Source organism: Lepidochelys kempii, chromosome 2 (genome assembly GCF_965140265.1).
Source record: "Lepidochelys kempii isolate rLepKem1 chromosome 2, rLepKem1.hap2, whole genome shotgun sequence".
NCBI classification, from domain to species: domain Eukaryota; kingdom Metazoa; phylum Chordata; order Testudines; family Cheloniidae; genus Lepidochelys; species Lepidochelys kempii.
The window spans coordinates 49,473,723-49,598,901 of NC_133257.1; the positions used below are offsets into that span (position 1 = coordinate 49,473,723).

General features: G+C 41.9%; 2 protein-coding genes and 1 pseudogene across 3 annotated transcripts; 1 reads left to right on the forward strand and 2 right to left on the reverse strand.

Annotated features, from left to right (window-relative positions):
• Window positions 1-21,721: 21,721 nt before the first annotated feature.
• LOC140906553 (carbonic anhydrase 3-like) lies at window positions 21,722-49,836 on the reverse strand. Of its 2 annotated transcripts, XM_073330665.1 has the most exons (7): window positions 49,702-49,836; window positions 48,930-49,127; window positions 36,634-36,752; window positions 34,175-34,267; window positions 29,613-29,678; window positions 28,698-28,853; window positions 21,722-22,855 (listed from the first exon to the last, which is right to left on the reverse strand). In XM_073330665.1, exons 1-7 carry the CDS (start codon window positions 49,742-49,744, stop codon window positions 22,736-22,738), a joined length of 795 nt encoding a protein of 264 aa, XP_073186766.1. In that variant the 5' UTR covers window positions 49,745-49,836; the 3' UTR covers window positions 21,722-22,735. The 2 variants fall into 2 exon arrangements, with proteins under 2 accessions (XP_073186766.1, XP_073186767.1); XM_073330666.1 differs by lacking the exon at window positions 28,698-28,853 and having other exon boundaries at window positions 49,702-49,835.
• Window positions 45,237-101,262, forward strand: LOC140906555 (carbonic anhydrase 1-like; annotated as a pseudogene).
• LOC140906551 (uncharacterized) lies at window positions 84,333-107,389 on the reverse strand. The gene is made up of 5 exons (XM_073330662.1): window positions 104,658-107,389; window positions 100,515-100,674; window positions 98,837-98,939; window positions 96,190-96,364; window positions 84,333-94,765 (listed from the first exon to the last, which is right to left on the reverse strand). Exon 5 carries the CDS (start codon window positions 94,008-94,010, stop codon window positions 92,868-92,870), a length of 1,143 nt encoding a protein of 380 aa, XP_073186763.1. The 5' UTR covers window positions 94,011-94,765; window positions 96,190-96,364; window positions 98,837-98,939; window positions 100,515-100,674; window positions 104,658-107,389; the 3' UTR covers window positions 84,333-92,867.
• Window positions 107,390-125,179: the final 17,790 nt, after the last annotated feature.

Consider the following 125,179-nt stretch of genomic DNA (forward strand, 5'->3'; position numbering starts at 1 on the left):
CTTAAAGTGAAACTAACCATAAACATACTAAATAATAATATCTAATTTTTATATAACACTTTCATCTGTCGATCTAAAAACATTTTAAAAAGCACATATTACAGATGGGGGAACTGTGCTAAAGGAGTTGGTGGATGTGACTGCAGAGCCATTGGCCATTATATTTGAAAACTCGTGGCGATCGGGGGAAGTCCTGGACAAATGGAAAAAGGCTAATGTACTGCCCATCTTTAAAAAAGGAAAGAAGGAGGCTCCTCGGAACTACAGGCCAGTCAGCCTCACCTCAGTCCCTGGAAAAATCATGGAGCAGGTCCTCAAGGAATCAATTCTGAAACACTTAGAGGAGAGGAAAGTGATCAGGAACAGTCAGCATGGATTCACCAAGGGCAAGTCATGCTTGACTAATCTAATTGCCTTCTATGACGATATAACTGGCTCTGTTGATGAGGGGAAAGCAGTGGACGTGTTGTTCCTTGACTTTAGCAAAGCTTTTGACATGGTCTCCTACAGTATTCTTGCCACCAAGATAAAGAAGTATGGGCTGGATGAATGGACTATAAGGTGGATAGAAAGCTAGCTAGATTGTCGGGCTCAACGGGTAGTGATCAATGGCTCCATGTCTAGTTGGCAGCCATATGAAGTGGAGTGCCCCAAGGGTTGGTCCTCAGGCCAGTTTTGTTCAATATCTTCATAAATGATCTGGAGGATGGTGTGGATTGCACCCTCAGCAAGTTTACAGATGACACTAAACTGGGAGGAGAGGTAGATACGCTGGAGGGTAGGGATAGGATACAGAGGGCCCTAGACAAATTAGAGGATTGGGCCAAAAGAAATCTGACGAGGTTGAACAAGGACAAGTGCAGAGTCCTGCACTTAGGACAGAAGAATCCCATGCACTGCTACAGACTAGGGACCGAATGGCTCGGCAGCAGTTCTGCAGAAAAGGACTTAGGGGTTACAGTGGACGAGAAGCTGGATATGAGTCAGTGTGCCCTTGTTGCCAAGGAGGCCAATGGCATTTTGGAATGTATAAGTAGGGGCATTGCCAGCAGATTGAGGGATGTGATCATTCCCCTCTATTCGACATTGGTGAGGCCTCATCTGGAGTACTGTGTCCAGTTTGGGGCTCCACACTACAAGAAATATGTGGAAAAATTGGAAAACGTCCAGCGGAAGGCAACAAAAATTATTAGGGGACTGGAATACATGACTTATGAGGAGAGGCTGAGGGAACTGGGGATGTTTAGTCTACGGAAGAGAAGAATGAGGGGGGATTTGATAGCTGCTTTCAACTACCTGAAAGGTGGATCCAAAGAGGATGGGTCTAGACTGCTCTCAGTGGTAGCAGATGACAGAACAAGGAGTAATGGTCTCAAGTTGCAGTGGGGGAGGTTTAGGTTGGATATTAGGAAAAACTTTTTCACTAGGAGGGTGGTGAAACACTGGAATGAGTTACCTAGGGAGGTGGTGGAATCTCCTTCCTTAGAAGTTTTTAAGGTCAGGCTTGACAAAGCCCTGGCTGGGATGATGTAGTTGGGGATCGGTCCTGCTTTGAGCAGGGGGTTGGACTAGCTGACCTCCTGAGGTCCCTTCGAACCTTGATATTCTATGAAGCATGGAGAGATGAAGAAACTTGCCCAAGGTCACCCACCGGATCGTCAGATCCAGGAATATAAACCAGGTTTCCTGAGTCCCAGTTCAGTGCGCTATCCACTAGGCCATATTACAGAAACAAAAGTAAAAAAAAAAAGCATAGTGAACAGTAAATCAGATACTTGAAATTCTTTTGTTTTTAACATACAACTGTTATTGATAATGGAAAGACACTTGTTAATTTATAATGTAAGTTTTTAAAATGAACAATCTCTATCATGCTGGGATACAGTTTGTATGAAAGACAGTATACAAAATAAAATTAAGTTGCAATACATACCTGAGACTACTATAGTTTGGCACCATACAGTCACACACAAGGATAATTCTGTGGCCTCTGAAATTCTTCTTGTTCACACTTAAAAAACCAACAGTCAGAATGATGTTTTCGCCTCTGATTTTGAATCCAAGATCCATGTTGAATTGGATTTAAAATCCTAATCCAAAATTTTCAAATTGGGGTGCCTAATTTAGGCAGCTCCTATCTTGTTACTGAATAAGTGATCCAATTTTCAAAGCTTTTAAGTGCATATAACTCAAGGTATCTAGAAGCTGCTCATAGGAGATTAAGATGCTCAGCACCTCTGAATATTAGGTCACTTATTTATCGGTTTGGCAGAATTTGAATTTTTTTTTTACAATTTCAACAAGTATCAATGTTTAATTTTAAGCATTATTTTAGATTTTAGCTATTTAAATTTTCACAGTTATGGGAAGTTATGTGGAGGAGGGTGGACAATTACTTAATGACAGTAGATATTGAGATTCAAAAAGTTAAACCTTTATAAACGGTCAAAACACAAATTGTCAACATCACATGTCAAAATATTTACAAAGTAAATATCCTTAAATCAACAAATGACATACCTGTTTTTATTATTCATTCACTAGCCCATTTGTAACCAGCCTAATTTAAGAGTGTAAATCCTTGGATTTACACTCTAATATTTTCAAGCAGCATTTTTCTTACTTTGCCTATCTGTAAATTTAGATTATTGATGGAAATATTTGTTGGTGTATACACTAAAATTGAAGTTTAATAATAAAAATCTAATCCTTCCAAGCCTATTTTAGGTACCCCAAGTTTGAAAATCTATTTTATCCTTATGTTATGCCAACTAGCTCTGATTAAGTTCAAATACAAATTAAAGGCTGTCAGTCATCTCTGATGTAGGTGCTTAGAAAGTTAACATGAAATTGATTCACAAAAATGTTGAATGCCATAAAATAGATGTTTCACTAGTTATATGCAACTCAGAATGACCACAAGCTTCTTTATAACTCCCACATTGAATACAAACAACAATCCTTTGGGGACAGTGGGAAAGATAATATTCACCAATATTAAAATGAAACACCTCCCAGTGTATCACTGGCAATGGAGTTGAATCCTATCATTGCAACAGATATACAAATATTTGTCTATTGTATGTGTTATTTCAAGAATACATGCAAATAATATACAAATATTTTCACACATTGGTGTAGTGTCACTGTCTTCCTGTCTGACTATGATTCTGTATGGCTGACAGATCATTCACGGAGATTGCTTAAAACTAGTATGAACTAGCATAATACTTGAACAAACAAAACAAAAAAGACATTTTATTGACTTTCTACAGGAGTGTAAAACTCTGGAAAGCCTCATACTGATTTAGTACTTTTATTTAAAAATTTTCAAGTAATATCTTGACTAGTAAAAATGATTGCAGATCTCTTTGGTGCTACTATTTAGTGGCACTCAGGGTGGACAGATTTAAGTTCTTCTATGCTTGTTTTGAGACAGAAAACCCAGTAAACTTTGAGATTCCAAATGGGATTATCACCCTAAACACAAAAAGTCAGGGAATATCTGATAACCCGAAGAATCCATAGACTGAGTATGTAACAAATACTATCCCCATAGTGACAGCAAAATTCTGGAATAAGGGATTTCAGATATGCAAAGACTTACCCACGCACTAGCTCTCAGTGTCTTAGACAATAATGTAGCAGCATGCGACTAGTGCACAGAGGTAGTTCTGTATTATTGTCTTGTTTCTTATAATAGGCAATGTTTCACAGCTGTCTGTTTAGGAGACTAACATCCTCTTCTAACCCTTTGACTGGGAAATTCTGTGAGTAACAGGCAACACTTTGTGGTAGCACAGATGGCAGTTTATTTTGGAAATCGAAGTTCAAACTCATGGAACCATAAGGATCTCTACCATTTGATATGCTTGCTATGGTAGAAAAATCCCGCATTTGCAGGAATCTTTGCAATGACTTCCTTACCTAGCAGTTGGCAGAGATGAGGTGGTAAGCGAACACTCAGCCCCAAACCACAATTATACAACTATGGCAGGAACACATCTTAATTCCTAACAAACAGCATCTCTAGTTTGAACCTGGTCTTGCTATCTGAATTTCAGATTTCTCTCCCGCACTGCATCTGCTCCATACCACAATTGACCATGTCAGAAAGCATTTGGAAGCATCACTTACAAAACAGGAAGGAAGTCAGTCATCTTAATGTCCTGTCTGGGATGCAACTGTTGAAAACAAATCTACTGGTTTGTATAGTGCTGCAGTGACTTCTTTATCTAGCATGCTCCCTCTTGCACTTTGCAGATTCTTTCAGGCTCAGGGACAGAACTCCAAGCTTCACTATACCACCTTTGTGCCAACATCTGTGTAGCTGAAACCTCTGCAACTCTCTGCAACCATTACCTTTACAAGTGATCCTAAAATGATAATTCCCAGTGACTTTCTCAGTTGGTACAATCCTTAGGAACAGCCTACTATGCAGTGATGATGAACACTTTCCAAGGTTGGTAGCTTTCTTGTCTCACTTCAAGGAAAATTCAGAAAGTTTCTAAAACATAATACACAGGAGTACTCCAAGCTATCCTGGCAGAGTGTCTTTAAACTAGGATTAATATGCAAATAGATTGAAACACCTTTCTTCCTTGAACCCCTTCCAGGTTATCTAAAAGGATTCTTGTATAGCCCCAAATTCCTCTTCTAGCTCTGTAGGGTAACACTGGTCTCAAGGACCTTTTCTGTGCCATTGCTCTAAAGGAAGTTCTTACCCTGAGTTGACTACCCTATTCCATCCACCTGGGTAATACCCTTAGCTGGAAAAAGTATCCAGCACTACAGATACTAATGAATACAAATGCAGCATGAATAATGTATTTAGAACTCTATTTTGAAAACTGAAATTCAGGATATAGTACAAGTCCAGTGACACCTTAAAGACTAAAACATGTATTTGGGCATAAGCTTTCATGGGTAAAAAACCACTTCTTCAGGTGCATGGAGTGAAAATTACAGATGCAGGCATTATACTGACACATGAAGAGAAGGGAGTTACCTCACAAGTGGAGAATCAGTGTTTACAGGGCCACTTCGATCAGGGTGGATATAGTCCACTCCCAATCACAGATGTGAAGGTGCAGAAATCCACTCACTATGCAATTTCATCTTTATCCCAAATAATTAAAGCTTTCAATAAATTAACTTGCTCACAAAGATGACAGGTGATGGATGGATCACATTTGCACTGCAGAAGCGACATATTTGTGCTGAGAGAAAAGATGTGCAGGGTGCTCTAGGATTCACAGCTCTCTAATTTGCAGAGCAGCACGGCAGTCAGTTTTCACCTTCCAGGGGTACAATGTGGGTGGAGAAAGGTTATGTCTGAGGAGACAGATTTAAGTATGGGTCCAAGGGCTGCAGTTGACCTGGCCCTTGGGGGAGGCTAGCCCCTGGCCCTCTCCTTCTGCCTGAGGCTTCTCCCCTTCCGCTCCCTTTCTACCCCTGTCCCCTGCAGGAGCCCAGAGCATACTCCTCCCCCATGGCTGCCAGTACCAGGGTGGCCACAGCACCCCCAGCCACGGTGTGCTAGGAGGCACAGCCACAGTGCCCACAGTCCTGGTGTGCTAGGCAGCCAGGCAACGTGGCTGCAACGCCAGGCAGGCAGCAAGCCCCAGCATCAGGCTCCCTGAGACCCTGCAGCAAACTGGCCAGCCCCAGCCAACTTGGGCCAGAGCTGGAACTGCAAGAGGGGGTCTGAAGGCAGAGCTTCTGTAGTGAACTGCTGCACACAGCCATGCAGTGTTGCCAAACCCCACCTCCAGGTCATGTCTCCTAATTCCCATGAGTGGCACGTGACCCGCCAGCTGGAGGAGGCTAGCCCCGAGCCCAGCCTCTTCTGCCCGAGGCCCTGCCCCTTCCACCCCCTGCCACAGCCCAGAGCCAGCGCCCCCCACTGTAACCACTGGCCCAATCCTGGCCCAGGCTCGGCCCCCAGCCCCAAAGGAGCACCGGGGGGCGAGTGTCACATGGCCCCAGTCCCAGAAAGGTGTGTAGCCCCAGCCTCCTCAGCCCCGGAGTGCCAGGAAGGTGGGCAGCACATGGATGCAGCCTCCTCAGCCCCATCTGGATCACTGGGGCCTGGAGGACTGGAGCTGCATGCAGGGAGTGAGGGTAAGCAGAAGGCGGGGCCATAGCTGGCTGTTTGGGGAGGCACAGCCTCCCCCAGCCTAGGTGACCAACCACCTGTGCAAATTGTCACACTCACAGCACTGTCCCTTATGGGGGAGCATCTCCAAATCACAGACTTCCATGAACATCTCTACAATCACCGCCCTCCAAATCCCCCATAATTACTTTCAAATGTTGGCACCTCTGGAAAACTGAGCCTGAGAGGATTAAATGTCTCCTCCAGCAATGAAAATCTTCTGATTGCAGCACCTTTTCCTTCAGCTCCCAACAGGGAGCACCAGCAATGTAACAATCGACTTCACCATATTTACATAAACTGACAGAATTATTTCCATTGAGAATCATTGAAACGTACAGATAAGCAGCATTTTTTTAATTTTTTTTTTTTGCCTGAGAACTTAGAGTTTGTTTAAGGATGTTTACTTTGTATATTTTGACATATGACGTTGACAATTTGTGTTTTAATGGTTATAAAGCTTTAAAACTTTTTGAATCTCAATGACTATCATTAAATAATTATTGTCTGACCCCACCATAAGTGATAAAAATAAATCATTGCTTAAAAATATTATCCATCAAAATTATAAAAAAATCAAGTTCTGCTGAACATAATTAGGAGTTATTTTCCCAAACCATTGGAGAATTCAGCCTAGGGTGTCTCAGTCATTTGCAATTAAGTTTCTCTAACATTTAGGCTAGACAGGAACATCTTCTAGTTTCTACTTTGTTTCCACGAGTTTTGTAACTGTAAGCAGAGTCAGGATGAGCTCTACCCTGAGATCTGGTGGCGAGTCATGGTGGGTTGTGGAAAAGAACTTCAGGGGCTGATCTCATTTGCATAGGCACACCCACCCCACCTAGATGGTCACTTTGGCTGCTGTAGGAGCCCCAGTTTCTCTGTTATTGGGGCAGGAATAAACTGTTATTATCCTGATTATGTGAATCAAGGACAGTGGAACTGTACTTGGCCTTTTGTTATGATGGAGGGACTCACCATCAATGAAGCAGCACTTGCTAGGCAAGGGTCATGGGTTCCAAAACCCAGTGAATAGAGAGAGGCTGGGGATAGGTATTAATACTTGGTGGTATGGGCCCCATAGTGAGGCTGTTACATGCTAATTGTGCTTCCTCTTCTCTCCATTGTAGACTATCAGAGCTAATTTTGATTCCATTAGGAATCTAGTTCAAGACTGCTAAGCTGAATTCGCTTTGGGCCAATGGTGCACTAGCAGTGAGGCTCCCCTACTACAAGCTGAAATCACAAAAGAGCTAAACTTACTAAGAGCTGAAATCACTGGGTGTTGTGTTAACTAGTGGGGGAGCCTGAAGTTATATTGCGGAGCAGTTTTCAGGATGTCTGGCAGAGCAGAGTGGCTCTTGGAGCAGAGCAGTTCGTGGGATGGCTGGAGCAGCTCATGGGGGTGGCTAACAGAGCAGAATGATTCATGGGATGGCTGGTGGAGCAGAGCCCCATGAAGAGGTGGGGCAATCGGCTTTGGACCACGTAAGGTGCCCCTTAACCCCCCTCCCCATCTCCACCCAGGTTGGGAGGTAAAACTGCAGATAAACTTTTGAACACTGACCAGAGACAGAGACTTTTGGGGTATTGGACTTTTGGGACTTTGGGTTGCTGGACTCAAGAACCAAAGGGAAAAGATATGCCCCAATTTGCTTGGGGTGGGTTTTTTGCTCATGGGTTGTGTTATGAATCCTGTTGGTGGTGTTTCCCCAACATAATGCCACGTTGTTTCTCTGTTATTAAAAGGCCTTGCTACATTCAGACTCTTTGCTTGTGAGAGGGAAAGTATGGCCTCTTGGAGGCGCCCAGCGGGCATGGTATATTTGTCTCAGGTCACTGGGTGGGGGCTCTAGCTGGTTTTACATTGTGTTATTGGAATGGAACCCCTAGATACTGAACCCGGCCCTTGTTGCTGCCAACTCTGATGGGCAGAAGGGTTACATAACGATTGTGTAGCAGTTCAAACAAGAAGGGAAATCAGATCCTGTCATAAATAAAGGGAAGGGTAAACACCTTTGAATCCCTCTTGGCCAGAGGAAAAACCCTTTCACCTGTAAAGGGTTAACAAGCTAAGATAACCTCGCTGGCACCTGACCAAAATGACCAATGAGGAGACAAGATACTTTCAAAGCTGGAGGTGGGGGGGAAACAAAGGGTCCTCTCTGTCTGTGTGATGCTTTTGCTGGGACCAGAGCAGGAATGCAGGTCAGAACTCCTGTAAAGAGTTAGTAAGCAATCTAGTTAGAAATGCATTACATTTTCTTTTGTTTAAATGGCTGATAAAATAAGCTGTGCTGAATGGAATGTATATTCCTGTTTTTGTGTCTTTTTGTAACTTAAGGTTTTGCCTAGAGGGATTCTCTATGTTTTGAATCTGATTACCCGGTAAGGTATTTACCATCCTGATTTTACAGAGGTGATTCTTTTACTTTAATATTCTTTTTTAAGAACCTGATTTTTTTTTCATTGTTCTTAAGATCCAAGGGTTTGGGTCTGTGTTCACCTATGGAAATTGGTGAGGATTTTTAATCAAGCCTTCCCCAGGAAAGGGGGTGTAGTGCTTGGGGGGATATTTTTTTTTGTGGGGGGGGAGATGTTTCCAAGTGGGCACTTCCCCTGTTCTTTGTGTAACACTTTGGTGGTGGCAGCTCTTAACCTAAGCTGGTAAGAATAAGCTTAGGGAGTCTTTCATGCAGGTCCCCACATGTGTACCCTAGAGTTCAGAGTGGGGAAGGAATATTGACATGATGGCAGAGTGGTGGGATTAATCTGAAATCATTGAGATTTTTTTTGAACCAGAAGTACAGATTTTAAAAGGAAATATTTTCCCCCCCTTTGAGCTGCTTGGAAACAGGTTTTAAGCTGAAAGCAGTTAGAGGTTTTTTTTGTCTCTGCCTGGGGGCCAGAGCAGAGAAAAAAGGGAGCTCGCTTCTGTGAGCTGGAGTTTCTCTACCTAAAGGCAGGGCAGTTAACCTCCTGCAGGGAAATTCACAAGTTCTTCAGACCTGAAGAGGTGTTTCTTTTAGCTAAGAGCAACTAGAGGGTTTTTCTGTCTATTTGCCTGGAGACAAAGGTGTTAGTTTTTTGTTTTTTTTTTTAAAAAAAACAGGATTTTTCGGTGTGCTGACAATCACTATCTGAGAACCTAGGTATCCGGTTACAGCACAATCTTTTTTTTTTTGACAAGCCAAGTTTTGTTTGTTTGTTTTATTTCTAACTCTCAGGTGTAAAATTAGTTAAAAACAGAGAGGCAAACATGACAGAGCCTAAGGCAGAAACAGCCCAAGAGGCTGCCCACAGGAGAGCTATGGAGACAAAGGAAAAAGAAATGGAGGAAAAGGAAAAAGAGGAAGCATGCTGAGGCAGAGAGGAAGTATGCACTGGAGACGGAGAAGGCAAAGGCTCAGCAGAATAGCAATCCTTCTCCAGGTACCGCTTCACATCCCAGGAAGTTCCCCACCTACAAGGCAGGCGATGATATCAAGGCCTTCTTAGAAGCCTTCAAAAGGGCCTGCTTTGGGTACAGCATCTCTACAGGCCAATACATGGTAGAGCTGAGGCCGCAGCTCAGTGGACCCTTAACTGAGGTGGTGGCTGAAATGCCTAAGGAACACATGAACAAGTATAAACTGTTTAAAACCCAGGTGAGAGTCAGAATGGGGTTAACACCCGAGCATTCCTGTTGGCGGTTCAGAGCCCTAAGGTGGAAACCAGACATGTTATTTACTCGACATGCCTACCACACTGTGAAACATTGGGATGCCTGGATATCAGGAGTAAGTGTTAAATCTTCAGAAGAGTTGCCCTTCCTAATGCAAATGGAGCAGCTCTTAGAGGGTGTTCCTGAGGCAATAGAAAGATACATCCTAGATGGGAAGCCCACAACTGTAATTGAGGTAGGGGAGATTGGAGCCAAATGGGTGGAGGTGGCAGAAAAGAAAAAGACGAGCAGCAGTTGGGGTGAATATCAGAAGGGGTAAATTGGAACAAAATGGGTGGAGGGAGGAGAGGGGAACAAACCTGGTCGCAGTTGGAGTGGATACCAGAAGGGACAACCTCAGACCACACCCTACTACTGGGGGCAGCCCAGGGCCCCAACTACACCCCAAGGAACACTCCAGACATCTTATCATCCCACCACACTGTTCTCCAGCAACCCACCTCGCCCCAGTGACCCATCAGCTGGACGATGTTTTAAATGTACTGAACCGGGGCACGTAAAGGCCAACTGCCCCAAGAACCAACAGATTACAGTTCATTGCATCGGAATCACACCAGAGGTCCTCAGGCCCAGATGCCTCCCAGATACCCTCGGAACGAAGGGGAACTGTGAGTGTGGGCAGGAAGAAGGTAACCACATGGAGGGACACCAGAGCACAAGTGAAGCATGGATAGCAGACCTTAGTGGACCCCAATTTAATCGACCCAGAGATCCAAGTGACAATTCAACCCTTCAAGTCCAACTCTTTCAATTTGCCTACAGCCAAGTTGCCTGTCTAGTACAAGGGCTGGTCAGGAATGTGGACATTTGCAGTCTATGAGGATTATTCAATCCCCATGCTGTTGGGGGAAGACTTGGCCAACCATGCGAAGCTAGCCAAGAGGGTGGGAATGGTCACCCGCAGCCAGGCTAAGCAAGTAGTCATGCCTAGCTCTGTTCCGGAAACTTCTACCAGGACCCGGTCAGAGGTGATGGAACTGGACCCCATGCCAACATCTGCAACAGCAGTGGATCCAGTCCCAGAGACCCAGACAGAGCCAGGCCCAGAACCAGAAGAACCAGCACCAGACCCATTGCCAGCACTGAATCCAGTACTTGCAACCCCAACACCAGAGGGCTCCACCAAGCCTGAACCCAAACATCGTGCACCAGCGGAAAGCAGTTCACAGTCAACGGAAACAGCTCCATCCCCTACATCGCTTCCAGAGGGACCAAGCCTAGGTCCACAATCCAATGAGGAACTGATGTCTCCAGCATAAAGGGAGCAGTTCCAGGCCAAGCAGGAAGCAGATGAAAGCCTCCAGAGAGCTTGGACGGTGGCATGGAGCAACCCACTGCCTCTCAGCTCTTCTAATCAATCCAGGTTTGTTGTAGAAAGAGGACTTTTATACAAGGAAACTCTTTCTGGAGGACACCAGGAAGACTGGCATCATCAGAGACAGGTGGTGGTTCCAACTAAGTACCGGGTCAAGCTCTTGAGCTTAGCTCACGATCATCCTAATGGCTATGCTGGGGTGAACAGGACCAGAGACCGTTTGGGGAGGTCATTCCACTGGGAGGGAATGGGCAAGGATATTTCTACTTATGTCCGGTCTTGTGAGGTATGCCAAAGAGTGGGAAAACCCCAAGACCAGGTCAAAGCCCCTCTCCAGCCACTCCACATCATTGAGGTTCCATTTTAGTGAGTAGCTGTGGATATTCTGGATCCTTTTCCGAAAAAAGACACCCAGAGGAAAGCAGTACATACTGACTTTCATGGATTTTGCCACCCGATGGCCGGAAGCAGTAGCTCTAAGCAACCCCAGGGCTAAAAGTGTGTGCCAGGCACTAGCAGACATTTTTGCCAGGGTAGTTTGGCCCTCCGACATCCTCACAGATGCAGGAAATAATTTCCTGGCAGGAACTATGGAAAGCCTTTGGGAAGCTCATGGGGTGAATCACTTGGTTGCCACCCCTTACCATCAAACAAATGGCCTGGTGGAGAAATTTAATGGGACTTTAGGGGCCAGGATAAGTAAATTTGTAAATGAGCACTCCAATGATTGGGACCTAGTGTTGAAGCAGTGGCTCTTTGCCTACAGAGCTGTACCACATCCCAGTTTAGGGTTTTCACCATTTGAATTTGTATATGGCCGCAAGGTTAAGGGGCCATTACAGTTGGTGAAGCAGCAATGGGGGGGATTTACACCTTCTCCAGGAACTAACATTCTGGACTTTGTAACCAACCTACAAAACACCCTCCGAACCTCTTTAGCCCTTGCTAAAGACGACTTACAGGATGCTCAAAAAGAACAAAAAGCCTGGTATGATAAACATGCCAGAGAGTGTTCCTTCAAAGTAGGGGACCAGGTCATGGTCTTAAAGGCGCTCCAGGCCCATAAAATGGAAGCATCGTGGGAAGGGCCATTCATGGTCCCAGAGCGCCTGGGAGCTGTTAATATCTCATAGCATTCCCCACCTCCAACCAAAAGCCTAAGGTGTACCATATTAATTCTCTAAAGCCCTTTCATTCCAGAGAATTAAAGTTTTGTCAGTTTACAGCCCAGGGAGGAGATGACACTGAGTGACCTGAAGGTGTCTACTATGAAGGGAAAAGTGATGGTGGCGTGGAAGAGGTGAACCTCTCTATGACCCTTGGGCGTATGCAGCGACAGCAGATCAAGGAGCTGTGCACTAGCTACACGCTGACATTCTCAGCCACCCCAGGACTGACTGAACGGCATACCACTCCATTGACATAGGTAATGTTCACCCAATTAAAGCCCAACCTTACTGGGTGTCTCCTCAAGCTAAAACTGCTATAGAACGGGAGATCCAGGATATGCTACAGAGGGGGGTAATCCGCCCTTCTGGCAGTGCATGGGCATCTCCAGTGGTTCTAGTTCCCAAACCAGATGGGGAGATATGTTTTTGCGTGGACTTCTGTAAGCTAAATGCTGTGACTAGCCCAGACAACTATCCAATGCCACGCACAGGTGAACTATTAGAGAAACTGGGACGGGCCCAGTTTTCTCTACCTTGGACTTAACCAAGGGGTACTGGCAGGTACCGCTATATGAATCTGCCAAGGAAACGTCTCCCCCCCAAAATATCCCCCCACGCACCACATGCTTCACCACACATCAGGCTTTATGAATTTAATGTACTCCCTTTCGGGCTGCAGAATGCACCCGCCACCTTCCAAAGACTAGTAGATGGTCTCCTAGCAAGATTGGGAGAATATGCAGTCGCCTACTTTGACGATGTGGCCATATTTTCGGATTCCTGGGCAGAACACCTGGAACATCTACAAAAAGTCTTCCAGCACAAAAGGGAGGCAGGACTAACTGTTAAGGCTAAGAAGTGTCAAATAGGCCTAAACAGAGTGACTTACTTTGGACACCAGGTGGGTCAAGGAACTATCAACCACCTACAGGCCAAAGTGGATGCTATCCAAAAGTGACCTGTCCCAAACTCAAAAAAACAGGTCCGATCCTTCTTAGGCTTGGCCGGATATTACAGGTGATTTGTACTGCAATACAGCCAGATCGCCACCCCACTGACAGACCTAACCAAAAAAACAGCCAAATGCCATTCAGTGGACCGAAGAGTGTCAGAAGGCATTTAACCAGCTTAAAGCGACACTTATGTCTGACCCCGTGCTAAGGGCCCCAGACTTTGACAAACCGTTCCTAGTAACCACAGATGCGTCCAAGTGTGGTGTGGGAGCAGTTTTAATGCAGAAAGGACTGGATCAAGAATTCCATCCTGTCGTGTTTCTTAGCAAGAAGCTGTCTGAGAGGGAAAGCAACTGGTCAGTCAGTGAAAAAGAATGTTACGCCATTGTCTATGTTCTGGAAAAGCTACGCCCATATGTTTGGGGACGGTGTTTCCACCTACAAACCGACCATGCTGCGCTACAGTGGCTTCATACCACCACGGGAAATAACAAAAAACTTCTTCGGTGGAGTTTAGCTCTCCATGATTTTGATTTCGACATCCAACACATCTCAGGAGCTTCTAATAAAGTGGCTGATGCACTCCCCTGTGAAAGATTCCCAGAATCAGCTGGTTAAAATCATCCTTGAGTTGTGAAAAATATTGTTAGTCTTTATATACTTGATAGTCTATTTAGAGGTGCATGTGGTGCTTGGGGGGATATTTTGGGGGGGGAGGGGGAGACGTTTCCAAGTGGGCACTTCCCCTGTTCTTTGTGTAACACTTTGGTGGGAGCAGCTCTTAACCTAAGCTGGTAAGAATAAGTTTAGGGGGTCTTTCATGCAGGTCCCCACATCTGTACCCTAGAGTTCAGAGTGGGGAAGGAACCTTGATAGATCCCCTATTGCCCAAACCCCATTAAAAGTAGTGAGGAGTAGTCTGGGCAAACAGTGCAGTGTCAGGCCCTAGAATTAGGTAAGCAATTATTCCTGTCTATACACTGCATCAGGTCCAGAATGAATAAAACTTGATTTTTTAAAATAAGATTTTTTAAATTTAAATTAAACACATTTGGTTTTAAAAATAAACCTATTTAAAATTAATTTTGAAATTATGACAACTGTTAAGGCCTAAACATATAATCTAAAATAGTTTAAATAAAATTATAAAAAATGTATTAAGCATTACATATTTCCGATGCTTTAAAGAAAGTAAAAATCACTGAACTGGTGGAAGTCACTAGCTAAGCCTCAGGAACTGGAGTTTGTTGAAGTGCAGAGCCAGCTTTTGACGGCAGTGGCCTCTTCTGCAAGTGCCTAGAGAATTTTTCTCATTTCAATTTATTCAGCTAGTTCAGTTCAATGACAAGTTAATTCAAAATTTAAAAAAATAAGTGAGTTGAAAAATGCAGGAAAGTGTGTTTTCACCTTCCAATCTATGAATAAAAAAACTACATGTGAGAGGATGAGATCTACAAGTTCTAAAATCTTGACGGACCTGGTGACCAGAAACAGTTAAATTCACTAACTCCAGATAATACTTTTGTTTAATAAATTGGTTACTTGTAATTGCAAGAGATGTTTTATAAACATTTTTCTTCTGTATCCAGCATACTTATGGTCATTTTATTTAACTAAAAAATTAAAAATATTGTTAATGGATTTTTAATTGAATTCTAAATTCGATCCACAGAGCTCGATGCAAATAAAACAAATATTAATGATATCATAAGAAATGACTCATTCACCATTTTCTAACATACTAAAATGAATTAAGAATCTGAATAAATATGTTAAGGTATATAATTGCTTAAATAAATGTGTATAGATGTGGTCTCTCTGCTACATAGCACATTGTCCTGGTCAGCACAAAGTACCAAATTTAGAATAGAGGTTACAAATCAACATGCTTTAAAGGTTACCAACCAACAGTAATCCACTTTTAAAGAAAATAACTAAAAAGTGTAAAAAAAACAATAGAATATTTAAATCAATGGTTTCCTACTTGCCGATTAAAATTGCACTTAAAGTCAGTGATTTTAAGTCAACCCATCCTGCTCACATTTCAGTTTTCATATCTAATGTGCTTGATGAGACGAATAGTCAGTCCCCTGGATCTACAGGTTTTCACCTTTGATTTATGTTTCAGATACTAGCAGCTAGCAAAGACAGGAGGCAGGAGTTAAATATGGAGGCAGGAGTTAAAGCCTTTCAACTGCACTTAAAGCAATAACCCTTACAAATGAGTTCTACAATGACATAAGAAGTTCGAATGGCTACAAGATATATCTGCACAGATATCCAAAAGAAGGTCTGAATCTTATCCTTTTTAAAGGGAAGTGGTAGAATCAGTTCATGCACCCAACATCGTGTGAGAAACACAATAACCAAAAAAAAAAAAAAGACCAGTGAAGTTTAAAAAGTGTTAGGGATAAAACTGGAAAAAAGGAAATCTAATCTTAACTATGTGGTATGAAACAGCAGAATGAAAGTTTAGAAAAGACCGATTGAAAAGTGCAATCTTATTCCTGGTTATGAACCCTAATTATGCAAATGTTCCTGCACATGAGTGACTTTATACACATGAATAACCCCATTGAATTAAATGGACACAGTGTATTCATGCCATCTGCTGTGCTCAGAGTAAATTAGCATCATCATTTGCAATTCAGAAAAACAAAGTTTATCCCTTTCCTTAAGATGTATGCAACTAGTGCCAGTCAAACTTCTTTTGACACAAACTTGCTAAGATTGAGTTTTTGTTAATAGACTAGAACTATCAACTAGTGGGGATTTGTTTATTCTTCCAGTTTATAAAAATGCACCTCTAAGCAGAGGCAGCAGAACCAGAGGGAATTTTTGGGGGGAGGGCTAGCACCTCCACAACGTAAAATTTGTGTTGGCTCCACCTCCCACAAACTCCTGCACATGCTGGATGTGTGTGTGTGTTGGCGAGAGTGGGACACAGAGGGGTGGAGCAGCTGCCTTAGGGACCAGAATTAGGCCAAGGAGTAGATAACAGGACCTGGAGCAAGAAGGAATCCTCTAGTCCCTCCTGCCCACCCTTATCCTCCCGAGTCTAAGTATCTCCCCTCATACCCCCTCCTATCCATCCACCTGCCTATTTGCAGGGAGCTTCCTCCCTGTCTTTATGCACAAAGAATCACAAAGATGTAGGATTGGAAGGGACCTTGACAGGTCATCCTCCCACACAGAGAGAGCCAAGTAAATCTAGACCATCTATGACAGATGTTTGTCTAACCTGTTCTTAAAACTTCTGATGACAGGAATATCCACAACCTCCCTTGGAAACCTATTCCAGAGCTTAACTATCCTTATAGTTAGTATGTTTTTCCTTAATGTCTAACCTAAATCTCCTTACTGCACATTAAGACCATTACTTCTTGTCCTATGTTTGTGGGACCACCCTTTTTATAACAGTCCTTAACATATTTGAAGACTTTTATCAGGTTCCCCACTCAGTATTCGTATCTCAGGATTAAACATCCCTGGTTTTTTAACCTTTGGTCATAGGTTCTCTAAACCTTTTATCATTTTTGTTCTTCTCCTCTAAACTCTCTCCAATTTGTCCATGTAAAAAAGTGCACTCACCTCTAAGGTGCTCCCTGGTGGCTTGGTCTGGCATAGCAGGCTCTTTTCACATATGACACATCCTGCTGACTGCTACTCTGGCCCAGTGGTTCTCTCTCTTCTTGTAACTCAGCCCTCCGTCCAGGTCACAGTTTAATCCCACCACTTTTGGTGTCACAAAGGCCAACAAATGAGTCCCAAAATCCTTACAAAAAGGGTCTTCAGCCCTAAGTCAGGGCACCAGGATCCTCACTCCCTTCTCTCAGGACTTTCTCATTCTGGTCCCTACTCAGGGCCTTACACCTCATACCAGGGGCTGCTAAGGCAACCCAGGCCCTCCCACTCCAATGGGTTCCTGTCCAGGGATGCCAGTACAGGCAATTGAGGTTTACGCCACAAGAATTCTTGTTGCCACATCACAGGACTTCTTCCTACCCAGCTTTTCCCAGGCCTTCTCCACTCACAATCTCTCTAGGTTCACCCTTCTTTTAGATCCAGTACTCTCAGGGCCCTCTCCTGTAATCCCCCAACAAAATCCCAAAACCAACAAGTACAAACTTGTGCCTCCTTGGGGCTTGACCTTTCATCTCTCTCTACTTTCTCCTACTCTGCTCACCAGTTAAATGCCTCCTAAGGGTCTTTGCCAGGGCACACCCCCAGATTATACTCCACTCCAGTGAATGCTCTGTGTCTCTCCTATCTGCTTGCCAGTCTTGTCTACTCAGACAAGGATCTCAGGGTTTACTCTCCCCTGAGCTTCCTCCTTGACCCTCCCAGTCTCTTCACTCTCTAGTCCTACAGTCCCTTTCTGTCTTCTCTGCAGTCCCCTTCTGCTCCAAACTTCTCCAGTTTAAATTAATCACCCAGCTCCTCTCCCAGCTTGGACTGATCTTTAATTAAGCCTGGCCCACTCTTCAGGTGCAGCCAGGTAGCATAATTGACTCTCAGGACCACATTAACACTTTCAGAGACTGTGGGGTACACACCTTATCACAATTCACATCTTTCTTAAAGTGTGTTACCCAAAACTGAACACAGGACTCCAGCTGAAGCATCACCATTGCCAAGTATACTGGGACAATTACTGCCCAGGTCTTACAACACTACTCTTAATAAACTCCAGAATGATATTTGTCATTTTTGCAAGTGCATCACGTTTTTGACTCATTTTCAACTTGTGATCCACTATAACCCCAAGTATCGGAGGGTCAGCCATGTTAGTCTGTATCCACAAAAACAAGGAGTCTGGTGGCACCTTAAAGACTAACAGATTTATTTGGGCAGAAGTTTTTGTGGGTAAAATACCACTTCTTTAGATGCACGGCTATAACCCCAAGTTCCTTTTCTGCAGTACCGATGCCTAGCCAGTTGTTCCCTGTTTTTTAATTTCTGCATTTGCTTTTTCCTTCCCAAACATGGTACCTTACACTTGTCTTTACTGAATTTCATCTTACTGAATTCAGACCAATTCTCCAATTTGTCTTTGTTGAATTTTATCATGTTTTCAGACTAAGTTTCCAATTTATCAAGGTCATTTTGAATTCTAATTCTGTCCTTGAAATCCCTCCCAGCTTGGTGTCATCCACACATTTTATAAGTGTACTCTCTACTCCATCATCCAAGCCATTAATAAAAATACTGAGTAGTATCTGACCCAGAGTACACTCTGGCAGGACCCCACAAGTTACATCCTCCCAGTCGGACAGCAAACCATTGATAACTACTTGTTGAATACAGTTTTTCATGTCCATGAACTACAAAATTCAATAAGATCAGATACTGCTAATATCAAAACTAGTGACCAACTCTGCTATGTTCCCTGAATGCTGAAAAACACAGGCACTGCGGGTAAAATTCAACCAAATAGCACATAAAAGTTTTGTTTTTTTACAGGGCCAACTGTATGCTAGTGTATTTAATCACAGTACTGCGGCTCTGAGGGTATGGCGGGTATGGGAGGGAAATAAACTAGAGTTGAGCTAATAATTGATTGTTTTGGTTTGGTGGCTGAACTGAACACTCTGGGGGAAAAATTGCTTCATTTTGAACTGAAACTGAATGTTCTCAGTCTTTTCTTACCAAAATGCAAAACCCCAATTTTTTTCATGCAGATCAAACAAAACATTTAGAATGATAATTTGAAACACCATTTCATTTCAGAAATATCCATCTGAAATTACTTTACATTGAAAAATGTCAGTTCAAAACTGAATACTGAAACGAAACAAAATATTAAGACATTTCCAAATCTTTTTTCCAGTTTTGTTACCTGAATTCATGAACTGTTTCGGTGCTCTGAAAAATGCATTTTTTGGCAAATTTATTATTCATTGCTTTACTATTCTACTCAGTTCTTTCAGTCTGGACTAAATTTTGACCAGTCCATCCCATACAAACTGGGTGTTTGATTGGCTTTTATTACTGATAAATGACACTGAGGTTATAGTAAGTATTATTTGTCTTAAAGAAGTAATCCTGCATCATTTCAGGCTGCGTCTTGGTTCCTTATCTCACATGTAAGCCTCTGCACATGGAGAGGAATGCAAGTGAATTTGACAAGGGCAAGGCTCTTCCTTTACATTTGTTTAAAGTGTCAAAACACAAGAGACTGCACTGTGCACCACAGATCCATCTTTTAAGGGAAGATCAGCATAGCTGGATATACGGCTTCCTGATATAGACCACTGAAAGGCTATGTATATTTGGCATTTCTGCCTTTGCAACAGAAATCACACTGGCCTTAAACAGTGATGGTTTAACCCTTTTTATTGATAGGGGTTAAGAGTTTCAATTTTGATCCCCTTCCCCAAAAGGCCACTGCATGTAAAGGCAGGAAGTACAAACTTACTAAGTCATGCGTGTTACTTTCAGCAAATGAATAAACATTGTGTATTCAGCGATCCATTGTTTACAAGTTATGTGACAGCATTCAGAAGGCCACAGCAAAATGCATGACTGAGCCAAATTCAGTTGAATCAAAATGTTAGAATTGTCACAGTGCTCGGGATACAAGAAAGAAAGGAAGGAGGGTTGCACAGCTCATTTGAGAGATGATATAGCCATGAATCATAAGCTGAATGTTGCTCATAATATAACAATACATGCCCACTGCAGAGCTGCAATGGAAGCCAAAGCCATCACACTTGAGGAAGCTTCTGCCAGGAATGACATACCCTTCTCTATAAACATTCGCACAATCTCACTGCTGACGAGAAAGGTCATTCACTTAAAATGGTCTACTCCAGTTCTGGTCAGATAATCAATATAGAAGCAAAGTGCATGGTGTACTGGAGTGAAAATTTCAGCCAATTGCTAATGGTACCCCAAATTTCTTTGGACCCTGACATTAAGGTCACTGCTAAGTTGACCTACTCTGCCCAAAATGATCCTTTCTTCACAATATCATGAATTAAATAAAGACAGATTCATGTTATTCCTATGAGACTTTCTTGGCTCATGCTGGCTTGTTCCACCCTAACATTGTTGAATGTTTCCTTGTTATAGTGAATTGCACAACTACACAGATGCACAATAGTGCATCTAAATGGATGCTAACAAAGTGAAAATATATCCTGCACTGTTCTATTACCCCTGCAGGTATGGGGTGTGAGGGCAGAAAAAGGCATTTTGCATTAGCACTAATAATGGAAGTTCCGGTCCTATTGGTTCCAAGAGACGTAATTAGCACAGACCAACCACCTTTTCTTCAGGCTCATTGGAATCTATTACCTGACTTGACTTCCACCTCACAGACTACTGAATACCATTCTATGTCCTCAGGACTTCCACTTCACAGGACTACTGAATATCATTCTAAGTCCTCAGGGCAATGAAGCTGCTAATTCCATTCTTAAACTTTCAGGTTATTGTACTGCAAAGTACAGAGGTGAAGTAATGAATAAGAGGAAATTTCAAAGTGACCCAACTGTACTATGTGTTTCCTTGCAGGAAACTAGAGTTCATGTACATTATTAGAAATGAACCAGATCAGTTCAGAAAAGTTCAGGCAGAATACTTCTTAATATATGAGTTAGGTAGGATCAAGGATAGTACACGTCCAAACGAGAAGTAAATTTTATTAGGAATGAGGATTTTCTTGGAAGCAGAGATCCCCAAATGATATCAGTGTGGGGCAAGTACCAATTAGTGATGCCCTGATGAAGTACCACATCTTTGAGATGCTATCGGGAGTCATAAAGATACATGTCTGTATCTTCCAGTTCAAGCAAATAGCTAAATGGGTTGGGTACTACAGTCTTCATCCATTTCTAAGTTATACAGAAATGTTGTGAGGGGTTGTACCAGGCTTTTGCTACCCTCTGCTGGAGGCCATGCCCAAAGGAGAAAGTATTCTTTTGGGGAAAATAATGGCAGAGAAGTTAGATCTCCAGGAACTTCTTAGGGAGGCCATCCAGCATCAGCCATGGAGGGAACCAATGAGAACTGATCCTCCATCAGCTGGAAGGACTGGGAGCAGACAAAAGCCAATCAGGCCTGATGGCACTGTAAACTGGCTTGGCTACTTCATCCAAGAGGCAATTCTGTCTGAAGCTGGAGGAATTATCTTTCCTATCTTAACTCCAAAAGCCAGCTTGTTCAGCCAAAGCCTATTTTTGTTTACTTTGTGGAATGTAAAGCCCAGATGGCCACCCTGAGTTGAATATCAATTTGACTGATGTAAAATTACAAAGAGTTTGCTTGTGAGTTGCTCCAGTGGCTCACATGAACCCATAACAAATGTGTTATGGAAGACATTACCAAGTCTTCCTGTTAAATTTGTGTCTGTTATTTTTCCTGTCACCCAACATTAGAAATAAAACCAAAACCAGGATCTCTTATTTAAGAGTATTTATTTGTGTTGGTTGTCCTCAGACAGAAGTGGTGCTGTTACTTTAATTGCAGTCATGCAGTCCTGTTTCATTGCTTTTGCTACCATAAGATGAGTCCAACAGCAAAGGAGGAGAACATAGCAGTCAATTGCTTTTAGATATTCAATTAAATTCTGGTCTCAGATACTTGCACACAAATGTCAGTGACATCAGGCTCAAATGCATATATGCATGAGGATAAAATTTGGCCTTGAGACATATAAGTAAAATGTTATAGTATTAAAAATGGAAGTGAAATAACACTTAGGATGCTAAAGGGCTTTCTACAGAATCTATCCAGTTTCATCCATCAAGAAGGCCTACAAATTCTCTACTCTTAGTTTGATCTAACACCTGGATTTCAATTTTCAAAATGAAATTGTACAATATTAACCTTTCAGTTTGTTAAAATCTTAACTTGCTTTAATTATCTATGGGAATTTAGTGAGTCTTTGTACTCTCAACAGTTCTATATGAATACAAAGGCCAAAACTCTGCCCTCAGTTACACACAGGAGTTCCCACTGGATTATATTAGTACAACTGATAATAGAATTTGATCATATTGCCCATTTTAAATTCAGATGACATTGTTTCTTAGTTGGAAACCTCTATGGTCTTGAAAAAGGTGAGCACTAAAGAACATAAGGATAGTGGGAAAAGGCCTTTTCTAGCCATTGGTAATTATACCATTTTTCTCCCTTAGAAATATCCATAAAAATACTACTGCCAAAGCTAACACAGTTGTTATTGAGATCCAAACACAGATTCCACATTTTCACGTTAAAGTTAGAGTTTGCCTCACGTAATTTTTGACCTCTCAAAATTAGATTAATTGATCCACGACATTTCATTACTCAGCATTTCAGAATCAGAAACAGATCTGCCTCCAGAGGAAGAGCAGTAGAGAGCACAAAGCTAACTAGGCTTTGAGATGTAGGAATTTCCTCACTCGAAGACACCCAGTTTTAGTACAGATTTTATTGGAAAGAGGCTTTCACCACCCTTCCTTTCACAGGCTGAGGAGGGCGCCAGTTATCCACCATTGGGCGAGCAGGTTCTGTCTCAGCATTGATGGAAAGGCTACGAAGCTTTGCCATCTGCAAGAAAGCAAAATTAAAATGTCAACATGGAATCCACTTAGGGGTAAATTCAGGGCGTAAGGCCTAGACCAACAAGCTGGGCCAACCACTGGGTGTTGGGGAGGAATCTCCCTACAAAGTCACAGGAGCCACTGCATGGAGACTACTGCAGCCTAATGGCTGGAATAGCCTCTGGGGATCCTTACACAGTCAATCTCTATAGCAGAGGATCCTCTGAGCATGCCTTGCCTCTTTATGCCCCATCTCCACACATCCTCGCACTGAGGAGCTCTGTGGTGCGCAATGGATAGGCAGCCCTTGTGTGCCCCTTGTGCTGTAGAACTGCAGTGGAAATTACCCTTCATGATCAGGGAGGCAGAGTAAGAGTATAAAGGATGACAGAAATCATGGTGACAGCTTGCCTGCAGAGTATTTAGTTAATATTTTCAAAAGGCAGTGAAAAGTTCATCAGCTGGATTTTTAATCTGAAACATAATAACAAATGCATCATGGGCCTCATGGCTCACTGTATCCTGTGTTCAGAATGTAAGGCTGTCTTTTAAGCTGGCAAAAAAGCAAGAGTGGTTTAACAAGGTTTTGTTCCAATGAAGGAATGTAATTCTATTTTAGAGAACAGAGGCATGTGTTTTGCATTCCATGAGAAATCTGCCCAGCCCAGCCTGTGCCACTTCCCACAGTTCCCATTGGCCAGGAACAGTGAACCGCGGCCACTGAGTACCTGCGGACGCTCAGGTAAACAAAGTGTCTCGTGGCTTGCCAGGGGCTTACCCTGCACTAGCCGCGAACCAAGTTTGGGAACCATTTAATGGGATAAAATAGCCTGGGGACCCATTGCCTAGATACTACAGCAAAACTATATAAATATTGACTGTAGATAGATGGACAGACAGACAGATACAGTGGATAAATCCAGTTCCACGTCTGTATTCTCCAGCTCAGTCTTGCCGCCAGGCTCAATGTGATGGGGTGCAGGGAGCACTGGTTTTGCAGAGTACTATGACATGCAAGGGGTGTGGACCACCTATGCAGGGGCTCCAAATCCTAGCCCCTCCCTTTCAGCACAAGAACTGCACCATTTTGTCCTAGCAATAGAGCTCTCAGCGGTTGCGAGGGATGTGTCAGGATTTGGTCCCTTGTGAGAAGCCCTTAGGGCTGGATTTTCCAACAAATCCTTTGCTTCAATAACAAGCTGAGGCACAGGCTATATCCTGTTGTGGTATAGTAGGAAGACCGGTACTAGTGGCAGCAATATTGTTAAGTAGGATGCTGCCTCCTGCAATGCTTTGAATGGGTTAGGAGCAGGACCTTCAGTTTGTTTCTTTTCTGCTGAAAAAATTAAAAATCCAGGGTTAACCTCTCTTTCTGTGATGCCACAAGCTGCATTTTCCAAGTGCTCTTCAGGACTTGATGACGTTCTCTTGCTCTGCAGCCAGAGGGCCCTACTTCCAAAGGAACTCGCTCCTGCTGTACCTCCCCCGCCACACTGGAGTGCACCAATGGATGTTTGTATGTGCATTTTCTGTAAAGTTCCATGCATGCCAGGAGTGTTGTAGAAATAATATAATAACAAAGAGTGGACTGGGTAATGGCTCACAGCCTAATGCGTGTGGAGTGAGCACATCTTTCCAGGTGCACCAGTTGCACACTGGACAATTCGGCCCTCAGTGTCCCAGCCATACAGAAGGAGAACAATCTTGGCCACTCTGTCAAAGGGATTAGCACTTACAACATTACTGTCAGCAAGTCTGAATGTTAGCAGGCTTCTAGGATTAGAGATCTTTAAGGGTCTGATCCTGTGAACTTCTCTCAGGTGATGGTCACTTATACTGTCAGCTCTTTGGGGCAGGGATTTTCATTTTGTTCAGTGTTAGTACTGTGCCCAGCACAGTGGGGCCTTGGTCCAAGACTGGGGCTCCTTGGCATGACTACAAATATTACTACTAATAATTCCGTCTGTAAAACAGCATAACCCCAAATAAGCAACAAAGCATGGCTACAAGTACTAATTATCCATGTTTTGAAATGATCAGACTCTCTGGATGAACCGATCAAGGTGCTCCCTTGCAGGTTACACACAGGCCCTGCTGGCTACTGGGAGAACAATTAATGCCATGCCTAAAACCTGCTACTGGCACTATTTAGAAAGAAGAGTGTTGTCTGAATACAGCAGTGATCAGAAACACATCAGATGGAGCTGGATCAATGATTCAGCACATAGTTGTTGCATTCTAAATGAATTTCACACTAAGATCGACCCTTAAAGTGGGGGAAGAAGAGAAAGTTGATATTTTTATTGCTGATGCAACACAGAGCTGTTCACTAATAGCTATGCCTTCATCGGAGTTCCAAATAAATGTACTGTAAATACCTGAGTCAGTAATGAGGCTCTAACCAAACTTGTGTTGTTGAGCCAGGAAAGCTGACCAGAGCCAATTTGCATTTTGCATGCAAGGAGAAGCTCTCAAATATCTAATACCTTTATATTTTGGTATAAATAGGGAAAAATAGGGAAGTGACCTCCAGATCAGCTCTGTATTTGAATGAGCTATGAAAGTGCAGCGATGAGCTATGTTAATATAGTCATGCAGGAGCTTATGTTAGCTTTAACCTTTGGGACTAAGGTTCAAGTCAGCCCCTCAGTTCTCGCAATCTCACTGTACTCCGCTTAGTCCATTTTTCGTATAATAAGCAGCCACAAAAGTATCAGGTCAGAATTTGGAAATCAAATTGTTGTGTGATATGCTAATACCAACCAGAATCTATATGCAGTGTCAAAGATGCCGGCACTGGCTTATTTGTACCATATTAAAAAAGCACCTTGAGATTCTAGGATGAGAAGTTATACATATGTAAATACATATGTATAATCTAATACGTACCTGTGTAACATGTCACTCACTGACTCCTTGAATTTTCATTTTCCTATTTAGCTAGAGTCTTGAAATTTGGGACACTCATACATTGTGGACTGCTGAGTGTAGGAACAATCCTAGATTAGAAAACTGATCTTTAAATGTGAGATCACCAAAATGATCATTGGTCAATTTTATCAGATTTCTACCATTTAAGTGCTGGGGCAGGGGATGGAAATGTACAAATATATTTATTTCTCCTCAAAGACCATCATCTTGGGTATGAAGCCTTCAGCTCAGAGAAATGAAGGTCACCCAAAGTTACCACTTCTGTCTACTAAAATTTAGCCAAGAACATTTCCAGAAATGTACTTTTTACATAGAAATTAATGCAAGTTTTGCAATCACCTTTGTTACACACTGCCACCTAGAATGTGTGGGGCAGGTCACTGTACTTTTGAAATTAGTATTTCAAATAAAATGGATTTTAGGGAAGAATCTTTTGAAATATTACATAAAAGCTAAATTAAAAGAACATTATGGCTGTAAAATGAATCCCTAAGAAATGCCAAACGTAAGGTCGCATTATGATACAGTTTTCAATTAGATGATCATAGGAACCCCTGCTTCATTCAGTGCATACTGCATGAGCCATTGGTTGACTATTTATTATTAGTCTCGCTCATCGTGCCTCATTCATTGCACTCCACAGTAAAAATTTTTTTTTTTACTCAGTCTTCATTCAAGTATAATTGGTGATTTTGCTCAAATTTTCAAAAGGAAAAAAAAATCAACACAAATAGACATCAGACCTGGGAAATTTTCTGCCTGAAAGATGGAAGTTAGAGGGAGTTATAGAGGTGGGCATTTCATGGAGATATTTTGAAATTGGTTTAGTTCAAATTTGGAATGAAAACCAAAAATTTAAAAATTCTCTGAGAAAGGGAATGGAGCACAGGCTCTGAGGCTGTCCCTTTGGGATGCTGCCCAGGGGCCACAGATCCTGAGGTGATCTATTTGTTGGGCTGTCCCAGAGCAGAGGACCCTGGGCTTTCGAGGAGCTGTGGGCTGCAAGCCAGGTCTTATCCCAGGCTCTCAGTTCCCAGTAAGGCCCTCTAGGCAGGTTACTGAGGAACTTGGCTCTCCAGCAGGTAGCCAGGCAGGCTGCCAAAAAGCCAGGCAGGCAATCTGGCTGAAAACCAAGCAGGGTTTGAAACCTGTGAGGCAGGCAGGATTCCATGGGAACCCTGCCTGGGTTCTGTCAAAACTTCATCAAAATCAAACCGTCTCTGCCATTTGTTTAGATTTCAAAAAAATGGCAAATTCCAATAAAAAGTTTCATTGCATTTTTTCCAACCAGCTCTAACTGAAAAACCCCTTAGAATTTAAATGGTTTAAACATACGTAACTATAACTTTTGTTACATGCATCAAACGTTCCGCTGATTTATCACACCACAGAAGTATCTAGGTTAGTGGCTTAAATTTTGATAAGCTTGGTGTATGAGCAGCGCAGGTTTTGGTTTTGCAAGGACAGAAGACTCCCATGCACTGCTCCAGACTAGGGACCCAGTGGCTAGGCAGCAGTTCCACAGAAATGGACCTAGGGGTTACAGTGGACAAGAAGCTGGATATGAGTCAACAGTGTGCCCTTTTTGCCAAGAAGGCTAACAGCATTTTGGGCTGTATAAGTAGGAGCATTGCCAGCAGATGAGGGATGTGATCATTCCCCTCTATTTGGCATTGGTGAGGCCTCATCTGGAGTACTGTGTGCAGTTTTGGGCCCCATACTACAAGAAGGATGTGGAAAAACCGGAAAGAGTCCAGCGGAGGGTAACAAAAATGATTAGGGGGCTGGACACATGATTTATGAGGAGAGGCTGAGAGGACTGGGATATTTTAGTCTGCAGAAGAGAAGAATGAGCGGGGATTTGATAACTGCTTTCAACTACCTGAAAGGGGGTTCCAAAGAGGATGGATCTAGACTGTTCTCAGTGGTAGCAGATGACAGAACAAGGAGCAACGGTCTCAAGTTGCAGTCTGGGAAGTTTAGGTTGGATATTAGGAAAAACTATTTCACTAGGAGGGTGGTGAAGCACTGGAATGGGTTACCTAGGGAGGTGGTGGAATCTCCTTCCTTGGAGGTTTTCAAGATCAGGCTTGACAAAGCCCTGGCTGGGATGATTTAGTTGGGGACTGGTCCTGCTTTGAGCAGGGGGTTGGACTAGATGACCTCCTGAGGTCCCTTCCAACCCTGATATTCTATTCTATGATTCTAAGTTCCTATGTGAAGTAATGTGTGCGTGTCACATCCAGCTCCATCTTCTACACTCATGGGTTAAAGTAAGGAGAGAGCAGACAGAGAGGAAAGGGAGAGCTACCACTCCTCCTTGGCCAATGTGGTGAGAACTCCCTTGTACCCTGCCTACAATCAGATCACCTCCACATAGCCCCAAACTCTCACATTCATTTCCTAGTCACCCACTGCCTCCCTGTGAGCACCCCCATCCCCCAGCCTGATTTATGAAACTCTATGGTGTCTGGTGACCTGAATCCTCCCACTGACATGGTGTAGGAAGCCAAAAGGAGGAACAAACAATTTTCCAAATGAGGAAGACAGCTAGGGATTTCAGTCTCTGCTGCCACCTGCTGGCACTAGAATTATATAGAGACTGGGATGTGGGGCTCGTGGGTTGGGTGGCTATATTTGGTGGCAGGCCCAGGGAAACCTGGAGTCCTATGCAGCAATTTTCAGAGTTCCAATGGTGTTCCTAATGAAGCCAACTGAGTAGTTTCTAATAGAAGGGCCCAATCCTGAAATTCAGCTTTCACTCTGTTTTAACTCAGTCTTTATTCATGCAATTTCCCACTGATTCCAGTGGGAGTTTTCCTTATTGAAAGAGTAAGGTCAGGATGATGTGTAAATAAATAATCTCAAATTGTGAAAGAACGATGACAATAGGGGGTTAATGTCCAGCTGAAGTTTACCTGGTCTGGGCTGACTTCAATAGGCTCCCTCAGAAGAATCCAGGTAATGCACTCTTCACAAGGAGGTGTAGTGAAGGAGCCATGGTAGGTCCAATAGTCCCGAGATTTAGGGAAAAGAATTGATGGATCAAAGTTTGGAAAAGGAGCCTCTTTCCCCTTAAATAAACAAAACAGAAATCTCTTTAATAACACTAATGGAGACACCGAGCTTGCTTAAAATGAGAGTCGAGTTTCCATGGAAAAATTAATGAAATGTCCAATATCATGTAAGAGGCTGACCTCCTCCTTTCAAATATTTGCCCTGTAACTTACTTTTCTAGAAATGACCACTAGTCCGAGGCTGAGATTTCCCAAAGAAATAAAATAAGATGCACTTTATCAAAGAGTCCACTGATGTAACTAAGTATTGTAACTTCTCAGAAACTCTTGTCACCATAATGTACTGTTACCTAACAATTGTGACTAACAAGGAGTCTGGTGGCACCTTAAAGATTAACAGATTTATTTGAGCATAAGCTTTCTGATACTGTAATTCTTATGCAAACTAAGATCCCTTCTGTGGGAGTTCTGTCTATATAAGCCCTTAGGTAATTAATTAATTTGAAAAACAGTTTAGGATAGGATTTGCAATGATATTTGTGCTGATATCAGTGAGGGCTGCCTGGCAACCGTGTATTTAGGGGCTGATGGAAAGCCCATTGAAGTCAATGGGGGACCTTAGAGAAGTGAGAGGAGGAATTATATTTCTCCTTAAAGAAGAGAAGATATTCTGGGCCATAGTCACCAGAATGCTCTGGCTGCTATGTGTTGCTGGAACAATGCAAAGCAGCCAGAGCAGACTAGCAAATCTGGCCTTCTGGTTCTTGCTACTGAAGCTACCCAGTTAACTTAATAAAATAAAAACTATTTTGTTACCTTTGTCTTAATATTATCTATTTCTTCAAGAATTCTCTTCATCTCTGGTTTGGGAGTTTTTCCAACCTGTAATGCAGAAAGCATAAATTGAACAGTAGGTATGCCAGCTGAATTTGTTTTCCTTCATATCTCACAACTGCATGAAAAATGCTACTTGACCCATCCCTCTGCCAATTAACATTCTCTGACCATTTTGTACTGAAAAACAACAAAACGTTACTCCTGATGGAGGGAAAAAACACCCAGAATAATATAAGAATAAATTACTTGATTTTTCATTACAGTAGTGTTTGCTAAAACTACCTACAAAGCTCAGTCATGCTCCAGTTGAAGTGGCTAGTATAATTCCCACTGATTTGAGTGGGGACAGGATGGGATGCAAAAGAAGAAATTCTGATGATTAGAACTAAATTAGTTTCACATCTCACACAATTTTTACTTATAACAAAGAGAAAATGTATAGTTTCTTTAGCATATATATATATACAAGTTGGTGGTAATTTTCCTACCAAATGCATGCTTTAGCCCTTATGCAGTAGCCTGACTTTAGTAAAGAATAAAACTACATGCTAAACTGAGTACGCAGGGAAAATAGAAGTGGAAAGCTGATATCTTTGCAAAGGATCTGATCTCACGTAAAGAAGTGTAAAGAAATACTACATTATGCCTTCTGATACTTCAGAAGAGGATAGCAGCAGAGTCTAACACTAAAGAAGCTTCTCATCTCTGGAAGAATGGGTTATAACATGGTTCATGTCACCAGTAATGTAAATTTGCCCTTCTTAAACTACCTCCTCTTGGGCCTTGTTCTGCAGGCTTCACATAAACCAAACATCCATTGAAGTACAGCATCAGAGAAGACACCATGACTCACTCTAGTATCACTAGAACTGAATGAAATATCTTCAGTGAATTGCTGAATAGTTTTGACTGAACTGAAAAACTCAAAATGTTTTGATAGCACCAAAATGAAATAATGAAAAGCGTCTCAGCCTTCTCATATGTGAGCGTTGCTGATGGTCGGACTCAAGGTGCATTTCCAGAGATGTGTGGAGAACTGCACGCGGTACTACTACGACCTCTGCTAATAACCAGTGCTCATTCTCACCACGGACACTGACAGCCAAATGAGAAAGAAAAATCATGACAGACGTAAAATATCTGAGGAATTTTCACTACTCAACTACTATTCAACCCACTAAGTTATTTCTACACTGCAATGTAAGCCCAGTGTTAGCAGAATTCTAGTTAGCAGACCCTGGGATTGTTAACGTAGGTCTTGAGCATCTACACTCATTTGTAACCCCAGGACAGGAATTGTTGAACTCTGGGTCTCAACCTGGAGCTCCAGTGTCTACACTGCATCATGTGGATACGAGTCCAACCACACATATTCCAGACTTCCCAGCGCCTTCCCAAAATGTGGCCACTCTGGTCCTTTGTTTGTGGTGCAGTGTGGGAAAACTTGACTGTCCCGAGGACAAAGTCAGCCAGCCATTGGGATTGTGGAATACTTCTGGCAGACTCCCAGAGCACAAGTCCAGTGGGGCGGCATCTACACTGAAAAACAATAGGGCTCAAACTTGGGTCCCACCTTGAATCAGGCTCAGACCCTCCATCCAGGGATCTTGGGTCTGAGCCCTAGGTTGGCACAATTTGCGTGTAGGGGGATTAGGATTCAGCATGAGTTCAGACCCTGGTTTTATATTGCAGTGTAGACATACCAACTGAGTTTTGCCTGGTTAAAGACACTTCAGTAAGGACTTTGAGCTTGTGTCTATTAGTATTAGAGAAGTGCCTAAACCAAAATGCTGGATCTAATTCCAGAATTTGAAGATAGTTTGAATCTGGACCAAATCCAACCTTCATGGTGGGATCCCATTTCTGCATTGGGCTGAACTAGTGTTGTGCCAATATTTAAAAAGGATAAACAGGACAACCCAGGTGATGATAGGCCTGTTAGCCTGGCATTGATCCCGAGCAAAATAATGGAACAGCTGATATGGAACTTGATTAATAAAGACTTAAGGAAATTAATATAATTAAGACCATCAACATGGGTTTATGGAAAATAGATCCTGTCAAACTAACTTGATATCTTTTTTGATAATATTACAAGTTTGGCTGGTAAAAGTAATGGAGTTGATGTAACATACTTGGACTTCTGCAAAGCATTGAACTTGGTTCCCCATGGGAATTTGATTAAGATACTAAAATGATACAAAACCAACACAGTGTATAATAAATGGATTAAAAGCTGGCTAACTGACAGGTCTCAAAATAAAAAGAAAAGGAGTACTTGTGGTACCTTAGAGACTAACAAATTTATTAGAGCATAAGCTTTCGTGAGCTACAGCTCACTTCATCGGATGCATTCAGTGGAAAATACAATGAGGAGATTTATATACACACAGAACATGAAAAAATGGGTGTTATCATACACACTGTAAGGAGAAAAGGAGTACTTGTGGCACCTTAGAGACTAACCAATTTATTTGAGCATGAGCTTTCGTGAGCTACAGCTCACTTCATCGGATGCATGCCATGGAAGGAGAGTGATCACTTAAGATGAGCTATTACCAGCAGGAGAGCGGGGGAGAGAAAACCTTTTGTAGTGATAATCAAGGTGGGCCATTTCCAGCAGTTAACAGGAAAATCCAAGGAGCAGTTGGGGGGGGGGGGGGAATAAGCATGGGGAAATAGTTTTACTTTGTGTAATGACACATCCATTCCCAGGCTAACACGGCTGCTACTCTGAAACCTATCATCAAACAGGTGTATTTCTAGTGGGGTACTGCAGGGATTCGTTCTTGGCCCCACACTATTTAAAATTTGTATCAATGACCTGGAAGAAAACATAAAATCATCAGTGATAAAATTTAGAGTTTGCACAAACACAGGAAGAGTGGAAAATAAAGAAGAGGACAGGTCACTGATAAAGAGTAATCTGGATCGCTTGCTAAATTGGGCACAAGCAAACAATATCCAAATGAAAAGGAGTACTTGTGGCACCTTAGAGACTAACCAATTTATTTGAGCATGAGCTTTCGTGAGCTACAGCTTTGAGCTGTAGCTCACGAAAGCTCATGCTCAAATAAATTGGTTAGTCTTTAAGGTGCCACAAGTACTCCTTTTCTTTTTGCGAAGACAGACTAACACGGCTGTTACTCTAATATCCAAATGCAAAGTCATACATCTAGAAACAAAGAATGTAGGCCATGTTTACAGACCTCTATCCTGAGAAATATTTGTGGGGCATGGCTGATAATCAGCTAAACAAGAGGGTGACTCTCTGACCAAAAGGGCTAATGCAATCCTTTAATGCATAAACAGAACGATCTCACGTAGTCAAAGGGAGGTTATATTACCTCTGTATTTAGCACTCGTGAGACTGCTGCTAGAATACTGTGTCTGGTATTCACAATTCAAGAAGGTTGTCGATGAATTGAAGAGGGTTCAGAGAAAAGCCACAAGAATGATTAAACGATTGGAAAACTTGCTTTATAGTGGTAGATCCAAGGAGCTCAATCTATTTAGTTTAACAAACAGAAAATGAAGGGGTGACTTGATTATAGACTACAAGTATCTACATGAGGAACAAATATTTGAGAATGGGATCCTCAGTCTAGCAGACAAAGGCACAACAAGTTTGAATGGTTGGAAGTTGAAGCTAGAGAAAATCAGACTACAAATAATAAGGCATACATTTTTAACAGTGAGGGTGATTAACCATTGAAACAATTTAGCAAAGGTTGTGGCAAATTCTTCATCACAGGCAATTTTAAAATCTCGATTAGATTTTTTCCCTAAAATATATGTTCTAGTTCGAACAGGAACTATTTCAGGGAAGTTTTCTGGCCTATGTTACAAAGGAGGCGAGACTACATAATCACAGTGGTCCCTTCTAGGCTTAGAATCTATGACTAAAACTTTGGACCTGAACAGTGAGAAAGTTTTTCTCATGATCCCTATATAAACTTAATGAGAAATCATTGTGTATATTGCTGAGATAGGATGAAAAGCTCTGTTGATGGGGGTGGCTGTGGGACAGGCTGCCATGAACAGTGGAAGAAGTGACCCTGTTTTTTGTCAGGGTAAGATTAAGGCAGATTCTTTGAGAGAGATCTCTGTCATGGAAATCATTCAGTGAGTAACACTGCACAGCTGATTGCTACTGAGCAGATACCTGCCATTGATACGGCACCCAGAGAGGAGGAGAAAATGCAACCTGGGTTCCCTCACTCCCCATCAAAACATAGTCTCAGTGTTGTGGATGTAGCAACAGGTACAGACTGCAGATAAAATGACTCCTATTCAGGTACATGTATGACACACACTACTGAATGTTAGGGATGGTGCTAAAAGTCTGTTTTATGGGTGTGAGTGCAATAAATTTCTATGGATCCAGGCCTATCCTAATCCCAATGTATGCATCATTCTGAATATTATTCTCTAATGAGATATATGGCTGAGAAGTAAGTACAACAGGAACTTTTTTTCCTGCAATTAGCAGAAGAATACAGGTATGCAACAGTATAAAGAATGAACACTTCCAAACTTACTTTCAGAAAAATGCCCACAACAGCCACGCCATCAGGTTGTTTCAAAGCTTCAGCAAAATTACTATATTTCGGATTCCAGTGTACCATATGAAGCTTGAACCAAAGAAATGTAAATGTTACAAATACTGTTATGCAATAAAATGCCATCACAGGCCAGGTCCTGCATTCCTTGTGCATCCTGCTGAAAGAGTTTTGAATGCACAGGGAATGCAGAACTTGGCCTCCAAATGAAAATATGTATAAATATGTCCTATTGCTTCTACAGCTCTTCCACATGCTTGTGTTTTTTGCAACAACTGCTTGTCAACTACTTTGGTTTTAAATGAAGCATAAAAATACAAAACTTGCTTGAAATTAATCAAATAACGTAATAGAGGAGATGCTTACAAATGCATGTAACATGCACACATGCAATGCAGAAGTTATCCATTGATGTGTTTAATCTCAATTGTATTTTCAGGTTAAAGAAATTCTTTTAAAAAACTGAAATATATTTGTGCTTTATAAACCATGGTTCTGCTGTTCTTGCTCTACTCTCCATCCCACTCCCCTGACCTGGTAGTGAATGGACCAGGTGACCCTGTAGTTCTTTCTCATCTCTACTGTCTACAATACTAAATGTTCAGGAAATTTTTCATAATGTTTTATTTATTCTTCCAGAGGACTGCTATCTATTTATTTAGCTTCTAATAACATGGCCATCACCATGGTATCTGAATATATGCAGAATCTGGACATATCTTCATATAATACGAATGTGGTATAACTTCATTCACAATGAGATTATCCAGCAGTTTCATTAAATTTAGCTCATGTACACTCATATTTTAAAAAATAGCACTCTTCCTGAATGCGGCATATAATATATTGCTCTTTATTTACTCCTCTGTTGTTACGTGCATCATTGTTTAGGATAAAAGCAACATGGCCCACAGCCTCCACTTGTATTCTAGCAAAGCATTATTCACTCCATATATTGTTTCTCCTCTGTATAAAGGCCTAGGGGTTAAATCTTAGTCCCGCAAACAAAGGCAAAGTAAAAAGACTTTTCTTGATGGAACTAAAAACAGAGGTTTGGGGGACAGAATGCTCCCACTCAATCCACTAGTAGAAACTGGGATACCCATGGAGCTGGACCATGGTAGATGCTACTAGGCAAAGGGAGGAAAGAGGAAAATCACCCACAGCCCCCACACAAAGTTTTGGGCCAGGGCATCTCTGATATGCATCTTGTCTGCCAGCATTTCTTCTGGATGGGAGTTGGTGCAAAGCCATGGTATATCTCTGTACAGTAGGTACATGTGACATGTACGGGCTTGCAGAGTTGGGAGGAACACTAGCAGGCTGCTGCACGGCTCCTGATAGAGAGAAAACATGGTGTTTCCATGGTAGTTTGAAATTTACACTTGCTCCCATGTAGGATGTGCAAAGAAGGCAGAATTTGTTATTAATTTATTGCTATCAGAGCTTAAGCCCACACCGAATACACACTGGGTCAAACTCAGCCATTAACTACAGAGAGTTTGGCCCATAGTAGTTTGTGCGTTTACATCAAAAAAGCAGCAAATATTTATTTAAAACAATTCTTGACAATACACTGATAGATTTTTAAAAACAGATATTTAAAATCTAGAGCAGTGTTTCCCAAACTTGGGATGCCGCTTGTTCAGCGAAAGCCCCTGGCGGGCCAGGCTGGTTTGTTTACCTGCCACGTCCGCAGGTTCGGCCAATCGCGGCTCCCACCGCTGCAGGCCAATGGGGGCTGTGGGAAGCAGCACGGGCTGAGGGACGTACCGGCCGGCGTCGCTTCCTGCAGCCCCCATTGGCCTGCAGCGGTAAACCGCAGCCAGTGGGAGCCACGATCGGCCAAACCTGCGGACGCAGCAGGTAGACAAAATGGCCCGGCCCGCCAAGGGCTTTCCCTGAACAAGCAGTGTCCCAAGGTTGGGAAACACTGCTCTAAAGGATATTCTCAAACACAATAGTTTTAAACTAATTGAAATGTCCTTGTAATAACCTTTTTCCCCACACTGGTAATGCATGTGAAAAAAATAAATCCTGGGACTTTATTTTTATAAATAGTTAATTATATACGAAAAACTCTTAATGACCAATAAAACCAGCAAAAATGATATTATAATAAGTTTGAGAAAAAATAAAATAATGCAACCAAAGTTGTGTTTGCTGCAAAAAGATCTCACTGAAAATGGTGAATTTAAGGTTTGGGCATATTTACAAAAATTTATAGTTTTGGTAGGGGGCAGGCAGGGGAGTTGTATTTTTGTTATGAAAAGCTGTGTTTGTTGGCAGAAATGATTCACCCCAGGTCACATTTTTGAATAGTCACAGCTATAACATAGTTCATACAAAATCAATAAATTCAAATAAATACTGGAAAAGGAAGCGATTAGTGTTGCCCAATTGCCCAGTACGCTAGTATATAGAAAAACTGGTCCCACCTCTGCTGCACATTTCACTCCATCTACAATGTGCTCAGAGCCATGGTCATCAGAAGAACCCCAATGAAAGTGAAACTGCCGCAGCCTGTAGGGTCCTGGGAGTGGTCCACCTCGCAGCACTGCAATTGACAATCCACATTAACATTAGCTACAGACCTTTTCAAAGAAGCTTTGATTCAAAGTATAAGCGTATACAATTACCACAGAGGAGTCCAACATTTTGAAGGTGTTGAGCACCTACAGCAATTCCAGCTGATTTCAGTGGGAGTTGAGGGCACTCAGCACCTTGCATGATTAGGCCTGTATCTACCTATCACTGGGCTATATAGCACTATTTGATTTCAGAGCTATAGAAATTACCATGAATCAGGGTAAAACCACAGAATGGGATGCCAGTTGTAGAACACATCCCATTCCCCGCACGGCAGAATGTATGACAGTTTGGGGAGGATGGGTGCTCAGGATGGCTCACCATTCGCCAGTGAATGTCCTGTTATGGAATTCACAATTTTATGCTGAGGATTTAATGGGAATCTCTGTGAAACTGGCCTAGAGGGGCCACGCAGTACTACACCTACCCTACTAGTGCCATAAGCTTATGGCACTAGTAGGGTAGGTGTAGTACTAAAGTGCTACAAGCCCTGCCTATGATCCAGTACTGTCACTGCTTTTTAAACTATGTTGCAAGCAATGTTTGCAGTGTAGTCTGTTATCTCTAGGGAAAGGTCTATTTCCTGAAGAAAGAGCAGAAGACAAAGGTAAAAACAGATGAGCTAAAAAGTGGTTACTGAGCATTCAGACAAACCTTATTCTCTGAAAAAGTTCAGTATGTGTAATACCCGTGGCAACATTGCCACCAGCAGGGCCATACTAATGAGTCATTATTCCAAGCAATAGGAAGGTTTTACATTGTAAACCACAAAGAACAAGGTAAGTGTATTTTATGATAGCATCATGAATTACACACTTTCTGACTATTAGCTTAGGACTGATCCTTGCAGGCTCTGAGCATCCTCAATAGCCATTGACTTTCATGGAAGTTAAAGGTGCTCAAACAGTTTCAGCAAGGGATCCACACATCATGGGATTGGGTCCATATAGTAAAGGCATACCAGGTAAAGACAATTACATTCCTGGATCTGAAAAGACCAGGAGTAAGTCCATGCCCAGCTCTTTTCTGAAATGTCCTAGAAAGAAAGTATCTGAAGGATACAGAAGAAGGCCATCTTCCTTTCACGTGGTCTCTCAGACATGTAATACTGTAGGCAGTTTGTCAGTGGGATCAGTAGCAGCTGTCAAGGTTACCAATTCTCCACTAAAACAGATTTATAAAACCAGTAATCCTGTTTGAAGGTCAATGGGGTGCAACCTTGATTTTTTAAGGGCAGGTACTCCACCTCCACCAGTGTATCCTGCCCCGCCAGTATCAACCCCCCATCTCTGCACGTTTCTGTATAAAATGGCGTCCTCCATGTGGCGTGACTTTGCATATACAATGCATGTGAGGTCAAAAGTGTGGGAACACTGTTCACACACTTTTCTGCCCCACTACCTTACATTGTTTTCACTTGTGAGTGATCACCAATCAGTGGTAATCCTTTCACCAGGTGAGGCTGTAAAACCTGATGCCAAAAAACTCATTGCTTCTCTCAACTGTAAATAGGGCTTAACTTGACCATAACTGATTTTGAACCAGAAAGACTATACTCTCAATGAGGGGAAAGGCTTTTTCTTTTATGTTTGTTTAGAAATATGGTACAAACACACAAAAGCACATAATGAGGGTATAAACAGACTCTTTATTTATAGACGGTCTCTGATGTAAATACCTCTCTTCCATATTCTAATTAGGTAAAAATTGATGAAATCTATAAGACATACCTTTCTCAAACACTTGGTCCAAATTCCAAGGGCTAAAAAATAAAGATGAAGTCCACAGAGGAGATATGGCTCAAAAGTAATAAAAAAATCATCTTTATTTTGTTTCAGCTTATGGACTGGAACAAAATTATTTGAAACTGTCCTCTTCTTGAAGAGGGAGAAATGAAAGGGGTAAGGTTTACTTTCACTCAGAAAGGATGAGAGGATTAAGTACAATGCATGTGACCAAACGTTGGGAAAGAAGCATATACACATCTCTCTTGATATAGTATTTGGGGATGTGGGGGAAATGATATGCTACTATTCCCCTCAAACAGAATTTCCTGTTGTTAAAATCAAAGGCAACTTGTTTTTATACATATGGAATAATGCCACATTATTTCAATTTTCTAGTACTTGAGATTCAAAACTGCCAAGCTGAATATGTTCACATATGAAGGTCTCCAGTAATATTTTATAAAGGTTCTGCCATCAAACCAGTGAGCTATGGACAATTCTCTGGAGATGTCACATCCCCACTGCTGCTGATGTTCCTCTCTGGGAGTGGGCCCAAAAGGAGACACAGCAAAGTCTGTGGTTTTCTTGACTAGCTTTGATTGCATTAGACCAAACTGGCTTTCAGGGTCCTGCAACTGTAACAAAAAAAGATGTCTACTCAATCCCTTCTATCCAGAGACTTTCCAATGTACTTCTTTAAGCAGGAGAGGACAGAGACTTCTGAATTCTATCATCCATGATCAGATGAAGCAGAACAGGAGAACAAGCCTCCTGTGTCATAGATCTCCAAGACTGAAGAAATTCACAACCTTTGAGATATTGCTTCTTCAAAGGTGCCTTCATTTTTAGGAAATGCAATTCTACCCCTCTGATAGACAAATACAACAGTAGGAGATATGGCAGTTTTGCAGATGAGTTTCTGATATTCCATTAGAATTTGTCCACAGAGGCTATGCGATTTAGTAAAACATTTGCATCCCCCACAATATTTATATTTAAGCTGTATTGATTTGGTTTGGGAGGTCAGCATTCCGAATTCTCTGGTCCTACTTACTTCAGGGAAAACAGAGGCAACAGTACATATTTTGGCAGTGCTAGTAAAGGTCCCTTCTGACTATATCTAGTTAATAAGACAATATCACAAGGGTGTTTTTACCTTCTGTGTTTGATTTTGCCCACAAAACAAAATCCCTATTTTAGGTTATGTCGGTTGCACTTTTCCCACCTGAAAGCAAGAATGTGATGGCATGCACCTGAAATCCTCCAGAATGCAATGATTCTCTGGCAGCAGGTATGTGATCATGGAGAATCCTTAACTTTTTGGAGTACTGGAATGTGGGGGAAACAGGTGGAGAAGTTCTGTGCCTGTCCAAGGAATGGAGAATGCATGCTTCCTATATTTTTGCATTGGAATCTTCAGAATCTCAAAGTTTTGTGTCTCCCATAGATGAGGAATGTTTCAGGGTCCAATGGTGCTTCCTTCCAAAGACAGGATTTACCACCACATTCTCTGACCCTGGAATATGTTGAGCAGTTAAAGTTTCCAGATTTTATTTCCAGATTTTATGGATGGTGGTCATCCATGCTGATCCAGTTTCTACTATTTCTAAGTAATAGACCAGTCATTCTTCTCTGACGGTCAGCCTACAATGAGCTGGGCTGCTCCCTTTTATACGGAAGCAGCAGTTGGAGCATGCCCAGCAAGGGCGAGGAGGCATGGCTTCCTCTGCCCAGAGTGTGGGGTTAACCCCTTCTTTTCCAGTGCAGGGCAAGTACACCCCACCACACTAGAGTAATAGCTCTACGTTTATATATAAAATGGGGTCCCCCTGCACTGGATTAGAGCTGAACTATAATTTTAGCCTGCCTGTTGTCTATCACAGCATTAATAGGAGAAGATTGAACCTTTTCCAAGTTCAAACACAAAACCCTAGTATTCCTGCCTTTGATAATGTCTGCTTTGGTTTTTGAAAAGAATCTCTGCAAGTAAATGTAGAGTGGTTGCATTTAAAGGACTCTGCCAGTTTCAATCTCTTATCCTGTAAGTCAGTAAGAAAACTCTGCTTACCCTTCCCAGATCTCACATCTCCCAGTTGGTGAATAGTCTTGCCTTGAGATGGAGCAGATAAGTGAAAGCTGAAAATTCTTTTACAGGCTGGATACTCTTGGTCTTCTTCCTGCTTGTCTTGAGGTTGACTATCCCAGCCAAAGAGCTGACGGTGTCTCCTCTGTTCTTAAACTTCACTATTACTATGCCTTAGGAACACTGCATGGTCCAATTAGGGACCACAAGTGGTTTGGGCGGCACTTTTCCTACCCATGAGGTCTCTAATATTTACTCTACATGGGCACTATTAACCCAGCAGTGAGTCTGGCCTGCTAGTTGGGCTAACGTAATGGAGCCTCCTCTTCCAAGAGAATGTCCCACTTTCCCATCATCTGTGCTAGCTCTGGGCAATGTCATATTGAATGCAAGGACAGCTGGGAACCCACAATATTCCTCTGCACCTCAGTGCACATAATGCACACAATTCCTTTGTCCCTAAGCTTTGAATTTATTTTGTCCTAATGGGAAACACTTTTCTGGGAAATTAAAATTGGACAAAAGCCTCAGCTAAACTGAGGGTCTCCGAACAGTCTAGATTGAAATCCCAACAATATCTCTCAGCTTCTTTTAATGGTCTCTGAGTTGGGATTGCAGAAAATGGCAAGCAAAGGCTTAATGATGTAGCTCACAGGCTTTCTCTTGATGTTTTGGTGTCCAGCATTTCTGTTGGTGGAGATGTCCACTTCAAGAGTGTCTTGCCCTCTTTAAGCAGCTGAGTGTTTGGCCTTACGTATCAGTTTTGGATTCTGGAAATTTCCCACAGTCCATTCTTCAGGAAGTAACATTTTAGCCACATTATTTAGCCTCAGGTTTGCTGTTGCTGGGCTCAAGCAACATGGACTAAGCCATTTGGGTGCACCTCTCTAGGGGTGAAACAGTGGGGAAAGTATTTGCAGCATTTTGGTTCTGAGAGGACCCTTGTGAAAACAAGCTCTCATCCCATTGGTCAGTGACTGGTTCTTACTCTGTATATTTGTAAACTGCCTAGCAAAGTACGGCCCTGATCTCGGATATGGCCTTTGGGCACCACAGGAATAAATATTCAATGAATGAGAGAAGACAGTCCAAGATACTTCCTGAGATTTAGTGTTTGCAGCACCTATTTAAAAGATGCCTCTGTCACAATGTGGGGCCTGTAACTGGGTGTGCAGAGATAGACGCCTGATAGAGTGGCCTGCACTCCTCATGCTTATCCATCATGGAATTGTTTTCTGACTAGCAAGAGGCTGAGCTTGGATCAAAACAGTGCAGTTTTTCAGTTTTCAGTGAAGTCAGTGAGGCAGGCATAGCCAGTGAAGGTCAATGCTGCGTACGCGGATGCAACTAAGGTGAGCAGAGACTCCTCCATGCGGCTTGTCTCACTGAGGGTCAGGTGACAAAAATCAGTTTGGCACAGAAGGTCAGCGCTGTTTATAGACATAAGGAGGGTTTGTCCTTGCAAACATGTCTTAAAACACTCACCTGTTGCCTGATCTACAAGGCCAGGTGATAACCCACAGGGGAACATAATGGGGCATTATTCCCTGAGATAGAAAATGTTGCTTTACAAGAAAACAAAGAGACAATATCGTGAGCAAATGTTACAGCTCATTATGTCAATGATACATTATAAAATCCATAAATAAATAAGCAATTGCTCAACAGAAGATATCAGTATATCCACAGTCATTGTGGCTAATTAAGTCAGGTAAGCACTTTTCTGAAAGGCCTTCAACACATGGTTACATTGTTGACATTTTAAAATGGAATTCTCTATCTAAATAACTGTTAAAAGGAGAAGATAACACTCAAAAGAAATAAGGGGTTTATTTGTATGTGAATTTGGTGTTCTTTAGGAACAAATGGCACTGTCTATACAGAAGAATAAAGAGTGGGCCTCTCATACCATTTTCCAGCATACATCAATCCTGACTTACTACACAAACCACCCTAGTCTTTCAATTCTGGGCCTGTTTTGAACAGACACTGGTATAAAATAAGCTCCCAAATTCATTTTCATGTTTGACCTAAATGAAGAATGCAGCCCATGACTCCAGAGGCAGAAAGCTGATAACCCAAACCACTATCGCAGTTCCAGAAGACTAGGTCTGAAGAGCACTGAAGTTCTGACCTCCAACAATATCATAAAGGTTCAAAGTTAACATTAATACAATTCTTAAATCCTCTTGTGCATAAGCACTGCTGGTCTCAAATTAATGCTAAATACCAGACATGCTGGAAGATCTAGGGATAAAAGATGTGCCAAGCACAAAGTGAAAGGCTTAACTTTGCTGTTTGTCTTTAGTTGGTATGTGCCATATCCACTGGCATACATAAAGCAGGCATTGTACTGGGCTTTAGCTATGTAATTCTTGTAAGTCTTATTGACTTCAGTAATACATAAATAAATCATCATAAATAATTTGCAGTTAGATAAAGCCTTTTATAGAAGAATCTCAAAGTGTTATGCAAAGATAAATAAGTATTTACCTATAATTACTAGGAACCCTACTCATGCACCTGGCTAAGCACTGTACAAACACAGAACAAAAAGATGGTCCCTGCCCCCAAGGAGCTTTCAATCTAAGTATGACAAGAGACAACAGATAGATGCAGACAGATGGGGGAATACAAGGAAACCATGAGACAATATTGGTGATAGACAGTGGTGTCAGCGTACCAGCAGACTAACCGGCGTCAAGTTTTTGGTACTCATCACATCAAAGAAGAGTTTGGAGGAGTGTTTTGAAGGTGGATAATGAATTAGCTTTGCAAATGTTTATGGGGAGCGCCTCTTAAGCATGAGGGGCAGCATGGGAGAAAGTATGAAGGTGCTTGTTTAAAAACTAAACAAGAGGGACATGGAGGCTGGTGTCTCAGCCATTTGGTAGCAAGTATCGACAGCTTGATAGTGAAAGAGAGATAATAGGTGTGGTTAGATATTGATAGATGTTTGGCTGTGTGTGTGTGTTCCCTCTGTGTGCTGCCCCAGCCCTGTGCAGACAGCTGGCACGGCAGACCTTGAGCGAACCTCTCAATGACCACAAGATCCGTTAAGGGATGAAGGCACCCGGCCAGGTTTATTGTCAATGAAGTACAGTACTAGTATCCCACAGATTCTACCAAACCACTAATACATGTATGCCCATAATAATGGACCAGCTCAGTGAATGGCGGGACTTTCCATTCCTCCTTAGGCCAGACAAAGATACTCCCTCTGAGATACATCTTTATATCCCAATACAAACAAGTTAGTATTGTCCCTCTAACATAGTTACTCCAGTTACTGCCCCCTGACGTGACTACTTATCACTTATCATCTTGTACATGTTGGTTTTATCAAAACATTTCTATTACATACTGGCATCCTGACCTTATCAGTGTGTTCCTGTTATCCTTGGGGAATGTTTTTGTACCATACTTGATATTGGGATGTTTTGATACCACTTGATATCCGTATGTGTTTGTGTGAGTACTCTGTGACTAGCACTTCTTAGGAGTGTGTATTTCTGCAATATCAGCCCTGTTCTTGCCAGATTCTGTGAGCAGGTCCTGCCTCATACCAGGCACCTGATACAAGGGTTTATGTCTCAGGCTCTTTCCTACTACAATAGGTACAGTGGGATTAGGTCATGAAAGGTCTTGAAAGTTAAGACAACAAGATTGTCTTAATGAGATAGAGAAGGGGGAGCCAGTGAAAGGATACAAAGAGAGGGGAGACATGATTAAAGCAACCGTCTAGGAAAACAATCTTTGCTGCAGCATTCTGAATGGATATGAGTAGGGCAAGAGTGCATTTGTAAAGGCCAGAGAGAAGAATGTTGCAGTAATCGATACATGAGATGATGAGAGCTTGGATGAGTGTTTTAGCTGTGTGGATGGATAAGAAAGACTGTATCTTAGAGATGTTATGCAGGAAGAACTGGCAAGATTTAGACCTAGCCTGGATGTGAAGACCTAGTCAGAGGTCTGAATCAAAGATGAAGCCCAGGTTATGTGTCTGAATGACTGGCAAGATGATGATGTTGTCCACACTGATTGAGAAAGGAGGTAATAGGGAATGGGGGTGGGGGGGAGATTAGTAGCTCTGTTTTAGCCATGTTGAGTTTGAGCTAATGAATATGAATTCATGAGTTGTTAGAGAGACAGGCCAAGATTTTCGTCTGGTCAGGAGAAGGGAAGAAGATCTGTGAGTCATCGGCATAGAGATGGAAGTTGAATTGATGTTTATTGATGAGATTAACTGTGGATAAGATGTAGAAGGAGAAGAGAAGAGGACCAAGGACATAGGCCAGTGGAACACCCACCAAAAATTGGAAAGCAGATAAGAAGGATCCTCTGAAGGACCCCTATTTCACTTTTACCTATGGGGAAACTGAGGCAAAGGCTAAATGACTTACCTAAAGTCAGACATCAAATCAGTGGCAGAGCTGGAAAGTCTTCTAGCACAGTTTCCTAGTTAACAACAGACAATGCTGTCTTCCTGTAATGTGAGGTATGGGTCTAGAATAGAGTGCAGAACTTAAAAAGAATATTTTTTGGATTTTTGGTTCTCTCTAACTTACAGATGGCTTTGTGTAACACTCTAAATTTAAGTAGGATTAGACCAAAATAAAAGCCATGCTTAGGCTAGACATTTTTTCCAGTTAAAAGCAGAGTTTTTAATTATTATTTGTCCTCATTGTTTCTATCTCAGAAGCTAACAAATGAACATTTATTCATCAAAAGTTCATAAATAAAATGTTCTTTGTGAAATGCGTGCATATACAATTTTTACTTTAAAATTCAGTTATCAGGTTTATGCATGGACTACTTCCAAAGAGAAACATGCCTATGAAAGGCTGTAATGCAGCAGAAGAAGGTCCTGCATGAACACAGGGGAGGTTTGCAGGAAAGTGTGTCTTAACTGTGCAGCTCCATGCTCTTCTCCTGCAGCTGACAGAAAGTCAACAGCAGGAGGGTGGGAGTGCAGATGGCCAGAGAATTTGCACATGAGGAGAGACACTGGTGCCTTCTTGGGATACCTCCAACCTTGGAAGAATCAGAGTCTATTTCCAAGAAAATGTATATAACCACTGCTGGAATACCATGTCCAGTTCTGGTGTCCACAGTTCAAGAAGGATGTTGATAAATTGGAGAGGGTTCAAAGAAGAGGACTCAGAGAATGATTAAAAGATTAGCAAAAATGCCTTACAATGATAGACTCCAGGAGCTAAATTATTAAGATTAACAAACAGAAGGTTAAGGAGTGACTTGATCACAGTCTGTATGTACCTACATGGGAAACAAATACTTGATAATGGGCTCTTCAATCTAGTAGAGAAAGGTATAACATGATCCAATGGCTGGGAGTTGAAGCTAAACAAATTCAGATTGGAAATAAGGTGTAAATTGTAACAGTGAAGATAATTAACTATTGGAGCAATTTATGAATGATCCTGGTGGAGTCTCCCCCACTGACAATTTTTAAATCCAGACTGGATGTTTTTCTAAAAGATCTGCTCTAGGAATTATTTTGGGGATGTTCTATAGCCCATGATATACAACATGTAAGACTAGATGATCACAGTGGGCCCTTCTGGCCTAGGAATCTAGTTAATCTATCAGTACTACTGGACACGCATCTTCCACAGCTGCCTGTCTCTAGCAGTTTGGGCTTTTAAGAAGCTGCTCAGAAACTGGAATGTTAGAAGTATTGCTGGCAGAGATGGCATAATGCAGGTGAGGTGCTAAAAGATGCATCATAAATGTACTTTATTACATGTCTCTGCGATGTATTGCATGGTCCTGAAATGTATACCATAGATAGCTCCATCACATACCACTTATGTGTGGCTATAAATGGTCATAGATATAGGCATGGTCATATTTGCTGGAAACTTTAAGAAAATGGAATAATATCTAAATGTTGTTATTTGAATTTATTTATAGTGTAAATATCATATTATTATTTTGGGCAAAAATCCTGAAGTCTTCATTTATTATTGTTGTTATTTAACATTTATATATTGTGCCATAGGTGTGTGTGGTAATTTACAGAGAGAATGAAGACCCAACTCCTGCTCTAAGGAACTCAGAATGGAGGCTGAAGTCAATGGGAATAAGGACATCAGGATCTGTCCCATTATTAATATCTGCATCTGCAAACACAGAACTGATAAGAAGAGACAGAGCAGTATGAAAACATTTTTCTGCCTCTACCGTATTATAAAGTTCACCTTCTTTCACCAGTCACTTTTTCTCTCTCAGATCAGAATCAATCACTTAGTGAGCAGTTAATCTGAGCAAAATTCAGACTGTCCCAAACATTTCTGCACTTCATGGCACCAAGTGTGGCATCAATGCTATATATTGATTTTGGTTAGGCATTTCATATTTTACCTAAGGTTATTGTTAATTATTATTAATAGTATTTATTTGTATGACAGTATTGCCTATGGGCTTCAGTAATGGATCAAGGCCTGGCAGTACTAGACACTGTACAAATACATAAATAAAGAGCTCTGAAGAGTTTGTAATCCAAATATGAAATGAGAGACAATAACAAGTGGATGCAACATATGGATCGGAAGCAAAAGGAAAAATGAGACAAACATGATCAGCATGATCAGCAGTGGTTATGGAGATCTTTCAATATACTCCAGCTACAGCTCTTTAATGATGTAACTTGATGTGGTTTATCAAGAATAGAATTCCAATGCAAATGCCACCAAAATTAATCTAATGCAAATAAATAAATAACATATTAGAAAGAAATGCTAAGTGATCTTAGGGAAGTAGATTTGTTTTCTATTTTGCGAGAGAACGAATCAAAATCCGGCAACTATTCCCAGTCTTTTGTGTGTTTCTGTTTTGGTTTTTTTTATTTTATTGGATAACTCAGCTTGTACATATTTTGACTTTGGATTTGTTTTCATTAACCCATCAAAAATGAACAAAAATCAAAATTAAGATGCACACACTTAAATATTCAAGAACATTGAGTCTATTAGCAAAATTACTCTTACAAATTATGACTATCCCTACTAACAATGCAGCAGTAATAGTTGAAGTTTCCTGTGTAGTTTAGAAATAACACCATATGTTGTGTTTTTTGACTGGTCTTTCACTACATAAAATGTACACATTTGTTTTTCCTTGCTGTAGCTTGGCACTGCACATATTACAAATATATGCCAAAATCCTGCAGTCCTTACACACAAGTACAAAGACTGTAGCCTTGGGTCCAAATATTGTATATCTTTTCCAAAGCTGCTTGAGGCATCTTGGCAATTATTGCTAGTCTGCATTCAGGATTATGCACTAAAAGCTTTGCAAAGATGGAAGCAAGTTTAGAATCATTTGATTTCTAGAGATGCAAGAATTAGAGTTGCAATATTATTCATCTGATTTCCTTTTTAATGCAGTAGTGAAGAAATTTCACAGCTTCTTGCCAGTTACTTTTTCCTAGGAAGTGCAGCCAACAGTATCAGTATGAAATTTCAGTGGTTAAGTCAACAGATGCTAAATACTTCTAGCACTTGCTAAGCAGCATCGGTATATTTAGTCAAAATGTCTAGCCATTCTAACCCTTAAGAGCCACATAGTAAGTACGCAGCATAGTGCATGCATTTGTGAAGTGTAGGTGGACAGGTTAATAAGAGTAATGATAACAGAGTTAATGTTTGCTTTAAAGAAGCTCATTTTAAGCTGAAATTTCTCAGCCTTTTGTACCTGAGGTCTCATTTAGCAGAAATATTAGAGGCCTAATCCTAGTCAAAAATCTCATTAATGTCAATGGGAGCTTTGTTTGAGCAAGGACAGCAGGATTTGGGGTTTATCTATATAGCTACATTGCTTTATCCAAAATAGTATGATTACACTTTTCAGAAATGATACCTTGCTTTTACATAGACATTCCAGCTGTGTACCTCAAAGCCTTTTGCGTAAAATTCACTCCTCTCACAGAAAGCCTGAGGATTTGAGCTCCGTGTAGGTGGAGTGCAGTGTGACTGGGGAGGTGAAATCCATCCTCCAGCCCAGGGCCAAGATTGCATGTCTGCTGCAGCCTCTCCCTCCATCCCTCCCCCACCATGTGAGACTGCACCTGGGGGCTGCAATAGCAGTCATAGTCTCCCTGCCAGAGTTGTGTTGAGTACTGGGGCAACTGGATCCTCTCAAATGCAGATCATGGTCTATCCCCATTCCATCCCTAAAGTGGCATTCTGTGCTGGTGTGTGCAGGGCCAAATCCTTCAGCAGTAATAAATAAAGCAGAGCATAGGTTGTCTTCCAAGCACTTTCCAACCATTAACTAATTCCGAATAACTTCTTAAGATAAAACTAAAACTAACCTGATCTATCAAAGGTGTCATCAAACACAACTCTGCAGGTTCTCCCATTGTTCAGTATGGTCTTCGCTGCACCGGGATCATAACCAACAAACCAAGGGGGTAAAGAGGGGTCATGCTGGACCTCTTTGGAATTGATTTCAATAGGTGACTGGTGGTCTCCTTTGGCAATAGGGTAATATTTGTGCCAGTGCTCAGGTCCTAGGAAGAAATGCAAAGGAATGACATGAAAATCGCTTCCATTTAGGCATAAAGTTGACATCTGTTTAATACAAATACAATCAATGTTACACTTTATTCATACATCGCCTCACAGCTGTGCCATTCACTGTGGATTTTCCCCCTCCTTTTGGTTTTCAGACAGAGGCATTTGAACCATTGGGAGGGACTCCTTTTAAGAAACTGTTTTTGCAGGTGAATATGCGGCTGAGCCACAGGCCCGCCCCGCCCGCCCAGCCGGGGAGCTGGAGTCAGCCGCCTGGATCGCCGCGCTCCAGGAGCTGTCCAAGATCCACTTTCCGGGTGAGGGTGGAGATCGGACGGGGAACGCGGGTTGACCTGGCGGTAAAGTGGTGCCCAGACTTATTATCATGGCAGCAGAAGTTGCAGGAGCCGGGAGCCAGCCCCCACCCAGCCCGCCCCAGTCTCAGCCCTTACAGCGTCTGCCAGAGCGGCGGTGCCGGACAGATGCGCGGACAGCGGAGCCCGGGCCGGCCGCGAGCGCTGCAGGCTCCCGCCCGGGGAGGCTGCGGGGCTCGCCCTGCCCCTCACTCACCGTTGTCACTGTCGTAGCCCCACTGACAGGATTGCTGGGCCATGCTCTCGGCGCGGCGTCTCCGCACTCTGGGCCCGGGCTGCTCCGGCCGGCTCCTGCAGGACGGTGGCGCCGGCTCCGCCAGGGGCTTTTATAGGCTCCCGCCAACTCCGAGCCCCCGTTGAGGCCGGTCGGGGGGGCGGGGGGGAGAGGGACAGAGGGGGCGGGGGCGCCTGGCCGGCGCGCAGGGGGCGGAGAGAGCGATCCCCTGGACTCCCCTGCTGCCCCCCCCCGCGCCCTCCGCCGCCTCTGCCCCGCTCCCCTGCCCGTCTGCTTCGCGCCTGGCAGGCTCGCCCCCCGCAGAGCTAGTCCCCTGCCTGCGCCGCTTCCCGCTGCGTCCGCCCCGGCTCGGGGCTGCAGCCCCCCGGGATCGTTAGTGTGTATTTGTAATTGAACGAGGAGCTGCTGTGATCCTGTCCCCACTCGGGTGCGGGGGGAGGGGGTCTGGGGAAGGGGGGGCAGGTACAGCGGATGCTCAGCGGCGGGTCACATTCTAACCAGACACTCTTCGTGCTGCCCTGTGCTGAGACATCAAAGGACCCCGCTGGCCGCTGAGCAGACTCCTGTGATCGATTTTTCACTTGGAATTGTCCCTGTGCCCCACAAAGGGTGGGCTGGTAGCCCGGGCCAGGAATGGCGGGCTCAGCGTGCTGGCGGTACCGCGCCTCGCACCCCTTGCTGGGTCTTCACGGCGTGTTAAACTTGTGACTTCGGGGCGTGACACAAATCATTGCACAGGGCTGTGTCCGGGAAGAGAGACTAACTTATGTTGAACCATGTATCTTATACCACTCCTTTGCAGTAGAAGGCGGTCACAAAATTGTCCATAGTGGCGGTGGTTTTTGTTTTTTCAAGTTATTTAAATGTGAAGTGCATTGCAAACAGGGGGACTGGGCTGGAATCTCTGTGGCATTTATTTACATTTCAAAAGTACAGCTCTCCTCCTTTGTACCCTAGTGATTCCAATCAATTAAACCCATACTACAAATAAATTAAAATCTCAGTAAATGCACCGGGGCAGTGCAGAGCCCCCCATAATTCATTAGACGGGTTTTAACTGATAGTCTCTATTTCATGGTTCTTAGTCAATGTTTCACATTTCACCATTAATTATTAAATGTTGTGTTCATTTTTTTTTAAAAAGCAATCAGTTTCCAAAATTGTTTTAAAATTCATCAGGTGAGAATAGTCTGTTAGAATCAGGGACAATCTAAATTTGTTCCTTATAGTGATATCGTGGAAAAAAATGCCAGAGGGAATTTGAGAAAGGAAACAGACTTCTTAACAAAGCTACTGTCGCCTCCTTCCGCTGTCTCTGCATGCATGTGACATGGTAGAAATCATTTTCATTACTGAAGGATTTAAAAATATATATGGGAAGCACAAACTGATTGGTTTCCATTCTTGAAAAAAAAAATCTTGCTTCCCACCCCTACCCCTGCTGTCAAGGTGAATTGGTCAGATTCTTTGGCCAGGTTGAAAAAATGCAGATTATTGATATGTCACACTGAGTAGACACTGTCACAGCACTGCAGCTGTCTGCTGTGCAGGCTGACATATAGAAGCTGCTCCATGCTAATAACTTCTCCATAGCATAAAACTTAGGGTGCCACTGCTCATGTTTTATCATATTTGACAGCTGCTCCCATTCCTCTCTGGGTTCCGGTAGCCGGAGAAAATATGGATATATGCAGTATGAAGATGGCTCCTAGAGAGCCAGTTTGCAACATTAGGAGGGCCCAGACGGGAATAGTACCTCAGGGAGACACAGATTCAGCAACATTTTTTCCCCACATTGTGTTCAACTTAATTCTGGGTTTGGAGTTTCGCCAAGGATGAGTTTGCTTTAATCCCTGCATAAACTCTACAGCATCCCATTGGCTTCACAAACAGCCTAACTGCACAAAGGCAACATTGGGAGTGAATATCCACTTTCTCAGATTATTTTAAAGGAGCTACTTCTGATAAAGAGGAATCCTATTAAACTGCAAAATCATTATGCTATACGAAGGTAGTCTCCAAGAACTCCAAATAAGAAAATCCTTGCTCTCAAATCAAATGCAGATTTGGTTTTGTTCGTTTTGACTTCACTAAGCAGGGAGTTATTGTATATTATATTAAAGGAAGGTAATATAATTAATGTCAATTAACCTGGGTTTATAGAAAATAGATCTTGTCAAAGTAACTTGATATCATTTTGAGGAGATTACAAGTTTGATTACAATTAGTGTTGATGTGATGTACATAGACTTCTGTAAGGCATTTGATTTGGCACTGCACAACATGTTGATTAAGCAACTGGAACAATACAAAATCACTATGGTAAGCATTAGATGGATTAAAAAGTGGTCATGGTGGATAATCAGCTGAACATGAGCTCTCAGTATGACACTTTTCAGAGTAACAGCCGTGTTAGTCTGTATTCGCAAAAAGAAAAGGAGTACTTGTGGCCCCTTAGAGACTAACCAATTTATCTGAACATAAGCTTTCGTGAGCTACAGCTCACTTCATCGGATGCATACTGTGGAAAGTGTAGAAGATCTTTTTATATACACACAAAGGATGAAAAAATACCGCCTCCCACCCCACTCTCCTGCTGCTAATAGCTTATCTAAAATGATCACTCTCCTTGCAATGTGTATGATAATCAAGTTGGGCCATTTCCAGCACAAATCCAGGTTTTCTCACCCTCTCCCCCCACCACACACAAACCCACTCTCCTGCTGGTAATAGCTTATCTAAAGTGACCACTCTCCTTACAATGTGTATGATAATCAAGGTGGGCCATTTCCAGCACAAATCCAGGGTTTATGAAAGTTGTGATATTACAACGAAAAAACTTCAAATCCAGCCTCCAGCGAGAAACTGTTGAATTGGAATTCATTTGCAAATTTGATACAATTAACTTAGGCTTGAATAGAGACTGGGAGTGGCTAAGTTATTATGCAAGGTAACCTATTTCCCCTTGTTTTTTCCTACCACCCCCCCAGACGTTCTTGTTAAACCCTGGATTTGTGCTGGAAATGGCCCACTTTGATTATCATACACATTGTAAGGAGAGTGATCACTTTAGATAAGCTATTAGCAGCAGGAGAGTGGGGTGGGAGGAGGTATTTTTTTCATGCTTTGTGTGTATATAAAAAGATCTTCTACACTTTCCACAGTATGCATCCGATGAAGTGAGCGGTAGCTCACGAAAGCTTATGCTCAAATAAATTGGTTAGTCTCTAAGGTGCCACAAGTATTCCTTTTCTTTCAGTATGACACTGCGGCCAGAAGGCCTAATGCGATCCTTAGATGTGTAAACAGGGAAATGTTGAATAGGAATAGGGAGGTTATATGAACTCTGTATTTGGCACTGGTATGACCACTACCAGAATACTGTGTCCGGTACTGTTTCCACAGTTCAGGGAAGATGTTGATAAATTGGAGAGGGTTCAGAGAAGAGTCATGAGAATGATGAAAGGACTGGAAAACTTCCCTTATAGTGAGAGATTCACGGAGCTCAATCTGTTTAGTTTAACCAAAGGAAGATTAAGGGGCTATGTGATCACAATCTATAAGTGTTTATATGAGGAGCAGAAATTTAATAATAGAGGGATCTTTAGTCTAGCAGGCAAAGGAATAAGAAGACCCAATGGCTGGAAGTTGAAGCTATACAAATTGAGACTAAAAATAAGATGTAAATTTTTAAGAGTGAGAGTTAATCACTGGAACAATTTACCAGGAATTGTAGTGGATTCTCCGTCTCTGAAAATTTTTAAATCAAGATTGGATGTTTGAATTTAAACAGGAATTAATTCATGGAAGCCTGTGATATACAGGAAGTCAGACTACATAATCACAATAATCCATTCTGTCTTTAATTAAAATATTAATTTATTCTCCAAGCGGGGCCCTTGACTTTGGAATTAATTTCCTCCACCATTCACAGCCTAAAAGAGTCCAAATCTGTTGGCCTTGAGGGCACATTGCAAAACCTGTTTTCTCAGGGATTTGGAGCATGGGCGGACAAATGAAGAAGGGACTCTGATATGGGATGAGTGGATTTGTTTGTTCAGTTGCTCTGACTGGCTGATTTATTTATTTCTGAGGCTGGGCTGATTGTACTGGCTTCTGGTATGTTTTGCATTTGAAATAGGTTTTATATGGTGTAACACCTACTGCTGTTTGGCAGGTGCTCTGTATTGGTACTGACAAATAAAAATAAATACTCTTAAAAAAAATCCCAGATAACATTACAGCAGATGCTATGTTTATTCATGAGAGTCCTTTTGAAAGCCCTACTAAGCTATTTGGCTAAGTAACATTGTGTAGAAGCAAATTTCACAATTTATATATACTTATATTAAAAAGGATTCCCTTCTAGTTTCAATATGTTGCCTCTTACTTTCAAGGGCCATATTGTTTTTATATAATGAACTCATTAGCAGTGGATCACCATAAAAGGCAATATGTCTGATAGTGGGGATTGGAAAGGTGTCTCATAAATGGTACTGCACATATGCTCTTCATTTATGGATGATTTTTCTTTTGGAGAAAGTATACCCTCCATGTACCTCTCAGAATTAATAAGATTAAGCATTTTTTTTTCAAAAAGAAAATATGCCTAATAGAGAATTTATTAATACTACCTATACAGCAGCGTGCATGTCCACAATGCTTTACAACTACTTGATGCTACACAATGACAGAACCTTTTCTCAAATATTTTCCAGTCTAAAAGTACAAATGCAACAGTGGAAAAACAGAAAGAGGTGGATGGTCTTTACAGCCACAGTGCTTCACAGTACAGGTTAATTTTCCCAAATTTGTTGAAGAAGAGGAAGAGAACATGACATGCACTACTTAGAAAGCTGCCCCAAGCATAAGAGTAGCAAGAAATAATGTACAGAATTAGGAATAACAAAAAGAGACAAAGGCTTTATTTTAAAAAGCATTTAAGTGACTTAGAAGCTTAAGTCTCATTTTTAAAAGTGACTTGGGCACTTAGGCTCTAAGAGTACATCTACACGGGCTGGCATGGGTCAGCTGACTTGGAGTCGCTGGGCTCAGGCTGTGGGCCTAAAAATTGCTGTTTAGATGTTTGGGCTTGGGCAGGATCCTGACCTCTGGGACCCTCCACTCATGCAGGGTCTCAGAGCTCAAGCTTCAATCCAAGCCCGAATGTCTACACAGGGCTTTTTCAGCCCTGGAGCCTGAGCCGTGTGAGCCCAAGTCAGCTGACTTTGGACAACCACAGATTGTTTACCCATGTGTAGACATACTCTAAGTTGTGAGTGGCATGTATAAGAGGCTTGGGGAGGCTTAGCCTCCCCATAAAAGGCTGGCCATGCAGGGGGCAAGAAATGCCAGATGCGGGCATGGGTTACTGCCTTATGGAGGCATGCCAGCCCACTGCCTTTGGAACCCCGCTGCTGGAAGCTCCCTAGAAGTGGGAAGGCCACTGGTGCCCAAACTGTGGCCCTGCCTGTGCTCTGCCTCAAGGCCCCTCCTATGCTCCGCCTCTTCCCCTGAGGCTCATTGCTTGCTCCTCTCCACCCCCTCCCCCTCCTGTCACTTGCCCTTAAGTCAGGAAAAAAATGGAATAGCATTTAAAAGTGGGATAGCCATGCCCTCCCCTGTTCTGGCACCCCTTAGCTGAGTGTCTCTGGCATCAGCACGCACAGCAGGAAAAGGAGTCCCACAGCTGGGCCAGCCAGTGAGAGGCTGTGCATGCTGATGCCAGAACAACTCAGCTAAGTGGTACCAGAGCCCTCCCCCCTTTTTCCTGTCTTAAGGGTGAGTGACTGGGAGATAAGGGATGGAGAGGAGCGAGCGGTGGGCAGGGGGCCTCTGGGAAAGAGGCAGATTGAGGGTGGTGCCTCGGGGGAATAGGTGAAGTGAGGGTGGGGCCTCGGGGAAGAGGCCGGGTGGGGGCAGGCCTCAGGGGAAGAGGCAGGGTGGGGATGGGACCACAGTCCAGGTGTTGGTTCCCCCCTACTTCTAGGGGGCTTCCAGCACTCACGCAAGCCTCCCCACATAAAAGAGTCATGCACTGGATATGCCCTAAGTCTCACTGAAAGTCAAAGTCAATGGGACTTAGGTTCCTAAGTCACGTTTGAAATCAGGACACAGGCACCTAAATCACTTAGGGCTAGATCAAACTTATCTAGGCTCCTAAAGATGCAGATAGACATCTTGTGAGATATTGAAAAAGCACTTAAATATTGAAATTAATGGGATTTAGGTGCCTAACCTTCATATATGCTTTTGAATATCTCATGAGGTGCTGATCTGCATTTTTAAGTGCCTAAATATCTTTGAATGTCTGGCCTTTAAGTATTTTTGAAAATGTCACCCAAAGGGAGCAATCAGGAGAGATGGTGGGATGGACCACATGGAGTGGAAAGTGGTTTAGAAGAAAACAAAGAGTGAAAAAGTAGGCAGGGCCTAAGTTATAGAGTGCTTTGGAAGTTAAGAAGAAGGAAGAAGACATAGAACAATAGGAGACCAATATAAGCTTGCCAGAAGCATAAATGACTCAGAAGAAAGACAGATGAGAGAGAGCGTGAAGCTGGAGAATGCAGTAGTTGAGGCAGGATGTTATACTGATGGCACATAGCGAGACAAAGGTTCATAAAAGTTGACCCTTTAACTATTGTTTGGGATAATACTAAGGTATCAATAGTGTTAAAAAGCCCACCGAGAATCAATTAAGCCTGTTCATTGCTAAATATTAAACAATGCCTGAAAAGGGGTATTTTTAAAAAAAATAAGTACAAAGGTAAAATGAAAAACAATCTGGAAAGAAACACACATCAGAAAAGAAAATCCCAGTATCTTATGGATATCAATAGTTACTAAGGATCAGATTCTGCCACGTGTAACACCTAGGGCATGATACAAAGCCCATTGAAGTCAACAGAAAGATTCCCTGGGATATTAATGAGTTTTGGATCAAGCCCATAAATAACATGGGAATGGGGCTCTATAAATATTGATAAATTAGATTAGATAGATGCATCCCTTCTGGCCTTCAAGTCTATCAGTCTATGCACACAATACAACGTTTTTGGCATTGAGCTCAACACAAGTCACTGCCTAGATATTTTCCCCTCAGTGTTGCAATTTTGTTGCAATTTCAGTGAGACAAATATTCAGCTCTGTATCTTTCCTGTGGAGTCTGGATCCCTATACCAAAGGTGAAGTTAAAAAAAACATTACAGGTCATTTCTGCCCTTTAAAACAACCACATAGGAATTCAACACATTGCACCCCATAATTTCTCTAACTAGTTGACTACTGTATTTTTGCAATAGGCATTCACTGACATGGCACGCACACTGAAATCCAAGTCTCAATACAAGAATGAAAATGTGAGCTGAGCTATCTGCTTTTATAAACTCTGGCACAGTTTGACTCAGAATAATCCAGGAATGAAAATCTGATCTAAGCTGTTTGCTTTTATAAACTTTGGATGTGTCTGCTCTTAAATTCCAGCATATTGGCAGCTCTTCTCTGCAAAGGTAGAGCTTTGTGTCTCACGTTGACCTTGAATTGTACAGTTTAAGGTGAGTATTCAGTCAACTGGGAACAGACAAAACTGAAGAGTATCAGAACAGTTTGGAATAAAGTGCAGCTGACTACAGGGAAAGCCAGTATTTTTCCCTAGCCATCAACCCTAATTGCCTTGCCAGAAATATTAAGGTGAGTACCAAAATATACATGCACAAAAGTTAAAACAACGAGGAGTCCTTGTGGCACCTTAGAGACTAAAAAAATTATTTGGGCATAAGCTTTCATGGGCTAAAACTGACTTCATCAGATGAATGAAGTGAAAAATACAGTAAGCAGTATATATATTACAGCACATGAAAAGATGGGAGTTGCCTTACCAAGTCAGGTGTCAGTGATAATGAGGTCAATTCAATAAAGGTTGGGCTCGTTAGCAATGACCTGCCACTTGGTAAGGCAACTTCCATCTTTTCATGTGCTGTAATATATATACTGCTTACTGTATTTTTCACTCCATGCATCTGATGAAGTGGGTTTTAGCCCACAAAAGTGTATGCCCAAATAAATTGGTTAGTCTCTAAGGTGCCACAAGGACTCCTCGTTGTTTTTGCTGATACAGACTAATATGGCTACCACTCTGAAACCATACATAAAAGCTGAAACTAATGGAGAAATCTCCCTATATAAACCATAACAATGGTCCCAACTCCCAATCTATTTGTATCTCTTACAATGTTCACACTTCCTTTTGAGGTGAGCTCACTTGATCATGTTGGGCATGGTCTTTATTAGAAGGTACCTTGGGAATAGATGTTTACATGCAAATATACTGTTAATCTGCGTGCTTTCAGATCTATGAGACATATCCTGCTCCTATCTTGTGCAGCCACACAAGGACCACAAAGTATTAGAACTGACTGCCATGGGGAGTGATGGGGCAGGCTGTGAAGAGGCTTCACAGAAGGAATTCACAGCCCTTACATGTCCATAAGAAGTGCTCAACAGAGGCACCCTCCATAGCAGTGCACAGGACAGTCTGAGTATGGGGGTGTGGCAGGAGATTGGATCTACAGCTATGAAGATCCACTGACTAAAACCCCTGTCATGTTGGTGGTGATGGGGTCAGTGGGTACAGAGACTGCTTATGTTTCACAGACGGCCACCAGACAGCAGAGGAGGATTCCATTCATATCAACCCTTACATAGCACCTCTGCAAAAATCCTTTTATTTGCACTTTGCTCAGGGGACCCAAAATTAGTACTGTCATTGATTGATTAGCAGAATATCATTTCTGAATGTTGCCTCTCTTCTTCATTATTTAAAGTACACCATAAATATACACCTCCCTGTACAGACACATGAAAGACAAGATCCCTAATCCAGGAGCCAGTGGTCTAATTTGGACAAGTACACTAACAATTCCAATGCAAGTGACCAAGGGATATTGCTGGCTAAGAGATCAAAGTTGGAAGGGTGTATTTCCTTCTCACACATGTGCTGTTTAGACTCTACCGTTGTGGATAGATATTTTTCTCAGTAATGCTAATCACTGTTAGAATGAGGACTGTGACAGAACCATGAAAAAGAGCCAGAAAGCTCATACCAGATTGGCCAGTGAGAAAAAGACACAGAGTAGGCACAAATGGCTAGATTCACAAAGACTGAGTTAGGCGCCTAGGCTCCCGGTGTAACGAATGGGGAGAGATTCACAAAACCCAGTAACCCAAGTGGCTTTCTGCCTAAGTTAGCCCGTGGGCTATGCCAAAGCCAAGAGTATGTCCTAAGACCTGCCCATCTCAGGCACTTCAGTGCCCAAGTCTGGGCTGCAGGGAGGCACCTCTCTCTGCCTGAGATTCTCAGCTGCAAACCCTCTCTTGGCATTAGGTGACTACACTGTTTCTGAAAGAAGCTGGGGAAATGAGGAGGAGGCCACAGTGAGCGAGCATGCGAATGACTCTATCATTAGAGCATGCATGTGGGTAGGGTGACCAGACAGCAAATGTGAAAAATCGGGACAGTCAGTGGGGGATAATAGGAGCCTATATAAGAAAAAGACCCAAAAATTAGGACAGTCCAAATAAAATCGGGACATCTGGTCACCCTACATGTGGGAAACCTGGGATCCAGTTCCCCTGCTCCAATGACTCTTTCATTATTTAGTCACAGGGGAAGAACTTTAACAGAGTAGCCTGATATCAGACTATCCCATAGCCTACTGGTTAGGGCACTCACCTGAGAGGTGGCAGTAGCTCTCAGCACACCTAGTGGATTGGGCCTTGCAGGGTGAGTTAGGAATGCCTATCTTCCCCCAGTTTGCACATCACCTGCGGGTTCTGGCTTCCAGACATGTAGACTAAGGCTAAAGCATGCATCAGCGGAAGCAGAAACATAGGTGCCTAGGGAACTTTTATTGCAGAAATGTAGGTACTGAGTGAATTTAAGCACCAACAAGGTACGGCAATAGCTAAGTGAGGGTCTTGTGAATCCCAGTGGGACCTGATTCTGGGATTCAGGCACATAAAATATCAATTAGGCACCTAAGTGAAGCAAGCCCAAAAATGCCTAAGTAGAAACCCATATATTTTCCTAGGTATATGAGGATTATATTTAGCAGTAGCAAAGACATGGAAACCCTGTTCACAGCCAGATCTTCACCCACCCGGCTGCCAAAACAAACAAAGGAGTATGTGTAAGTTATGTTGTCCTTATAGAGTGCAAAGATTCACGTAATATTCCAAGTTACTCACTTTTTTTCTCACAGAGATCAGAAATGAGCCCAACAAAACAGCTGCTCAGACCCTTTCATCTCTGGCCTCAGAATTTTCCCACTACTATGTTTGATTGAGAACATGAGTAAGAGGCTATCAAAGCATTGTTCAGCCAGGTTGGAGGGTCAAATTGCAGCCTGTAAAGAGTTTTAACATGGGATCATGTGGCTATATAAATTCATCCCAATTCCTCACTCAGACTGTGCATGAGCATTAACCTAGGAGTCCTCACATTACTTTTATTAATTAGTAAAGGATAGTTGTCCTGATATAAATGTATTACTACCTTCACTTCATACATTTCACATTGCTGGGATTTGGTCCTCTGCTGACAATTTATACTGCTTTGGTGATTCCTATTATGAAAATGTCACAGGAGAAGCATCAACTCCTGGTACTATTGAGCTAGAAAGATCAGATCATTGTAGGAGTGGCCTCTAAAGAATCTCATTCTTTGTGTATTCCTTTAACAGTACTAGATTCAGCAAAATATATGGCAATGATTTGAAAACTCAGTATTGAAAAAGAGAAATACATGTTTTCAGTTTCACAAAGGAATCACTGGTATAATCTTACCCTTTATTACATGCCATCAGTTAATGTTGTTTTTAGCACATGCATATAAAACTGACCCCTACTGCAATTTTAATTCATAAATCTTAGCACAGGCGTTAATCCCTCAGAAATGGTTTCTTCCTCACCTACTGAGAGACAGAAACATTTATGAGATCATCAAATTCCATTTGGAGCAGCTCATAGTTGTTTGGTCATTATAAACAGGTGGCTTTAGCAGTCTTGCTGAGAGGCACATTTAATCTACTTCACACAGAAAAAGAACATATAATGGAGCCATTTATGGAAATAAGGGATACGTTTTTACTACAAAAAGAAGAGTCACACCAACTCTTTTTCTGAATTGTTTTCTTCCATTTCATTTTAAAAAAAAAAGAGCAATCACTTCCATTAAGAATTCCTACAAACCACAGGAAAACCTTCACGATTATAGCTTTCTAGTGAACTCTACCTGATTCCATTGCACAAACAAAATAAATTCACTGTGAACTACAGAAGACTGTAATCTTTCAGCACAGGTTAGTTACAAATGTAGCATGAATAAAAAAAAAGTTATGTGGAATCAGTCACAACCGGTAAGCTGTCTCAAATTGTATAGTTTTGACTTATTTTTGTCACCCTTTTGCCTTTACATTGCATCATGAAACAAATTGGGCAAACTAGAGAATGTGATACCTTTAGTTGGCTCAACAAATGGTCATACTAAAATGTTTTTGGCCCTCTCTCCAAATATCCCTTCTTTGGATATTGGCAACAAAGGACCTTTTTGGTTCACAAACTTGTCATAGATTATTTGTCAACTCAAGATCCATCCTGTCCCCTTCCCCTTTTTCTTGCAGGCAAACATTTTCTGCAAGTCATGAAATTAAGATATTCCAGCAGCCATCATTGTTTGGTTAAGAAATGACCAGCCTTGAAAGCTTAAGCAAAAGATAAATACCTAATGAATTTACAACTGTGTGCAGCAAATATTTATTCTGTTAAACCGCTCCAGTGCTTACATCAATGCACTATCCAACAGGGCAGTTTCCAGAAGAAATAAAATATCAACAGTCAGCAAAACAAGCTTAAATCACCGCCAAGTGACTTAAGAACCTGTAACTATGTAGGTATATGAAAACCACCTCACACTCCTAAATCACTGAAGTATCTGGGCATATCACAACCATTAGTAAATGGACCATTTTATGGATGGGGAAATAAGACACAGAAAGGTTAAAGGTGGGATTTTTAAAAATGCCTAATGAGATTTGTGTACCTAAATACCTAAATCACTTAGGTGCTTTTGAAAATATGAATTTGCCCACAGTTACACAGGAAGTCTGTGGAAGAGCAGGTTACCAAATGCAGATCTCCTGAGTCCCAGTCCAGTGCCTTAATTAGAAAGCCATGTTTACTCCTAGAGAACATAGAATCATAGAATCATAGAATATCAGGGTTGGAAGGGACCCCAGAAGGTCATCTAGTCCAACCCCCTGCTCAAAGCAGGACCAATTCCCAGTTAAATCATCCCAGCCAGGGCTTTGTCAAGCCTGACCTTAAAAACCTCTAAGGAAGGAGATTCTACCACCTCCCTAGGTAACGCATTCCAGTGTTTCACCACCCTCTTAGTGAAAAAGTTTTTCCTAATATCCAATCTAAACCTCCCCCACTGCAACTTGAGACCATTACTCCTCGTTCTGTCATCTGCTACCATTGAGAACAGTCTAGAGCCATCCTCTTTGGAACCCCCTTTCAGGTAGTTGAAAGCAGCTATCAAATCCCCCCTCATTCTTCTCTTCTGCAGGCTAAACAATCCCAGCTCCCTCAGCCTCTCCTCATAACTCATGTGTTCCAGTCCCCTAATCATTTTTGTTGCCCTTCGCTGGACTCTCTCCAATTTATCCACATCCTTCTTGAAGTGTGGGGCCCAAAACTGGACACAGTACTCCAGATGAGGCCTCACCAATGTCGAATAGAGGGGAACGATCACGTCCCTCGATCTGCTCGCTATGCCCCTACTTATACATCCCAAAATGCCATTGGCCTTCTTGGCAACAAGGGCACACTGCTGACTCATATCCAGCTTCTCGTCCACTGTCACCCCTAGGTCCTTTTCTGCAGAACTGCTGCCTAGCCATTCGGTCCCTAGTCTGTAGCTGTGCATTGGGTTCTTCCGTCCTAAGTGCAGGACCCTGCACTTATCCTTATTGAACCTCATCAGATTCCTTTTGGCCCAATCTTCCAATTGGTTTAGGTCCTTCTGTATCCTATCCCTCCCCTCCAGCGTATCTACCACTCCTCCCAGTTTAGTATCATCCGCAAACTTGCTGAGAGTGCAATCCACACCATCCTCCAGATCATTTATGAAGATATTGAATAAAACCGGCCCCAGGACCGACCCTTGGGGCACTCCACTTGATACCGGCTGCCAACTAGACATGGAGCCATTGATCACTACCCGTTGAGCCCGACAATTTAGCCAGCTTTCTACCCACCTTATAGTGCATTCATCCAGCCCAGACTTCCTTAACTTGCTGACAAGAATACTATGGGAGACCGTGTCAAAAGCTTTGCTAAAGTCAAGAAACAATACATCCACTGCTTTCCCTTCATCCACAGAACCAGTAATCTCATCATAAAAGGCGATTAGATTAGTCAGGCATGACCTTCCCTTGGTGAATCCATGCTGGCTGTTCCTGATCACTTTCCTCTCATGCAAGTGCTTCAGGATTGATTCTTTGAGGACCTGCTCCATGATTTTTCCAGGGACTGAGGTGAGGCTGACTGGCCTGTAGTTCCCAGGATCTTCCTTCTTCCCTTTTTTAAAGATTGGCACTACATTAGCCTTTTTCCAGTCATCCGGGACTTCCCCGGTTCGCCACGAGTTTACAAAGATAATGGCCAGTGGCTCTGCAATCACAGCCGCCAATTCCTTCAGCACTCTCGGATGCAACTCGTCCGGCCCCATGGACTTGTGCACATCCAGCTTTTCTAAATAGTCCCTAACCGCCTCTATCTCCACAGAGATATCTGCATACAGTAATGCTGAATGATAGCACTGTAACAGATGGACTTTTGTCACAGATAAACTTCTGTTTCACCAGAAAGATCAAATTTGCTACAATGACAAAATGGGATTGGAAGCAGGAAAGTGGAAGTAGGAGAGGAAAACTGTGGAAGTAATTAAATAGAGCCAAGACTATCACATATTTCAGCAGTATTATTACTGATGAGGTTTAAAGAATGTTGGCAAGGTTGTTATCTATGATTTTACTTGCTGAGAGGAGAATGCTCTACTTATTTCTATTTTGTTTTTAAAATAAGAAACAAACAGGGTACCAGATAAATTGTAGGATGAATAAATGCTAAATATAGAATATATAGCTTCTTATAACCCATCTTTACATAATTACTGCAAAACACAGTGAGTACAATGATAATAAAATATAAATATGAGTTAACAAGTCAATAAATCTGCTCTCCATTTTTAGTTGAAAGACTTAATTTAATAAAATATTCCAACTACAGGTGACATGACATGGAAACTGATATTTTTAAAAAGAAAGCTAATTATGTACTGTCTCTGAGAAGATTATTGACAGATGCTGCTCTCGTATCTGCTCTCGTATCTGTACATGTAAACATAGATAGGTAGAATAATCCGGGTACATTATTAGATGCTAACACAAGCCTTCATGCTAAACTGCTTCTCTGCTACAATACTACAGTCACCCATAAAGTGTGATACAGTAGGTCAGACAAATACACACATCATCCACTCCTGTGTTTCAGGAAAAACAAGATGGGGTATAGTTTGGCCAAAGTGGAGAGGTTTTAGCTACATTCTAGTTGTATATACACTTATGGCTCAATATGAGGAATCCATTTCAGGACTGCAAAATATTTCAAAAGCTTATTGGAATAAATAACACATGGTTGCCTCCTCACACTCCTAGTCAAAAAGGGATTTTGCACAACTGTCATCTAAGTGAAAAATCCAAACAGAAGAGCCAGCACTAGTTAACAGTGCATGGATGTGAAACACTTGCTGGTGGATTTTGAATCAACATGCAACTTTCTCCTCTAGGAGAGATGCAATAGGCAAAATCCTGCTCACCTTTCTTATGCAAGTAGCCCAACTGAGGACAGTGGGGCTTTTCACTTGAGTAAAGTGAACAGGATTTGACACAAAATGGATATTGGCCTTGATTCTTGGCTACACCCAAAAGGAACACAGTGCAACTAGAGAAGAGGGGATGTGCAAAGGTGGCTTTAACACTCCACCAATTATGAGCCAATTGCATGCTGCGCCAGTCCCTGGGCATAAATTAAAACAGAAGAAAGGCTGCCCGGATCAAATTTATGTCAATTGCCAACACCTTCCAGGGGCCAACATGGCAGCTGAGGATGGTTGATTTACAGAGAAGTCTTGGCTACACCCCTTGTAGCAGCAAGGAGAGGGGAGGCATAAGTGTTACTACACTGCCTGTATACCCTTTGAGGATCCCTTTACACTGGTGTGAGCTTGCCTTGCATGATCAGCCATACTAGTTTTAAGGCTATTTTGCACCATTAACTGGTGCAAAGTGACTGTACTACAGTGCAGAAGATAGCCCAATATTCTTATAAAATAATCCGGGCATAATTATTCAAAACACATTGCAAATATAAAATATCCTTTTTATGTAACAGCTTTTGTAAGAGAAAAGAATACAACAGAATGGAGAATGATTACGCAAAATAGGAGTGGGACTGCAACAGTTCGTGGCATGTTGCACACAGCATGCCTGGCAGTTTGAGAAAGGCATGTCACATTGTGTTTTTGATTGAGGAATGCCATAGTTAGGAGGCATGTCACAGCCAAAGAGCAAGATTGTCACTGTCTTTCACTTCACTGAGATGCATGCCTGGATATGGAAAGCATGGTAGGCGTGAATGGAAATCCCATTAACAGTCAGATCTTTGTAGGAAGAGCTGCCAAACCAAAAAGGGCAGTATATGGGGATAGGTTCTGCCGCCTTCATAACACACAGAGATTTGCCAGCTAATTTACATTTTTTGACAAACAGCAGAATCTACCACACGTAGACAAAGCTTAGACAAACCTTTTCTATCCCTTTTTATTTCAGTAGGCATATAGTGATATACTGTCAACCCAGTACACAGCAGCGGACATGCCAAATCCCATCATAGTTATGCTATAGTTCAGTAACCAGTCCATCACCTACATTAATTTGTACTCAATGAAATGTAAACTAGCATGAAAAAAATAAACTGCAGAGTTTATTTAGCATGATCAACTAGGAGGCAAAATAAGAGAGTTTTCCTGGTGAAATTTGATTAAATGAGCATATAATAACGAGAACATCAGAATTAATGTATACATCTAATCAATGAATCAGTTAATACATATGGGACTTCTACAGCATAACATTTTTATCCATTTAAGGCACAGCTTCCAGATTTGATACATTGAACAGCATAATCTCTGTAAGTAGGTGACTATTATACATTTGTCATTGGGATTTGCTTGCATGACACACACACTGAAATCCAAATCTCTATTCAAGAATGAAAATCCGAGCTGAGCTATCTACTTTTATACACTCTGGCACAGTCTGACTCCAAATAATCCAAGAATGAAAATCTGACCTTTTATAAGCTCCAGGCGTCTGCTCTGAAATTCCAGCAGACTGGCAACTCTTCTCTCGCAAGGTACAACTTTATGTCTCTTATTGACCTTGAACACTACAGTCTGACAAGAACATTCAAATAAGTGAGAATAGTTCAAATCAAATCACATTCAACTAAGGCCAGAAAGACTAATAAAATATGGAGACAGAGCTGTCAAAACACACTGATGACATTATCCATGTGGAAATATAGGGAAAAAATCTTACTTTGCAGCATATCTACTGATACAGCAGATTAGAAACTTTTGCCTTTGCCAACCACCTCAATAAGGGGATGGTAAATGAAAAGGGAGTACCTCAATAAAGGGAAGGTTGTACAAAGTGTATCACAACAAAATCCAAATGAGATACATGTGAGGTGAAGCAAACCCCAGCTTCTGCTCTAGCTAAAATATATATGGGGAGGCTGATGGTGGCTGGCTGTCACCATGCTCTCTAGAGAGAACAATATTATGGTTGGAAGGTCAGTTGTGGTCCACTAAAATTTCCTTCTAGGAGACACACTTCCTATACATTCTCCCTGGGAGACAAATGCTCCTCAATGAGTAACCTTTAAGAGATTCACACTCCATACATGCTCCCTATTTATGGGACACCCCTTTCCCATGAAATGCCTGACACCCCAGACATGCACATGAGATATTTTCCCTTAACCGATATCCACAAATGTCTGTCTCCAGATTCAGCTGGAGACCAGTGCATCTCTAATCACTTCTTCACCATGTCCTTTAGAGGATACTCCTCATTCCCCCTCTAACTTTCTGTGCGGGCTGCACATGGCTCTGTCCTTGGTCATGTTTTCTTCCTCCTCTACACTTTATCTCTGGGTAATCTCATCCGCAAACACAAATTCAACTCTATGCTGACAACTCGCATCTCTCTCTCTCTCCTCCAGACGTGTCTCTTTCTGTCTAGACTAAATCTCTGCTTATCTCTGACACATTCCCATGGATGACCTATGGATGTCTCAAGCTCAACATGGTTAATTCAGAGTTCTTAATCTTCACCTCTCTCCCCCCTCCCCCCACCTCTTAAAGCATCCTCCCAGCCTCCTTTCTTGATTACTGTGGACAAAATCTCCATTCCTGCTGCTCACCCAGCCCCATAATCTGGGCATCATCTTTACTTCATACTTTTCTCAAAATCCTCACATTCAGGTTATGTCTAAATGTAATCTTGCTCCTCTGATATCCATTCATAATGCTGTTGCAAAGATCATTCTCCTAGTTTCTGCAGAGTTTACATTTGTGTAAATACACTGATGTCAAAGGAATTACTACCAATTTATTCCAATGTAACTGAGAGCAGGATTAGGTTGTGGATTTTAGGGCATATCTGCATTATATATGTAGCCATGTCTAATGTAACTGTCTTATTACATGCCACTGGAATAACAATTAACATGGTTTGACTTGTCGAGCACAGCCGTTTTTGCTGTCTGTTCTCTCCCTCATCTCTATCCTCCTAGGTTTTTTTTCTTCTATCCACATTTCCTCAGCTTACTTCTCCTTTCTGCACATTTTATCCTCTTGTTCTGTGAAGGACACCATTTTGTCATCCTTCCAGCCCCTCCTTTTATATCGATTATCCTGGAAAAACTCCTTCCATCTTGAGTTTTTCTTTCCCGAAAGATTATTTAGAGCACCATACACACAAACACACAAAGGATTGGGGCTTGGCACTTGCTCCTGGCTACCAGCTGCCAATGCAGGTTTGTCTTAGATGCCTACCAGCCTATCAGTGCATTTCTCTTTCTGTGAAGGTTGCAGAATTTTGGGTGGAACAAGATAACAATATGCAACACATGTTCAATGGAAGTTTGCAACACACCAAAAACAAGCAGCCCTACTAATTTGACTGAGAAGGGGAAAAGTCTATCAACATTGTCTTTGACCTTTATCTAACCTCAGATGTGACCCTGACATATCAGACACAAGAGGCAGACACCTACATTCAATCATTTTCATACATGTTTATTTCCCTGTCACCTCTCTGGGCAGCAAGTTTCAGTGGACACCTGTCATTCAAACTCAGTCTGTCACTGTACATATTGCAATTTCAATGGGACTACCCACATGCTTAAAGTGAAGGGTGTGAAGTACTTTGGGGAGTGGATCAAAGTACTCAGAACCTTACAGGATTGAGCCCGGAAGGCATAAGGATACTGATTAACTTTTTGACACTTCAGTGATTTTAAATTTGTCGGATTTGGATGCCATCATAGTTGTTCCAGGAAACGGGAAGTGAGTATTTTCTGAGTACATCACCACACTTCCTAATTGCAGGTTGCTTCACCATAAGAACAAACAGTATGGATGGTCTTGATGTGCTGAATCAATGTGGAGCTAGGAAATTTGTGCTAGACACTGTAGCTGGGGGCAGGGACTGGTGTTACTCTTTGTGCTGCATTTGTACAGAGTTACAGAAATAGGAAAATTAGAATAGGCAGCAGCATGCCAAGGAATGACATCAACACAGTGCCTCTGTTATTAGCTGATGCTTCTACTTGTGCAATGGCAACAGTGACAGGACTTAGAGTTTGGATGTGGTAATGCAATATTAATGAGCAATGAATATGTCAGACTAGGTACTTACCTTGTTGTCCTGTGAGTGCCTCTATCGATAGTCCCAAGAGCTATCACAAACCCCAAACTTCAGCACTCCACACCCCAGTTCCTATACCTCCCCACTCACAGCCATAATAAACATCATGATATCTGTTATGGCTGCGGACACCTTTTCTTCCTCCCAATCATCATCATCATCATCCCCCTTATTAGAGGAGAAGGGGAACAAAACCCTTGACAGTGTAAAGAGTGTCAGAGGTAAATCTGGTGCAGAGGATCCTGCTCAGTTCTTCATAAAAGGGGCAAATGGTCCCTAGCTGAACCCTTGGCTGTGTTCTTTCACTCAATGATACTGAACTTGAATTATGTTGATTTTGATGAGGCACTGGTTGATACTTCAGTTAAAGTCACATTTGGTGACAGAAATCTGCTGCTGATTTCACTTTGTGGAGCTCAGATCTGCTTGTTACTCTCCTTGATCTGGAAAGCAAGCAAGGTGCTCGTGATACTATCAGACTTGGTGCACACTGATGGCTTAGACATTTTTAGACAGGTGGTTCCAGATAGTTGCTAGCACAACAGTTCATCTACCAGCAAAAATGGATACTCAGGTGCTCCCTGTGCCTTGCTATGGCTGTCAGAAACAAGTTGTTGGCATTTTGAATCAACCCCCCACTTCCTTGTTACATAGGCAGTATTATGCCATGGGATAGTTGGGAGGAGTTAGAGTTTTAGAAGGACCTGAATACAGATTACTTTGTACAGCTGATGACACAATACACTTTCTGATGACCTGCCAGAGAGATCTGGGAAGCAGGAGGACTGGCTCACACAGTTACATGAACATGGCTAGACACTGCTTTCTACACAGTAAAATACCCATTCTAGACTGTTTCTGACAATCATGCCCTGCCCTACAGTAAGATCAGCTTCACTGTTATGGATGGGAGTTTTGAGGACATGAGTTATGCATTGAGTTGACCATTTTAAAACTAGTTAGAAACTGAATAAAATGTAATCTAGACAAGACCTTACTGATTCTTGTTTCACTACTTTAAAAATGTGCTAAATTGGAATGGAGAAATAAAAAAAAAACCACATACAAACAAATTAAGAATCCTGAAGGAGGAAAAACCTGTAAAAAATCTTAAAGCAATCAAAGCTAATACCTTTAGACTACTGCAGAATATATTACTCACACTTCAGCAACACCCCATGCAGATGTCAATGATTTCCCCCAGTACATCATAATTATACAGAAAGGAACAAGCTAGTGATTTGGGCATGATCAGAAAACCAGCATCCCTCACTTCTAATCCCAGTGGTCATTACACAAAGTAAAAACTATTTCCCATGCTATTTTTCCCCTACTGTTACTCACACCTTCTTGTCAACTGTTTGAAATGGGCCATCCTGATTATCGCTACTACAGTTTTTTTTCTCCTGATGATAATAGCTCATCTTAATTGATTAGTCTCGTTATAGTTGGAATGGCAACACCCATTTGTTCATGTTCTCTGTGTATATATATTTTCCTTCTGTATTTTCCACTGCATGTATCCGATGAAGTGGATTTTAGCCCACGAAAGCTTATGCCCAAATAAATTTGTTAGTCTCTAAGGTGCCACAAGTACTCCTAGTTCCAACACTGACATCCTTTGAGGATTTGGGCAAATCACTCAATCTCTTTTGTGCCTCAGATCCTCTACCTGTAGAAGGAAGATAATAATTTTTCACCTATTTCACAGGACCATTGTGAATTAATTAGATAACAGCTGTAAAACTGCTTTACACATGACAGGAGATGCATAAGTGCTAAGTATCAATTATTTAGTACTGGAACACCCATATGGCAGGACTTAAAGTTGATCAACTATAAAAATCTACAAGTGTTCATTAACTCTCAAATAGCTCATTGTTTTCTTGTGGTGCAATGGTCTACAGATCATGTGCTGGGTTGTAGTTAAAAGTAGCTATTTCATTACATTGGCACAAACCTGAAATATATACTGGTACTTCTGTGTTGACAAGTCTTAGTCTTTGATTTTGCATAACCATCTTCACTAATAATTTTTCATCTGTGCACTTCTAACTGGCCATTTTCTAAACCCTCAATTTCATATGCAATAGGCTTTAGCTGCATGACTTTTTTATATAGCTACTTAGCAGAAAGTACAGCAAAGTATTCCATGACATTAGGCATAGAAAGCATTCTTTCTGATCTTACACCACTGTACCTTTTACTACAGCTGCCATGAAATCAGTGTTTCAATTATAGATCTTACACAAATTGTTGGGCAACAAGTCAGCAACTTTCCTTTGTTTTTTCCAGGGCCAGTAGCATTTGTTTAGCTATAAATTTAGAGATGCTGTAGATGCATATAGCCATGTTGAGCTCCGCTGAGACTGAGGAAAATATTTGCTTTGTTGATACTCTCTCATTGGAGAGACAGGAAACTTTACAGAATAAAAGCTTATAACGTTTGGGATTTACATGTGGAAGCCAGGACCATTAAAAAGAAAAAAACACTTGGGCTATGAAAGAAGAGAGGTACATGGTACTTTAATATCTTTCCTTGTCTACAAATTACACAGGGGCATTAACTTCAGTCTTATGACGCTAGCCAAAAAAATGCTACCTGAATGGAGAAGAAGGATATTTAGGAATAAAATGGTGGTTAAGTAACATGTGTCCCTTCTCCCTTTGACATTTAATGTTAGGCTGAACAAAGCACTAGTAGAAATACAATAGGGAATAATCCTGCATTGGCAGAGAGATGAACTAGATGACTTTTCCATCTCTAGCTTCTATCACTTTATACTATGATTCTATAAGAACAGCACCCAGGACCCCAGCTGGACCATCCTTCAGGCTCTAGCAACATAAATTTGCACATCCAAAAGCCACTTGGGCAGCTGCAGACAAGTGTGTGAGGAAAATATAGTTCTTTCTGCATGCAAATGGATATGAGACTTGTGTTCAAACAAAACATTAAATCTGAGGATCTTAGATATCAAGCGTAAAATTAGGTACAACCCCTACAAACAAATGTTGCATTACAGTTGAGCTTTTCTGGCAGCAAGGGAAGCTGAGGCCACTTTTAGTCTGGCCCCATGGTGGCTTATGGTGGCTAGGAGAAGCTGCTGACCCACAGTTCTGCTTAATGCAAGTGCTTGCAGATGGGATGTGGGCAGGTGCGACAGGGCTGCTTAATGTATGAGTCTCACACCAGATGCACAATACTTGCCAGCCCTGCAGACAATTTCACAACTGCTGGTGAGTGTTCTTCTCTGCAGCTTTGGGCATCTGAACAACTTTTGTGTATATCTCTGCCTCAAAGCTCCATCTTTCAAATATGAAGGCTACTTACCTGTGACCAGAGTCCTTCCAGATGACTCTGCATAATCACACTTATGGGTAATGCACTGACCAGTGTTGACTAACAAAGGAACTGTCTCCAAGCAGTGCCCATTGGAGAGCGCACACCAGCCCCTCAGTATTCATAAATGCTCTGATGGCAAAGTATAAGGGGGTTGTATGCCTTCTGCTGCCTCAGTTCCTTTCAAAGCTGACCCAAAGAAAACTAAGATAGGACTCTGAGAAAGAGGGGAGAGCGGGTGGGTGCGAATATGCAGTACCACCTTGAAGAACTCCAGCTATAAGTAAGTAACCTTCATTTTGTCTTCAAGTTGCTTTACATATTCCAATTTACAGCCAGTTTGGCAAGCAGTTCTGAAAAACTCAGGAGTTGGAAACAGGCTCCTAATCAAACAGTGACTTAAACACAACTCTACCAAACCTAGCATCCCCTCTAGAAGCCAAATCCAAAGCATATATTTAGTAAACATACAGTGACTTCCAAGCAGCCTTTCAGATTTCCCCAGTAGGAATATGTTTAAGACAAGTCAAAGACACTGACACTGCCCTAAAGGAATGAGATCTTAAGCCAGTAGGTACAAGGACTGCTGCTAATTTATAACATTCAAGGATATATTGTTTTACCCATCCGTAAATAACATGAGCAGGTACATTATAACCCATATGATTCTTAGTATAACAAACAAATAACCTTGAAGACTTCCTAAAATCTTTAGTTTGATTTGAATAATATGCTAAAACCCTTCTAGCAAATAAAGTATGGAAAGCAGATTCCCCTTTATTAGCATGTGACTTTGGAAAGAACACTGGTAAAGTTATTGTTTGGCTGATGTGAAACACAGACACTCTTTTGGGTAAAAACCTGGGATTAGGTCTGAGAACCCCCTTATTTTTTGAAAAAAATAGCAAAAGGCTGGTCTTCCATAAATGCATACAAATCACTCAGTCTTCTGGCTATTTGATGACTACAATAATCACAGTCTTAATAGATTATTAAAATAAAGTATGCTATGCCAATGATTCAAAAGGTGGCTTCATAAACATAGATAAAACCAAATTAAGATCACTCACTGGAACTGGATCTCTTAAGCAGGGGAGAATGTATGTTCTCAACCAGGGTCCGGGGTCAGTAGTTCTCAACCAAGGGTCCGGGGCCCCCTAGGGGGCCACAAGCAGTTTTCAGGGGGTCCATCAAGCAGGGCCAGAATTAGACTCGCTGGGGCCCAGGGCAGAAAGCCAAAGCCCCACCACCTGGGGTTGAAGCCAAAACCTGAGCAATGTAGCTTTGTGGGGGCTCCTGTGACATGGGGCCCCAGGCAACTGCTTGCTATCCCCAGTGCCAGCCCTGGCTCTTGTGTGCAGAAAAGCAGTTGTTGTGGCACAGGGGGGCTGTGGATTTTTTATTGCAAGTGCGGGGGGGGGATGATGGTGCCCCCCAAAAGACTTTAAGTATGCATATACTTATGAATGTATATACGACATAACTAGAATGTGTTTTATGCTACATATGCCATGTAACATATCTCTGTAAAGGTTATGATCTACTGAATCTATTAATCCTATTTGTATGCATGTATCATTTTTGTATTCAAAGTTACGAATATTGGCTGCATACTTGTTAGATTCTGAGTAGGTTTTAGTGAAGCAGTTGATCAGCTTCCTGAGAAAAGACTATTCTCAGTTAGTGCCCAGTCAAGAAGCCCTTAAGCCAACAATGAACTTGGAGATGCCAATCCACATCTGGGCTTTCCCAGGAATGTGGTTTGGCTGGTAAGGAGCTCAGTCATGCGTGGACATGTGACTTGTCCAGGTGACTCCAAACCTCCATTTTGTAGCTCGACTTTGCATAGGAGAGAGGAGGGGGTCTCCACCCACAAGATAAAGTCTGTTTGAACCCCTGGGAGACCCCCTCCATTTTGTCTTCAGCTGGCTAAAGAGAGAGCGTCTCCACCCCCAAAGATATCTGAAAGAAACTGGAACAAAGGATAGTAACTACAGGGGATGTGAGTGATTGCTGGACCCAGACTAGAAGGAGACTAGTCTGTAAAAGAGAACTTACTGGAACTGGTGAGGTTTTATCTGTATTCAGTTTGATTAGACATAGACTTGCATGTTTTATTTTATTTTGCTTGGTAATTCACTTTGCTCTGTCTGTTACTTCCTGGAACCACTTAAATCCTACCTTCTGTATTTAATAAAATCACTTTTTACTTATTAATTAACCCAGAGTATGTATTAATAACTGGGTGGGGGGGGGGTAAACAGCTGTGCATATCTCTCTGTCAGTGTTACAGAGGGTGAACAATTTATGAGTTTATAAAACTTCTACAGGGTAAAATAGATTTATTTAGGCTTTGGACCCCACTGGGAGTTGGGCATTTTAGTGTTAAAGGCAGGAACACTTCTTAAATTGCTTTCAGTTAAGCCTACAGCTGTCAGGTGATGTGGTTCAGACCTGGGTCTGGGTTTGCAGCAGGCTGGCGGTTCTGGCTCAAACCAGGCAGGGCACTGAAGTCCTAAGCTGCAAGGGCAGGAAAGCAGGAGCAGAAGTAGTCTTGGCACATCAGGTGGCAGATCCCATGAGATTTCTGTGATCCAACCCATCACGGGGGGCGGGGGGGGGTGGGAAGGGGTGGCAGGAGAGCCTCAGAACGAAAAAGGTTAAGAACCCCTGTGTTAGATAGTGCACGGAGTGAACAGGTGAGCATGTATGGTGATCACTTGGAGGCCAATTAGTTCCCCAGAGAAAGCTGATTGAGGTAATTAGATAATCAGGCTGTTGGGTTTGGTGGAATAAAGAGCCAAATAGCTATCAAAATAAATCTGATATGGGGGTACAGGAAGGAAGTTGTCATGGGAGAGAGACAGACAGAAAAAAAGAAACAGGGCTAGTTGAATCCGGTCACACAGGGAAGGGAGATCTCTGTTCCCCTCAGGTCCTGATGAGAGGGCCAAAAGCACAGAAGATATTATAAATAGACTGTTGCATGGGGACTCCAGTGATATTGGTGGAGGGAATTCAAAATAAATGACATTGTGAATGCACAACTAGCAGAATCCGTGCAGTTTCTGCAGGAAAAGAAAACAGGAGCAAAGGTGCACCCCCATTACACCCTTCAGAAAGCTTTCAACCATGAGATGCACAAATAATGATCTGCCATCAGTCAAAATGAAATAAGCTGAGAGAGTTGTCAGAGAGGAATTATATAACCTCTCAGACTTTAGATACATCAAATATTCCAAAACACAAGGAATAGAAGCTGTATCTTGTGACTCAGATTTTCCCAGAATCCAAAAATCTAGTCATTGTTAACATTTCCTTGTAATGTTTTCGAGAGTTAAGCCATACATTCTGAACCAACAAAGAACAGAACCATTCAGTGTTAGTCAGAGTCCGATAGCCCAGACTGTCAGATGAAGAGAGTGGGGGTCTGGATGAAGAATTCTGTCATGTTGCTAAGGCAACAGGTCCAGAGACAAGGGAAGCAGTTTGTACAACCCTAAGCTGAAGCAGGTCCATATACCATTGCTTTCTCACCCGGATGTTGCAACCAGAATCAGCCTTACCTTGTCCTGTCTTATCTTCCTCACCACCTTCGAATTAATGGTAAAGGAGGGAAAGTATACAGAAGGCCCTCTCACTAATGCATTAGATCAGTGGTTCTCAAAGCCAATCCACCACTTGTTCAGGGAAAGCCCCTGGCGTGCTGGTTTGTTTACCTGCCGAGTCCTCAGGTTCAGCTGATCGCGGCTCCCACTGGCCGCAGTTCACCGCTCCAGGCCAATGGGGGCTGCTGGAAGTGGCGCAGGCCAAAGAACATGCTGGCCGCCCTTCCCGCAGCCCCCATTGGCCTGGAGCGGCAAACCGCGGCCAGCGGGAGCCGCGATCAGCCGAACCTGCGGATGCGGCAGGTAAACATACCTGTCCGGCGTGCCAGGGGCTTTCCCGGAACAAGCGGCAGACTGGCTTTGAGAACCACTGCATTAGACAGTGTCCAAGATGGACTGACTTTCCTAATCTTGAACTGTCAGAGACCCCAAGTGAGTTCCCCATCTACTGTCTGATGCATCTGAGGTTATCGTGACCAACTCCAATGGAGGACAGACCAGAACTTTCTTTAGGTGATATCTACATGATATTTTCTGTCCTATTACCTATCTCTTTCTTAATTATTCCCAGCATTCTGTTCACTTTTTTGACTGTCGCTGCATATTGAGTGGATGTTTTCAGAGAACAATCCACAATGACTCCAAGATCTCTTTCTTGAGTGGTAACAGCTAATTTAGACCCCATCTTTGTATATGTATAGTTGGGAATATGCTTTCCAATGTGCATTACTTTGCATTTATCAATATTTAATTTCATCTGCCATTCTGTTGCCCAATCACACAGTTTTGAGAAATCTTTTTGTAGCTCTTCGCAGTCTGCCTGGGTCTTAACTGTCTTAGTTATTTTGTATTATCTGCAAAATTTGCCACCTCACTGTTTACCCTTTTTTCCAGATCATTTTATGAATATATTGAATAGTACTGGGCCCAGTACAGTCCCCTGGGGGACACCACTATTTACCTCTCTCCATTCTGAAAACTGACCATTTATACCTACCCTTTGTTTCCTATCTTTTAACCAGTTACCAATCCAGGAGAGCACCTTCCCTCTGATCCTTTGGCAGCTTACTCTGCATAAGGCCCTTTGGTGATGGACCTTGTTTAAGGCTTTCTGAAAATCTAAGTACACTATATCCACTGGATCCCCTTGGTCCACATACTTGCTGACCCCCTCAAAGAATTCTAGTGGATTGGTAAGGCATGATTTCCCTCTACTAAAACCATGTTGACTCTTCCCCAACAAATTATGTTCATCTATGTGCCTGACAATATAGTTCTTTATTATAGTTTCAACCAGTATGTCCAGTACTGAACTCAGGCTTACAGGCCTGTAATTGCTGGAATCATCTCTGGAGCCCTTTTTAAAAATTGGCATCACATTAGCTATCCTCCAGTCATCTGGTACAGAAGCTGATTTAAATGATAGGTTACAGACAACAGTTAGTAGTTCTGCCATTCCACATTTGAGTTCCTTCAGAACTCTTGGGTGAATACCATCTGGTCCTGTTGACTTATTGCTGTTTAATTTATCAATTTGTTCCAAAACCTCTTCTAATGATACCTCAGTCTGGGACAGTTCCTCAGATCTGTCATCTAAAAAGAATGGCTCAGGTTTGGGAATCTCCCTCACATCCTCAGCCATGAAGACCGATGCAAAGAATTCATTTGGTTTCTCTGCAATGACCTTAAGTGCTGCTTTAACACCTCAATCATCCATTGGCTCCACTGGTTGTTTAGCAGGCTTTCTGCTTCTGATGTACTTAAAAAAAAATTGCTACCACTTTTTGAGTCTTTGGCTAACTGTTCCTCAAATTCTTTTTTTGGCCTTCCTAATTGTATTTTTATACTTCATTTGCCAGTGTTTATACTCCTTTCTATTTTCCTCACTAGGATTTAACTTCCACTTTTTAAAGGATGCCTTTTTGCCTCTCACTGCTTCTTTTACTTTGTTGTTTAGCCATGGTGGCTCTTTTTTGGTTCTCTTACTATGTTTTTTAATTTGGGGTGTACATTTTAAGTTGAGTCTCTATTATGGTGCTAAAAATTTCCACACAACTTGCAGAGATTTAACTTTTGGCACAATACCCTTCAATTTCTGTTTAACTAACCTCCTCATTTTTGTGTAGTTCCCCTTTCTGAAATTAAATGCTACATTGTTGAGCTGCTGTGGTGTTTTTCCTGCCACAGGGATATTAAATTTAATTATATTATGGTCACTATTACCAAGAGGTCCAGCTATATTCACCTCTTGGACCAGATCCTGTGCTCCACTTAGGACTAAATCAAGAATTGCCTCTCCTCTGGTGGGTTCCAGGACCAGCTGCTCCAAGAAGCAGTCATTTAAAGTGCCAAGAAACTTTATCTCTGCATCCCCTCCTGAGGTGAGATGAATCTAGTCAATATGGGGATAATTGAAATCCCCCATTACTATTATTAAGTTTTTTATTTTAATAGCCTCTCTAATTTCCCTGAGCATTTCACAGTCACTATCACCATCCTGGTCAGGTGGTCGGTAATATATCCCTACCGCTATATTCTTATTATTAGAGCATGGAATTTCTATCCATAGAGATTCTATGGTACAGTTTGATTCATTTACGATTTTTACTTCATTTGATTCTACACTTTCTTTCACATATAATGCCACTCCCCCACGAGCACAACCTGTTCTGTCCTTCCGATATATTTTGTACCCTGGTATTACTGTATCCCTTTGATTATCCTCATTCCACCAAGTTTCTGTGATGCCTATTATATCGATATCCTCATTTAATATGAGGCACTCTAGTTCACCCATTTTATTATTTAGACTTCTAGCGTTGGTATATAAACACTTTAAAAACTTGTCTCCTTTTAGCTGTCTGCCATTACATGATATAATTGAATGGGATTCTTTTTTATTTGACTGTTTCTGATCAGACCCTGCCTGTATTTTATCATTTTCCATCCTCTTGTCCTCACTAGGACATAGAGATTCTCTATTAATAGATCCTCCTCTAAGGGATGTAGAAACCATGTGGTCTTCTGCACCTGTTGGCTTCCCCCAGCCCTTAGTTTAAAAACTGCTCTACGACCTTTTTAATGTTAAGTGCCAGCAATTTGGTTCCATTTAGGTTTAGGTGGAGCCCATCCTTCCTGTATAGGCTTCCCCTTTCCCAAAAGTTTCCCCAGTTCCTAATAAATCTAAAACCTTCCTCTCTGCACCATCATCTCATCCACGGATTGAGACCCTGCAGTTCTGCCAGTCTAACTGGCCCTGTGCATGGAACTGGGAGCATCTCAGAGAATGCTACCATGGAGGTCCTGGACTTCAATCTCTTACCTAGCAGCCTAAATTTGCCCTCCAGGACCTTTCTCATATCCTTCCCTATGTCATTGGTACCTACAAGTACCACGACCACCGGCTTCTTCCCAGCACTACACATAAGTCTATCTAGATGTCTCGAGAGATCCACAATCTTCGCACCAGGCAGGCAAGTCACCATGCAGCTCTCCCAGTCATTTCAAACCCAGCTATCTATGTTTCTAATGATCAAATCACCCGTTACTAATCATAGAATCATATAATATCAGGGTTGCGAGGGACCTCAGGAGGCAACTAGTCCAACCCCCTGCTCAAAGCAGGACCAGTCCCCCACTAAATCATCCCAGCCAGGGCTTTGTCAAGCCTGACCTTAAAAACTTCTAAGAAAGGTGATTCCATCACCTTCCTAGATAACGCATTCCAGTGTTTCACCACCCTCCTAGTGAAAAAGTTTTTCCTAATATCCAACCTAAACCTCCCCCACTGCAACTTGAGACCATTACTCCTTGTTCTGTTATCTGCTACCACTGAGAACAGTCTAGATCCATCCTCTTTGGAACCCCCTTTCAGGTAGTTGAAAGCAGCTATCAAATCCCCCCTCATTCTTCTCTTCTGCAGACTAAATAATCCCAGTTCCCTCAGCCTCTCCTCATAAATCATGTGCTCCAGACCCCTAATCATTTTTGTTGTCCTCCGCTGGACTCTTTCCAATTTTTCCACATCCTTTTTGTAGTGTGGGGCCAAAAACTGGACACACTACTCCAGATGAGGCCTCACCAATGCCAAATAGAGGGGAATGATCACATCCCTCGATCTGCTGGCAATGCTCCTACTTGTACAGCGCAAAATGCTGTTAGCCTTCATGGCAACAAGGGCACACAATTAACTCATATCTAGCTTCTTGTCCACTGTAACTCCTAGGTCCTTTCCCGCGGAACTGCTGACTAGCCATTCGGTCCCTAGTCTGTAGCGGTGCATGGGATTCTTCTGTCCTAAATGCAGACTCTGCACTTGTCCTTGTTGAACCTCATCAGATTTCTTTTGGCCCAATCCTCCAATTTGTCTAGGTCCCTCTGTATCCTATCCCTATCCTCCAGAGTTATCTACCACTCCTCCCAGTTTAGTGTCAGCTGCAAACTTGCTGAGGGTGCAATCCACACCATCCTCCAGATGAAGGTATTGAACAAAATCAGCCCCAGGACCAACCCTTGGGGCACTCCACTTGATACTGGCTGCCAACTAGGACATGGAGCCATTGATCACTACTCTTTGAGCCTGATGATATAGCCAGCTTTCTATCTACCTTATAGTCCATTCATCCAGTCCATAGTTCTTTAACTTGCTGGCAAGAATACTGGGGGAGACCGTATCAAAAGCTTTGCTTTGCTAAAGTCCCCTCATCCACAGAGCCAGTTATCTCATCATAGAAGGAAATTTGGTTAGTCAGGCATGACTTGCCCTTGGTGAATCCATGCTGACTGTTCCTGATCATTTTCCTCTCCTCTAAGTGCTTCAAAATTGATTCCTTGAGGACCTGCTCCATGATTTTTCCAGGGACTGAAGGATTAATAGCTATCTCTTTGTAATAACTGGAATTCCCTCCCCTGGAGAGGTATCCTCAGTGCAAGAGGATACCTCAACATCATCTGGAAAGAGGGTCCCAACTGTGGGATCATTTCCTTCTGCTCCAGTTGGATGTTTTCCTTCCCTGGAACTTTCATCCTCCTCAACAGCACAGAGGCTGTCAGACCGGGGGTGGGATCATTCTACTGTGTCCTGGAAAGTCCCATCTATGTACCTCTCTGTCTCCCTCAGCTTCTCCAGTTCAGCCACTCTGGTCTCCAAAGCCCGTACACAGTCTCTGAGAGCCAGGAGCAACTTGCACCAAATGCACACATATGCCACCTGCCCACCGGCCAGGTAATCATACATGCTGCATTGGGTGCAATAAACTGGGTAGCCCCCACTGTGTTGCTGGACTTCTGCCTGCATTCTCTTTTTATTCCTGCAGCTGGTTCTTTTGTTGTTGTTTTGTTTATATCAATGGGGTGTTTTTGGCTTTTAAGTTTAAAGAATGTTGAGTTCTGACCCCTGCTCACACTCTCCCCTGGAGAACTCCCTCGCAAAACTCCCCTGTTAGCCGCTCCCGTTCGCTAGCTCCACTTCACTTCTGTTGTAGAAGTGAGTAGCCATCAAATGGAAAGGAAAGGGTGAAATACATGTAAATATAAAGCATATATAAACACAGGAGAAAATTTCAACGCTGCCTAATCACAGGATACCTGGAAAGCTACTTCTAGGACAAGTCAATTATTGTACTAATTTCAAGACATGTCAGTTCAAAGCTTTAGTCTTTTTACAAAACACAATTAAGGTCCAATCTACACTACAAATAAGAATCATGTCTGTAATCAAGTTAGAGGGCAACTGAGTTCTAGACAAGTCCTTGGCCATTATTGTATTTGCAGCTTAGACAGGGCCTCAAAATATATTGTTAGCCAAAAAAAGTCCCGGAATCCTTTACAACATTTGAAATGGCTACCAGTGTATCTCTCTTAAATACAGTATTGATGCCCTTTATTCATCTACTTGTGCCCTAGAGGATAAAGAACATCTCACCCAGACCCTCCAGACAATCCCTCTAGCTGTACTCTACCTCCCAGAAGGCAAAATCTCCTCTCTGATCCAAAAAGGAGATCCTGACTCTGATAGACTCTGTTCTGCCCATGAAGGAAGTGCAGAACATTGGAGTTCATATCAGCCATCAGAATCTGAAAGGAGAATTTTATCCTTAGTTCTTATTGTCATACTCAGTGGCCTACAAATACTATATAATTTTCTCTCTTATCAAAGTCCTGCTTTTTTGGCTCCCCTTTTCAGTTCTATTTAAGGTTTCCCAGTTTCTTCTTTAAAAGAAGAAAGACTGAAAATATTTGAACAGTACTAAGCTAGTTGTAAATGGCTGGATCAATCACTGTGTTAATGATTCCTATGCAATCATGTCCCACAACGTATTGTACCAACAATATTTTTGCTTTGTTTACTGAATAGAAAGTTAAATTACAAGATTATGAAGAAAATCATTTGGTGCAAAAAATTATTTCCTGAGAACCCATCCTGGTCCATCCTAAGCTAACACTCTTCACTCCATACATACCTCATGACCGGCTATCCTAGTTTTCTGTGATTAAAAAAAACTAAAATTCTCCAATAAAAAAGACAAAAATCTGCGTTTTTCTGTGATTAAAATGAAACACTGAACTTTAGTTTCCCGAGGCATAATATATATATATACATAGTAATCAGTTGAACACAATGTTTTATTGATAAATTTACAATTTTTAAGCAAGTTCAAAGTCTACCAGTGTTTAGCACTTTTCATGTATTCTACAACTGTCTATCTTCAAAAGTAATCGACAGCCTTGCTGCATATGGTACAGAACAGCACATTACCATCAATGTGAAATTTGTCCTTGGCAAAATCAGTGACACAGTCTTTAGGGGTGATTTTTAAAGTTGTCGGCATCTTTTCATAACTTTAATCGCTCACAAGTGGAGGCTGAAGTGAAACTTAAGATGCATTAAAACACGAATCCCTATACACCAGTTAGTAACCTTTATACGCCAGAAGCAGTTTATAGGAGTATGTTTAGCTATGTAAATTTAAAATGCATTCAAAAATTAACCATGAGAAGGGGCAGTTGCGCACATTGAATAAGTGACAAGGATCTACAACCTATCCTAAAGGATGACCCAACACTCTCACAAATCTTGGGAGACAGGCCAGTCCTTGCCTACAGACAGCCCCGCAACCTGAAGCAAATACTCACCAACAACCACATACCACACAACAGAACCACTAACCCAGGAACTTATCCTTGCAACAAAGCCCGTTGCCAATTGTGCCCACATATCTATTCAGGGGACACCATCACAGGGCCTAATAACATCAGACACACTATCAGAGGCTCGTTCACCTGCACATCCACCAATGTGATATATGCCATCATGTGCCAGCAATGCCCCTCTGCCATATACATTGGTCAAACTGGACAGTCTCTACGTAAAAGAATAAAGGGACACAAATCAGATGTCAAGAATTATAACATTCATAAACCAGTCGGAGAACACTTCAATCTCTCTGGTCACGCAATCACAGACATGAAGGTCGCTATCTTAAAACAAAAAAACTTCAAATCCAGACTCCAGCGAGAAACTGCTGAATTGGAATTCATTTGCAAATTGGATACTATTAATTTAGGCTTAAATAGAGACTGGGAGTGGCTAAGTCATTATGCAAGGTAGCCTGTTTCCTCTTGTTTTTTCCTACCCCCCCCCCCCCCAGATGTTCTGGTTTAACTTGGATTTAAACTTGAAGAGTGGTCAGTTTGGATGAGCTATTACCAGCAGGAGAGTGAGTTTGTGTGTGTATGGGGGTGGGGGGGATGTGAGAAAACCTGGATTTGTGCAGGAAATAGCCCAACTTGATTGTCATGCACATTGTGTAAAGAGTTGTCACTTTGGATGGGCTATCACCAGCAGGAGAGTGAATTTGTGTGGGGGGGTGGAGGGTGAGAAAACCTGGATTTGTGCTGGAAATGGCCCACCTGATGATCACTTTAGATAAGCTATTACCAGCAGGACAGTGGGGTGGGAGTAGGTATTGTTTCATATTCTCTGTGTATATATAAAGCCTGCTGCAGTTTCCACGATATGCATCTGAGGAAGTGAGCTGTAGCTCACGAAAGCTTATGCTCTAATAAATTGGTTAGTCTCTAAGGTGCCACAAGTACTCCTTTTCTTTTTGCGAATACAGACTAACACGGCTGTTACTCTGAAACCTGTAAAATTTAATTAATAGCTAATATGTGTTTTTATTTTTTCACAAAATGTAAAAACTAAAGATTCTCTGTAAAAACGTAAATTCCATGTTTTTCCATTGCAAAAGGATTTCTAGGATCCCTGCTCATAGCTAATTGCTCCCTCTCTATTCTTCTCCCACTTTCATATTGGTGAATTCTTTCATGCTGTCCTTGACAGCTGGAACAAGCTCCCTATCCTTGTTTGGCAGGCATCTATCTGATCTTCTGTAATACCTCATTATGAATATCAGTACTTCTTCTGTGAGGCCTCTCAGGGTTAATCCACCATTCAAAGAAATGCCTGTCAGTTGCCACACCACAAGCCTGCTGGACCTTTATGTAATGAATCCAACCTACCCTTTGTTCACAATGTCAGTTGTTTGTCTGTTTAGATTGGAAGCTCCTTGGGGACAGGGATGATGTCTCTCCAGTTATCTGTGCAGCGCCAACTACACAGCCAGCCGCCATCAAATAGAAAATAATAATTATGATAAATAATAAATAGTAAATAATAATGAAACAGAAAGAGACCATCTCTGAGAGGGCTGATAAATCTCTTTTTTAAATAAAAGAGTCAGAGAACTGTCTTCTTAAGCAATCACTGTACTTTCAGATTAAGCTGTTTTTAGTAACTCACCATACAGGTTGAAACATTTAATAAAAAAGTATCATCTGCAAACATGTATATAAAAATAATATAAGCAGAAAACAAACATTTCCGTGCCAAGTCATTATTCTATTCCAAGTGCAGAGGTAAACAATCCCGCATAAATCAAGGCATTGTTAAAAGAAGATTCTTTGTTTCAGTCAACCAACAAAAATGCCAATCTAAAATAACACCAGAGCACACTGTTTGGTTTTAAGTTTTATATCCTTATTTGTACTAATATAAATTACATGACATAAGAGCTCACTCTGGTGTTGGACTGAGGAATGGAATAAAGTAACAATATGATTGTGCTTTGTAGGAAGCATCAGCTGATTACAGCCTACAAAGTCCCTCTTAATTCAAAATTAGCCCTATTTTGTAAATATTTGAGATTTCCCTTTGTTCTGTGAAATCTAATATATTTACTTCTTGGATTCCCTGTTTTGGTTACATCTATAGTCCTCAATACCACTCATTACTCTTAAAAAGCAAAGACATAAATTCTGGACCATTTGCGGTTTTATTCTATTTATTGACTCCACCATGGACAGTTGTTCAGAGAGTAGCCTTAGAAAATGCAACCATCCTCACAATCTGTGCATGTATGCTTTAATTAAAATCTTGCAAAATCTGCTAGCTATCCTGCAACAACTCCAAAGCTCCACAGATGGTGCCTATGGCTTTGAATCATATATCTGAATTTGTCAACTTTTATGCCTGGTTACAGAAAACAAATACAAATAAGAAGTACAGGAAATAAGCAACTATGGGATATTGGTGAACTGAAATCTAGATACTTTTGGGATCCCAATATAATTCTTACCTAGAATTAATATTTTTCTTGATGACAAGGAAAAGAATAGTAAAATTTTAGACAAAACTTCCAAACTATGGACCAGGTCTGTAATATGACACACAATAAAAGGAACTGAATTAATGACAAATGGGAAGAGCAAAGGAGAAAAGTGAGAGATTCTTTTCTTAGAAGCTGTTCTCAAAATAAAATTCTTAGTGCTGAGTGCTACAGAGTCAGAGATAAGGGAAATGATGTAATCAGTATCTTCAAGTTGGGCCTGAAAATCTTGCTTCTGTCTGAGGATCATCTTTCTGTTCTTAGCCTAACTTGTGTGTCTGGTGAAATTTCTCCTCTTGCTTTCAAAGGAGTTGTGGTTCACTGATGCTGAAGCAGGTATTAGAGGTGTGAGAACGAGACACATCTAACTTCAGTCCTTCCAGAATTAACTTGGGTTTTAGATCCAGTACTTTCATGTACCTTAGTCCATGCCCATGAAATGTCAATGAACAAAGGTGGAGGTTATTCATATGGGCCCCAATTCAGAAAAGCACATATGTAAATGTTTAAGTCCATCATGGCAAGGTCTTAGCCATTAAGACCTTGTCCACACTGGTCTGGGTAGCATGGGTCTGCTTCTGCTGCTATCAATGGTTTTTTTGCCAAGATGTCATATTTCTTAAATCATAGTTTGCTGGAAAGGTGCTAACAGGTTCCCTGGACAGTAGAAATAGGCCCAAATGTTGAGGTATTAATTTGTGTGGAGGGAATCTAAGCTTGTGTTCTAGAAAGCTCCCTAGGAATAGTGGTTCTTAGCTTTTTGTGCCCCATACCTTTTTCAAAGATTGCCTTTAAACACCTGATGACTTGTCTGCATTAAGAGAGAGAACCATTTTCACAAATGCTATTTTTTCTATTATTTTTCTTCTTGTCCTACTGCTGGCTATTTTTCCTAGTGGAATTGTAAGTGGCTTTCAGTTGCTCCATAAATTATCATTATTATCAGGTTATAAAAACAATAGACAAAATCCTGCAGATCTGACCCAGTCCTCATTGAAGTTACCATAGATTCTATACTTTGAAAGAAGTTACAAAATTGAATGCACTTTTCACTATTTATGCTGCTTGTACTCTTTGTAGTTCTCCATTTATTTGTAACCAGTTTCTTCTCAATTTCTTTTTCTGATTTTCATGTAATAGTACAATACTGCAACATTTGGACAGCGAACACTGCAGGATAACATGTGAAAACACAAAACAGCTTCTTTAAAAAAATATATGTTTAAAGGTATATTATTTAAATTATGTAATTTTTACAAAATTATTATTTCAATCAATATTAACTTTTGTAAAACCTTTTTAATTTGGGGTAAAGTATGTGGCACTGTCCCTTTAATTCAAATCTCATTACTCACATCACTGTCATCATTATTATAAATAGTCTTTGGCTTAGATTGTGAGTTAGACTGTGTACCTACTCAGGGCTTCTCAGAGAATAAGAACTCCCCTTGTACTCCTGTGTAAGCTAAATGGACCATGGGTCCACATGTGCACGGGTAAGCAGAAACTGTTTCTGCTACTTTCTCTCCCTGGAGCAGGTGGGTGAAAAGCACAAGGGAAAGAGTAGAACTTTGGTTCTCCCTCCCTGACATATGGGCTAACACAGGCTGTTTTGGGATGGTGTCATCATTAAATTCTTGGAGAAAGGCCAGGAGAAAATTACTACCCTCTGCCCAGAGCAAGGTGGAAGCAGGGAGGGAAATGTGCCTTTCAGGCAGTTTTTTCCCTGCACTGTTCCTGGTGCATCACATACACATGGCTTGTGGCAGAGCTACACTTACTCTAGTTGTTAGTTATCTGTGTTCCAAGGTAGTGCATCTGTCTGCAAAAAAGCTTCATTTGTCGTTATTTTTTGTAGACCCTTTGCCATAGATTTTCCTAAGGGAACATGGTGGTGCGAATAACCTATCAGAAAGTATTCTCTATTGTTTGTTATCAGGCATTCTTATGTGTACTTTGGCTACCTAATAAGGAAAAATCACCAACAAATAAACAAACAGGAAAACTTGATAAAATTAAAAGCAACAATTTGTTACCAGTCCCTGTCTTTAAACAATTCTTTAACAACATCTCCACAATTACCATGGCTTTGATTTAAATCAAATACAGTTTGTCGACATTTTGGCTGCAGGTCAGTATCGCCAACCTCAAGAGTTAAAAAATCATTAATGAGATCCCCCAAAATCATGAGGTTGGCTTAAAAATCATGAGTTTCTTTTAAAATAATAAATGAGGGGAGGGAGGTTGTTTGCTTTCTGGTTTCTGAGACTTAAGTGTGTACTTGCTTCAAATTTCAAAGGTTTTTTCTCTAGTTATAAGGGCTAGAAACTTACTTAAAAAAAAAAAAAAGCTGAGATTCCCAGCAACTGGGGGAGGACAAAGGGGAGGTTAATATGAATGCCAAATATCACAAGACTCCTGATAAAATCGCAAGGGTTGACAACACTGCTAGAGTTAGAGTTAAGTTTTGAAGTTCACTGAGAGGGTGTAAAAGGGTGTCAACCAATTGGGGGAATATGAACCAGTTGTTTTGGATTTCAACAGACAAACCAGTTGTCCTGTCAGTCATGAATGGCCCATGGCATTAAATGGGTGTTCTAGGATTACTTCAAAGGTTGGCAGATGAGACATGGAAAGATCATACCTCTGAAAATCGGCTGCTCCACTAAGGAGATCTTTTTACTGAGTCTCTGCCATGCTCACCTCGCACAGAAAGAATATTTTTCATAGCCAGAAAATTGTCGTTAATTATCTGATATAGTAAAAGATACCTTAACATGCTTTTCCAGGTTGTATTTCCCCTGTATCTGTCAATCAGGGTAAGATTTATGTTTCTATTTGCTCTTATTCCTAATAATTTTGTTTCTTTATCTATTAAGGAATTACAAATAATTTCACCCAAATCTCTTCTGTTCTTAATTATTTCATTTCTTAATATCTTATTGTCCTGATGTCTGCTTGGAGCAGAGGACCTATTTCATTGATACATCCATAGAAACTGATAGATCAGAGAATACGATACAATTGGTTGTCTGCTTTTTCAATGGCTTACCAGGTTATTAGTGAGGTTCTTGTTTTCAGCCTTTGGTACAGTGGCTTTGCTATATGCACTGCTACAGGTTGGGGACTGACTGGCTAAGCAGCAGTTCAGCAGAAAAGGATCTGGGGATTACAGTGGACGAGAAGCTGGATATGAGCCAGCAGTGTGCCCTTGTTGCCAAGTAGGCTAACGGCATATTGGGCTGCATTAGTAGAAGCTAGGGTGACCAGATAGCAAATCTGAAAATCGGGACGGGGGTGGGGGGTAATAGGTGCATATATAAGAAAAAGTCCCAAATATCAGGACTGTCCCTATAAAATTGGGACATCTGGTCACCACAGGAGGAGCATTACCAGCAGATAGAGGGAAGTGATTATTCCCCTCTATTTGGCACTGGTGAGGCCACACCTGGAGTATTGCATCCAGTTTTGGGCCCCCCACTATACAAAGGATGTGGACAAACTGGAGAGAGTCCAGCGGAGGGCAACAAAAATTATCAGGGGGGCTTGGACACATGACTTATGAGGCGAGGCTGAGGGAACTGGGCTTATTTAGTCTGCAGAAGAGAAGACTGAAGGGTGATTTGATAGCAGCCTTCAACTACCTAATGGGGGATTACAAAGAGGATGGAGCTATGCTGTTCTCAGTGGTGGCAGATAACAGAACAAGGAGCAACGGTCTCAAGTTGCAGTGGGGGAGGTCTAGGTTGAATATTAGGAAAAACTATTTCACTAAGAGGGTGGTGAAGCACTGGAATGGGTTACTTAGAGACAGAGCCATCCTTTGGCTAGGGCGAATCAGGGAGACTGCTCTGGGCCCCATGGTTTGGGGGGCCTCGCGGGCTGGTGCAATTGGCCAGCACATATGGTCTGGAAGATACGAATCTGTCACTTCCACCGCGGGCCCTGCACCCCCCTATGGACGGCCCTGTCTAGGGAGGTGGCGGAATCTCCATCCTTAGAGGATTTTAAGGCCTAGCTTGACAAAGCCCTGGGATGATTTAGTTGGAGTTGGTCCTACTTTGAGCAGCGGGTTGGAATAGATGACCTCCTGAGATTTCTTCCAACCCTAATCTTCTATGATTCTATAGATCTCTCCATATACCTAATTCTCATTGCCATGCAGGTGACATGCGACAGAGGAAGAGTTTGAGTGTGAAATGGAAGTCAATGGACCCTGAATCTGACTGACTGACTGTGGTATACAGTTTTCAAGATCATACGCTATGGCTACAGTGCAAGTGAAGAATTTTTTCATTCCTTCCATTATTCTCAGGGAATTATATTGATTTTCACATATTAGAATATACAACATAGTCAATCTTGGAATCAATGTGACAAATTCTGCAGGCTATGAAATGAAAACAACACAGCAGTATCTTATGTGCCTGACCTCAGCTGTGAACATCTGCATGATTCTGATATCAGCAGTTTACTACCAAGAACGGTTTGCAGCAGTAACAGAAAAATGTAAACAGGTTCATATTTTTGCAACTCAGGATGACAGGGCAATGCTTAAATATGTTATGTTAACCCTTATTTTACGTAGAAATAGTTACCTTGATTTTCTATGCTTAATAAAAGCTGGCAAAAAAAACTGCACAACTATTTAATGATATTGTGGTATTATGAAATTCAAGTTCTTATACATGAAATTCTACTGCTAGGATTTAAGAGCCAGATTCTGCAAATTTTATTCAAGCAAAATCCAACTGATTTAGCCTGAGTAAGGAAAGCAGGGCCAGGCCCAAATATTTTATTATTGAAAAAAGAGTGTCACTCTTATTGGATCTGAAACCACTTGATAAATTGTGGGTTGACACTGTAGGCCCCTATTCAGGAAAGCACTTAAAATCCATCCTGATTCAGGCCTACGTTTGCTTAAGTGCTGTCCTGAATAGGGATATGATGCTGAATTGGGACCATAATGATTAGATGAAAGCTTCAGAGAAATATCTTGGTTGTTATGGCACAGATTTTCTTTCAGAAAATCCATGCAAAAGTGGGATTAGGGAAGGATATCTCGGTGAGGATCTTCCCTCCCTGGAAAACACTACAGACCCTATCCCCAAAACTAGCAGATCCCCCCAGATCTGCTGGAGCCTGGCACCATCCCTGCCACATTTGGATCCCTCAGGGATGGTCTGGACCTGAATTATTACTAAGAAGAATATTGTTGTGAATAATATTAAGCCAGTATTTAACCTTACAATTAACACATCAAAATATTAGAACTGCTTGTAGTATTTATTTTACATCACCCAAAAGTACCAAGGCCAACATTTTAAAAATGAATGCCTGAAGTTGTTACTAGTAAGGCACCTAAATAAGTGGCCTGGATTTTCAAAAGTGAAGAGCACCTCACTGCTCCCACTGAATTCAAAGGCAAAGTTTGGCTGGGGAGGCTTAATGTGGCAGACACCTTTTGCCAACATTTCTACAAATAAAAGGGTCTGGCTTTTAAAATCTTATCTGATTCTTACAGTACAAAACATGTTCACTGAATCAAAATGGTTAGGGTAAATCGACTGCAAACTTCTTTTTTTTTCTTCCAACCTTCTCACCCCCCCCCTCTCTTTTTTTAACCGTTTCTCATGTCATGAGATCAGGTGACTCCCTAAAATCTGATTATAAAGTATTACCAAATCCCTTACTTGATGACGTATATAAACTCCCTAGCGTAAGGCAGAAATTCTGTGGTGAAGCAAAGTGCTGACCTCATCCCAGAATTAGCTACTACAGACATCACCAATTTCTTTTTGAAGACAAGATCCTGCAATTAGAATCACAGAATCATAGAATCATAGAATATCAGGGTTGGAAGGGACCTCAGGAGGTCATCTAGTCCAACCCCCTGCTCAAAGCAGGACTGATCCCCAATTAAATCATCCCAGCCAGGGCTTTGTCAAGCCTGACCTTAAAAACTTCTAAGGAAGGAGATTCCACCACCTCCATAAGTAACGCATTCCAGTGTTTCACCACCCTCCTAATGAAAAAGTTTTTCCTAATATCCAACCTAAATCTCCCCCACTCCAACTTGAGACCATTACTCCTTGTTCTGTCATCTGCTACCACTGAGAACAGTCTAGAGCCATCCTCTTTGGAACCCCCTTTCAGGTAGTTGAAAGCAGCTATCAAATCCCCCCTCATTCTTCTCTTCCGTAGACTAAACATCCCCAGTTCCCTCAGCCTCTCCTCATAAGTCATGTGTTCCAGTCCCCTAATCATTTTTGTTGCCCTCCGCTGGACTCTTTCCAATTTTTCCACATCCTTCTTGTAGTGTGGGGCCCAAAACTGGACACAGTTCTCCAGATGAGGCCTCACCAGTGTCGAATAGAGGGGAACGATCACGTCCCTCGATCTGCTGGCAATGTCCCTACTTATACATTCCAAAATGCCATTGGCCTTCTTGGCAACAAGGGCACACTGTTGACTCATATCCAGCTTCTCGTCCACTGTCAGCCTAGGTCCTTTTCTGCAGAAGTGCTGCCAAGCCATTCGGTCCCTAGTCTGTAGCAGTGCATGGGATTCTTCCGTCCTAAGTGCAGGACTCTGCACTTGTCCTTGTTGAACCTCATCAGATTTCTTTTGGCCCAATCCTCCAATTTGTCTAGGTCCCTCTGTATCCTATCCCTACCCTCCAGCGTATCTACCTCTCCTCTCAGTTTAGTGTCATCCACAAACTTGCTGAGGGTGCAATCCACACCATCCTCCAGATCATTTATGAAGATATTGAACAACACTGGCCCCAGGACCGACCCTTGGGGCACTCCACTTGATACCGGCTGCCAACTAGACATGGAGCCATTGATCACTACCCGTTGAGCCCGACAATCTAGCCAGCTTTCTATCCACCTTATAGTCCATTCATCCAGCCCATACTTCTTTAACTTGCTGACAAGAATACTGTGGGAGACCGTGTCAAAAGCTTTGCTAAAGTCAAGGAACAACACGTCCCCTGCTTTCCCTTCATCCACAGAACCAGTTATCTCATCATAGAAGGCAATTAGATTAGTCAGGCATGACCTTCCCTTGGTGAATCCATGCTGACTGTTCCTGATCACTTTCCTCTCATGTAAGTGCTTCAGGATTGATTCCTTGAGGACCTGCTCCATGATTTTTCCGGGGACTGAGGTGAGGCTGACTGGCCTGTAGTTCCCAGGATCCTCCTTCTTCTCTTATTTAAAGATGGGCACTACAATAGCCTTTTTCCAGTCATCTGGGACTTCCCCCAAATGCCATGAGTTTTCAAAGATAATGGCCAATTGCTCTGCAATCACGTCCGCCAACTCCTTTAGCACTCTCGGATGCAACGCATCCGGCCCCATGGACTTGTGCTTGTCCAGCTTTTCTAAACAGTCCCAAACCACTTCTTTCTCCACAGAGGGCTGGTCACCTCCTCCCCATGCTGTGCTGCCCAGTGCAGTAGTCTGGGACCTTGTTCGTGAAGACAGGCAAAAAAAGCATTGAGTACATTAGCTTTTTCCACATCCTCTGTCACTAGGTTGCCTCCCTCATTCAGTAAGGGGCCCACACTTCCCTTGACTTTCTTCTTGTTGCTAACATACCTGAAGAAACCCTTCTTGTTACTCTTAACATCTCTTGCTAGCTGCAACTCCAGGTGTGATTTGGCCTTCCTGATATCACTCCTGCATGCCCAAGCAATATTTTTATACTCTTCCCTGGTCATTTGTCCGATCTTCAACTTCTTGTAAGCTTCTTTTTTGTATTTAAGATCAGCAAGGATTTCATTGTTAAGCCAAGCTGGTCGCCTGCCATATTTACTATTCTTTCTGCACATCTGGATGGTTTGTCTCTGTAACCTCAATAAGGATTCTTTAAAATACAGCCAGCTCTCCTGGACTCCTTCCCCCCTCATGTTATTCTCCCAGGGGATCTTGCCCATCAGTTCCCTGAGGGAGTCAAAGTCTGCTTTTCTGAAGTCCAGGGTCCATATTCTGCTGCTTTCCTTTCTTCCTTGTGTCAGGATCCTGAACTCGACCATCTCATGGTCACTGCCTCCCAGGATCCCATCCACTTTAGCTTCCCCTACTAATTCTTCCTGGTTTGTGAGCAGCAGGTCAAGAAGAGTTCTGCCCCTAGTTGGTTCCTCCAGCACTTGCACCAGGAAGTTGTCCCCTACATTTTCCAAAAACTTCCTGGATTGTCTGTGCACTGCTGTATTGCTCTCCCAGCAGATATCAGGGTGATTGAAGTCTCCCATGAGAACAAGGGCGTGCGATCTAGTAACTTCTGTGAGTTGCCAGAAGAAAGCCTCGTCTACCTCCTCCCCCTGGTCCGGTGGTCTATAGTAGACTCCCACCACGACATCACCCTTGTTGCTCACACTTCTAAACTTAATCCAGAGACTCTCAGGTTTTTCTGCAGTTTCATACTTGAGCTCTGAGCAGTCATACTGATCTCTTACATACAGTGCAACTCCCCCACCTTTTCTGCTCTGCCTGTCCTTCCTGAACAGCTTATATCCATCCATGACAGTACTCCAGTCATGTGAGTTATCCCACCAAGTCTCTGTTATTCCAATCACATCAAAATTCCTTGACTGTGCCAGGACTTCCAGTTCTCCCTGCTTGTTTCCCAGGCTTCATGCATTTGTGTATAGGCACTTGAGATAACCCGCTGATCGCCCCTCTTTCTCAGTATGAGGCAGGAGCCCTCCCCTCTCACGCGCTCCTGCTCGTGCTTCCTCCCGGTATCCCACTTCCACACTTACCTCAGGTCTTTGGTCTCCTTCCCCCGGTGAACCTAGTTTAAAGCCCTCCTCACTAGGTTAGCCAGCCTGCTTGCAAGGATGCTCTTCCCTCTCTTCGTTAGGTGGAGCCCGTCTCTGCCTAGCACTCCTTCTTGGAACACCATCCCATGGTCAAAGAATCCAAAGCCTTCTCTCCGACACCACCGGCTATACGTTGACTTCCACGATTCAACGGTCTCTACCCAGGCCTTTTCCTTCCAAGGGGAGGATGAACGAGAAGGCCACTTGCGCCTCAAACTCCTTTATCCTTCTTCCCAGAGCCACGTAGTCTGCAGTGATCCGCTCAAGGTCATTCTTGGCAGTATCATTGGTGCCCACGTGGAGAAGCAGGAAGGGGTAGCGATCCGAGGGCTTGATGAGTCTCGGCATGAACATGGCAAGTCTGAACTGGACTTATCAAGGCAACAATAGTAACCATAACTTTCCTTAATAGCAACTTTCCTTAGTTTAACTGACCAAGATGGGATCTTTCTTTTCTTTTTTGATAAAAGGAGACATAAATCAGTGATCAAACCATAAGAATGATATATTTCTTGCTATTTTAAAGTGATCTAATCTATTATTTTTACAGCTATACAAGAAGAAAACACCACAGTTCAGTATTAACATATAAAAATAAAGTAGTAATTAAGAATTAAATGAAACATAAATTTATATCTGTCTAGGACCTGACCAGTGGCACAAAATTATACCCTATTGCCAATGGAAACCATCAGTCCCCTATTGACATTAAAACCAAGAAAAAGATCCATCTCTGGTGCATCTCAAGATCACCTGGAATTTGAGCACCTGCAAAGAGATTGTCAACGTTGGACACTCCTTCCATGTGAACTTTGAGGACAAGGATAACCGATCAGGTTAGTGAGCAGAGTTTTTTTGTTTGATTTTAATCTTTTTTTTTCTGACCCCTTTGACTAGAAACAAAGGCAAATGGACTTTCAGCAGCATAAATACCAATTCAAATGTGCTCACTGATTTAGCATGCTATACCATGTGGTGATATAACTTTACACTCCATGTAAGATCTGAAATATGTCATTTTAAAATTAGGATTTGTTGGCACGTGTTCCATTGTTTAAAATTTAAAATTTGCCATATTTACTGGACATTTCCAGGTAGTAAAATATGCACAATCATGACTGTTTTCTGGTGGATTTCCTAGCAACAATTCTCTACTCAGATATGAGTTATGGATTTAGCTTTGCTTTAAAAAGGGAGGCTGAGGCACTGTTTACTTGTTCTGATGTGCAAAGACTACTACCATCTTCTGCATGAATCTTCAGACAAGTAATTCTTAGTGTGATGGTTAAGCAAATGCAGACCCTATCTGCCAGGAGGACTGAATACACTGAACTCAACGTTAGAAATATATGTATCATTGATGGTGACCTACAACATCACTAACAAGAACATCTAAGCTTAGCTGTAAAATATTATGAGAAAAACTAATATACTAGACTCGGAATATCTTGTACATATTATTGATTTTTCTTCTTGAGCAGAAAAGCAATTTTAAGATCTAATATTGTGTCCTCTAGTGGTGGATTCTCTCCTGCCCTAGGAACGGAATGAACTCAGTGTTCTAAAAGGTAGTTTCCATCTGACACTCTTGGAATCCTAATCCCGTATCCAATAAACTGCTGCTACTATATGTTTCCCTGTCTTTTGTTTCCTCATTTAAGTAATGAATAGTCTCTGTTCATGTTGAGTTGACATAAATTTTAGGGCTGAATTTGACAGGCATGCTGATTTACTGTAACTAAGCCATAAGATGCACATATCAAGATTTTTATTTCTAAGGGCTTGTATTAATCCATGCACAATCTTATTTTTTTAATTTACAAATGAAAATTACATGTTAAAATAGACTAATAATAGATCTAATATTCTAATTGTCTACCTGTAGGTAGGGAAGTTTTGGGATGTTATGATGCCTGTGCTGGACTCGGAACTTGATTTCAACAAGTTATTTCATTTCTGTGCAGTGGTGACCAGTGGACCTCTGACTGGAAACTACAGGCTGCATCAGTTTCACTTTCACTGGGGCCAGACTGAGGACCATGGCTCTGAGCACACTGTGGATGGAGCAAAATATGCCGCAGAGGTAGAGTCAATGAAACAAAAGTAAAGGTCCCATTTTCAAAGCTTGAGTCATAAATGTCACCCTCAAAAATGGATATGCACATATAAATTTTCACATAACATCTGTATCTGTGTTTACTGCTTGGTTAGTTACATCTGTTTGCACAAGCAACAACCTGCTCTGCATGTGCAAAGGGGATTTTGCAGGAGAAAGTTAGGACTTGAAGCCAACATTTTCAAACTTGGTTGCCTGAATTTACTCCACCTAAATCCATATTTAAGCACCAAAAGAGGGCCCAATGCTTCAAAACACATGTGTGTACACTCTTGTGAGTAGTCGTACTGGCATTAACGGAGCTAACTACTCACACGTGTAACCCTTTACAGAATCAGACTCTGGCTGCTTTGCAGAGGGCCTGATCACCCCTACCCACCACTGAAGACAGTGGAAGTTGAAGGTGCTCAGCACCTTGTAGTATCAAGCCTAATGCTTGTTGCTGAAATGTAGCTTTCTGTTGCTTCTTAAGGAGAATAACCATGAGCGGGCAAAGCTGGAAGAAAATAATGGAAGGAAAGGAAGGAAGGAAAGGTTGTTAACTGAGACCCACTTTTCAAGAAATGAAAGCCACTCCTGAACTGACTGCTTTTGTTTGCTTTTCACTATCAACATATCAAGAACAATTTAGTCAATGTTATCTTTGGCTAATCTTTATATTTTAGAACATTATTGCATATGAATTTAATGAGATGGACTGGCGTATCTGTCTGTATTGTAGGCAGTGCCTGTCACAACCAACAGGCTCTTCCTATTAGGAAATTTTCCGCTGTTGATGGTGCTAGAGCTATCTAATTTATGCAGCCAAGATATGAAAGGGGCCTCCCTTTAGAACTGCTTCCTGCTATAATTAGATAGTGAACTTGGACTGCGTTTGAACAACACTGAAATAAAATTTGTATTACAGATCACTTTGCATCAGCCCTTTAAAATAGTTTTAAAACATTAAGCTGTTGCAGTTGAAAAAAGACTGCAATTTAGCTTAAAAAACATAGCTGGGAAAATCTTTCCCGTTTTTACTTCTTTAAACCACCTTCTTTAAAAATTGTGTGCGTTGCATGATAATTTCTGCAATGTGCCCCTGCTTTTAGTGATCTTCCATTGCCATTTTAATATGCTGTACCACTTGATCTATTGATGGAAACTGCTATACCAATAAAACTAGTTTCGATTGCTATAGTTACATAGTTGCTAACTTGAGGAACTTCTAAATGTTTCTAAATATTAATAATTTCTAAAATAATTTCAGGTGAATTAAGACTTTCAGCATATGATTTCCAGATTTCTAAATATATTGTCATCATGTGTTTTAAGGTGTAATGCTCAATAATAAGGTATAATAGGCAAAAACATTAGTGCTGAACAAAAAGTACCATGCCCCTTTACAGCTGATATGTAAAGGAAAAACCACTGAAATATCTACTTCTAGTATGTATGGTCCTCTAGATATGCCTGCTCACATCACAGGCTTAGGGCCTGTCTCTGTTAATCACACCACTATCTCTATTGCAATAAATAGGATACTCCTCTGAGTAAGAACCTCCTGTATGACTAAGGGTTTCATCCCAGAAAGTAGTATTTCCAAGAATAAAGTTTAAAGAAAAATAGTAATAATGGCATTCTCAGAAGGCAGCTAGAGACTGGGTTAGAAAACTACCCTTTCTATTTGGGGTTTATCGATATTTATATTCCCCTATATTTTACAGGAAAAGCCTGTAGCTCTGCAGCCTACAATATAAGGTCGCAACCCTGCAGTTAAAAACGCATGAATAAACAGCACAGTGAAGTCAGTGGCACTCCGTGATGGAACAGAAGTTCATGTGCACACTGCCAATTGCAGAATCAAGCCCTAAGAATGTAGCTTTGGTTTGTCTCTAATGTTGTTGGCTTTCATAACTGTTTCTCTGTCGATTACTTTTTAGCTTCACCTGGTTCACTGGAATTCAGAGAAATATTCAATTTTTGCTGAGGCTTCAGATAAGCCTGATGGTTTGTCAGTCATTGCTGTTTTTCTGAAGGTCAGTTACACAACATAGTGAAATCCCCTTTTTACCTCTTTTGCTTCCCCTTTTAAAAACTGTTCTATTTATTATCCACAGAATCCATTCAGTAAAGGAGACTAGACAACACAACATTATCTGTATTTAGAGACACACATCTCTGTTGACTTGTCTTCAATTTCAGTAGTCTGATTACCTTTTCAACCCCAAACAGTGAAATGGTCAAGTCATTATTAAACTCATTTTTATCATGCTACCTCTGTAGAATCCACAACAATTTTATATTGCTGAATCTTTGAATGGATTGTCTCTGATTTTATATGTTGGAATGTTTGGCCTACTCCCAATTAATTACTATTATTTTACTTTAGTTATAAATAGTTTTTATTGTAAAGTTACACAAGACACACCTAAATTATTGCAGTCTATGTTGTTGTTGTTTTCCAAAATGTTCTCTTCCAGAGCATGGGAAGACGTTGTATTGACAGGTTTCAGAGTAACAGCTGTATTAGTCTGTATTCGCAAAAAGAAAAGGAGTACTTGTGGCACCTTAGCGACTAACCAATTTATTTGAGCTTAAGCTTTCGTGAGCTACAGCTCACTTCATCGGATGCATACTGTGGAAAGTGTAGAAGATCTTTTTATATACACACAAAGCATGAAAAAATACCTCCTCCCACCCCACTCTCCTGCTGGTAATAGCTTATCTAAAGTGATCACTCTCCTTACAATGTGTATGATAATCAAGTTGGGCCATTTCCAGCACAAATCCAGGTTTTCTCACCCCCACCCCCCTCCACACACACAAACCCACTCTCCTGCTGGTAATAGCTTATCTAAAGTGACCACTCTCCTTATAATGTGTATGATAATCAAGGTGGGCCATTTCCAGCACAAATCCAGGGTTTAATAAGAACGTCTGAGGAGGGGAGGGGTAGGAAAAAACAAGGGGAAATAGGTGATAGGGAAATAGGAAATAGTTCCCAGAAGTCACCTACTACAGGACAGTAGGATTATATCCCGTTTCACAGTCAAGGAAACTGAGGCAGGGCATAATTAAGAGATTTTTTTCAAGGTGATCTAAAATGTCTGTGGTACAGTTGGGAACAGAACCTTGGTTTTCTGATGCCTCCTCCCATATAAGCTGAATACAACTTTGGCTCAGTTATTTTTTTAGATTAACAGCATGAATTAGTTCAGTTACATTTGAAGCCGCACACTTCAATACAACAATAAAAGGAGAGTTAGTAGAGCTAACAGGATTTACTTTGGTCAAATTCTCGCCGTTTTGTGTTTCCTTCCCACACAGACTTGTGTGATCAACTTTTACTGACATGAACTTTCATGGAAAGTAACTTTCAAAGTCACTTGCTGGTATTACTGGAAAACAAACATGAAACTCATATGCATAGGCATCCATGCCTGAAGTGAAGAAGCAATACCGTGTGATTTATCTGGCCACTCACAACCAATTAACACAGTTTAAATACTGAATACCCCATAAAGAACAGTTCACAAAAAATAAATTAGAAAAACATTTTATTGAATACTTTCAAAGAAAGAATAAATTTGAGGAAATCACAATAACAAGAGGTTATGCTTGTCAGATAAATTATTAATGACAGTCTAGATTCTAACACCGTTACTCACGTTGAGTAATAGCTTATTCTACCAAGTAGCTCCACTCATTTCAGTGGCACGACTTGGGGGGTAAAGTATTACTTACCCCACACAAATATAGGTGTCAATCTGATTTTATGAATGATTTGCTTAGCTCTAAATCTTAGCTAATTTATAGTGGGGTTGTGAGGCTAAACTAATTTATATTTCTAAACCATATTCAGATCTTGGAGTAGAAGGTTCAGTGTTAATATAAATTAATTTTTTATGTTTATGATTCAACAATTTTCTCACTATGCTTATATTTGCAGGTTGGTCCCCCTAATGAACATGTGCAGGAAATTGTGAAGGCATTACGTTCCATAAAGACTAAGATAAACATCACAGCACGGTCACAATACTTTAGAGTAGGGTATTAATTTAGAATCTAGTGAGTTCACTCTGGAAATTCTCAGTTGTGCTCCTTACCTTATGCCAGTTTGAAATGTGATGAGATTGCATTGCATAGCAGTTCCATCTGTATACTTGTTATAGAAATCCAGGGTTCAAGCTGCTCATGTAGCGGCAATATTGAACGTCCTGCTTAAATTGCCTTTCTGAGTCTAGGAGTAGATGTATACTTTATGACCTTTATAAAAGTGCAAAAGAATAATTTACAATCTTAACTCTCAGCACTTAAGCTGCCAGGGCCTCCTGTAAAATGATAAGAGCTCTCAATTCCCATTAATTTAAGTTATTTTAAGTATCTATCCATCCATGTACAGTTTATCTTTAGCACTTATCACCATATATCCAACTACTGACTGGTCTTAGTTTTGCCTCATCTCTACAGCCTATCACATATATACATCCTGTCCAAATGTTCAAGTAAAACAGGCTATGAATTTCAATACTCTGTATTTAAGATACAGGCTACATTTCCCACACAGTATTTACGAAGGGCTATGGATTTGATCCTGGGAGGAATTCAGCAGTCAGGTCCCAAGCAAAGCACTTAAGCATACGATTGGTCCTGTTAAATTCAACAGGAATATTCCTGCTTAATGTTAAGTATGTGCTTAAGTGCTGGATCAGGATCACAGTGTTCAGCGCCGTGCAGGTTTGAGCCCATAGGAAAACACCTGTATTTTAAAATGAACCGTACTTCATTCTGGTGCAAAAAATTTCCACACTTATTCTCATCTTTTATATAAACAATATCTGACTGATGCATACTCTCACTATCATTCTCATTAAATGAAACACATTTTCCCCAGGGTAAAAAAAGCTCCATTTACCAATTTTGACCCATCAACCTTACTTCCTGGATCCTTGGATTACTGGACCTATCATGGTTCTCTGACTCATCCTCCCCTTTTTGAGAGCATCACCTGGATTATCTATAAGGAGCCCATTACTATCAGTTCAGAGCAGGTACAGTACCACAAAGAAAACAAGACTGTTCGTCACAGAGAAACTGGAGAACAATATAATTTTATTGTGCACTATGATTTATTTATTTTATGTTTATTTTTCTCATTTTCAACATATAAGACATGAAAAAACCTTGTAAGGTATTTTTCACTATGTCTTACATTTTTTAATAATTTTATGCCATTAAACTGTTGCCATCTATCATTCTAGAGGTGGCTACATGTTGGTATGAATGAAGTCCTTTCTGTGTAAGTTTTGCATATGATTTTGTAAAGAGCTTTTGGATCTTTTGAGATAAAAAGCACTGTGACATCATTTATTAATAATCCCTTAATAAATGGTAAGGGATCTTGACATCTAGGCCATTAGAATGTACACTTGATAGAAGCTTGGTACAAACAATTTTGGCTAAAAAGCAGTTTTGTAAACCAAATCTGAATTAAATAAGGAAGTTGATCTTAAAAGCACTCTTCTGTGTTTTAACTAATAATTACCAACATTTTAAAACTAAAACTTTAAAGGATGCTTGCCACATTGGGGAAGGGGGATAGGGGAACTCACAGAAAGTTGTTTTCTGTATCAAACTGATTTATTACACAAATGCATCAATGTCATCACTGAATATTTGATAGATTTTTGTACTTGCCAGTGACAAAGGTGATAAAATGCAAAAAGTGGTCAGATCATTCGAACAGTCATCTAAAAGTATAGCTCCTGACCCATCACTGTGTTACTCCAATTTAATGGTGTCACAATTCCACTGATAGCAGTGGACTCTTTATTTCCATTTGTTGAGGGTATTTTTAATTATGAGATTTTGGATTAAGCGCATGCACAAAAAATATTAACTATAGAACCAGCCTAAGAAATATTGCTTCTCCTTTTTAATATATGGTATTTAAGTTGGAAACTAACTGTGTCCCTTTCCCCCTCATTTAGCTGGCCCAATTCCACAGCCTCATATTGACCAATCACCGGCTTCCCCAGCCATTGAAGGGCAGAAAAGTGAGAACCTAATTCCAGGTAATTAAGAATTAGTCAGAAGTGAAAATATTTTCTCAAAACCTCTATATCTAAACAAAAGGCCATATAAGAATTCACAAAAATTATTTTAAAAAGTGAATCTCTGTTTAAGATACAATGCTCATATCCTGACAGATGCTATTGCCATTGATTGTAATGTATTTACTGAAATGAATCTATGTTTCTTGTGCATTGTGAAGCAAATGCATTTTAATGTGTGGCTTTTACCTTAAGTATTTTAAAATATTTTTGGAATAATCACATTTTTACTAAATGTATTAAATAACCTAGATATTGTGGTGATAAATAGCAAAAGAAATGCTTTGAATAATATAATAAAATAAGTCAGTCAGTGTTCATGCTTAGCTAACTAATCAAAGATTTCATTTAACTATAGTAAATATATGTGTTAATTTTTGCAAAGGCATCACTTCTGTTAATGCTAATTTTAGCTGTTGTAAATTGTTTGCACAATAAAAATTAATATATTTGTCCTTTTTGCCTGGTAGGTGCTTTATTTTATTAATTGATATTATTAAAGTTTTTTGTAACAACAGTACCGTAAAAGTGCTAAATATTGCTATTTTCAAGGGAAAATATGTCACTTGTTTATTTCCTTTACTTTTACTTGTCTTATTATGACAATATTGAAACAAAAAGGCAGTCAGTGAGATAAAGACCTCTCCTTCACACTGTAAATATCTAAGTTTAAGTGTAGATTTAAGTCACATGCTTCTCAGGCTAGTTGAGACTAAATTCATCATAAAGGCCAGATTTTGCTACTTTTACTCAAGTACTTTACCCTGCAAACAGCCCCAGTGGAGTCAGTAAAACTATTGCAGTAAGATACTGCTGCGCGATAGTAAAGGTAGCAACATATGACCCAAACAGGACAGGATGGGACTGTAGAAGGATCAGGGTTATGCTTAAGAACAGATGCCAGATATCCAGCTGGTGTGAATAGGCATAGCTTCATTAAATTCAGTGGAGTTTTGTCAACTTACACCAGCTGTGAATCTTGCTTGCCGTAATATTCATAAATGGCCAATCTAGACAAATATGTAATAAAGAAAACCTTGCTGGGTGCTAATAATAGCTAGAGAATTCAATTTAATCATGGATAGGTTAATTTTTGAACCCTCCCCTATCAAGAATCTCATTTCTTTTGATTGGTAATTGTGTACCATCCACCTTGGACCATATATGGAACAGGACTGTACTGAATAGGTTTTGCTAAGCCATAACAAACAATTGGCTAAAGACTCGCATAATATCAGCCATTATCTTTTAGAATATTTAAAGCAGAAATCAATGTATGTATAGCTACTACTTTAACATTTGTATTCCTTTGTTTCATTACACAGCAAAACCAATAAAAAACAGTTGTAACTGCTAACAGGAATGTGTTTCATAGTCTTGTCTTCTTCAACCACTTTCTCAAAACATATTCCAATGCAGTATTACTTTAAATACAACTGCTAGATCCATTCCTAAGGGAATTTCGGTACCAAAAAATTAAAAATTCTGTGCAAAAAATAAAAATTCTGTGCACAATATTTTAAAATTCTGCACATTTTATTTGTCAATAAATATATGTGGAGGCTCCAGCATGGCAATGGGGAGCACAGGCCACTGGCTGCACAGAGGTGGGAGATCACCCTGCAGCCCTCTCCCAGCACCAGGACATGGACTCAGCAGTGAGGCTGCACCTGACCCTGACACAGAACAAGGGCTGGCCCTGCCCCGGAAACACTCTGGGGCCCTGCCTCTCTTAAGGTTGCCAACTGTTTAATCACACAAACCCAAACACTCTTGCCCTGCTCCCTGCCCCTAACGCCACAGCCCTGCCCTATCCCTTTTCAGAGGCCACGTCCCCCACTCACTCCATCCTCCCTCCCTCCATTGCTCACTCTCCCCCACCTTCACTCACTTTCAGCAGGCTGGGGTAGGGGTGGGATGTGGACTCTGGGAGGGAGTTTGGGGTATGGGCTCTGGCAGGGAGCTTGCTTGCGGGCTGCAGACTCTGGGCTGGGGCAAGGGGTTGGGATGTGGGAGGGGGTGTGGGGTGTGGGCTCTGGGAAGGAGTTTAGGTGCAAGGTGATGGTTTGGGGCTGCAGCAGGGGTTGGGGTGTGGGAGTGGTGGAGGGGTGCGAGCTCTGGCCAGGCGGTGCTTACCTCAGGTGGCTCCTGAAAGCAACCAGCACATCCCTCTGACAGCAGCTCCTACGTAGCAGGGGCCAAAGGGGTCTCCGTGCACTGCCCCTGCCCACAGGCACAGCCCCACAGCTCTCATTCCCAGCCAATGGGAGCTGCGGAGTCGATGCTCTGGGGGAGGGCAGTGCATGGAGACCCTCCTACTACCCTCCCCCCAAGAGCTGCAGGGACATGCGGGCTGCTTCTGGGAGCTATATGGGGCCAGGGCAGGCAGGGAGCCTGCCTTAGCCCTGCTGTGCTGCCAGACTTTTAGTGTTTTGAAATCTCCCAGATTGGCTGCAACAGCCTCTGGGAGATAGAGCCCGATTCCGGGAGAATCCTGGTGAAACCAGGAGGGTTGGCAACCCTAGCACCTCTGCACCAGGCACACCAGGTATGGGCAGGCAGGCTCGGTCTGGCAGGATCCAAGTGTGGAGGGGCTTAGTGTGGGTGGGATCCAGGTGTGGGATAAGAGGGTTCTGTGTGGGACAAGCGGGCGTCTCAGTGCAGGGTCTGGGTGCAGCGGGCATTTGGATGCACAGGGGCTCATTGAGGGGTTCTGGGTGAAGGGCAATGGGACTCGTCAGGGGGTCCAGGTGAAGATGGTTGGGGCTCAGCAGGGGACCCTGGGTGAGGGAGGATGGAGTTTGGTGGGGTGGGGGTCTGGGTGCAGCTGGTTAGGCTCAGAGGTGTGGAGGTCTGGGTGCAGCATCTCATCAGGGTAGTCCAGGTGCAGGAGGAATGGGGCTATTGTGGTGGGGGCTCGAGTGTGGGGGGCTTAGCAAGGGGTGGTCTGGGTGCTGGGTCCGGATGTTGGGATGTGGGGCTTGGCAGGGGCATCTGTATGCAGGGGAGTTCTGGATGCACAGGGGTTGGGCAGATGTGGGAACAGCTCCCCGTACAGTGACCCCCTCTTCCCATGGCTAAGGAGCGATGGTGGAAGAAAGTGGGGGCCTGGGGGTGCGGAGTTTCCTACAGCTGGGGGAGATTTCTCGGGGTGAATCTGACGCAGCCCCAGCCACTCCTTGCAGGAGAAGAGGAAGTTATGTCCTCCCTCCCCCAGCCCAGCCAAGCCAGGACTAGCAGCTGACCCTGGCACAGGGTAGGAGACACCAGCCAGGGTGTCCCCAGCCCTGCTCCCCCACCCCACAGTGATTTACCTCTCCGTCGGCTGCTCTGGGTGCCCAAAACGATGCTCCTGCACTACTGGGAAGGGGTACCTGGCTGCTTTTGTTGCTTCCCCATCAGAAAGTCATTTTTTGCAGGGAAGCAAAGAAATCTGTGGGGGACACAAATTCTGCACATGCGCAATAATGGAGAATTCCTCCAGGAGTATATATTGGGCAAAATGATGAAGTCAGTAAACTGTCCACATTCCTTGGTCCATCTGTTCTCTTTTGGTTAGCAAGTGTGTATCTTAACCACTGGGCACCCAGATACCAAAGGCTGGTGTTAGGGGGCTTATTCCCTCACCCACTTACTTCCTTGGTCCTTCTCACATGAACAGAGAGCAACAATATCCAAAGTCCAAAGGTGCAAACAATTCGATGTTTATTGGGGTGAACTTCCAGCAAGCATGATTCCAGTTTCCTTCCTTAGTGTCCCCCTTCCCAGCTCTGACACCACAGAGCCTTACACCTGTGTCCCTGTTCCCATTCCTGCCCTTAGCCAAACATGATTCCAGTTTCCCCAGCCCCATTCCCTGTTCCCATTTCCCCTTTTAGCAAAACATGATTCCAATTTCCCCACCCCCATTCCCTCCACCCACCCACCCACTTCCTGATTGACTGCAGACTATATAGTAAAATGAATTCTGCTTAGCTATACCTTAACCAATCATTTTACTGAAGTTTAACTAACCAATCCTAACATATTGTAACATGATTATTTAACCAATTATATCCCACCACCTTAATTAGTTTACACCCAGCAAAATTAATTATACAGCAGACAGGAACAATCACAGAACCAGACAGAGATTATGCAGACAAACAATAGTGAAATGGGGACTACAGTGATAGAACAAACACAGAAATGAGGTGAACTGTAGCTCACGAAAGCTTATGCTCAAATAAATGTGTTAGTCTCTAAGGTGCCACAAGTCCTCCTTTTCTTTTTACAGAAATGAGGATTTCACATCCCAGCTATTGATAAGCGAGTTCTTGCCAGACAGGATGCTATCAAACTAGGTTTCCTTTTACATTTGCTAGGCACTTCCCTTTCTCTGGAGGCAATAGGCATTATCAGGACAGGATTGTATTCCTAACAGCCCAATAGCACCTGATTTCAATGTGACTAGTTTGGCATGTGAGGATGTGAGATGTGACCGTTTGCTTCCCAGCTTATGGCTCCCAACTTATGGCTGCCTAAGAACAGGGCCTCAGACTGTCACAGTAAGAGAAGGACCTTACACCGGCAGATAGTGATTTTGATTCTTTCTTTTATACCTCTAGAACTAGCCAAGTGATAAGAATACACCTAAATTCTTAGCGTATAGGCCTTCACAGACAGGCCTGAATATCTATATCCTAACAGCTGGTACAGTGAGATCCAGGTCTATGATTGGGGTTCTAAGCACTACTTCAATACTGCTTCTAAGACTTTAGAGCAGAGGTGAGCAAACTACGGCCCGCGGACCACATCCGGCCCACGCGACCATCCTGCCTGGCCCTTGAGCTCCTGGCCAGGGAGGCTAGCCCCCCCCCCACTGTCCCCCCTCCCCCGCAGCCTCAGCTCACTGTGCCGCCAGCGCTCTGTGGCGTGGCTGCCAGTCCTGCTTCTCTGAGAGGCATGGTAAGGGAGCGGGGGGCCGGAGGGAGGGGTTGGATAAGGGGCAGGGGGTCCCAGGGGGCAGTCAGGGGACAGGGAGTAGGGGGCGGTTGGATGGGGCAGAGGTTTGGGGGGGGCAGTCAGAGGACGGGGAACAGGGGGGGTTGGATAGGCGTGGGAGTCCCGGGGGGGCCTATCAGGGGGTGGGGGTATGGATAAGGGTCAGGGTAGACAGGGGACAGGGAGCGGGGGGGGGAGGAGGTTGGATGGGTCAGGGGTTCTGAGGGAGGCAGTCAGGAGGCGGGAAGTGGGAGGGGGAGGATAGGAGGCGGGGCCAGGCTGTTTGGGGAGGCACAGCCTTCCCTACCCGGCCCTCCATACAGTTTCGCAACCCCAATGTGGCCCTCAGGCCAAAAAGTTTGCCCACCCCTGCTTTAGAGCTTGTCTGGCAGGAGGTAAGATTCCACACCTAACTGAATCCAACTCAATTCCTGGAAGTGCAATAACCCTGCCAAGGCACTTTGTTATTCCATCCAATAGGGGCTCCACATTCCTGGCTGGAGAGTCTTTTCAGCCCTTAAAAAAAGAACAGGAGGACTTGTGGCACCTTAGAGACTAACAAATTTATTTGAGCATAAGCTTTCGTGAGCAACAGCCCACTTCATCAGATGCATAGAATGGAACATATAGTAAGATATATATATATATATATATACACATACAGATAAGTTGGAAGTTGCCATACAAACTGTGAGAGGCTAATTAATTAAGATGCGCTATTATCAGCAGGAGAAAACAAAACTTTTGTAGTGATAATCAAGATGACCCATTTCAGACAGTTGACAAGAAGGTGTGAAGATACTTAACATGGGGAAATAGATTCAATTTGTGTAATGACCCAGCCACTCCCAGTCTTTATTCAAACCCAAGTTAATGGTATCTAGTTGGCATATTAATTCAAGCTCAGCAGTTTCTCTTTGGAGTCTGTTTTTGAAGTTTTTTTTCCCTGCTGATAATAGCTCATCTTAACTAATTAGCCTCTCACAGTTTGTATGGCAACTTCCACCTTCTCTGTATGTATATATATATATACACACACACACACACACATATATATATATATATATTTCTTACTATATGTTCCATTCTATGCATCTGATGAAGCCCACAAAAGCTTATGCTCTAATAAATTTGTTAGTCTCTAAGGTGCCACAAGTACTCCTGTTCTTTTTGCAGATACAGACTAACACAGCCGCTACTCTGAAACTTTTCAGCCCTTAGCTTCTTAACTTAAATCTAGTGAAACAAGGAGCTCACCCTGCTGCTCAGAACAACAAGAAGGAGCACAGCCTGTGGATAAGCACCTAACTACAAAAATGTTACCCTTCAACTTAGACCTTAGGAGATAAGAACTGCCCTTTATCACCAGTCATAAAACAAAAAGCATGTCTGCCTCCCCATAACAACCCCCTTTCCACAAACCTAATAATATCAGTTGCCTGATACAGAAAACATATCTAAAAGGGGAAATCAATAATCCTCTTGGGATGTAGATGTTTATACTCATCAACAACATTTTGTCCTGTAAGAAAACACATGATTAACTGGTTTCAGAGTAGCAGCCATGTTAGTCTGTATCCGCAAAAAGAACAGGAGTACTTGTGGCATCCAATGAAGTGGGCTGCAGCCCATGAAAGCTTATGCTCAAATAAATTCGTTCGTTTCTCAGGTGCCACAAGTACTCCTGTTCTTTTTACATGATTAACTGGCATGCAGTCAGATTGTTCTATGACCTTCATTAGCAGCACCAAATTCTACTAACTTTTCACTAGCTGCTGTAAATGAAACAAAGACATTATGGCTCTAAGATTTCTGGCTACAAACCTGAATAAACAACAACAAAGTGGCTTAGTGACTGTTACTGAAACCACACTGTGTGTCACTGCCTCAGGGAAATAACTATTTAATTCAATAAACAGCTGTGAACTGCACATAGATCAGAGATGAAGGTAAATTTCTTATTTCATTTTCAACACGGGTGCTGCAGTAAGAGATCTTCCATTGACTGCTCCTGTCTGAACTAAGGCAGTAGCTCTGCTGTTTGGTTACTTTGACATTCAGCAGCAACTTCAACATCACCCTAGCTAGACCTGACCTCCAAGAACCGTGTTCACTTGGCCTTAAGACCAGAAAGGCTCTTCCTCTAAGCTTTCTTCTGTCATATGAATTATACTTCTTCTGAGAAAAAGAAAGCACTGCTAGCTCTGTTCTCAGCCTGCATGTCAAACACTGTAGGACATAATGCCCTCCATTTCTACCTACTTTGGGGGGGGGGGTTTGCAGCCAAATGTCATTTTAGCTTACCATCTTCAATTCTCCCAAAAATAAATCTGCTTGTTTAACAGAATAAATGAGACTGGAAAGGCCATCATATTAACTGTATTACCTACCTGATCCTTTGGGGAAGGGATCATGATCGTAAAACAACTTTGTGGTGTTTATTATATCTTATAAATGCACACAGGGATTGTGCTGGGTGTATATTTTAGACATCCAAAAATCCAGTAAATAACCCTAATGCACACCATAAAAAGAGGTTTTGATCATCCTCTGTTTACAAATTACCACCCATTTTCCTGAAATAAACATGACTACCTTCTTAAAAACTCAATGTGGATCAGAGCCATGGAGTTTGGATCACAGTTTAAACTTTCCCAAAATGTAGGTGTATTTGGACTTGTGATTCTGGCTCATGGTAGAGACATGCCCAAGCTGTAAAGTTTGGATCTATATCCAGATTCCAATTTTTGCTGAAGTTTGGCTCTGATCCTGCAACTGGATCCATGTGGGTGAACCTTTACAATATAGAGTTCTATGGAAGTCACAGATGCTCTACATAAGTGCAACGGTCCACTCAGATGGATCCAGTTACAGGCTGGGGACCTGTGTGTATCTATATGTGATAATAAACAGGGGAGAAATTCAAGCCACTGTTCACTTCAGGCCTATCTCTAACACAAATCACATGATCCGGTCTTTTCTTGGTTTTATTCTTCTGCAGGGGGACATGAATAAGTGTTCACATCACACTCCCAGTCAGAAACTGGCCTGAACCAGGAAAGCTAATGATCCAACCAGTGAACCAAATTCAGTGATGAATCCTGGTCATGTGCTGCCTGAGGCACACTGCGCATACACTAAGATTCTTCAAGTGAATTCTTCCAAAAGAAAACAGATGGAAAATACCAAATGGGAAACCAAAGGAACTAGTGATGACAACCAAAAATGACACAGAAAAATTGTTATAGCACATGGTCTCATAAAATGTAAAGCAGACTAAATGAACTTGATAATGTAATCCACCTGGCAAATGGCAAACCACTCTGTTTCAATACCTCAATCACCAGTGACATAACAATCTGTTATCTTTATAGCAAAGGAAGAAAGCAATGTACAGAAACCAGGGATCATATTCTGAGACATTAAATTAACTTAGCAAGATGTATAAAGATATATTTTACAATCATATAATGTACAACCCCAAGATTGCTGATACTTGAAGGAGTTAAAACACATTAAGCGTAGCTTACAAGGTAGGTATCATTATTCAACCTCTCCTCATTTGAATCCCAACATAAGATTTACTTCTACTGTGATGTCCACACATTATTAGCTAATCAAGATTAGGTAAAGAGGTGATTGGGGAGAGTTAAGAACTTAAGAACAGCCATACTGGGTCAGACCAAAGGTTCATCTAGCCCAATATCCTTTCTTCCAACAGTGGCCAATGCCAGGTTCTCCAGAGGGAATGAAGTGAACAGGAATCATCAAGTGATCCATTCCCTGTATTAAAAGACATGAAATGATCACAACCTATGCCAGTCCTCCCCTTCACCACTTTGGATTGTAAGATCTTTGTGGCAAAAAGACAGACAAAGAGTCTGTGTCGGGAAAGGGTGCAACATACAAAGACTGTTTCTTCTAATACATCTGTACTGTGCCTCACACACTGTGGATGTTAATGTGATATAAGTAATAATAATTCATAAAATGCATATTTTTACTCAGCACCTCTGTTTGGATCAAATTAAATTTAATAAAATTATGTGATTTCTGAGGTTAAACATCTTGGATTCAGGATACAGTCTGCATTTTGATGTGAAGCAAAAATCACAAGGCAGGGCTAATTATTATTATTCCTAGATTTTTAAACTAGAAGAGACCATTAGATCATCTAGTCTGATCTCCTGTATAACACAAGACTTAGAATTTCATCCAAATATTCTTGTATTGAGCCCAGTAACTTGTGTTTGACTAAGGATATCTTCCCAAAAGGCACCAGTCTTGATTTGAAGACTTTAACAGACGGAGATTCCACCACTTCCCTTGGTAGTTTTTTCCAATGGTTAAATCAAAACCAGGGAGATTTGAACTCACAACCCCAGTTTACATGACCAGTATTCTAACCCCCTGTATTTATTATTTTTTTCACATTAAGAACCTAGATAACACTGATGCAAAAAGACTCAGCAAGCCATGTTTGGACCCTGCAGAGAAGAGCACCTAACACAAAACTATGTGGCATGGTACAGCTGATCCTATGGAGAATGATTCAGAAAGAAGTGTCACTTTACACGTTATTCAATTCTTTCTGCCTGACTATTACCACTCAAAAAACAGTGTCATTCACTGTTTTGTGACCAGCCTCCCACCCACCTCCCCTTAATGGTCCTTTTGCAGTGCTGTAAATAAATACCAGATAATATCAAACACTTCAAAGCACAAACTAGATAGTACTACCAGGTTCACTAGATGTAACTGTAGTCAAATGTATTAAAATAAGAAATCCACTGGACAAATAAATCTACATGCTTTAGTTTATGTCACCCCAATGTATGATGACGCTCTTTTTTAGAGACTATCAGTTACAACACTTAATCTGCCAAAGGAATACGGTTCCTGTTCAGAAAAGTGTTAAAGAGATCACCCCACTGGCAACAAAAGGCTTGATCCTGCAAGGTGCTCAGTGCCCTGAGTTCCCACTGACTTTGGTGAAAGTCGAGGATACTCAGTAGCTGGCAGGATTGGGCCTAAAGAGAACAAGCTCCCAACCCAGCGACTGGGTCTCACATTGCAAGCATTGTCCAGACAGTCCATAACCTAACAAAATTTCAGAATGCTAATGACATCTGGAAATCAGTCAGAGCAGCAGCACTTCCTGGTCTTGTATCCTGAAACTAAAGCTTTCATCGCTGTGAAACTATCTACACCTGACTCTCTTTTTATGCCTATTAGATTCACTTCCTATTCTGTCTGGAAAGCATTGCGGTATTCATTAATAATATAACTAGTATAAAATAAATAATAAAAAAATACTACGAAAGGCACAGTGACAGGCTGCCAATATTTTAACAAACACCTACAAAAATGGGTAGGTAATGTGGCTTGTGATAAGACCCTTTCACTACAGTCAAGTTTGCTTCCAGAGGAGAGGGCAGAGGGGCTGCAGAATCTATTCATCTGATTTCCCTTTAAAACAATAACGCTTTCTTATAATCATAAGGAGGCAACACAACATGGCAAACAAAACTTTGTTCAGTGTCCTGGGCTGGAACTTTTTAGAGTTGATTCCTGAAAAATGTGTGAGGTGAGTTTCACTGGCAGCGGCACAAGGAGCAATAAATTACACCTCTGTGGGCCAGCAAAGCCGCTTGTACCTTAAAAGGAGGGATTCATCCTGAGAAAGAACAGACCACTGCTGTCCTTCCTCTGAATTTTCAGCTGAGAGAGAGAGAAAAGCTTTCCATAATAATCAGGCTCCACTGGCACCCTTCTCCTGGAAAATGAATCAGCTCATTCCCCGACTGCCCTGGCCTATTAATGGGAGCATGCTCTCTGTCTCTGATTCTAGTTGCTTTGACAAGTAGCCTAACTTTACACCATCAGACAGGGAAAAGAGTTTATTTCCCAATTATCTTAAGGGGCCATATTGGGCTGAATTATCTACTTCTTCCCCAAGGGGATCAAATTTGATTACACAATGGCTCAATTATATCTTCTATTTGAAGGGAAAGCATGCAGGAGAAATGCAATCACACCTGGAACAGAGTCACTCTCCTTATATTATTAAGGGTAACGCCTTCCCCTTTGTGGTTACTATTATCTTATGATCTTTACTAGGTTGCCAGATAATGTCAAATTGGGTCAGTTTCCATTACATCACCCAGGGCAAAGCTTGCAATTTGGATTCCTATGTCACAAGCGGAGGGGCTCCAGCCCGCTTTAGATATTTATTGCAACAGAAAGGCTTGCCAATCCACACAAAATTGTTTCCTATTTCTCTCATTGTATCCTGCCTGGCCTCCTAGTTTTACTGGTAGGACTGCTGCCGGACCTATCCTCCCATCCTTTTGTGATGGTCCTGCCCCCATGCATTTGCTACATGCACATTCTCTCTTCAGGTGACATTTTAACTCATTTGGGCATATGTGATCTAGAAAAGGAGAACGGAGATCACACGTCTGGCTCAGGAAGTCAGAATCCTTGAAGATCTAATTCTAGAAGGGTCCCTGGAATTCCAGTTCCAAGAGCCTACAGCAGGTGGGGCCAGTTGCCAAAGCAATATAGCTTAGATTGGAAGAGATGGGTCAACGTAGTTATATTATATAATACAGATTAGTATTTATACCATGGTCACAGGCATCACACACTTAGCATCTATACAGCTCTTTTAATTTGTAGGTCTTAAAGCACAAAGGTGGGTATGTGTCGTTATTCTACCTTTACAGATGGGAAAACTAAGGCACAAGAGGCGAAGCTAACATTCTCAAACCTGGGGGCCTAGCACTAGGCTCCTAAGTCTATATTTAGTCATTTATAGAGAAATGATCTTGATCCCAGAAATGCTGAGCACCTGCAGCAACCTGTGATTTCAATGCGAAACGTAGGGCTGAGCTCTCATGGAAGTCAGGCTGTTTCTATTCAAATGCCTAAATACAGATTAAGAAGCTTAACTTTGGGCACCTAGGTTTAAAAATGTCGGCCCTGAGGGACTTGGTGAACACCACAGAGTCAGTTGCAAAGCTCGGAAGAAAGCCTAGTCTTGCGGCTCTGTGTTCATTTCACTCAGAGCATAGCTGACAGCTGGTTGGCATCAGCTATCACACTGTCCTGGGCCAACTTATAAAATCATACTAGTTAGAGATGGATTTTTTCCTATCTACCTGTTAATGCAGACTTGTTCATAGCAGTATATGGTGAAATCCACACTAAGGGCCACACCTTTATTTCTTGTTAAAGACAGATTTAAGTAATGAATTCAATATTTAGGATCACTTTCTGACCTTTTTACTCACAATGAGTAGTATCTTACTCCTTTAGTCCCACTGATTTCAATTTAACTGAATTCAGGTACTATTAAGGTTGGCAGTGTCACAGTTTCAGGATAATTGCACTTATATTCCCCACCTCCATGGTCCGCTCCAGGAGCTCACAGTCAGGTCTTCAGCCATGACCTGTCTCTGGACAGGGACCCTTGTCCCACTCCCTACTGACCAAGTGGCCTTAAATCTTCTCAGCCCCCTTCCACACACTGATATCCCCAGCAAGCCAGTCTGCCTAATGGCCAGCACCTGTACATTGCTTTCCTGCTGAAGGCTATGAACAGTGTATTGCCAAAAGTTACGTGTTACCCACAGCTCTTTCTAAGCAAGCACATTTATTCTTAAGCATTACAGAGAACACATATTAAAAAACAATCAACATATTTAAAATACACATTAAACATACCTGAAGTCACCCATTAGTCTTATGGGGCCCTAGTTGGCCAAAGTTCTTCCAACTCTTCTGCAAGGGTTGGAGCGCCCCATGGACAGAAGTTACAAGTGTAACTCTGGAGTAATTCCTCTGAAGTCCATGGAACTGCTGTGATTTTACATCAATGTAACTGTATGCAGAATTTGGCCCCAGATTTCTAATTTCTCCCAATTTTTCTTTCTTGAATCCTAACTTTGTGTTATTATGAATACAATCTCTTTCTAAGGGCTATACTGGACCATCGGTTTTTAACAAGAACTCTCCACTAGTTTCTCTGGGCACTTCCAGTAAAAAATGGATGGTAGGCTGTGGCTTTGTGTAACCTCTGAAAATGCAATAGAAAATGGCACCAACAAGGATATAAAACTCAGGAATTTTTTTAATCATGTAAAATTTTAAGGTGCCACAAGTACTCCTTTTCTTTTTGCGAATACAGACTAACACGGCTGCTACTCTGAAACCTGTATTTTATTTTAGTGGCTTTTGTGTTTTGGCTGAATAGGTTTGGCTGGTGCTTTATAAACTAGAGCACTATAAGAGTGTTAAGTACTTGTTAATGAGTACAGAAGAACTTCCTGACACTCAGACAGCTGTGCATTAAAGACCTGTTCCAATGGCCACTAAAAGTGATGGAAAGATTACCACTGACTCCAGAGAGCACTGAATAAGTTATAACAAAGAGACCAAATCCAGTACACATGTATAAATAAATCGGAGCCTGGGCCATCGCTATTTCAGTCAAAAGAATTTGAGGCAATTACATTTTCCTTCTTCCATAAGCCCATCCATAAATAATGTTGGAGAGAAAGATTCTGTTTTTAACAGTAGTCAGTTTAGCAGAGACTTAATACTGATGCATTTTCAGCCTTTGGGGAGTTTGTTCATCATCTGTTATAGATATTGCGGCAATAGAAGCCATCACAATGCATACAGCATTCTGATGCAATGCTCCCCCCTCCGCCCCCCATCAGGAAACAGAGAACACTTGAGGCATGCTCATGAGACTTCTGTATTTTTTAAAACAATATCAGATATGTGGAGTGAACATACTGGAGTAAAATATGCATACTGGAGTGCTTCTTAATCCTGATATCACAATTGCTCCTGCCCTGCAATTAGAAGTCCATCTTGCAAAGCCAGATTGGTTCCTAATTATTCTAGTGTAGAGCTTTGTCAAATGTAGGCTACTGGCCATATTATGCCCTCACTACTCACATGAAGCTGACATAAAGAGTGAAATCCTGGCCCCACTAAAGTCAGTGGTAAAACTCCCCATGACTTCAGTTGGATCTGAATTTTACCTTCAGTGTCTAATAGACATTCAGGTCTCAAACTTAGCTCTTTACTATTCAAACACACAGGTGTTTATATAATCAGCCCTGTCAGGTCCACTGTTGAGAGGAAAAACCTTCACCAGTCCATATTTGACTCCTGGTTTAAAAGTGAGCTGGGGTTTCTTAATTGTAACGTGAGTGTAATGCTCTGAAAAGATCCCAGGCTTAAATGCCTGTATTTCTCTATTTACCCACCAAAAAACAAAAACAAAAACAAAAAAAAGGCATGACAAATAGAGTGAGATGTGTGCTGTGTACAAATACATTTGCCTATCTTTCATAAGCATTCAGTTCACATTTCAGTTAATAGAGGTGGACAGTTTGCTTTCAAAAAAGGAGTCGTGTGAACCAGTAAAGATTTTTCCTTTCAGCAATTTTCATCTGACCAACCCGTTTACACAGAACATCCTGTTTGGATCAAGAGTTGGAGACCTGAATATCTTCATCAGATTCTTTGGGCCAGATCCTTAGTCAGTGTTCTGTTGACGTTAATGGAGCTACATGGATTTACAGCAGCTGAGGATATGGTCCCTTATGTCAGCTGCATGTGGGTATTGGAGGCACAATATACCCCTTTGCCTACTTTCCAAAAACTTCTACACTACAAAAACCAGGAAATAATCTAGCTTTGCAACTTAGACATCTAATTACAGGGTGGGAGCACTCATGATATCAGGACTGAGCAGTGCTCCAGGGAGTACACCGCACGTATTTGATACCATGAACAGTACAGAGAGAAGTCTCAGTGCTCTCTGCTGATTGTAAAGGGTGTGTTGTATCATGCCTCTGCTAATCTGGATAAAATTTTAAACAAAATTTCCCCCTCTTTCTCCTGCTCAATTAGCTCTTGAAAGATCCTCATCTTGCCACTTATAACTGTGACACCTGATTGAAGAGGTCTGCACAGATGTAAGCAAGGTATTAGGGCATGAAGTTTCATGGTTAAATGCGGAGAACATGGCTCACTTGGGTCTAAGAAAACAACACACTTTGAGCACAATAAACAAGTTCTACATCATTTGAAATTCATGGATTTCCATTGAGTTATTTCTGACTTACATTGATGTAACTGAGTGGAGAATGAGGCTCTTTGTATGCTTTCAAAGGCCCTGATTCTGCCACCCTTACTTATTCTGAACATTACCTTACTCCATGAGAAGTCTCACTGTAGCCCATGGAGCTACACTTTTGTAAGAGGAGAACCAGACCCAGAATCTGAAAATATTTCTTTCACTTACTTGTCAATACTGGAGTTCAGGATTTTATGTCTCCTTTTATGCTCTTATTTTGTTGGTTGAGGTTTTACAACTGTTGCAGAGGAAACATGAAACCCTGAGTTCAGGATTGCAGTTAATGCTGTCAAACCTGCAACTGCAAGTCAAGAACACACACAAATGTTACTGTTAAGTTTACTAATCATATTCCAGTGTTTTGTGGTGTTGGATATACACTGTTTCCTGCTGGCTGAGATAACAATTTGTGACTCCTGATGAAGTAGGATTGCGCCTTTTTTATCATGAGACAGAGGAAGATGGTAGGTTTATTTAAATGAAACCTCCATCCTCAATTTCACTAATTCTCTCCACAATCACATGTATCAGCTTGGATATATTATTTATTCTCTTCCACCTTCAGCTGCAACGGTATCCAAGCTCAAGCAAAATGCATGGCATAAGCATGTGGCAGATGGAAAAGACATGCGCACGCTGAATCTAGGGTCTTGCAGACGTGCGCCCCAGCTGAATGATTTTGTAGGGGCTCCCAGATGTGTCTGAATCATTTATCTAGGGTTTGTCAGGAAATATATTGGAATGTCTGTCAAATTCTGTGAATGAGAGATTGGAGGTTCATGTACACAAAAGTGTGTGCAATTGTTTGCCTAACTTTGTGTGTTTGTTCATTTACTGCAATTGGGGATTTGCACTAGCAAAGGGCTAGTCAGGGATCTAAATGGGCTATTGTTTGGCGAAACATTTGATACTAATTGCTCATGCAAAGTAAGTGAGCAGTTGCATGTGCATTCTGCACAAAGAATCACCCAAAATGCAGCCCAACAAACCTGCACATATATTTTTCTAACAATCTGAGATCTCATTCATTCCTTTCTTTTTACAAGGTCTTGCAGTTCACTTTTAGAAAGGAAATAAGCCACTGGTTCATCCTTAGTCCTTAGATCATTTTACACCATTTCCCCCCCATGGGTTTAAACTTAATGTAGTATATATGTTTTCCCAGCTATTAAGTTAAGAGTCTGACACACTGAACACTGCTTTGTTTGCAGTGACACCTACTGGTAGAAACAGGCGGCAAAGACTAAGATCTGCCCCTTCTATTCACCACATTACCTATTGTTTTTCTTCCTTCTCCATGGCAAGTCCTCTGTCAAGCATTTGTGCCCAGTTGAAGTCTCTCATTCACTGAGTTAATATAAAGCTATTTATTATGCTTTTTGCAGATTCATTACCATCCTTATCATGGAAGAAAATGATGATCCCTGCCACTACAAGTGTATGTGTGGAGTGATTGCAAAATCTTGTTCTATTAGTAATAATAATTTTGAATACCTGAAAGTATGCTAGGCACTTCTCACAAACAAGTAGACATGTTCTCTGTCCTGAAGAACTTACATTCCACATTGTCATGACCCTGGGTTTCCTACAAGACAGTCTCAGATACCTGCAGCCATCATCAAGCTTCTTACTTGGAAATTTTACCTCAGGGCACTCTTCCCTCTGTTCCCTCTTACAAGGATCTTGGCCTTAGGAGCAGGGGTCTCTGATAGGTATGGTCAGTGTTCTTCAAAGGCCGCTGCAGAAATCACCCTTCAACACAGCTCCACTGCAGATTGAATTAGTAAACTTGTAATTTGCTATTTTCCATTAAAAGCTATGAACTCCGGTACTGATCTGAAAGTGCCCACTGTCCTTTTCAAGCCCCGCAAAGTCTTATTTCATACCCTAGTTTAGGCTTCCTTTCCATAAGCCACAGAGTCCAATGTTCTCTTAATCTGGTCTCCACACCACCCTCTCAGCAGCCCAGACCGCCATCATCCCCGATGGACAGTCTCAGGAGCCAGAGAACTTTCTTGGCAACTTCCATGAGCCCAGACCAAACCGCATACAGCTGGCAATTCTCCACACTCACTCCTCCAATGAACTTTTGAACCAACATTCTGGAGTGGCTCATAGCAACCCAATGGGCCTCACAGAGTCTTTAGGTTTCAAGCCACTACCTGAACTCTACCCATATATTTTACTTCCCACATACCTCACACCTAAAATAATATAAACAGAACACATATCCTAACATTCTCCACACTGCCTGGCGAAGAAATCTTATGAATTCTAACATAACCATCATTTAGAATCCAGGCACCAAAACCCACCCTGGGACTGAGGCCCATGCCATCAGAGGTCAAGCAATGGGGTACAATTTCAGTTCAATTTTATAATACTTTATTGGCCTGACAAACTATACAAATGTTGTCAATGTATGAAGACCAAACAGAAAACTTCAATTACTTGCCTTGCCTTGCTAATGAGAATACTGTGTATTATTTTTACTATCTACTATTCAAAGACTAACAACAATTATTAAGTATCAATTACACAACCTGCAACCATTGCCTACTAATCAAATCAAAATAACTGGACAACTAGAAATGAGCCTTTTGGTCAAAGTACAGCCATTTAAAACAGTATCATTTTGATAAATAAGGTGTTTTCTGATTGGCTTAACCACAAAACAAATTTGTTCCGCAATCAATCCAATCCCAGTAATTGTCACTGTAGTGTATTAATGCAGATCAGAAAAACAAACATGTTCTTGAATTATCTGTTTCTTCTATTGGTATTTCAATCAGAAGGTAAAGTGGAAAGGAAGTCACAGGCATATAATGCTATCAGGGAATAAATATCTTTCACTTTGAAAACAAATGCCTCTGCTTCACCAGTCAGTGTTACCAGTAAGTTGGCTACCTCCTCTTTGCATTGGCTTTGATTCAGCAGTGAGAGAGGATGACTTTGATTCCATGTCCTAGTGCACCTACATCATTCCAGCCTAAAGGTTTATTTATTCATCCATCCATTCAGTCTAATTGCAATGGAGTAGTATTCAAACAAGGACTCAATATGCGACAGCAGACATCCATACAAACTACCCTAGCCTTCGGTTCTGTTCTTGTTATTACCAAGGCCCCATGTATTCTGTGGCAAGCTGGACCTAAATCATGCAGGAAGATCCTAGGTTTCTGCAGGGCACTGGCGCAATATACTGGAAATTCTGCAGCAGCTTTATTTAAATATTTTAATGGAGTGTTTTGACTAATTAAATATGATACTGAATAATCAACTTACTTCAATAACTGTGGTATTACTTTGACATTTAACTACCCAATTGGGGCGGCAGTTTAGGATTGTGGGGTGCAACAGTATATTTGTTGGCTATTTCTGTTAAAGTGATCAGCAGTGAAATAGTTAATTGAGTTGTCATTTACATTATCATCTTTAGGTTTCAGAGTCAACACCCACTGAGAGGAATAAGGCAGTTCACATCTCCCAGAGCTATTGTCTCATTCTGTTTGCAGAGTCAGGAACACAACACTCCATTGGTTTACATGTGTTTCCTGTTTTTAAGGTTTTCTTCACAGTCATGAGGCCTAGAAGCATTTTTTTTAAATGAACACTTAGATACCAAGGCAAGGGGTGGATCCAGAGCAGATTATGTGACATGGAATCATAGAATACACTCAGAACTGATTAGGGACCATCTTTTTGTCCTGTGTTCATACAGCACCTAGCACAGTGGGATACTGGACCATGACTGGGACTACTAGATGCTACCAAAATATCAATAATAAATAATAACTATTATTACTCAGTTTACTACCAAAAGTGCACTAATCAATTCACAGCCTATATAAGAGTGGTCCGGCCCTGGAGAGCTTACAGTCTAAAAACAGACAAAGGAATGGGAGGAAAGATGAAACAGTTGTTTTGTCCCATGTTTTGTCCTCTTTTGTTGATTTAGCCTTTTAGCCCTCATTTCTCTCTTTTTTAAAAAACTATTTCCATTAAAACTTTAGGATAATTACAAATAAACATTCTGTCAAAGGACAAATTGCAGGAATCTAATAATGCTGTATGTGCACAAGTCTCTACAGAGAAAAAAGGATCAATCCCTGCTAAGGAAAGTTCCCAGAAGAGTAAATGATAGAGTCAGTAACCTTAGTCCTTGACCATTAAATTCAGTTTATGGTAACTTCTCTCATATTAATTCCTAGTTCATTTTCTATTTTTATTATTGCCAGTTCAATTTCATTTTCTCTGTGTGTATACACACACACATGGGCACATGCACATACATACGCTCACTCCAAAGGAAAAGTATTATAAATAGGGCTAGTAAGCCCTGCCAGTTATTAATGTTGTCCAGTGCTTCCCATTATAATACCCTATTTTCAGTTGCTTATAACTTAGCCAAACTTTAAACTGTTTCAGTTGCCAGAAGTCTGCCTCAGTCTGATTCTTTTCTGAAAATTTCAGCGGTTCCCAAGAACAAGGCTATAGGAAAATACACTGTTTTGCTCATGTTAAAAAAAAATCTGGTGACCTTTTCTAGCACCCCCATACTTTGGAGCAGGGAATTTGAGGGAGAGGGATGGAAGAGGAGGGTGGCCTTTGTGTCAGGGATGTGCCTTTTGCCATCCCTCTGAAACGCTTTCCAAATCTGGCCAAGTGATAGGCTTCGAAGGATTAGATTTTTATTGGTAAATGTCAAAAAATGTTGATATCACTGTACACACCCACCAACTGATGAAAAAATATTTTCACCGATAATAATAAAAATGTTTAGATAGGCAAAGTAAGAAAAATGTTCCTTGAGAACTTGTTAGAGTTGATTAAGGATATTTACTTGATATATTTTTACACGTGATATTAACAATTTGTGTTTTAACAGTTATAGTTTTAACTTTTTGAACCTGTGTATCCTGTCATTTAATAAGTATTGTCTGAGCTTCCCACTCCTTCCTGACCTGTGAAAATTTAAATCAATAAAAAGCTACTGTGAAATTTTAAATTGATAAAAATAAAAAATGCTTAAAAATAAGCATCAATATTATCCATCAAAATTTTAAAAAGATAAAAATTTAATTCTGCCAAGCCAAATGATAAATTTCTGCAAAATTGCAATTTGTACATGCTCGGTAGAGACTTTGATTTTAGCAGTGAAAAATCTCCAAAGATTCTGACCTTACTGAGCATGCTTGCGCTTCTCACAACTCCTAGCACTGACCAGACTCTGTGTGTGTGCCAGTCCCACAGAGTGACATAGGCTATGTCTACACTACAGCCAGGATCAAGGCTCTGAGATCGATCCACCAGCGGTCGATTTAGCGGGTCTAGTGAAGACCCACCAAATTGACAGCAGAACGCTCTCCAGTCGACCCCTGTACTCTACCGCCGACGAGAAGAGTAAGATAAGTTGACGGGAGAGTTTCTCCCATCGACCCCCTGCGGTGTAGACCCCAAACCTAAGGTATGTGGACTACAGCTATGTTATTCACATAACATAACATAGTTGAGGAGTGTAGGTCAACTTACCGCAGTATTGTAGACCTAGCCTAAGTATGCTCCATTCCCCCTCCCCACCTCCACAGCTCCTGTGTGCAACTATACTGCCTGTGCTCCTGGTGCTTAAAGTCATCTGAAAAAAGTGGGGCCTCTGTCATCACCCACACATTCACCTGCCCTCCAGAACAGCAATTTATTCTGATTGGGCCCATACACTGGAACTGACAGCAGGGAGCTTCTCAATGCCCCTCCCGCACCCCTGCTAGCACTCAGGCAGCATGGAGGAGGACACTGCCTGATTCTGAATGCAGAAGGGAGGAGAGCTAGACCAGGGGGAGGGAAAGGAGTAGATTAGGATGAGTCTGATGAGACTGGGACTGGAGCAGGCGGAGGAGCCTGGGACTGAAAGAAATGAGATGATAGGACTGGGAGCCATGGAGGAAGGGAGGCTGAGACGTGGAGTTAGCAGTGGGAGGGGAGACTGGGAGTGGTTGGGCAAGACGACTGAGATGGGAAGTTGGGAGTAAGGGAGGCTGGGACTGAGACCTGAGGGGAGAGGCGAAACACATGGAGACTGAGAGCTCAGGATTGGGAGCTAGTAAAGGAAACAGAAGGAGAAGGCGGGACTGGCAGCCAGTTGGCTGTGTAGGGGACCACCAAGATCAGATAAGAAGCAGAGGGGGGATGGGAGACTGGGACTGGCTGGAGACTTGGACTAGGAACCAGTGTTGGAGGGAACTGCAGTGTGCGGGGGGGCAGACAGATTTCACAAGGACCTGCAGTGTGGGAGAAGAACTGGGAATGGCTGGGCCAAGTGGCTGGACCTGGGTGGCAGGAGGGAGGAGAGAATGGGAGTGGAGGGGGAGATTGGGACTCAGACTGCAAGCCCAGAGGGAGAGACAAGGATTGGCTGGCAATATGACTGGGACGAGAAGGCTGAGAAGTGGAGAATGAGATTGAGTGGATAAAGAGAATGGGATTGGGACAAGGAGCCAGGGTGGGGAAGAGACAGGATTGGGTGGGGCAGAAGGGGACAAACCTGGGGCAACAGGAGAAGAATCTGTGTCCACTACAGTGCACACCCCTCCAAACCCTGGAAAGGAACACAAGACTCCCAATTCTCACCATTCCACTTCTGTCAGCAAATATCCATGAAACCCCATTGGGAAAGTATGTGTCTCTTTCTCCTTTCATGCTAGTCCACTTAGAGGATGACATCCTACTACTGCTATTGGTTGTTCATTAGCTCAAGTGGCAGAGGTCAGTGCTAATGATTGATAAAGGTGCAAATATATGCCACATGATGCAATTTCTGTTTTATCAGTTTGCTATTTTTAAAAACCTAGAAAATTACACATGAAAATTACAATTACATTAAAAGACAATTATGGTGGCAAAGTCAAACACTCAGAAATTAGGAAATGCCAAAATTAAGGTTGCTTGTGCAACTTTAATTCAGCCCCCTTACGAGTATTCATTTGACACACTATTACATGATCACATACTATCCTTTCCACAGGACCCTCTGCATCCATCATTGCACAAGATGGACCTGATCTGGGGAGGAATCAAGATTGTGTGGTGAATGAGATCTTCCCTCTTGTGGCTAGATGTAGGTGATGCAGCAACTCTGCCTCAGTTTTCCCCACTGTCTTTTGGCCTACTCCAGTCATAGAGTGACCTGGCCCTCTGGCCAAGACAGGTTGAAGAGACCAGACCGCTTCCAGTGTCACAGAGTCCTTTACCAAAGTCCAGCAGAAATGTGTAAACAACCTAACCTTCCCCCCAGCTGGCTCAGCTCAGCTGTCTATCACCTCATTGCAGGCATGCCTCCACTGCTATAGATATCTTCTTCTTGTCTAACCACAGGCTACCGTGCCTCAGTCAACCCCCCAGCCGAGGGGCTGGCACAATCCTCCCCTTAAGCCAGGGGTTCAGGCAGGCTACAGCTCAAAAGGGCCTGTCCAGTCAGGCTTCCAGCTCGCCCCAAGAGAAAAATCTGTTTGCATTTTAC

Excerpts from the sequence above, each read along its gene's own strand:
- LOC140906551 (XM_073330662.1), bottom strand. The coding sequence starts at position 94,010 with ATGGATGGATATAAGCTGTTCAGGAAGGACAGGCAGAGCAGAAAAGGT.
- LOC140906553 (XM_073330665.1), bottom strand. The coding sequence starts at position 49,744 with ATGGCCCAGCAATCCTGTCAGTGGGGCTACGACAGTGACAACG. Across the intron at positions 29,679-34,174 it reads TTGTGGGCATTTTTCTGAAA|GTTGGAAAAACTCCCAAACC; the intron begins GTAAGTTTGGAA and ends TCTGCATTACAG. Across the intron at positions 22,856-28,697 it reads TTGAAGTCAGCCCAGACCAG|ATGGCAAAGCTTCGTAGCCT; the intron begins GTAAACTTCAGC and ends GCTTTCTTGCAG.